Source organism: Salmo salar, chromosome 13, assembly GCF_965601325.2.
Source record: "Salmo salar chromosome 13, fSalSal1, whole genome shotgun sequence".
Classification (NCBI taxonomy): Eukaryota; Metazoa; Chordata; class Actinopteri; order Salmoniformes; family Salmonidae; genus Salmo; species Salmo salar.
The window spans coordinates 27,341,409-27,485,587 of NC_138303.1; the positions used below are offsets into that span (position 1 = coordinate 27,341,409).

The 144,179-nt window shown below is 43.0% G+C and overlaps 3 protein-coding genes, 3 non-coding genes and 4 pseudogenes across 12 annotated transcripts; 3 read left to right on the forward strand and 7 right to left on the reverse strand.

The window, feature by feature from the left end:
• Nucleotides 1-6,693: 6,693 nt before the first annotated feature.
• On the reverse strand, nt 6,694-20,259 carry LOC100286403 (nascent polypeptide-associated complex subunit alpha). Of its 3 annotated transcripts, none has more exons than XM_082959925.1 (9): nt 20,157-20,259; nt 19,069-19,146; nt 11,184-13,130; nt 8,902-8,981; nt 8,440-8,517; nt 8,125-8,271; nt 7,769-7,897; nt 7,076-7,198; nt 6,694-6,811 (listed from the first exon to the last, which is right to left on the reverse strand). In XM_082959925.1, exons 2-9 carry the CDS (start codon nt 19,136-19,138, stop codon nt 6,797-6,799), a joined length of 2,589 nt encoding a protein of 862 aa, XP_082816051.1. In that variant the 5' UTR covers nt 19,139-19,146; nt 20,157-20,259; the 3' UTR covers nt 6,694-6,796. The 3 variants fall into 3 exon arrangements, with proteins under 3 accessions (XP_082816051.1, XP_013990511.3, XP_013990512.1); XM_014135036.3 differs by lacking the exon at nt 11,184-13,130 and adding an exon at nt 14,394-15,260; XM_014135037.3 differs by lacking the exon at nt 11,184-13,130.
• LOC123726264 (small nucleolar RNA SNORD59) lies at nt 6,881-6,954 on the reverse strand. Its single transcript, XR_006758655.1, has one exon. It is a non-coding gene; the product is annotated as a small nucleolar RNA SNORD59 (small nucleolar RNA).
• On the reverse strand, nt 7,639-7,712 carry LOC123726265 (small nucleolar RNA SNORD59). The gene has a single exon (XR_006758656.1). It is a non-coding gene; the product is annotated as a small nucleolar RNA SNORD59 (small nucleolar RNA).
• Nucleotides 8,666-8,739, reverse strand: LOC123726266 (small nucleolar RNA SNORD59). Its single transcript, XR_006758657.1, has one exon. It is a non-coding gene; the product is annotated as a small nucleolar RNA SNORD59 (small nucleolar RNA).
• Nucleotides 20,260-28,187: 7,928 nt separating the features above from the next.
• prim1 (DNA primase subunit 1) lies at nt 28,188-46,511 on the reverse strand. Of its 2 annotated transcripts, none has more exons than XM_082959655.1 (13): nt 46,241-46,511; nt 33,405-33,562; nt 33,127-33,233; nt 32,901-32,974; nt 32,619-32,755; nt 32,220-32,278; nt 31,944-32,055; nt 29,492-29,581; nt 29,231-29,363; nt 28,981-29,050; nt 28,727-28,830; nt 28,523-28,621; nt 28,188-28,434 (listed from the first exon to the last, which is right to left on the reverse strand). In XM_082959655.1, exons 1-13 carry the CDS (start codon nt 46,347-46,349, stop codon nt 28,415-28,417), a joined length of 1,272 nt encoding a protein of 423 aa, XP_082815781.1. In that variant the 5' UTR covers nt 46,350-46,511; the 3' UTR covers nt 28,188-28,414. The 2 variants fall into 2 exon arrangements, with proteins under 2 accessions (XP_082815781.1, NP_001135348.1); NM_001141876.1 differs by having other exon boundaries at nt 28,191-28,434; nt 29,492-29,583; nt 31,946-32,055; nt 46,241-46,359.
• A 12,395-nt stretch (nt 46,512-58,906) lies between these two features.
• On the forward strand, nt 58,907-89,419 carry LOC106566720 (rho-related GTP-binding protein Rho6-like). 2 transcript variants are annotated; one of them, XM_014135033.3, is made up of 6 exons: nt 58,907-59,383; nt 79,604-79,717; nt 80,326-80,413; nt 86,763-86,872; nt 87,027-87,161; nt 87,500-89,419. In XM_014135033.3, exons 2-6 carry the CDS (start codon nt 79,625-79,627, stop codon nt 87,743-87,745), a joined length of 672 nt encoding a protein of 223 aa, XP_013990508.1. In that variant the 5' UTR covers nt 58,907-59,383; nt 79,604-79,624; the 3' UTR covers nt 87,746-89,419. The 2 variants fall into 2 exon arrangements, with proteins under 2 accessions (XP_013990508.1, XP_013990507.1); XM_014135032.3 differs by lacking the exon at nt 58,907-59,383 and having other exon boundaries at nt 78,730-79,717.
• A 21,297-nt stretch (nt 89,420-110,716) lies between these two features.
• Nucleotides 110,717-119,090, forward strand: LOC145860024 (putative ATP-dependent RNA helicase DDX23; annotated as a pseudogene). The gene is made up of 18 exons (XR_014380002.1): nt 110,717-110,794; nt 113,097-113,242; nt 113,419-113,425; nt 113,498-113,589; nt 113,871-113,958; nt 114,044-114,109; nt 114,284-114,423; nt 114,697-114,819; nt 115,151-115,263; nt 115,456-115,593; nt 115,733-115,960; nt 116,575-116,724; nt 116,827-116,999; nt 117,110-117,352; nt 117,539-117,691; nt 117,787-117,895; nt 117,994-118,168; nt 118,321-119,090. The product of XR_014380002.1 is annotated as a putative ATP-dependent RNA helicase DDX23 (transcript).
• A 589-nt stretch (nt 119,091-119,679) lies between these two features.
• Nucleotides 119,680-129,255, reverse strand: LOC145859992 (voltage-dependent L-type calcium channel subunit beta-4-like; annotated as a pseudogene).
• On the forward strand, nt 127,501-135,878 carry LOC106566719 (putative ATP-dependent RNA helicase DDX23; annotated as a pseudogene). Its single transcript, XR_014380003.1, has 18 exons — nt 127,501-127,578; nt 129,881-130,026; nt 130,203-130,209; nt 130,282-130,373; nt 130,655-130,742; nt 130,828-130,893; nt 131,068-131,207; nt 131,481-131,603; nt 131,935-132,047; nt 132,240-132,377; nt 132,517-132,744; nt 133,359-133,508; nt 133,611-133,783; nt 133,894-134,136; nt 134,323-134,475; nt 134,575-134,683; nt 134,782-134,956; nt 135,109-135,878. The product of XR_014380003.1 is annotated as a putative ATP-dependent RNA helicase DDX23 (transcript).
• Nucleotides 135,879-136,467: 589 nt separating this feature from the next.
• LOC106566718 (voltage-dependent L-type calcium channel subunit beta-4-like) overlaps nt 136,468-144,179 on the reverse strand; it is a 25,293-nt pseudogene continuing 17,581 nt past the window's right edge.

The window sequence follows — 144,179 nt, forward strand, 5'->3', positions numbered from 1 at the left end:
AGTTGAAGGCAGACTGGGGTACAGTAGGCTGCCATTAGAAATAATTATTTACATGAAGATTTTTCCATTCACTATAGATGGGTTAGCTGACAACACGAAGATTATGCACGTGCGTAGACGGGGCAGAAGTCCATTGGTAGTTATGATTCTGGATGGTCAGATAGCTAGCAACAATGACATGAAGCTGCCATGTGGGGAATCATAGGTCCATCTTGTTATTGATACCATGTCTTGTTGAGGAGCTCACCGGTGCTAAATAACTGCACTTCACATTTTTAACTTCTCCTGCACCTAAACATAAACAGTACCAGCACCTACAATTATTATCGGCTCCTATTTTGGTCCAAGTCAAGCACTGCTCGTCATGTCTATGCTAAAATTAGCTAGTTAGTTAACCAACAACTAACTATGTATTTGAGAGAAATACTCATTGTGCAAATGTATTTACGTTTTCAATAGGGGTGAAAGTAGATTAAAAATACCGATAGGTAAGGGACAACCAAGCTCACACTTTTTTTTATAGCCTAGGTGTAATACAGTGGAGGCTGGTGGGAGGAGCTATAGGAGGACGGGCTCATTGTAATGGCTGGAATGGAATTGATGGAACGGAGTCAAACATGTGGTTTCCATGTTTGATGTGTTCAATACCGTTCCATCTTTATTGCATTCCAGCTATTACAATGAGTCTGTCCTCCTATAGCTTCTCACACCAGCTTCCTCTGGTGTGATCATAGAATTACATATAGAAACCCTATTAATTTCATATCTCTCTAGGCCTTAGAAAATGTCATATCACTTTTAACATGTATTAGCTTTTAATGTGGCATAAGCACAACCAGTATTTATGTTTTCATTTGATTGTTTAATAAAAAGCATGAGCTGGCGCACACCCAGAGAAGATTATTTAGTGTAGAGGTCCTGACTAACGGTTAATAAACTGTAAGCAATAAAAACAAAGACAAAAGGGAGTCATCTAGCTCATCACCTGTTCATGTGGGAAAGCCTACGTAGGACAAACGAAAAGACAACTAAAACAAAGCATAGCTGAACAGCGCAACTCAATCAGGTGTAAGAACACCAACTATCCAGTAGCAGCTAGCTTTGTTGAAGCTAACCATCCCATCTCCTCCCTCAAATACAAAGGGATTGATCAAATTTCTCTACCAAGGAGAGGAGGTAACATTGAGATCCTACCTGGATATCTACTGGATATCCTATTTAAAAACATTGACCCCTAGTGGTCTGAATTTTTACTTTGGCCCTTCTTATGAATTATATATTCTATAAAAAAAGTATATAAATGAACATATTCTTTCTACAGCTTATCAGCATACACCCAATATGTTCACCCTGTTGATGATGCTTATTATGCATTATGGTTGAACCAAAAGATTACATGTAACAAACATTTTATGAAATTGGAAACAATAAAATATGTGCAAATAAATGAACCTCTACAGGATCGGCGGGTCCCTCACGGGATGGTTGAGCTAACGTAGGCTAATGTGATTAGCATGAGGTTGTACGTAACAAGAACATTTCCCAGGACATAGACATACCTGATATTGGCAGAAGAATAGCATTTTTGTTCATCTAACTGCACTGTCCAACATACAGTACCTATTACAGTGAAAGAATACCATGCTATTGTTTGAGGAGAGTGCACAGTTATGAACTTTAAATGGTTTTAATAAACCAATTAGGCACATTTGAGCAGTGGTGATACAACATTTTAACAAAAATACAATAGCTCATTGGATCAGTCTAAAACTTTGTACATACACTGCTGCCATCTAGTGGCCAAAATGTAAATTGTGCCTGGGATGGAATAATACATTATGGCCTTTCTCTTGCATTTTAAAAAAAAAGTTGTTGTTTGTATGATCTTTGACCAGATCTAATGTGTTATATTTTCCCACAAACTTCAACGTGTTTCCTTTCAAATGGTCCCAAGAAAATGCATATCCTTGCTTCAGGGCCTGAGATACAGGCAGTTAGATTTGGGTATGTGATTTTAGGCAAAAATTGAAAAAGGGGCCGATCCTAAAGAGATTATTAAAACCTACCCTAACCAGAAACCATGGATAGATGGCGGCATTCTCGCAAAACTGAAAGTGCGAACCACAGCAATTAACCATGGAAAGATGACCGGGAATATGGCCGAATACAAACAGCGTAGTTATTCCCTCTGCTAGGCAATCAAACAAGCGAAATGGGACAAAGTGGGGACATAGGGACAAAAGAGTCACAATTCAACGGCTCAGACACGAGGCGTACAGTTGGAAGTTAGGTTTTTCAACCCCTCCACAAATTTCTTGTTAACAAACTAGAGTTTTGGCAAGTCGGTTAAGGCATCTACTTTGTGCATGACAAGTAATTTTTCCAACAATTGTTTACAGATTATTTAATTTATAATTTACTGTATCACAATTCCAGTGGGTCAGAAGTTTACATACACTAAGTTGACTGTCTTTAAACAGCTTGGAAAATTCCAGAAAATTATGTCATGGCTTTAGAAGCTTCTGATAGGCTAATTGACATCATTTGAGTTAATTGGAGGTGTACCTGTGGATGTACAGTGGGGCAAAAAAGTTTAGTCAGCCATCAATTGTGCAAGTTCTCCCACTTAAAAAGATGAGAGGCCTGTAATTTTCATCATAGGTACACTTCAACTATGACAGACAAAATGAGAAGGAAAAAAATCCTGAAAATCACAATGTAGGATTTTCTGAATTTATTTGCAAATTATGGTGGAAGTATTTGGTCAATAACAAAAGTTTCTCAATACTTTGTTATATACCCTTTGTTGGCAATGACACAGGTCAAACGTTTTCTTTAAGTCTTCACAAAGGTTTTCACACACTGTTGCTGGTATTTTGGCCCATTCCTCCATGCAGATCCCCTCTAGAGCAGTGATGTTTTGGGGCTGTCGCTGGGCAACACAGACTTTCAACTCCCTCCAAAGATTTTCTATGGGGTTGAGATCTGGAGACGGGCTAGGCCACTCCAGGACCTTGAAATGCTTCTTACGAAGCCACTCCTTCGTTGCCTGGGCGGTGTGTTTGGGATCATTGTCATGCTGAAAGACCCAGCCACGTTTCATCTTCAATGCCCTTGCTGATGGAAGGAGGTTTTCACTCAAAATCTCATGATAAATGGCCCCATTCATTATTTCCTTTACACGGATCAGTCGTCCTGGTCCCTTTGCAGAAAAACAGCCCCAAAGCATGATGTTCCCACCCCCATGCTTCACAGTAGGTATGTTCTTTGGATGCAACTCAGCATTCTTTGTCCTCCAAACACGACGAGTTGAGTTTTCAGTAAAAAGTTATATTTTGGTTTCATTTGACCATATGACATTTTCCCAATCCTCTTCTGGATCATCCACATGCTCTCTAGCAAACTTCAGATGGGCCCGGACATATACTGGCTTAAGCGGTGGGACACGTCTAGCACTGCAGGATTTGAGTCCCTGGCAGCGTAGTGTGTTACTGATGGTAGGCTTTGTTACTTTGGTCCCAGCTCTCTGCAGGTCATTCACTAGGTCCCCCGTGTGCTTCTGGGATTTTTGCTCACCGTTCTTGTGATCATTTTGACCCCATGGGGTGAGATCTTGCGTGGAGCCCGAGATCAAGGGAGATAATCAGTGGTCTTGTATGTCTTCCATTTCCTAATAATTGCTCCCACAGTTGATTTCTTCAAACCAAGCTGCTTACCTATTGCAGATTCAGTCTTCCCAGCCTGGTGCAGGTCTACAATTTTGTTTCTGGTGTCCTTTGAAAGCTCTTTGGTCTTGGCCATAGTGGAGTTTGGAGTGTGACTGTTTGAGGGTGCCATTAATACAGGTAACGAGTGGAGGACAGAGGAGCCTCTTAAAGAAGAAGTTACAGGTCTGTGAGAGCCAGAAATCTTGCTTGTTTGTAGGTGACCAAATACTTATTTTCCACCATAATTTGCAAATAAATCCATAAAAAAAAATCCTACAATGTGATTTTCTGGATTTTTTGCCCTCATTTTGTCTGTCATAGTTGACATGTACCTATGATGAAAATTACAGGCCTCTCATCTTTTTAAGTGGGAGAACCTGCACAATTGGTGGCTGACTAAATACTTTTTTGCCCCACTGTGTTTCAAGGCCTACCTTCAAACCCAGTGCCTCTTTGCTTGACATCGGAAAATCAACAGAAATCAGCCAAGACCTTTGAAAGAAAATTGTAGACCTCCACAAGTCTGGTTCATCCTTGGGAGCAATTTCCAAACGACTGAAGGTACCACGTTCATCTGTACAAACAATAGTATGCAAGTAAAACACCATGGGACCATGCAGCCGTCAAGAAGGAGATGTGTTCTGTCTCCTAGAGATTAAAGTACTTTGGTGCGAAACGTGCAAATCAATCCCAGAACAGCAAAGGACCTTGTGAAGATGCTGGAGGAAACAGGTACAAAAGAATCCATATCCACAGTAAAATGAGTCATATCGACATAAAGGCCGCTCAGCAAGGAAGAAGCCACTGCTCCAAAACCACCATTAAAAAAGCCAGACTACAGTTTGCAACTGCACATGGGGACAAAGATTGTACTTTTTGGAGAAATGTCCTCTGGTCTGATGAAACAAAAATAGAACTGTTCGGCCATAATGACCATCAATATGTTTGGAGGAAAAAGGGGGATGCTTGCAAGCCGAAGAACACCATCCCAACCGTGAAGAATGGGGGTGGAAGCATCATGTTGTGGGGGTGCTTTGCTGCAGGAGGGACAGGTGCACTTCTTAAACTAGATGGCATCATGAGGAAGTAAAATGATGTGGATATATTGAAGCAACATCTCAAGACAGTCAGGAAGTTAAAGCTTGGTCGCAAATGGGCCTTCCAAATGGACAATGACCCCAAGCATATTGTGGCAAAATGGCTTAAGGACAACAAAGTCAAGGTATTGGAGTGGCCATCACAAAGCCCTGACCTCAATCCTATTGAAAATTTGTGGGCAGAACTAAAAAAAACCTGTGTGAGCAAGGAGGCCTACAAACCTGACCTCAGTTACACCAGCTCTGTCAGGAGGAATGGGCCAAAATTCACCCAACTTATTGCGGGAAGCCTTTGGAAGGCTACCTGCAACGTTTGACCCAAGTTAAACAATTTAAAGGCAATGCTATCAAATACTAATTGAGTGTATGTAAACTTCTGACCCACTGGGCATGTGATGAAATAAATCACAAGTATTCTGACATTTCACATTCTTAAAATAAAGTGGTGATCCTAACTGACCTAAAATAATTTTTACTAGGATTAAATGCCAGGAATTGTGAAAAACTGAAGTTAAATGTATTTGGAGGTGTATCTAAATGAGATTTTATTTTCAATAAAGTTGCAAACATTTCTCAAAACATGTTTTCACTTTGTCATTATGGGGTAGTGTGTAGATGAGTAAGAAAATCAATCAATATAATCCACTTTGAATTCAGGCTGTAACTCAAATGTGGATTTAAGTCCAGGGGTATGAATACATTCTGAAAACACTATAGCCAAGATATCATTAGTTATTGTGTATAGTTTCCTCGTATTATTTCTTTCGTTGCATCATTGGGAAGGGCCCGTACGTATTTCACTGTTCGTCTACAGTCGTGGCCAAAAACTGAGAATGACACAAATATTAATTTTCAAAGTCTGCTGCCTCAGTTTCTATGATGGAAATTTGCATATACTCCAGAATGTTGAGTGATCAGATGAATTGCAATTAATTGCAAAGTCGCTCTTTGCCATGCAAATGAACTGAATCCCCCCAAAAACATTTTCACTGCATTTCAGCCCTGCCACAAAAGGACCAGCCGACAACATGTCAGTGATTCTCTCGTTAACAGAGGTGCGAGTGTTGACGAGGACAAGGCTGGAGAGCACCCTCCAGTAGATGTCGATAGTATTGTTTTTTTATTGACAGGCTAATCACAGGCTGCTGCAGGGTTGCAGCTGGATGCATCTCAAGCCTTCACCAGTTGCTCATGAACTGGTTTGGTCACAGGGATTAAAGTTCAGGAGACTACTTCCCTTTAGTAGAAACCCTAGATAGGAGCATGCTTGACCCAATTCCGTGGTTGACCTGGCCACCAATCTAAGACTACTCCATTCCTTGCCTTTATCATTACGAGAATGGGAAACAGACGTTTGAAGCACTCTGGGTTATGTCTGGTGTATTATCACTGGTATCAGTCAGGTATTTCTAGGATATCAAATGCAGTCATACTAATGCTTGTTCCCCCCATACATTTGGCATTACAACCTGTATTCCCATTACATACCTTTACTGCCAGTAATCTTTCAGAGACCAAGTGCCTTCCAGTTTCCTTGTTTCATCAGTTACTCAGAGGTGCGGTTTACACTGGAAGTCTTTAGATTAGTCATAGTAGCAAAACGGCTCATGATTCCCAAGCCCAGCTCATTAAAATGCAATACTTTTGTCTTAAATCTGTGGTACATTGTTTACAAAAAATATTTAACCACAGCAATGAAAGATACAATACCATTTCAGCAGAGGGACTTCTGAAAGTTCAGTAAAACAGAGCAGAGTTTACACCTATGAGAACTAAACTGTATTCCATACCGCTGTTCAGACAAATCCCTTTGAGTCAAGTGTTCTTCAATCCTAGTCCTGGAGATGTACGATTCATAATTTCACAAAACTAATACAGAAGGAAACCTATTTAATTTACCAAGCCACAACTTTATTTCCATCTCGGGTATAAATTGTACAAACAATAGTAGATTTAACCAGCAAACTTTCAGAACCCCATTCGACCAGCAGCCTACATCGTCAATTCCTGTGAATATAAGAATACAGTGTGATGATACATGTACAAACTAAGCCCTGTCATAGTTAAGTGCCCTTCTCTTCTCAGGACAGAAAGGTTGGCTTCAGTAGACTCAGAAGAACGAAAGTCACTGTATCAATCATCACTGAAGAGAGTAGATCCTACGATAACTGACAGGTCACAACTCAAATCTAAACATTTTTGGATTGAAGGGAGCCTGTGCTGGATAATACTGTCTGGTGACAAGGGAATTGTGTGGTAAAATATACTTACCATAATAGCATTGACAATATCATTGTTGTTGTTTTTAAGGGCGCGTACAGCCTTCGCTCGCGACACGTTGGCTTGTGACATCACGAGTTCAATGTCCTTCACCTCAACCCCTGTCTCGTCAACCTATGCATCGAGACAAAGCATTAGTATATGACAGTTTAACTCACGCTGCAATTCACTGACATCAAGGTGAATGGGGCTTTTGGATTGGACCCACATATAACCCCATTAAACAAGGGAGACTACTACAAACTGAAAGCTAATTCATGGAGGCAAACAGAGTTAAACCATCTAAATGGACAAAAAGTACGGTACCTGGTTTCTGATAATGTATAAACTAAGCCCCATCATAGTTTACAGGGCTCTGGTTTCTGATCATGTATAAAACTAAGCCCTATCATAGTTTACAGGGCTCTGGTTTCTGATCATGTATAAAACTAAGCCCCATCATAGTTTACAGGGCTCTGGTTTCTGATCATGTATAAAACTAAGCCCTATCATAGTTTACAGGGCTCTGGTTTCTGATCATGTATAAAACTAAGCCCCATCATAGTTTCAATTGCTCTTCTCAGGACAGAAAGGTTGGCTTCAGTAGACTCAGAAGAACGAAAGTCACTGTATCAATCATCACTGAAGAGAAATGACGTGCTGATGATTCTGTGTTAACCGTTTCACCCCTCTCAAGGCCCTCACCTCTTCCTCTTCGCTCTCCTCTTGTACAGTGGGAGTCTGTGTGTTTTCCTGGACGTTCGACACGGCTTCTCCCTGTACCTTGAACTTCTCTGCCGCGGCAAGCTGGGCTTGTTGTGAAAGATCCTCGATCTGAGACACAAAGGGAGAGAAACAGACCGTGATATCAGCGCTGTAACCTTTGGAAAGAACCCCAACACCTTGGTTGAATGGACATTACACTGCACATTTAACTGATACCATTAAGAGTATGTGATTCTGGTTCTGAAAGAGCAGTTTAGATGAGCTGGAATAACACCAACACCATGACATATTTAAAAGGGGATCAGAAAACAAAATTCAAACTGTATCCATCTTACCTTAGCCTCACCAAAGACAATGTAAGTGTCTGATGCAGGGCTCTTGTAGACGTCTGGTTTGGTGATAACGAAAAGGATATTTTTAGACTTGCGAATGGTAACCCTGGTGACCCCCGTCACCTGCCTGAGACCCAGCTTAGACATTGCCTGGAGAGAAGCAAAGAACCATGGGTCATGCTCTATTTTGAGTGGAACTGAACACTAGTTCCAACAATGGACAGTTATAGATGGCATAGTAGTTTAAATAATTCAATGTAAACTTTTAAGAGTGGAAAGCCTAATGAAAACAAGTCTAGATCGTTTCAAGTTAGTTACCTTTCGTGCCTTCTTTTCACTCCGGCTCTGTTTGGCTTTGCTAACGGGTTCTTCATCTATTTCTGCAGCAGCTGCAAGCTGTGGGGGAACAAAAATTTAAATCCTACTTTTAATGACATGCAAGATGTAGATTTTTGGAGAATGAGACCAAAAATTCAACCCATATGTAAGAATATGGTGTGCGCGGTAAAAATAAAGCATATTAAATTATCCCTTTGGCCTTTTCTCTTCTCAGAACAGGAAGGATGGCTTCAGTAGAATCAGAAGAACGAAAGTCACTGAATCAATCATCACTGAAGAGTCAAGGATCTATTCTAATCATGTTGGGAGTGAAATAAGGGTTTTCTGTATCACACCCATACACCATAGAAGCAGCTCGCTAAATTAATCCGTTCTGTGGCCTACCAGACCTCTGCCTGAACAGTCTTATCTGGGCACTTGGTCGCTCTCAGGTGGTCTTACCTGCGCTTGCTGTGTCTGTGCAGAGTCGTGTTCCTCCAGATCTGGTACAGACTCATCACTGTCCGATTCAGTGCCAGACCCTGTAAGCCACCCCCAGAGAAACAAGCATTATTCATGTGGTCACTGGCAAAGGCCTGAGCTGCAGAAAACCAGTTCTTCTACAGTAGCCTTTGTAAGAGAATTGTAATTGCATAGGTATTTAAAAGAGCAAAGTCTATGAGGCACAACAGAGACTAATACAAATCGAGATGTTGAATGAGCGCAACATTGGTTGGTGGTAGGTGAATCTAACCTATTCATTTGAGGCAGTGAAGCAGAATAAAAAGTGGTATATGTGGATGAGGTTAACAAAAATGTCAGTGTAGAAAAGAACAGACCTGCTTATAAATGTGAAAGTATCTGTGTAGTAGTAAAATCTTGCACACCCTTTACATACGGATTTGAAAAGTAATCTCCCAACTTGACAAACCTGTATCAAAATGACATGGAACTGCCACCCCCCTTAAGTCATTTAGTAGGCTGACTTAAATAGAGTGCCTTCAAAAAGTATTCACACCCCTTGACTTGCCAACATTTTGTTAAATTTAGATTTGTCGAAGGCTTAATACCCCATGTCAAAACGGAGGTCTGAAACGTCTTAAGTATTCAAGCCTTTTGTTATGGCAAGCCTAAATAAGTTCAGGAGTAAAAACGTGCTTAACAAGCCACATAAGATGCATGGACCGTGTGCAATAGTGTTTAACACAAATTTCAAATGACTACCTCATCTCTGTATCCCATACATACAATTATATGTAAGGTCCCTCAGTCGAGTAGCGAATTCCAAATACAGAGTCAACCCCAAAAAAACAGGGAGGTCATTCCAATGCCTAGCAAAAGGGCACCTAAAAAAATTAGTTAAAAAAAGCACACACTGAAAATCCCATTGGGCAAGGCTAAGTCAATAATTATTATCAACACACCCAGTCACCACAAAGATACAGGCGTTCTTCCTAACACAGTTGCCGGAGAGGAAGGAAACCACTCAGGGATTTCACCATGAGGCCAATGTTGACTTTCAAACAGTTAAGAGTTTAATGGCTTACAGGAGAAAACAGGAGGATGGATCAATATTGTAGTTACTCCACAATTCTAACCTAATTGACAGACTGAAAAGGAAGCCTGTACAGAATAAAAAAATATTCCAAAACAAACATCCTGTTTGCAACAAGGCACTAAAGTAATACCGCAAAGAAAACAATTAATGTTTTGTCCCGAATAGTGTTATGCTTGGGGTAAATCCAATACATTAATGAGTACCACTGTCCATATTTTCAAGCATAGTGGTTGCTGCGTCATGTTATGGGTATGCTTGTAATCTCTAAGGACTGTGGAGTTTCAGGGTAAAAAAAAAGAAAGCTAAGCAGACAAAATCCTAGAGGAAAACCTGGTTCAGTCTGCATCCCACCAGACATTTGGAGATTATTTCAACTTTCAGCAGAAAAATAACCTAAAACACAAGGCCAAATGCTCCCGAGTGGCCAAGTTAGTTTTCCCTTAAATCTACTTGATTTTCTAGCAATGGTCAAGAACCAATTTCACAGAGCTTGAAGACTTCTGAAAAGAATAAATGGGCATATGTTAAACAATCCAGGTGTGGAAAGCTCTTAGACTTACCCAGATAGACCCACAGCTGTAAGGTGTTTACTCATGAATACTTACGTAAATGAGATCTGCATTTAATTTAATAGATTTGCAAAAAAATAACGTTTTCACTTTGTCATTAGTGTGTAGATGGGCGCAAAAGTGTATTTTTTAAATCCATTTTGAAGTTAGGCTGTAACAACAAAATGAGGAATAAGTCCAGGGGTAAGAATACTTTGAAGGCACTGTAATAGGGCTCCTCAATTCACTATAATTGAGAGAACCCCCCAGAAAAAACAGTATATAATAGCAGGGCATTTACATAATTTGAACCTTAACATCATCTTGTTGGGAGGAAAAACATGCAAACTGGAACTTCTTGTTTTGAAAGTACACAGTAAAAATGTACCCCAAATAATAAAAATGGCACTCAAATGGGAGCACTGATTTCACCAATCAATAGCTCCAATAACTACACGTGATCTTTGAAACAGGCCAGTTCAGAGGTTACATTTGAGGAAAAGCTAATACAGACTATTACAATCTCTACTTTCTTTAGCTTAAACGTTAAAAAGGGAAAAGAGACTTGAATGGGCCACAGAAATCAACACTGGTGGGCAAACAGAGGGGACACAGACAGACAAAATAAGGAGAAATACCCTTGTCATTCTTGATCACAGGCTCCGGTTTGGTAGGGGGTTTAGCAGAGATGGGGGCAGGGTTTGAAACAGGTGCTGGTACAACGAATACTTCAACAGGCTTAGGGGGAGCTGGGGAAGCTACAATAGGCTCGATGGGAACAGGCTTAAGGGGAGCTGGTGCAGCTACCACGGCTGCATAGGAAGCAGGCTTAAGGGGAGCTGGTCCAGCTACAACTGGCTCAACGGGAGCTGGAGTAGCTACAACGGGAGCGGCCTTGACGGAAGCTGGTGCAGCTATAATGGGCTCAACAAGAGTTGGCTTAGCGGGTGCTGGTACAATGGGCTCAACAGGAGCAGCTACAACCGGAGAGGCCTCAATAGGAGTTGGTGCAGCTACAACGGGAACGGCCTTGACGGAAGCTGGCACAGCTATAGCTGGCGCAGCTATAAGTGGCTCAACGGGAGCTGGCGAAGCTACAACCGGAGAGGCCTTGACGGAAGCTAGTGCAGCTACAACTGGAGCAGTCTTAGGGGGCGCTGTTGTAGCCACAACGGGCTTAACAGGAACTGGCTTAGGGGGCGCTGTTGTAGCCACAACGGGCTTAACAGGAACTGGCTTAGGGGGCGCTGTTGTAGCCACAACGGGCTTAGCAGGAACTGGCTTAGGGGGCGCTGTTGTAGCCACAACGGGCTTAGCAGGAACTGGCTCAGGGGGCGCTGTTGTAGCCACAACGGGCTTAGCAGGAACTGGCTCAGGGGGCGCTGTTGTAGCCACAACGGGCTTAGCAGGAACTGGCTTAGGGGGCGCTGTTGTAGCCACAACGGGCTTAGCAGGAACTGGCTTAGGGGGCGCTGTTGTAGCCACAACGGGCTTAGCAGGAACTGGCTTAGGGGGCGCTGTTGTAGCCACAACGGGCTTAACTGGAACTGGCTTAGGGGGCGCTGTTGTATCCACAACGTGCTTAACAGGAGCCGGCGCAGCTACAATTGGAGCAGGCTTAGGGGGAGCTGGTACAGCTATAACTGGGGCAGGCTTAGGGGGAGCTGGTGTAGCCACAACGAGCTTAACTGGAACTGGCTTAGAGGGAGTTGATGCAGCTACAACGGGCTCAACTGGAGCAGGCTTAGAGGGAGCTGTTGTAGCAACAACTGGAGGCGGCTTTAGGGGAGCTGGTGTAGCCGCAACAGCCTTAACAGGAGCTGACCCCACTACAACGGGCTCAACAGGAGCTGGCTTAGGGGGAGCTGGAGAAGGAACTGGAGCAGGCTTAGGAGTCCCTACTACTGTAGAGGGTGAGAAGACTGGCATATTTACTGGCTCCTCTGGTGGAATGAGAGGGGGAAGGTCATCATCCTCCAGGGCAGGTGCTGCAATGACCTCTTTCACCTCAGCTTTGGGCAGACGCTCTGGCTTTGCTATGGGCATTTCAGAGGCAGCTCTATGGGGGCTAGAGGCAATAGCGTCAGCAAATGACACAGGGGCTGGTGCAGCAGGCTTTGAGGTCACTTTGAAGGACACAGGGGACGCCACAGGCTTGGGAGAGGCAGGCTCTGGAGCAACAATTACTGGCGTGGCCACTACCGGTGCAGGAGCAGCTTTAGGCTCCATAGGAAGAGGTTTGGCCTCTGTGGGGGCAGGAGCCTCTGCTGGGGATGGCAGGTCAGCAGCAGGCTTAAAATACTCTTTTTTAGCCTTTCTTTGTTTGCCAACCTTCACAACCTTGGGGGTGGCACGACTGCCCTGGCTGGGAGTTCCAGTAGCCCCAGGTGAGGTAGCTTGTGGGGAATGGGGTGTGGAGGAGGTAGGAGAAGCAGAGGAGGCAGACATAGAGGAGCGTTTTCTTCTGCCAGGGACAGCCTTTGGGGCAGAGCCACCCTTGGCCTCTTTGCCTTTGGGCTTTGCAGGGCCAGAAGCAGTCTGAGGTTTCTGGGAGGAAGCCAGACTTGCAGGGGCAGAGGGTACAGCTGAATGAAACAAATTTGTTGAAAAAAAATGTTTTTACATTTGGAAGACAAGGATGTCAAAGCCTGAACCATGCGGGTTAAAAGATCGGCACACAGGAGGCAATGTTACCTCAGAAATCCAGGGTTAGGAAAATAAACACCACACCAAACTTCTTTCCGAAATGGAAGGATTTGTTGCAGGGCAGCACACTCAATTTCAAGTATTCAGACAAAACACACACGTCACATTTTCTACAGCGTTACTCTAATTTCATAACCAGAGATTCAAATTGAGGACCCACTCAGTGCAGAGGAAAGACAATGTGTGGCAAATGCATTCGCAAAGCATGGCACGATTTATAGAAACATTTATTTGTGACAGGTCAAATTCGAAGGTGCTTTAGCGGTTATAAACAATGCTATACAGAACAGATAACACTAAGAACATTTGACCTAAACCCTAGGTAGAATGATGAATTGTGGTTTACAACCGAGTTTCAAAGTTAAGCTATACCAGTGCTCCCAAACTTTTTCACTCATGCCCCCTTTCATCATTGCGCACCCCATAGGTTTGGGAATCGCTATAGTATAGATACAAATAAAATCAGTATTTCATTGAAACAGTTGACCAATTCGCTATTTTTAATACTACCATTACATAAATAAAAAAAGCAATCAACAGCAGATGTGAGGATGATTAAAAGATAGTGAGGATTAAAATGGTGTACCGCAATGAACAAAAACCTTAAACTGGAACTACAACTCCCACAAATGGATACTAGCACCTTCATAGGAAACAAATATCAGTGTTGGAAAAAAACACTGCAGTTAGAGCACATGAACACAGTTGGCTTGGTGCATTCTTCCTGGACAAACACCAATAAACGCTGAGAGAGAAAATAGAGCAACAGAAACAGAACAGTCAACATCTGACGACAAAAGAGGAAAAAGTCAACTCTTTACATGAAGTGCTTAAATGGACTGGCCTGTTTCAAGGTGAAACAATGTGTTTAAAATAGTGACACAAAAGAAAATTGAGAGCACTCGAGATAACAAGCCTTAAAATAAAATCTTGACAAATTCTTAATTCTCTCAACATTAGCCCTTTTCATCAAGCATATTGAAATACAAAAAGATAAATTGGGGAAAACATACCATTTACAAGGCAAATCTAGGCCCAGTGGGTGCAAAAGTTAGCAAGTATATAAGAAACAAAAGATCTGGAAGGGGGAGCTGCTGTAAGAAGGTAAAAGCAGCTTTTACTTTACACACAAAATGACCCACCTGACATGTGCCGGGTGGAGATGGTCGGGTCTGCACGATTTGACGTCACCTTTGGCTGGATGGCCGCAATTGCTTCTTTCTCAACGGGAGTTTTGTTTAGTGTGGCAGTGTCTATGGTCAAATCAGCAGGCAGAGATTCCGGTTCTGTGGCCCCAGGGTTCGAGCTGGCCACTTCAGTGCATGGTAGAGCATCTTCAGGAGCTGGCTTCAAACTCACAGTCTTCACATCTTCAACGATTGTCTCGACTGCAGGCTCAGGGGTGACTTCTGGAGTTCCACGTGCCATCCCATCAATAGTGTCTACGATTGGCGCGTCAACAGCAATTGGCTCTTCAGCAGCAGGCACTGGTTCTTTGACCACTTCAATGGGTTCTTCAGCTTCAGCCATGGGTTCCTCAGCCACGGTCTCTTGACTGGCTGCCACGGTAGCCTCTGTAACTTCAGCTGAATCTTGAATTATTATATTTTCAGTTGCTTGGGTGACCGGTTCTTCGGCAGCAGCTTCTAGGTTTTGAACAGTTGGTTCTTCATTTGAGGCGTCAGGTTCGTAGGAAAGAGCCGTTGGTTCTTGAACAGGCGTTTCTTCTGAGGCAGATGCAGCTGCCTCAACTGGTGAGACAAATTCTTGGATCACTGCTTCTTCTGTGACTCCAGGCACTTCAGTTTGCGCAGTGACTTCAGATGTTGCTTTTACACCATTAAGTTGTCCACTAGCTGCCTCTCCAGAAGCCATGTCTGACACTGAATGGGATTTGATTTCTGGAAGAAAAGTGGAGCCTTCTGGAGGCACAGGACTCTCCAAAGGGGCATTGGTCAAGTCGGGCACAGCCATCCCAAGGGGAGCAGAGGAACTCAACACCCCTGGAGCTGATAGGAAGGAAAGGAGGAGGAGCGGAAGGAGCAGCAGGGGATAGTCACAGCGATAGCGTGAGGAGCGGTTGATAAGCTTACAAGTTTTTTTAAGCATATGATCAAAATGATTGAACACCTTGTTTAAGACAATCTAGCTACACTAATAGTACTCTCCTATATGAGAGACTAACAAACATGAGGAAGGTAGGGTCCAAAATGTTTTGATTATGTGACAAAATATTAAGAAGAAACTGTTGAATAAGAGTACATTTTTTAGCAATGAGTTTGTGATCTACATCTACCAATTCAGTTGAACCAAGGTGTTTGTGAGGTTGTTCAAGGATGCAGACATGAGCTTTCCATTTGTTATAAGTGAACCAAAAATGGGTGAATGTGTATACCCACAAAACCAAACTTGTGCCCATGTCCCAGTTACCATGCAGTGCCCAAATGTACAAGATCGTACTTGGAAACACCTTGAGACCGAAAGTGCGAGGAAACCCTCTGAAGAAAGAGTAGCATTCAATACACCTACAAACTGTAATGACGACAATATTTCAGAGTGAAGTGTCTTGCGACAGAGACAATCATGCACACTGGAATACTAGAAAACTTTTGAATTAGTAAATCGAGATGTAATAAGTTTCTATTCTGTTTGATATGAGGCAATTTAATAACCGTCAAATAACTAGAATTGAAAAGCAAACTTTAAAAAAAACTTTTTTATCCATTTCACGCAACTGAAACCAATTCCCCAATAGGATTTTCAACACTTTTTTGGAACACCGACTTCCATGCTGAACAAAAAAGAAATATCGCTCTTCCAACAGTCTAACATTAAATTCCTAAAGTCTTCACCTGTGGTCTTCAGCTAAAAACAGTTATCAGCTGACACTTGGTGTTAGCACTAGTATGTGGGCTCTCTCCATAAATCCTTCACTGTAGTTTCTCAGCAATTCATTAAACAAGCACCTGTGGTACTGAACAACCATGTCTTCTCCAATCAATATCAGTAGTCTTCACTTGTTTAGCACATTCATCTTCTTCGGCTGCCATCATGACCAATGGACTTCAAAAGCAATTTGTCGTCTTAATCAGCGCCACTCTATAGTCTCTTTGGGGAAACATGGACTTTCATCTGCTTATAACTCTTCTAGTACAGGGCTTGGTAGTGAGGAAATCCATAAAAGTTTCTCCAATTATAATCACTAGCATATTGACATCGTCGCTATACTAATCAGAATTTCGTTTGTTGCAGCACGAAAATGAATGACAAAATGCTTTAAGAAAACCAACCACAATACTAACGCCGTTCTATTCAAAACCAATGTTTCTCAAATGACTTGAAAATAAAGAGCCATAAGCTACTTCACAGAAGCAGCTTACCTTTGACATAAACATTTAGTCAAATCAATGCCATAACAGGCCTGCACTTGTTAGGGCATCAGTACATTACCATAGGAGAGGTCGCCCGATTATTCGGCATGGCTGATTAATTAAGGCCGATTTCAAGTTTTCATAACAAATGGTAAATCGGCCTTTTTGGACACGATAATATTGCAATCCACGAGACTGCGTGGCAGGCAGACCACTTGTTACGCGAATGCAGCAAGGAGCCAAGGTAAGTTGCTAGCTAGCATTAAACTTATCTTAACATAATCACTAGTTAACTACACATGGTTGATATTACTAGTTTAACTAGCATGTCCTGCGTTGCATATAATCAATGCGGTGCCTGTTCATTTATCAACGAATCACAGCCTACTTCAACGTCGCCAAACGGGTGATGATTCAACAAAAGTGCATTTGCGAAAAAAGCACAATCGTTGCACCAATGCACCTAACCATAAACATCAATGCCTTAAAATCAATACACAAGTTTTGTAAACCTCCATATTTAGTTAAGAAATTCATGTTAGCAGGCAATATTAACTAGGGAAATTGTCACTTCTCTGGCATTCAGTGAAAGCAGAGTCGGGGTATATATGCAGCCGTTTTGGCTGTCTGGCTCGTTGCGGACTGTGTGAAGACCATTTCTTCCTCACAATGACAGTAATTCATTTGTCATAATTTTACATAATTATGACATAACATTGAAGGCTGTGCAATGTAACAGCAATATTTAGGGTTGCCACCCGTTCCATAAAATACAGAACAGTTCCATATTCCACTGAATTTTGTTTTCGAGATTTGACCATATTGACCCAAAGCTCGTATTTCTGTGTTTATTATATTATAATTAAGTCTATGATAGAGCAGTCCGTATATGAAATACAAATGGTATAGAGAGAAATAGTCCTATAATTCCAATAATAACTACAACATAAAACTTATTAACTGGGAATATTGAAGACTCATGTTAAAAGGAACCACCAGCTTTCATATGTTCTCATGTTCTGAGCAAGGAACTTAAACGTTAGCTTTTTTTACATGGCACATACTGCACTTTTACTTTCTTCTCCAACACTGTTTTTGCATTATTTAAACTAAATTGAACATTTTTCATTATTTGAGACTACATTGATTTTATTTATGTATTAAGTTAAAATAAACGTGTTCATTCAGTATTGTAATTGTCATCATTACAAATATATATATAATTATAAAATTAAATAGGCCAATTAACCAGTATCGGCTTTTTTGGTCCTCCAAGAATCGGTATCATCGTAGAAAAAGCATTATCAGTCAACCTCTATACCATAGCACTATCATTACCATCAATTCGAAGTAAAAGCTGGAATTTGAGATAAAATAAACAGAAAATAGCTGTAAGCAATGGACACTTAACATGGTCAATGAGAATGTAGTGTGAATAAAAAATAAATAAAAAAGTATATTTTATGTGGACCAGTATTTCCCAGAACCAGAAGTAATTCCTACAGCTGTAACGTTATGATAGTCAGTGGTTGCTATTAAAAGGTTGCTATTAAAGTTTGGCCATGTAATTAGTTCCCGTTTCTTTAAAATGTTCCATGCACAAGGCGACTACATAAATACCCATGCATTGGGAAGTGTTTCACAACCCAGTTGTCAGTGCAGTAACATTCAACAGGCAGTTGTGAGTGAGTTTGAGTAAATAAGGGGTCCTGGATAACCCATTTGGACTGCAGTGAATTTCACGACACAACAACCAAATGGTTAAAACACAGTTATTCCCACATTAATGCAAAGTGAGGCAATGACCGGCCTTGTCAAACATAATTCTAGAGGGCTACTCACTTCTCAGTATAAAAACAAGGTTTCTAGCCTGGAAGTTGTGGATAGAGACCAAGTAGCCCCCCCAAGATTATAAACTACAGGGTATGGTTTATATGATCGCTCAGCTGCTCAGCCCACCCATCCCCTTAAAATAAACTTGACACCACACCTCCCCATTTATGCTGAGAACATGTGTAAAGCAGGACTCAACAGGTGACCCAGAGTTCCAAGTCAATGTCACCAACAGATGTTAGTGTCACTCAACAGTAGCATGGTGTTTGCAACACCAGGGTTGTGGGTTCGATTCCCACAGGGGGCCAGCACAGAAAAAAAAAAGAAAAATGTATGAAATGTATGCATTCACTACTGTTAGTCGCTCTGGATAAGAGCGTCTGCTAAATGATGTAAATGTAAAGTAGTGTCACCTGCTTGATTATCTCAGTGTCAACTGATGTGTTACCTTTCCCAAAAGGAGTTAAACCAATATAGAGCTCTAAAATAAAAGCCACCACTCCACTCCCAATGGGGGAATATGACTTCTACTGCAGTGTGAGTTCCAGGACCCCATTAGCCCTGTAGTTTAGTATCTTAGCATGCATGTGTGATATAATAATGCTATACGAACCAGTCTCAACTTGCGGCTGTTGCATCTCCTGCTCAGTGACTGGGACCGTCTCTGTGGCTTCGCCAGGCATGCTTGTGTCTGAAAGGAGAAATCAAGTAATGATCACCGGGAATAACTTACATTTAAATCAAGTGAGGCTTGAATAAAACACAGCCAACTTACTAATTATTTTTACTTGGCTCACTGACTATGCGAATGCAGAGCGCTGATTGCTTCAGTGCACTGTACTGTAGTAGGACCTGGATTCAACGTGTCTGTGTTCAAATATCAATCATTCCCAGCTAGATCTCATTTATACTAAGTACAAGCTACTGTACTTGTGTAACATAATCACTTTACTACTTATACTGTCAAATGTAACGTTATGCTACTTACTGACTGAGGAGTAACTAGCTAATGGATAGCAGCCAAGTAACTAACGTTAGTTAGCCATTTTAAATTATAACTCAAGTGATATGCGTGTTTCACGTGTTGCTACATAGCTAGCGTTAGCTACACCCCGGCCCCAGTTAGCACACTAACAAGCCACTTTAAAATGATTAGTTAACTAGTTAATGTTAAACTGCAAATTAGGATACAAAATGGCCACTGAACGGAAACGCTGTTTAATGTAACGTATCAGCAATAATAAACACTCGTATCAACATTTAAACTCTCTACAAAGAAAACCAAAAAGTAAGCAAACTAACGTTAAGCTCACTTTCTGGCGAACAAGCTTCACTTGAAGCTAACGTTATCTAGCTGGCTGTGTACGGTCACAAAAAGCCGACAGACAATTTTACGTGTTGATACACTGACAAATTTTACTAAACACTTCATAAACGTAGCACAATTGGTAACATTTCAAATTCCTCCTGTGTTATCAACGAGTTAGCCTGTTCCAGATAGGGAACGTGAGCAGAGTCATGTTCCCCCATTTTGTACCAGAGATCGACTACATAACAGTGAATATTTGTGTACATACAATGATATAGATTAAGATCCACATAAAGGGTATGACAAATGTATCATGTACTGTCAGAACCCTGTTTAAAATATTTTCAAAGACGATAAACGGTTAGATTAAGTTAGATTAGCGAGAGACTCACCGAGTCAGGATTCTATATCCAAGATGGTTGTGAGAGAGAAATTCTGACCTCTGTCTCGCGGTGTTATCACACTTTGCACTACCTTCTTCTTCCGGGTTGTTCCGGTGTTTCCAAGTCGTGTTTACGCAATTTTTTTCATAACATCTACAGTGCATCTGAAAAACTTCTGAAAGGATAAAGTTACAGCTCTACATTTTCAACCCCCATATTTGAAATCTGCTAAGTTTACATTGTATGGTGGGACATTTTAACATTTGATATTCTGAGCAGGCACTGTTGTTTTTGTGTGTGACTTGATAGTGTCTGTTTTAATCTTTCAGCACTGGTCAGCTCCTTTGTCTGGGACTCATTAACACGGTAAATGAACACGGCAGGACAGTAAATCACTAGCAACTTCAGTGACATCAGGATGGCCACGCAGTTATGGGTGAACAGGGAGTAGAGGAGGGGGCTGAGCAAGCGCCGTTGTTGGGCCCCTGTGTTAGAGGATCAGCGTAGTGGAGGTGTTGTTGCCTACTTTTACCACCTGGGGACGGCCCGTCAGGAAGTCCATGACCCAGTCTGACAGGACACCCCCAGGTGTTCTGTCATCAAGTTTGCAGATGACACAACAGTGATAGGCCTGATTACCAAAAAAGACGAGACAAAGCGAGCACGCCCCCATCCACATCGATGGGCCGCAGTGGAGAAGGTGAAAAGCTTAAAATTACTTGGCGTACACAACACTGAAATCTGAAATGGTCAACCCACACAGACAGTGTGGTGAAGAAGGCCCAACAGCGCCTCTTCAACCTCAGGAGGCTGAAGAAATTTGGCTTGGCCCCTAAGTTCCTCACAGACTTTTACAGATGCACCATTGAGAGCATCCGGTCGGGCTGTATCACCACCTGGTACGGCAACTGCACCGTCCACAACCGCTGGGCTATCCAGAGGGTGGTGTGGGCCGCCTAACGCATCACCGGGGGCACACTACCTGCCCTCCAGGACATCTACAGCACCTGGTGTCACAGGAATGCCAATAAGATCACCAAGGACCTCATCTACCCGAGTTACGGCCTGTTCCCCCCGCTTTTATCCAGAAGGCGAGGTCAGTACAGGTGCATCAAAGCTGGGGCAGAGAGACTGAAAAACAGCTTCTTAACTCAAGGCCATCAGACTGTTAAATAGCCATCACTCGCCAGCCTCCAACCTGTATCCTGCCCTGACCTTAGTCACCGTCACTAGCCGGCTACCACTTGGTTACTCAACCCTGCACCTTAGAGGCTGCTGCCCTATGTACATAGACATGGAGCACTGGTCACTTTAATAATGTTTACATTCTGTTTAACCCATTTCACATGTAATTCTTACACATTTTGTTATGTTACAGCCTTATTCTAAAATTAAGTCAATTGTTTTTTGCTCTCATCAATCTACAAACAATACCCCATAACGACAAAGCAAAAACAAAAAACATAAATACATTTACATAACTAGATAGTCCCTTTATTCAGTACTTTGTTGAAGCACCTTTGGCAGCGACTACAGCCTCGAGTCTCCTTAGGTATGACACTACAAGCTTGGCACACCTGTATTTGGGGAGTCTCCCATTCTGCTCTGCAGATCCTCTCAAGCTGTCAGGTTGGATGTGGAGCGTCGCTGCACAGCTATTTTCATCTCTCCAGAGATATTCCTCAGGTTCAAGTCCGGGCTCTGGCTGGGCATCTCAAGAACATTCAGATACTTGTTGCAAAGCCACTCCTACATTATTTTGCCTGAGTACTTAGGGTCGTTGCCCTGTTGGAAGGTGAACCTTTGCCCCAGTCTGAGATCCTGAGCGCTCTGGAGCAGGTTATCATCAAGGATTTTGCTGTACTTTGCTCCGTTCATCTTTCCCTCAATCCTGACTAGTCGCCCAGTCGCTACCGCTAAAAAACATCCCCACAGCATGATGCTGCCACGAATATGCTTCGCCGTAGGGATGGTGCAAGGTTTCATCCAGACGTGACGCTTGGCATTCAGGCCAAAGAGTTCAATCTTGGTTTCGTCAGACCAGAGAATCTTGTTTCTCATGGTCTGAGTCCTTTAGGTGCCATTTGGCAATCTCCAAACGGGCCATCACTTTCTAATCGACCTGGCCCTGGTATCCTGGAAGGATACTGACCTCATTTCGTCAGTACAGGATGCCTGGTTATTCTTTGAAAGTGCTTTCCTCACCATCTTAAATAAGCATGCCCCATTCAAAAAAATGTAGAACCAGGAACAGATATAGCCCTTGGTTCACTCCAGACCTGACTGCCCTTGACCAGCACAAAAACATCCTGTGGCGTACTGCATTAGTATCGAATAGCCCCCGCGATATGCAACTTTTCAGGGAAGTTAGGAACCAATATACACAGGCAGTTAGCAAAGCAAAGGCTAGCTTTTTCAAACAGAAATTTGCATCCTGTAGCACTAATTCCAAAAAGTTCTGCGACACTAAAGTCCATGGAGAATAAGAGCACCTCCTCCCAACTGCAGAGGCTAGGAAACACTGTCACCACCGATAAATCCACTATAATTGAGAATTTCAATAATCATTTTTCTACGGCTGGCCATGCTTTCCACCTGGCTACCCCTACCCCGATCAACAGCCCTGCGAACCCCACAGAAACTTGCCCAAGCCTCCCCATTTCTCCTTCACCCAAATCCAGATAGCTAATGTTCTAAATGAACAGCAAAATCTGGACCCCTACAAATCAGCCAGGTTAGACAATCTGGACCCTCTCTTTCTAAAATGATCCATCTAAATTGTTGCAACCCCTATTACTAGACTGCTCAACCTCTCTTTCGTATCATCTGAGATCCTGAAAAATTGAAAAGCTGCCGCAGTCATCCCCCTCTTCAAACCGGGAGACACTCTAGACCAAAACTACTACAGACTATCTATCCTACCCTGCCTTTCTAAGGTCTTTGAAAGCCAAGTGAACAAACAGATCACCGACCATTTCGAATCCCACCGTACCTTCTCCGCTACGCAATCTGGTTTCCGAGCTGGTCATGGGTGCACCTCAGCCACGCTCAAGGTCCTAAACGATATAATAACCGCCATCGATAAGAGACAATACTGTGCAGCCATCTTCATCGACCTGGCCAAGGCTTTCGACTCTGTCAATCACCACATTCTTATTGGCAGACTAAACAGCCTTGGTTTCTCAAATTACTGCCTCGCCTGGTTCACCAACTACTTCTCAGACAAAGTTCAGTGTGTCAAATCGGAGGCCCTGTTGTCCGGACCTCTGGCAGTCTCTATGGGGTTGCCACAGGGTTCAATCCTCGGGCCGACTCTTTCCTCTGTATACATCAATGATGTCGCTCTTGCTGCTGGTGATTCTCTGATCCACCTCTACGCAGACGATACCATTCTGTATACTTCTGGCCCTTCTTTGGACATTGTGTTAACTAACCTCCAGACGAGCTTCAATGCCATACAACTCTCCTTCCGTTGCCTCCAACTGCTCTTAAATGCAAGTAAAACTAAATGCATGCTCTTCAACCGATCGCTGCACACACCTGCCCACCCGTCCAGCATCACTACTCTGGACGGTTCTGACTTAGAATATGTGGGGAACTACAAATACCTACGTGTCTGGTTAGACTGTAAACTCTCCTTTCAGACTCACATTAAGCATCTCCAATCCAAAATTAAATCTAGAACTGGCTTCCTATTTCGCAACAAAGCATCCTTCACTCATGCTGCCAAACATACCCTCGTTAAACTGACTATCCTACCGATCCTTGACTTCGGCGACGTCATTTACAAAATAGCCTCCAACACTCTACTCAGCATATTGGATGCAGTCTATCACAGTGCCATCAATTATGTCACCAAAGCCCCATATACTACCCACCACTGCAACCTGTATGCTTTCGATGGCTGGCCCTCGCTTCATATTCGTCGCCAAAACCACTGGCTCCATGTCATCTAGTGTTTGCTAGGTAAAGCCCCGCCTTATCTCAGCTCACTGGTCACCATAGCAGCACCCAACCGTAGCACACGCTCCAGCAGGTATATCTCACTGGTCACCCCCAAAGCCAATTCCTCCTTTGGCCGCCTTTCCTTCCAGTCCTCTGCTGCCAATGACTGGAACGAACTGCAAAAATATATATATAATATATATATATATATATATATATATAAAAATAAATCACTTAAGCTGGAGACTCATATCTCCCTCTCTAGCTTTAAGCACCAGCTGTCAGAGCAGCGCACAGATCACTGCACCTGTACATAGCTCATCTGTAAATAGCCTATCCAACTACCTCATCCCCATACTGTTATTTATTTTGCGCCTTTGCACCCCAGTATCTCTAATTGCACGCTCATCTTCTGCACATTATCACTCCAGTGTTTAATTGCTATATTGTAAATTATTTCACCACTATGCCTATTTATTGCCTTAACTCCTTTATCCTACCTCATTTCCACACATTGTATATAGACTTTTTGTATTGTGTTATTGACTGTATGTTTGTTTATTCCATGTGTGCCTGTGTTGTTTGTGTCGCACTGCTATGCTTTACCTTGGCCAGGTCGCAGTTGTTAATGAGAACTTGTTCTCAACTAGCCTAAACAGGTTAAATAAAAGGTGAAATAAAATAAGTATTTTACTGAGTGGCTTCCGTCTGGCCACTCTACTATAAAAGGCCTGATTGCAGCACTCCACCAGAGATGGCTGTCCTTCTGGAAGGTTCTCCCATCTCCACAGAGGAACTCTGGAAATCTGTCAGTGACCATCGGGTTCTTGGTCACCTCCCTGACCAAGGCCCTTCTCCCCCGATTGTTCAGTTTGGCCGGGCGGCCAGCCCTAGGAAGAGTCTTGGTGGTTCCAAACCTCTTCCATTTAAAAATGATGGAGGCCACAGTGTTCTTTGGGTCCATCAATGCTGCAGAAATGTTTTGGTACTCTTCCCCAGATCTGAGCCTCGACACAATCCTGTCTCGGAGCATTACGGACAATTCCTTTGACCTCATGGCTTGGTTTTTACTCTGACATGCACTGTAAACTGTGGGACCTTATGTAGACAGACGTGTGCCTTTCCAAATCATGTCCAATCAATTGGATTTACCACAGGTGGACTCCAATCAAGTTGTAGAAACATCTCAAGGATGATCAATGGAAACAGGATGCACCTGAGCTAAATTTCGAGTCTCATATCAAAGGGTCTGAATTGTTATGCAAATAAGCATTTATTTGGGCTGGTCACTCTAATGAACTCTGGGTCTTCCTTTCCTGTGGCGGTCCTCATGAGAGCCAGTTTCATCATAGTGCTTGGTTTTTGTGACTGCACTTGAAGAAACTTTCAAAGTTCTTAATTTTAGATTGACTGACCTTCATGTCTTAAAAGTAATGATGGACTGTTGTTTATCTTTGCTTATTTGAGCTTCTTGCCATAATATGGACCTAGTCTTTTACCAAATAGGGCAATCTTCTGTATACCACTGCTACCTTGTTACAAAACAACTGATTTGCTCAAACGCATTGAGGAAAGAAATTCCACAAATTAACTATTAACATGGCACACCTGTTAATTGAAATGCATTCTAGCTGGCTACCTCGTGGAGCTGGTTGAGATAATGCTAAGTGTGGGCAAAGCTGTCATTAAGGCAAAGGGTGGCTACTTTGAAGAATCTCATATCTAAAATATATTTTGATTTGTTTAACACTTCTTTGGTTACTACATGATTCCATGTGTTATTTCATAGTTTTGATGTCTTCACTATTATTCTACAATGTAGAAAATAGTAAAAAATAAAGAAAAACCCTTGAGTAGGTGTCCAAACTTTTGACTGGTAGTGTATATATATATACATATATACATATTTACACACATATATATATATATATATACACACATATATATATACATATATATATATATATATACACACACACAATACATAATCCGGACTCTGACATTGCTCATCCTAATATTTCTATATACCTTCATTTCATTATTTTACTTTTAGATTTGTGTGTATTGTTGTGTATTGCTAGGTGTTACTGCACTGTTGGAGCTAGGAACACAAGGATTTCACTATACCTGCAATAACATCTGCTAAATACAGTACATGACCAGAAGTAGAACATCTCATTACAAAATCATGGGCATTAATATGGAGCTGGTCCCCCCTTTGCTGCTATAACAGCCTCCACTTTTCTGGGAAAGCTTTCCACTAGATGTTGGAACATTGTTGCGGGGACTTGCTTCCATTCAACCACAAGAGCGTTAGTGAGGTCGGGCACTGATGCAGGGCGATTAGGCCTGGCTCGCAGTTAGTGTTATAATTCATGCCAAAGGTGTTCGATGGGGTTGAGGTCAGGGCTCAGTACAGTCAAGTTCTTCCACACCGATCTCGACAAACCATTTCTGTATGGGCCTCGCTTTGCGCATGGGGGCATTGTCATGCTGAAACAGGAAAGGACCTTCCCCAAACTGTTGCCACAAAGTTGGAAGCACAGAATTGTCTAGAATGTCATTGTATGCTGTAGCATTAATATTTCCCTTCACTCAAACTAAGGGGCCTAGCCAAAACCATGAAAAAAAAAGTCCCAGACCATTCTGCCTCATCCACCAAACTTTACAGTTGGCACTATGCATTGGGGCAGGTAGCGTTCTCCTGGCATCCGCCAAACCCAGATTCGTCCATTGGACTGCCAGATGGTGATGCGTGATTCATCACTCCAGAGAACGCCTTTCCACTGCACCAGAGTCCAATGGCAGTGAACTTTACACCACACCAGCCAACACTAGGAATAGGCTTGTGTGCGGCTGCTCGGCCATGGAAATCCATTTCATGAAGCTCCCGACAAACAGTTGTGCTGATATTGCTTTTAGAGACAGTTTGGATCTCGGTAGTGTGTTGGAACTGAGGACAGACGATTTTTAATCGCTACACGCTTCAGCACTCGGGGGTCCCGTTCTGTGGCCTACCACTAAACGGTTGAGCCGTTGTTGCTCCCAGACATTTCCACTTCACAATAACAGCACTTACAGTTGACCAGGGCAGCTCTAGCAGGGCAGCAATTTGACAAACTGACTTGTTGGGAAGGTGGCATTCTATGACGGTGCCACGTTGAAAGTCACTGAGCTCTTCAGTAAAGGCCATTCTACTGCCAATGTTTGTCTATGAAGATTGCATGGCTGTGTATTAAATGTTATACACCTTTTAGCAATGGGTGTGGCTGAAACAGCTGACTACTAATTTGAAGGGGTGTCCACATGCTTTTGTGTATATAGTGTGTGTATGCGACCACATTTTTTTTATTTGGAGGGTATTAATGATTTTTGTTATAGTCACTGGTACATAGGCCTATCAAAGTTTCATTCTGACAGTTAAATGAACTGCATAATATAGCTGGAGTATATATGCTAGGGGTGAAATGCTTCTGACCTTGTCCTCGACTTACTTAAAAAAAAAAGTTAATGTCCCATTGTCTGTCACGAATGTTGAATAAAATTATATTTGATCTTACTCTGCCGATTGTCTGTGGGGTTGGTCATCCAGTGGGTTGAAATTTGAGACAAAATATCCACAGGCAAGAAACAGACATCAAAACACAAGTCTGTGTGTGGCAATCAATATTTGTTTGCTTGAGGCCTAAGGAACATGCACAAGATGGTAGTACATGTACACGATGCACGCATACTAACCGAAGTCTTGCAGGTGTTTACATGATTTGGTGCATGTGCCAGGTGATAGAAATATCAACGACAGTAACGGCACTCTAAAAAGTCAGGGAAATAATACTTTCCTGTAGGATACTTTGACTCAGATTTCAACCCACTGAAGGCCCAACCTCACAAACAACTGGTAGAGTAAATTCAAATATCATTGTATTATACATTCTGGCTTGTGTGGAAACTTTCCAAGTTTTTGCAGTGCTTTGTTTCAGACTCAATTGGTATCACAGTCTGATTTATTAGGCAAGGCACGTGCCATGATGGTACTGACTAGATCTAGTTGGTCTCCACCACAGCAATACTGAGACACAAAATAGGTTGACAAACTGTAGGACAAAGTCAATTTAATGAGAAAACAATAAGCCGTATAAAAGTTTGCACAACTGTGATTTTCAATTGTTCATAGAGTAATATACTTGCATGACAATTCTCAAACTGAAAGCATTTGCTTACAGTGCATATGTAATGTGTGTTCATCATTTAAATGTCAGACTAACAACTAATATGACATGCTTGTTTAAGATTAGACAACTATTGTTGGACACCGCACAGGGTTAGAAGTCCTTTTGAAGATCTGAAAAGAAATTGAGAAATAATCTTTTAGATCGGAATTTTCATAATAACAATTGTATTCTTCCACTAAGGACTTAAATTACACTCACCACTGTTTTTAAGAAGCTCCCCTTTCCTTGAGTGAGCCATCCCCTCCAAGAATTGATCAAACAGTTTCACATACTTCGCCAAGCTTGTTCGTTTGTAGTCTGAAACCAATAAGCTTTTGTTAGTCAAATCAACGTGCAATGAACAAACGCATATCAGATCCCTTGGCTCCCTTAGTAATGAATTGCACTGGTCTCTTTGAATACCTCTCATCTTCCGCCGCTCTCCTGCTTCTTTTTTATTCTCATTCTCCATGGTGTCCTCCTGCTCCTCTTCAGTCTTGGGCTGATCCAGCTCCTCACAGATCAGACTACAAGGAGATACAATAACAGGATCGGTGAGAATACCAACAGAGAACCCTACGGAAGCAACACAAACCTTCTGTTTAGCCCTTTGGGAATACCATTTTTGAAAAGCTCTTTACAAAGTGCTTATTATGACAAATTGACTGTGGGCTTACCTGATAGTGGGCACATCAAAGGGGTCAAAGCAATCCAGTTCTCTCAGGTCAATAGGAACAGAGATACGCCCTGTGGGGAAGTAAGGAACGTAGGGAGGAAAGGTGTTGCGTGTTGGGCTGACATCCAAAGATTAACTCCCTTAGTTGGATGAGAAGCATCCTTTGACTATTTCTCTCACAGGCAACATTTGGGTTAAATGTTTGTCATGGTTCAACGTGTTAGTCTTGCACTTCATGAGTTTCTCCTCACCTGTTTTGGGATGAACGCTGAAGGGGCTCTTCAGCAAGTGGTTGACTCCTTTACTGACGTTAACATCGAGCCGAGGGTAACAGTACTGAAGCATGATCTCCATCTCAAAGTAGTGGCCCTTCTTGGCAGTCGTCTGGTTGAATAAAGTAGTTTTCATAAGGGCATGCTTGGCTACCATTGACATCACCACATTATTGTACTGTGTTCAAACAGGGCTTATGTCCCTCTTTATTGCAGTGTTGTGTGAGCATGGCCACCTACACGTTTGTCTTGAGCCATACTTTTGAGTATATCCCAGCGCGTCTCAGGGTTCTTTTCAGTCTGGAAGTACTGCAGCAGCTTCTTTCTGACATGTGAAGTTTCCGCTAAGGATAGGCATGTTCTCCCTCAACATGTAATGATATATCACAAAACCTGCTAAACTGCGACATACAGAACACAGTAGGCCAGTTTATTAGGTATACCCATCTAGTACTGGGTTGGACCCCCCTTTGCCTCCAGAACATATGGAATTCTTTGGGGCATGGAAACATTGCTCAGTTGGTATCAAGGTACCTAACATGTGCCAGGAAAACATTCCCCACAACATTACACCACCAGTCTGTACCGTTGACACTAGGCAGGATGGGGCCATGGACTCAGGCTGCTTACGCCAAACCCTGACTCTGCAATCAGCATGATGCAACAGGAACCGTGATTTGTTGGACCAGGCAATGTTTTTCCACTCCTCAAATGTCCAGTGTTGGTGATCGGGTGCCCACTAGAGCCGCTTCAATTCACCAGCCCATCTGTGAAAAGGATTGACAAGTTGCGCGTTCCGAGATGCCATTCTGCACATCACTGTTGTACTGTGCCATCCTTTGCCTGTTTGTGGCCCGCCTGTTAAGATGCACGATTATTGCCACTCTTTGAACCTAAATCAACGAGCTGCTTTCGCCCACAGGACTGCCACTGACTGGATGTTTTTTGTTTGTCACACCTAGGGCTGTGGCGGTCATGACATTTTGTCAGTAGGTGATTCATTCAAATAACTGCCGGTCTTACAGTAACTTAATTAAAATAAACACGTTTATAATCTCTGGCTTCAACGCATAGCCTCCAATGCACTGATGTGGACCTTTAAAACATCTACATATTTGAAAGTCTAATAAATCTATTTAATATAGCCTACACCATCACAGTAAATACAATTTATTTTAGATGGGTCTAATGATACATATGAAGAAAATGTAGTCCATTTCAGGGGGGGGTTGTTGTAAACACAGGACTAGTAAAAGCCCAGTGCACTACTTTTGTTCCATACGCACAAAAAGCTTATTTCTTTCTAATTTTGTGCACAAACGTATTTACATCCCTGTTACTGAGCATTTCTCCTTTGCCAAGATAATCCATCCACCTGACAGGTGGGCATATCAAGAAGCTAATTAAACAGCATGATCATTACACAGGTGGACCTTGTGCTGGGGAAAATAAAAGGCCACTAAAATGTGCAGTTTTGTCACACAACGTCTCAGATGTCCGAAGTTGAGGGAGCGTGCAATTTGCATGCTGACTGCAGGAATGTCCACCAGAGCTGTTGCCAGAGATGTAATGTTAATTTCTCTACCATAAGCCGTTTTAGAGAATTTGGCAGTACGTCCAACTGGACTCACAACCGCAGACCACGTGTAACCACGCCAGCCCAGGACCTCCACATCCGGCTTCTTCACCTCCGGGATTGTCCCAGGGGGAGTGCTGGGGTGTTTTTATGTCTGTAATAAAGTCCTTTTGTGGGGAAAAACTCATTCTAATTGGCTGGGCCTGGCGCCCCAGTGGGTGGGCCTGGCTCCCAAGTGGGTGGGGCCTATGCCCTCCCAGATCCACCCATGGCTGCGCCCCTGTCCAGTCATGTGAAATCCATAGATTAGGGCCAAATGAAGGCATTTCAATTGACTCATTTCCTTATATGAACTGTAACTCAGCAAAATCTTTGAAATTGTTATATGTTGCGTTTATATATATTTTTTTCAGTATATAAATAGTAAAGTACAGGATACCCCAAAAAACTACTTAAGTAGTACTTCAAGTATATTTACTTCGGTACTTCACGCCACTGCCTATAGGCTACGGTTGGTGTTATTTGCCCACTTCAGTTGTGATATGAACCTTAGCAAAATATATAGGCCTATGGGCTAGGCAACATGATGCATAACACTGATTTGAAAAAGTTGCTGAAAAATGCATGCGCTGTACATCATTCACAAGTGATAATATGCTCACCATTTAGACTATTCTCAAATTAATCTTGTCTTTACATATACTAAATAATATGTGCAAAATTTGTTTTTATTTAGAATGGGCCATTATCATGCACCTGTCGGAACAGGAAAATTAAAAAAATTAAATAAGGACATGATATCCGCACCATTCTCGGCAAAGCCTAGATATTGACATGTGTAAAAAGCCCAGGGGGCCGGCCGTTTCTGAGACTCTGGAACTGGCGCCGACGATCATACCTCGCTAAAAGTCGCTTAGGTCACTCGTTTTGCCCATTCTAATGCCTCGATGCCCGTCTGCCAGCTTTATATAGCAAGCCATGGCCATTGTTTGTAGGAGCGATCTATTTTCGTGAACTGGGTGGGTTACCTAATAAACTGGCCACTGAGTGTATGTAGTGTATGCATGCCAAATTTCATATTGTGTCATAATGAAAAGTGGCACAGAGGAAAAGGATATCTTCAGGCAAAAGGGCCAGCACTTTGTCTACAGCCTCTTTGCTACCCAGTATGTCCTGTCCCAGCAGAGCGTACTGGGAGAAGTAGCGCTCCACCACAGTCAGGGATTCCCTGGAGGGGAGACGAGGGTTAGAGGTCAACTGGTCAGTCAAAATTCAACATGATTCTGCCCTTTAACAGTTAGACAACACCTTAAACTAATGGTCCTTTTCTCAACTATTAGAACCTACAACAGCTAACAAGGATACAAGTATGGCTCTGAAAATTGATCTTACATGACGAATGGATGAATTGGGTCTGACAGCACAACTTTCCTCACCGTCTCTTCTCCACCCTGAAGAACAGAATAATATTCAATAGTCACCCTATCAACATACTCCTAGCTACTGATTTACATATACACTGCAAGTTTGCTTTTTTTGTGTGACAATCTCCAGTGTTGATATCACTTTGATGATGTTGATCTTATGATTGTTAGCATTTCTTTTCTCAGAACTTCTTGACTTAAATGAACAAGTCGAGAAATGTAAGGCTCCCGCATCACCTCTATCAAATATTGCATGTGATTGAGTCTACTAATCCATTAAAATATAGCCAAGAAGAGTATAACCCTTGATTGTTGGAAAACTCTTTTAGCCTAGAGTGGGTTATGATGTCATGAGAAGAGGTCTTACCTTGACCAGACTCAAGTACTCAGCCACAGCGGAGCGTGCCGCCACAGAGAGCTTCCGGGCAGCCTCGTCACACACCCAGCAATGCACCCCTCTCCTGCCAGAGTACACCCACAGGCAGTGCTGGAAACCGAAGTCATCTGGAGCACCCCAGAAAAAAGTCAACAAACACAGGTTACAATGAAAATTAATCAACAGACAATTTTGTAAAATGACCAATAGACAGATAAGATTAAAAATGAGCTCGTCTTGAACCTGTGAAAATTAACCATTTTTCTGACTCACCTCGAAGGGCCCGGTCCAATATACGGATGGCAATGGTCATCAGAGTCCAGCACTTTGGGCAGATGTCTGCACCACTGCAATACAAGACAGCCGATGAACAGTCCCAGATCGCCAAAACTTACCATCCTCAAATTATAATCTGTTGTACATTCAAACATACTCCACAACTTTACAATTGTAAAGATGGTTTAACTACAGACACTTTCTGGCTAATGTGATCAAGTACCTGCAACAGCTTCTGACGTCATCATAGTCTGTCATATCAATATCAAACACCAGCTCCTTCTCCAGAGCCTGGAAGGATCCCGACTTGACTGTGTTGTGCTGATTGGGCTGAGGGTGGCAGAAGAAGTAAAATAGAATGGGCACTTGAGTGACAAAAAAAAAAAAGAGGAGAGAGAGAGAGAGAGAGAAAGAGAAGAGAGACACACACAAAGGGAGAAGAACGCAAGAGTATGTGAGCAAGTGGTGGTCAGATCCAGACAGTGAGTAATGGAACCCCACCCTGTGACTGTAGACTGCTCCAATGTCAATCTTGTACGGGTTCATCTTCTGCATCTCCTTCTCCAGCTCGTTCTGTGTGCTGAACGACTGATATCGTACGTAGATGTCATCCTTCAACGTGAAGGAGAACTCTCGATTCTGGAAGTAGTTCTTTGTCACTGAGGGGTTGCAAAAGAAGTTGTCCTCAATCATTAAAACTTGACTGGTTGTGAACTAGATAGCAAGTGTTGTTGGAGGGGCAAAACTGTTTCAATCAAAAAATGCCAGAGGCATGGGGCACAATGACATTGTCTGTAAAGCTGTTGAAATCTTTACATACCCTATGCTGTTGGAAATTTGAGACAAAATATCCCCAGTAAACTAGTGAGGAGATCATATTAATCTGGCCCGGGTGACCAGGTAGGTGTGTTTTGCACCGGGTGAAAGTTGATTGCATTTGTTTAGGAAGGTGCCCTGTTCAAAGCCAACTGTGAACTCGGCTCAAAACAAAAGTGATGCAATTAAGCATGTGGAGTAATGAGTAGGATTCTGTGTTCACATGCAAAAGGGATTGCTTTTGATAAAAGCACTATCTGCCTTACCAATAAAAAGCAGTTTTAACATTCAAACTAGAGGTCGACCGATTAATCGGAATGGCCAATTTCAAGTTATAACAAATCGGTAATGGGCATTTTTGGACACCGATTGTGGCCGATTACATTGCACTCCACGAGGAGACTGCGTGGCAGGCTGACAGGTGCTAGCTAGCATTAAACTTATAAAAAAACAAATCTTAACATAATCACTAGTTAAACTAGTAATATCAACCAAGTGTAGTTATCTAGCTTGTCCTGCGTGGCATATAATCAATGCAGTGCCTGTTAATTTCTCATCGAATCACAGCCTATTTTGCCAAACCGGTGATGATTTAACAAGCGCATTTGTGAAAAAAAGCACTGTCGTTGCACCAATGTGTACCTAAGCATAAACATCAACGCCTTTCTTAAAATCAATACACAAGTATATATTTTTAAACTTGCATTTTTAGTTAATATTGCCTGCTAACATGAATTTCTTTTAACTAGGTAAATTGTGTCACTTCTCTTGCATTCTGTGCAAGCAGAGTCAGGGTATATGCAGCAGTTTGGGCCGCCTGGCTCGTTGACAACTGTGTGAAGACCATTTCTTCCGAACAAAGACCGTAATTAATTTGCCAGAATTGTACATAATTATGACATAACATTGAAGGTTGTGCAATGTAACAGCAATATTTAGACTTAGGGATGCCACCCGTTAGATAAAATACAGAACGGTTCCGTATTTCACTGAAAGAATAAACATTTGGTTTTCTAAATGATAGTTTCCGGATTTGACCATAGTAATGACCTAAGGCTCGTATTTCTGTGTGTTATTATGTTATAATTAAGTCTATGATTTGATATAGCAGTCTGACTAAGCGGTGGTAGGCAGCAGCAGGCTCGTAAGCATTCATTCAAACAGCACTTTTGTGCATTTGCCAGCAGCTCTTCGCTGTGCTTCAAGCATTGAGCTGTTTATGACTTCAAGCCTATCAACTCCCGAGATTAGGCTGGTGTAACCGATATGAAATGGCTAGCTAGTTAGCAGGGTGCGCTCTAATAGCGTTTCAAATCGGTGACGTCACTCTCTCTGAGACCTTGAAGTAGTTGTTCCCCTTGCTCTGCAAGGGCCGCGGCTTTTGTGGAGCGATGGGTAACGATGCTTCGAGGGTGGCTGTTGTCGATGTGTCCCTGGTTCGAGCCCAGGTAGGGGCGAGGAGAGGGACGGAAGCTATACTGTTACACTGGCAATACTATAGTGCCTAAAAGAACATCCAATAGTCAAAGGTATATGAAATACAAATGGTATAGAGAGAAATAGTACTATAATAACTACAACCTAAAACTTCTTACCTGGGAATATTGAAGACTCATGTTAAAAGGAACCACCAGCTTTCATATGCTCTCATGTTCTGAGCAAGGAACCTAAACGTTAGCTTTTTTACATGGCACATATTGCACTTTTACTTTCTTCTCCAACACTTTTATTGCATTTTTTAAACCAAATTGAACATGTTTCATTATTTATTTGAGGCCAAATTGATTTTATTGATGTATTATATTAAGTTAAAATAAAAAAGTGTTCATTCAGTATTGTTGTAATTGTCATCATTACAAAAAAAAAAAAAAGTAATAATTTTACAAAAAATAAATAAAAATATTTAAAAAATAATAATAATTTAAAAAGGCAAATTAATCGGTATCGGCTTTTTTGGGTCTTCCAATAATCGGTATTGGCGTTGAAAAATCATAAAAATCGACCTCTAATTCAAACACTCATTTTATGAAAAATAGATGTTTCTGGACGATGCACCATGCTGCCTTGTTGACAGCATGACCAAGCGGCGCAGATTACCGTTCCACTTGAGAAGGGTCGTCTTCCCTTGCTGCTTTTTCCCGTTCACATCACGGGCCATAGCCCGGTGCACCACGGCTCAGGATAATTGAATCCGCCCATTGTTTGACCGACTTTTAAAACACTGGTACCACAGAGTTTCTAAACACAGAGGTGCATCATCGCAAGACTTCTGGGAACGCTTGCTAAACAGACCAGTTTGAGAAGTCAATGAGAGAAGTGAAATTCTTCCTTAGCTGTTCATTTTCTCGAAATCTAAAGGCACAACCTAGATTCTAGACAATGTTTTAAGTAGTTGAACATGTTATTACTCCAACCTCATGAAAGGGACACGTTTTTATTTTTGTCAAAAACAACTTGTCTTTATATCGAAGGAGTGCCTTTGATTTGACGGCCTGCACATGCGCAGTTCAGTGTTAGAAACAACATCGGGTCTACGCATGAGCTCATCTAGTCAAAGTCGCCATGACATCGTGAATTTCTATTGGAGAAGGAATTTTAGGAATCGTAGGTAGCTGCAGTGCTGGAGCGACTCATAAATGGGCAAGTTGAGAGAAGTAAGAGGATGGGAAACAATGGGTTTAAGAAATGGGAGGATCAGGAGCCGACTTGTTGCCACTCAAGATCGTTTAGGGGGCTGCTTTGGCCATTGTGTTTCAAACTTTCAGTGCGTGTTTTTTGGCATAGATGGCGGCAGGTTTTTCAGCTCATGTAACATTTTGCTATTCACTTAGAGCTCTGGATTTGGTATAACATTAGTTAGCTACCAGTATCTTACATTCTTCTTCGATGTAGCTCACTACTACGTTTTTAATGATGTGTAACAAGCGTGTTTAAGTGACGTTAACGTTACGTTAACTATATATCAAGACAGCTAACCTAACGTTAGCCTGTTAAAGAAGCTAGCTAGCTAACGTTAGCAGTTAAATGAATTAATGCGTTAGCTAAGACTTTATCATTAACAACGACATCGTTAGAACAAGGACCAACAAGGTTATCCCTATGTTCACCCTAGAGGTCGACCGATTAATCGGAATGGACGATTAATTAGGGCCGATTTCAAGTTTTCATAACAATCGGTAATCAGTATTTTTGGCCACCGATTTGCCATTTATTTTTTTCAATTTTTTTACACACCTTTATTTAACTAGGCAAGTCAGATTAAAAACACATTCTTATTTACAATGACGGCCTAGAAACGGGGGTTAACTGCCTTGTTCATGGGGGATTCGTTTTTGCAACCTTTGGTTACCAGTCCAACGCTCTAACCACCTGCCTTACATTGCACTCCACAAGGATTAACAGGCTGACTACCTGTAACGCGAGGGCAGCAAGAAGCAAAGGTAAGTTGCTAGCTAGCATTAGACTTATAAACTATCAATCTTAACATAAATCACTAGTTGAACTAGTAATATCATCAACCATGTGTAGTTATCTAACGTGTCCTGCGTTGCATATGATCGATGCGGTGCCTGTTCATTTCTCATCAAATCACAGCCTACTTCGACAAACGGGTGTTGATTTAACAAGCGCATTTGCGAAAAAAGTACTGTAGTTGCACCAATGTACCTAACCATAAACATCAATGCCTAACAGGAATATTTAGACTTAGTCACCCGTTAGATAAAATACGGAAAGGTTCCGTATGTCACTGAAAGAAAAAAAAAACTTGTTTGAGATGATAGTTTCCAGATTCGACCATATTAATGACCCAAGGCTCGTATTTCTGTGTGTTTATTATATTATAATTAAGTCTATGATTTGATAGAGCAGTCTGACTGAGCGGTGGTAGGCAGCAGCATGCTCGAAAGCATTCATTCAAACAGCCCTTCACTGTGCTTCAAGCATTGCGCTGTTTATGACTTCAACTTGGGTGGGTATAATTTGTGGAACGTTCCAACAGGAATCGATTCCAAAAACTTCATAAGTAACAAGGTTTCCAAAAAACAACGCATACAAAGTTGTATAGCGGCAGAATAAGATACCGGGTAGGGAGTGGTCTATTTCATTGCGTTCTTCACTCATCACGTTTATTCCGAAAAATGTCTGTCCTCACATCTGTTTGCCTATGGACAAACATTAAGAATAAGCTACGTGGTGAGTTGAAGGCTATTCGGCAGCTAGTTAGCTAGGTTTGTATGCGTTGCTACTTTGTATGCGTTGTTGGTTGGCAACCTTTTACTTTACGTTTTTTTGGAACAGATTCCTGTTGGAACGTTCCACAAATTATACCCACCCCTTCAAGCCTATCAACTCCCAAGATTAGGCTGGTGTAACCGATGTGAAATGGCTAGCTAGTTAGCCGGGTGCACGCTAATAGCGTTTCAAACGTCACTCGGAGACTTGGAGTAGTTTTTTTCCCTTCCTCTGCATGGGTAACGCTGCATGTGTTCCTGGTTTGAGCCCAGGTAGGAGCGAGGAGAGGGACGGAAGCTATACTGTTACACAAGCAATACTAAAGTGCCTATAAGAACATCCAATAGTCAAAGGTATATGAAATACAAATCGTATAGAGATAAATAGTCCTATAATAATATAATAACTACAAGCTAAAACTTCTTACCTGGGAATATTGAAGACACATGTTAAAAGGAACCACTAGCTTTCATATGTTCCCATGTTCTGAGCAAGGCACGTAAACATTAGCTTTCTTACATGTCACATATTGCACTTTTACTTTCTTCAACAATTTGTTTTGAATTATTTAAACCAAATTGAACATGTTTCATTATTTATTTGAGGCTAAATTGATTTTATTGATGTATTATATTAAGTTAAAATTAGTGTTCAGTATTGTTGTAATTGTCATTATAAAAAAAAATATATAAAAAAAAATACTAATTGTAAAAAAATTTGTCCGATTAATCGGCATCGGCTTTTTTGGTCCTTCAATAAATCGGCATCGGCGTCAAAAAAATAAATAATCGGTCGACCTTTAGTTCACCCCTGGTTATCAACTCATCTAGCTAACTAATTTACTCAAATATTCATCGCTTATGTTTGTGTTCGACAGCATACCACTGTGAGAAAAGACGCTGATGGCCTTACAGATTTAACCCAGTGCACCATTTTTTTACATTTTAGTCATTTAGCAGACGCTCTTATCCAGAGCGACACCAAGTGCAAGTTCCATAACTGCTCCTTCTGCCAGCCCTCTAGATACAAACCAAGAGACTATGCGGGTGTGTGGGCACAAGGGTTGCACATTTTGGGGAACATTCAGTGGTGGACACTTTGTGGGAATTAACAGGAATACATGGGAATTAATATTAATACCATTTAAAATGTAGATTTTTTTGCGTTGGATATATACTGCTCAAAAAAATAAAAGGGAACACTAAAATAACACGTCCTAGATCTGAATGAATGAAATAATCTTAAACACTTTTCTTTACATAGTTGAATGTGCTGACAACAAAATCACACAAATAAATCAATGGAAATCCAATTTATCAACCCATGGAGGTCTGGATTTGGAGTCACACTCAAAATTAAAGTGGAAAACCACACTACAGGCTGATCCAACTTTGATGTAATGTCCTTAAAACAAGTCAAAATGAGGCTCAGTAGTGTGTGTGGCCTCCACGTGCCTGTATGACCCCCCTACAACACCTGGGCATGCTCCTGATGAGGTGGCGGATGGTCTCCTGAGGGATCTCCTCCCAGACCTGGACTAAAGCATCCGCCAACTCCTGGACAGTCTGTGGTGCAACGTGGCGTTGGTGGATGGAGCGAGACATGATGTCCCAGATGTGCTCAATTGGATTCAGGTCTGGGGAACGGGCGGGCCAGTCCATAGAATCAATGCCTTCCTCTTGCAGGAACTGCTGACACACTCCAGCCTCATGAGGTCTAGCATTGTCTTGCATTAGGAGGAACCCAGGGCCAACCGCACCAGCATATGGTCTCACAAGGGGTCTCAGGATCTCATCTCGGTACCTAATGGCAGTCAGGCTACCTCTGGCGAGCACATGGAGGGCTGTGCGGCCCCCCAAAGAAATGCCACCCCACACCATGACTGACCCACCGCCAAACCGGTCATGCTGGAGGATGTTGCAGGCAGCAGAACGTTCTCCACGGCGTCTCCAGACTCTGTCACATGTGCTCAGTGTGAACCTGCTTTCATCTGTGAAGAGCACAGGACGCCAGTGGCGAATTTGCCAATCTTGCTGTTCTCTGGCAAATGCCAAACGTCCTGCACGGTGTTGGGCTGTAAGCACAACCCCCACCTGTGGACGTCGGGCCCTCATACCACGCTCATGGAGTCTGTTTCTGACCGTTTGAGCAGACGCATGCAACTTTGTGGCCTGCTGGAGGTCATTTTGCAGGGCTCTGGCAGTGCTCCTCCTGCTCCTCCTTGCACAAAGGCGGAGGTAGCGGTCCTGCTGCTGGGTTGTTACCCTCCTACGGCCTCCTCCACGTCTCCTGATGTACTGGCCTGTCTCCTGCTAGCGCCTCCATGCTCTGGACACTATGCTGACAGACACAGCAAACCTTGCCACAGCTCGCATTGATGTGCCATCCTGGATGAGCTGCACTACCTGAGCCACTTGTGTGGGTTTTAGACTCCGTCTCATGCTACCACTAGAGTGAAAGCACCGCCAGCATTCAAAAGTGACCAAAACATCAGCCAGGAAGCATAAGAACTGAGAAGTGGTCTGTGGTCACCACCTGCCGAACCACTCCTTTATTGGGGGTGTCTGGCTAATTACCTATAATTTCCACCTGTTGTCTATTCCATTTGCACAACAGCATGTGAAATGTATTGTCAGTGTTGCTTCCTAAGTGGACAGTTTGATTTCACAGAAGTGTGATTGACTTGGAGTTACATTGTGTTGTTTAAGTGTTCCCTTTATTTTTTTGAGCAGTGTATTTACAATATGTTATGGAGACAGAAACAAACATTTTACCTTAAGTAGACAAATGCAAATGATTAAATACTTCCAATAGAAATATACAGTGAGGGAAAAAGGTATTTTATCCCCTGCTGATTTTGTACATTTTCCCACTGACAAAGAAATGATCAGTCTAGCATTTTAATGGTAGGTTTATTTGAACAGTGAGAGACAGAATAACAAAAAAATCCCCAAAACACATGTAAAAAATGTTATAAAATGATTTGCATTTTAATGAGGGAAATAAGTATTTGACCCCTCTGCAAAACATGATTTAGTACTTGGTGGCAATCAGAGGTCAGACGTTTCTTGTAGTTGGACACCAGGTTTGCACACATCTCAGGAGGGATTTTGTCCCACTCCTCTTTGCAGATCTACTCCAAGTCATTAAGGTTGAGGCTGACGTTTGGCAACTCAAACCTTCAGCTCCCTCTACAGATTTTCTATGGGATTAAGGTCTGGAGACTGACTAGGCCACTCCAGGACCTTAATGTGCTTCTTCTTGAGCCACTCCTTTGTTGCCTTGGCCGTGTGTTTTGGGTCATTGTCATGCTGGAAAACCCATCCACGTCCCATTTCCAATGCCCTGGCTGAGGGAAGGAGGTTCTCACCCAAGATTTGACGGTACATGGCACCGTCCATCGTCCCTTTGATGCAGTGAAGTTGTCGTGTCCCTTAGCAGAAAAACACCCCCAAAGCATAATGTTTCCACCTCCATGTTTGACGGTGGGGATGGTGTTCTTGGGGTCATAGGCAGCATTCCTCCTCAAAACACAGCGAGTTGAGTTGATTCTAAAAAGCTCCATTTTGGTCTCGTCTGACCACAACACTTTCACCCAGTTGTCCTCTGAATCATTCAGATGTTCATTGGCAAACTTCAGACGGGCATGTATATGTGCTTTCTTGAGCAGGGGGACCTTGCGGGCGCTGCAGGATTTCAGTCCTTCACGGCGTAGTGTGTCCCCGACATCCTTGGAGAGCTCTTTGATCTTGCCATGGTGGAGAGTTTGGAATCTGATTGATTGCTTCTGTGGACAGGTGTCTTTTATACAGGTAACAAGCTGAGATTAGGAGCACTCCCTTTAACCTCTCTGGGCTAGGTGGGACGAAATCGTCCCACCTACGCAACAGCCAGTGTAATCCCGTGGCGCGATATTCAAATACCTTAGAAATGCTATTACTTCAATTTCTCAAACATATGACTATTTTACACCATTTTAAAGACAACTCTCGTTCATCTAACCACACTGTCCAATTTTAAAAAGGCTTAACAACGAAAACAAAACATTAGATTATGTTAGCAGAGTACCCAGCCAGAAATAATCAGACACCCATTTTTCAAGCTAGCATATAATGTCACATAAACCCAAACCACAGCTAAATGCAGCACTAACCTTTGATGATCTTCATCAGATGACAATCCTAGGACATTATGTTATACAATACATGCATGTTTTGTTCAATCAAGTTCATATTTATATCAAAAAACAGCTTTTTACATTAGCATGTTACGTTCAGAACTAGCACACTTCCGGTGAATTTACTAAATTACTCACGATAAACGTTCACAAAAAACAATTATTTTAACCTGTTGGGGATAGGGGGCAGTATTTGCACGGCCGGATAAAAAACGTACCCGATTTAATCTGGTTACTACTCCTGCCCAGTAACTAGAATATGCATATAATTATTGGCTTTGGATAGAAAATACCCTAAAGTTTCTAAAACTGTTTGAATGGTGTCTGTGAGTATAACATAACTCATATGGCAGGCAAAAACCTGAGAAGATTCCTTACAGGAAGTGGCCTGTCTGACAAGTTCTTGTTCTTCTTGGCTCTGTTTATTGAAAACTGAGGATCTTTGCTTTAACGTGACACTTCCTAAGGCTCCCATAGGCTCTCAGAACCCGGGAAAAAGCTGAATGATGTAATTCCAGCCTCTGGCTGAAAAACATTAGTGCGTTTGGATAGTGGCCGGTCAGAGTACCATCAGACTGAGGCTCGTGCACGAGGGGATCCCATGTTTTTATTTTCTCTTTCTTTGAACGTAAACACAGATTCCCGGTCTGAACATTATCGTTTTTTTACGAGAAAAATTGCATAAAAATTGATTTTAAACAGCGGTTGACATGCTTCGAAGTACGGTAATGGAATATTTTGAATTTCTTTGTCACGAAATGTGTCGTGCGCGTCACCCTTCTTTACCATTCGGATAGTGTCTTGAACGCATGAACAAAACAGAGTATATTTGAACATAACTATGGATTATTTTGAACCAAACCAACATTTGTTATTGAAGTAGAAGTCCTGGGAGTGCATTCTGACAAAGAACAGCAAAGGTAATAACATTTTTCTTATAGTAAATCGGACTTTGGTCAGGGCTAAACTTGGTGGGTGTCTAAATAGCTAGCCCTGTGATGCCGGGCTATCTACTCAGAATATTGCAAAATGTGCTTTCAACGAAAAGCTATTTTAAAATCGGACATAGCGAGTGCATAGAGGAGTTCTGTATCTATATTTCTTAAAATAATTATGTTTTTTGTTAACGTTTATCGTGAGTAATTTAGTAAATTCACCGGAAGTTTGCGGGGGTATGCAAGTTCAGAACGTCACATGCTAATGTAAAAAGCTGTTTTTTTATATAAATATGAACTTGATTGAACAAAACATGCATGTATTGTATAACATAATGTCCTAGGGTTGTCATCTGATGAAGATCAAAGGTTAGTGCTGCATTTAGCTGTGGTTTGGGTTTATGTGACATATGCTAGCTTGAAAAATGGGTGTCTGATTATTTCTGGCTGGGTACTCTGACATAATCTAATGTTTTGCTTTCGTTGTAAAGCCTTTTTGAAATCGGACAGTGTGGTTAGATTAACGAGAGTCTTGTCTTTAAAATTGTGTAAAATAGTCATACGTTTGAGAAATTGAAGTAATAGCATTTCTAAGGTATTTGAATATCGCGCCACGGGATTCCACTGGCTGTTGACTAGGTGGGACGATTTCGTCCCACATACCCTAGAGAGGTTAATGTCTCAGTTGTTGAATCTTATGTTCATACAAATATTTACACGTTAAATTTGCCGAAAAATAAACGCAGTTGACAGTAAGATGACATGTCTTTTTATTAAATTGATTGGACATGATTTGGAAAGGCACAGAGCGGTCAATGTTAGGTCCCACAGTTATGCAGCATGTCAGAGCAAAAAACAAGCCATGAGGTCGAAGGAATTGTCAGTAGAGCCCCGAAACAGGACTGTGTCGAGGCACATATCTGGGGAAGAGTACCAAACAATGTCTGCAGCATTGACGATCCCCAAGGACACCGTGGCCTGCATCATTCTTAAATGGAAGAAGTTTGGAACCACCAAGACTCTTCCTCGAGCTGACCACCTGGCCAAACAGAGAAATCAGGGGAGACGGGCCTTGGTCAGGGAGGTGACCAAGAACTCGATGGTCACTCTGACAGAGCTCCAGAGTTCCTCTGTGGAGATGCGAGAATCTTCCAGAAGGACAACCATCTCTGTTGCACTCCGCCAAATCAGGCATTTATGGTAGAGTGGCCAGACAGAAGCCACTCCTCAGTAAAAGCCACGACAGCCCGCTTGGAGTTTGTCAAAAGGCACCTAAAGGAATCTCAGACCATGATCAACAAGATTCTCTGGTCTGATGAAGCCCGAATGCCAAGCGTCACGTCTGGAGGAAACTTGGCACCATCCCTATGGAGAAGCATGGTGGTGGCAGAATGCTGTGGGGATGTTTCCAGTGGCAGGGACTGGGAGACTAGTCAGAATCGAGGGAAAGATTAACGGTGCAAAGTACAGAGAGATCCTTGATGAAAACCTCCTCCAGAGCGCTCAGGACCCCAGACTGGGGTGAAGGTTCACCTTCCAACAGGACAACAACCGTAAGCACAGAGCCAGGACAACTTAGGAGTGGCTTCGGGACAAGTCACTGAATGTCCTTGAGTGGCCCAGCCAGAGGCCGGACTTGAACCCGATCCAACATCTCTGGAGAGACCTGAAAATAGCTGTGCAGCAACGCTCCCCATCCAACCTAACAGAGCTTGAGAGGGTCTGCAGAGAAGAATGGGAGAGACTCCCCAAATACAGGTGTGCCAAGCTTGTAGCCTCATACCCAATTAGACTCGAGCCTGTAATAGCTGCTAAAGGTGCTTAAACAAAGTACTGAGTAAAGGTTCTGAATACTTATGTAAATGTGTTATCACTTTAGTATTTTTTTTATACATTTATATGGATTATGGCAGCCCCCCCACACCTCTGATTCAGAGGGGTTGGGTTAAATGCGATAGACACATGTCAGTTGAATGCATTCAGTTGTACAACTGACTAGGTATCCCCTTTCCCTTTCATAACAGATTATAGTTTTGGGAACAAAATCCATCTACTCCCACTACTGTCCAAACACTTAAGAGAGACACCCTCATCCACTTACCCTCGCCTTATGCCCTGGCGGAATCCCCGTCACCATCTTGGAGGGTGGTCCAAATGATTAGCCAAGACAGGTAAGTTTGCAACATAAGCCCCTCAGCCCTCGTTTTCAGTCGGCTTTGCCGGGTCTGAAACTCCCCATAATTCAATTCACGAAGATTGTACATCCGCTAAGAAAAGTCAGCGAAAACTTAAAAACAACATCAATGGAGAAGTCAACATACAAGTGTAAGTAAAAACGAAAGCAAATAAGTTAAACATTTTGCTACTACGTACAAAGTAAATATTTTTGTTTGGGTAGCCTTTGGAAATTATAGAAATAAAACATTTTCCTTCAGAAGTTCCAGTTAGGCAGGCTAACGTTACTTAGCTAATTAATTTGCTAGCTATCATACTGTAGGCATATATTAATAATTATAGATTTAACATACGTTGACATGCACTCATAATTGACTGCAGCGCATATAAAGCACCCACAAGTTACCGGTGGCTGAAAACACAATCGTCGCGGGATGAACAAGTGATATATTTCAGGCCAAGGGTGGTCCATTTTAAAAATGATTCCTTCCTCCCTTGCCCTGCAAGTGTCTATTCTTCAGACGACATCAGAAGTGCCCATTTAATTTGGGGGCTCAGAGGATAGGGTGTGTCTTTTAAGTGTTTGGACCGCGTTGTTCTACCTGTGGAGAAACCATGTTACGCCTGTATTGTCTCTCGACACGTCCATTAAAATAGTTACTCCAGCGATTCTGCTACCTATACTAGAGTTTTAGCCTATCTTCATACTATACTGTCTTTGCTGGTACTGCCGTTCAATTCTAACACCTGCGCAAAATTATGTAGGTATAATACATGCGTTGATGTATTAACATTGTTTGCGCATGCGTCAGGCGATAGAAGAAAAAAAGAAAAAATTGCTGTTGACGTTTGTCTCAAATTTCCAGCAACATAACGTTAGCTGACAACCAACCGGTAGAGTTTATTGAACATTCTGAATAAAATAACTGTTCGAGTGGGGAGAGAGAGAACTTCCCACTCGGAAGCGTAGAGGCTAGCAGTAGCTAGCTTACTGTACTTACCTCCTCCATAGTTCAGCCACCGGTGGTATTGAGAGAAAGGGAAAAGTCGGCGGTAGTACAGAGGCAACAAGTCCGGTAGAGAGGCCTGGTGGTAATCAGCAGCTGCCATTTCTGAAGTTATGCAAATGTATAAATTTAATCGAAAATGTTGATAGCTGAATGCACCCGCATTTCTTTGTCTGACATTCGAGCGCGCGCGAAACTCTGAAACTAGACCGGAATTTCCTTCTCTCTTCTTCTTCTTCTTCTTCTTCGGTGGGGGTTGGCATCCAACATGATGGTTCATTGCCGTCACCTACTGCACTGGAGGGAGAAACTAAATCCTACCTGCCAGCCCCGTTTCTCTTAAAAAATATATCTAAATACAGACTCAAATATTTTGTTCTCAACCTCTCCCTTTCCCTCTCACGCTGCCCGTACTGAATCAATACATGCTACACTATCTCTGTTTTCTGGCAATAATCACACTTTCCTGTTGGATGCTTTCCTATCACATTTAAAGTCGTATTCAACCGGCTGTGTCTCAACCCTTAATCTTGTAAAAATAGTCTCCTTTCTTCTGTCCCTTCCTACTGTCCTCCCCGACTTTCTTCTGTACTTGAAATAAATGCCTGACATAAGTATCTCTATTCCACAGCTCCTGCCATCTCTGCACACTCACTGTCCATATTAGGCTTTTTGCCTCTGCCTCGCTCATTGAAACTACAACATCAACATCTGCATGACTAAGTGCTTGTTTAGCCAGTACAGTACTTCAACTGCCTCGTTCCCCTCCACCCCCACATGGGCTGGGACCCAAGTAACTCTTATCTGTATACCCATCTGTCTAATCCTGCCATGGGTTTGTAATACATCATAAAGCAGGTTTTGTCTGTTACATGAGCTAAAGGACTGCAGACTCATCAACACTGCACATGAATCAGAGCAAATAACTACTCTGTTGGACAATACTTTCTCCGCCCACTGCAAGGCTAAAAGTGTGGCCATCAGCTCCGCCGTATATACAGCCAAATGATTTGTAATATGTTTCCTGACTGCCACCCCACGATCCTGCACTACAAATGCTGACCCAGTACTTCATGTCCTTGGATCTTCTTAATTATCTGTGTAAATGGCCACACAATCCATATACACAGTATCCAAACGTCTATTTAAAAAATCAGATGGATCAACACCCTCCCTAGTCTCTCCAACACTTCTAGATCAACTACTGGAAGCAAGAGTAGCCATGGTGGGTTTACAGGAATAGCTACTGTTGGACTACACTCCCTTCCATACAGTCCCATCTCCCTCGTCTGAGTATTACCCACCCACCCAAAGCTTGTGTTCTGTCCTCACTCATGTTCCCAGCATGCCTGTAAAATCGCTTTCGCAGGATGAGACACCGCATGTCCCTGTAGGTTGACCCAATATTTAATTGCCAGCGGCTGTCTCCTAATCCGCAATGATATGTCTCCCATCTCCACCTGTAGTGCAGACTTAATGGCGCTGGAGGAGATGGCTGCCATTTTAAGGGCTCTTAACCAATTGTGCTATTGTGTTTTTTCACATTATTTGTAACTTATTTTGTACATAATGTTTCTGCCACTGTCTCTTATGACCGAAAAGAGCTTCTGGATATCAGAACAGCGACTACACACCTCGTATTGGAAAAGTTTTTTTCTTTAACAAGTCGGAAGTGAAGGATTTACTTCAGACACCCGATAAGGCCCACATCCCCGTCATTCGCATGAGAAAGAGAGGGAGATATCGAGGACGTAGGTCGGCGTACCTTGTAAGGATCCAACGGCGAGTGGGAAATCTGCCTCTACCATCAGTCCTGTTAGGCAACGTACAATCATTGGATAACAAAATAGATGAGCTACGATCACAAACAACCTACCAATGGGGAATTAACCTGTTTAGGATAGGGGGCAGTATTTTCACGGCCGGATAAAAAACGTACCCGATTTAATCTGGTTATTACTCCTGCCCAGAAACTAGAATATGCATATAATTATTTGATTTGGATAGAAAACACCCTAAAGTTTCTAAAACTGTTTGAATGGTGTCTGTGAGTATAACAGAACTCATATGGCAGGCTAAAACCTGAGAAGATTCTATATGGGAAGTGCCCTGTCTGACCATTTCTTGGCCTTCCACAGCCTCTTTATCGAAAATAGAGGATCTCTGCTGTAACGTGACATTTTCTAAGGCTCCCATAGGCTCTCAGAAGGCGCCAGAACGTTGAATGATAACTCTGCAGTCCCTGGGCGAAAAACAGTAGGGCTTTTGGAAAGTGGTCATTCTGAGAACAATGACACTGGTGCGCACGTGCATGTGAAGACTCCATTTTCTATTTTCAGTGTTTGAACGAAAACAACATCTCCCGGTTGGAATATTATCGCTATTTTACAAGAAAAATCGCATAAAAATTTATTTTAAACAGCGTTTGACATGCTTCGAAGTACGGTAATGGAATATTTTGACTTTTTTGTCACGATACGCGCCGGCGCGTCACCCTTCGGATAGTGTCTTGAACGCAAGAACAAAACGCAGCTATTTGGATATAACTATGGATTATTTGGGACCAAAACAACATTGGGTGTTGAAGTAGAAGTCCTGGGAGTGCATTCTGACAAAGAACAGCAAAGGTAATCCAATTTTTCTTATAGTAAATCTGAGTTTGGTGAGTGCCAAACTTGGTGGGTGTCAAAATAGCTAGCCATGATGGCCGGGCTATCTACTCAGAATATTGCAAAATGTGCTTTCACCGAAAAGCTATTTTAAAATCGGACACCGCGATTGCATAAAGGAGTTCTGTATCTATAATTCTTAAAATAATTGTTATGTTTTTTGTGAACGTTTATCATGAGTAATTTAGTAAATTCACCGGAAGTTTTCAGTGGGTATGCTAGTTCTAAACGTCACATGCTAATGTAAAAAGCTGGTTTTTGATATAAATATGAACTTGATTGAACAAAACATGCATGTATTGTATAACATAATGTCCTAGGAGTGTCTGATGAAGATCATCAAAGGTTAGTGCTGCATTTAGCTGTGGTTTTGGTTTTTGTGACATTATATGCTAGCTTGAAAAATGGGTGTCTGATTATTTCTGGCTGGGTACTCTCCTGACATAATCTAATGTTTTGCTTTCGTTGTAAAGCCTTTTTGAAATCGGACAATGTGGTTAGATAAAGGAGAGTCTTGTCTTTAAAATGGTGTAAAATAGTCATATGTTTGAAAAATGGAAGTTTTTGCATTTTTGAGGTGTTTGTAATTCGTGCCACGCTCTATCATTGGATATTGGTGAGGCGTTCTGCTAGCGGAACATCTAGATGTAAGTTAAAAACTATAATATCTTATGTTTCACAGAGTTGTGGCTGAACGACGACATGGATAAAATAAAACTGGTCGGGATTTACGCTGCATCGGCAAGATAGAAGAGCTACCTCCGGTAAGACAAGGGGTGGCGGTCTGTGTATATTTGTAAGCAACAGCTGGTGCACGAAATCTAATATTAAGGAAGTCTCAAGGTTTTGCTCGTCTGAGGTAGAGTACCTCATGATAACCTGCAGACCACACTATTTACCAAGAGAGTTTTCATCTATATTTTTCGTAGCTGTCTATTTACCACCACAAACCTATGCTGGCACTAAGTCTGCACTCAATGAGCTGTATAAGTCCTAGTGGCCGTGGACTTTAATGCAGGGAAACTTACATCTGTTTTACATAATTTCTACCAGCATGTTAAATGTGCAACCAGATGAAAAAAACCTCTAGACCACCTTTACTCCACACACAGAGACATATACAACGCTCTCCCTCACCCTCCATTTGGCAAATCTGCCCATAATTATATCCTCCTGATTCCTGCTTACAAGCAAAAACTAAAGCAGGAAGCATCAGTGACTCGGTCAATAAAAGAAGTGGTCAGATGACGCAGATGCTAAGCTACAGGACTGTTTTGCTAGCACAGACTGGAATATGTTCCGGGATTCTTCTGACGGCATTGAGGAGTACACCACATCCGTCACTGGCTTCATCAATAAGTGCATCTATGACGTCCTCCCCATAGTGACCGCACGTACATACCCCAACCAGAAGCCATGGATTACAGAAAACATCGCACTGAGCTAAACGGTAGAGCTGCCGCTTTCAAGGAGCGGGACTCTAACCCAGATGCTTATAAGAAATCCCACTATGGCCTCAGACGAACCATCAAACAGGCAAAGCGTCAATACAGAACTAAGTATCAGGGCTTGCAAACTATTACAGACTACAAAGGGAAGCACAGTCACGTGCTGCCCATTGACACAAACCTACCAGACGAGCTGAATGACTTCTATGCTCGCTTCGGGGCAAGCAACACTGAAGCATGCATGAGAGCACTAGCTGTTCTGGATGACTGTGTGATCACGTCTGTTGCCATGAAGTGCTTTGAAAGGCTGGTCATGGCTCACATCAACACCGTCATCCCAGAAACCCTAGACCCGCTCCAATTTGCATACCGCCCTAACAGATCCACAGATGATGAAATCTCTATTGCACTCCACACTGCCCTTCACCACCTGGACAAAAGGAACACCTATGTGAGAATGCTATTCATTGACTACAGCTCAGCTTTCAACACCATAGTGCTCTCATAACTCATCAATAAGCTAAGCATCCTGGGACTAAACACTTCATTCTGCAACTGGATCCTGGATTCCTGATGGGCCACCCCCAGGTGGTAAGGGTGGGTAAAAACACATCTTCCACGCTGATCCTCAACACGGGGGCCCCTCAGGGGCTCCTGTACTCCTTGTTCACCCATGACTGCATGGCCAGGCACGACTCCAACACCATCATTAAGTTTGCAGATGACACAACAGTGGTCGGTCTGATCACCAACAACAATGAGACAGCCTATAGGGAGGAAGTCAGAGACCTGGCCGTGTGGTTCCAGGATAACTTCTCCCACAACGTGATCAAGACAAAGGAGATGATTGTGGACTACAGGAAAAGGAGGACTGATCACGCCCCCAATCTCATCGATGGGGCTGTAGTGGAGCAGGTTGAGAGCTTCAATTTCCTTGGTTTCCACATCACCAACAAACTATTATGGTCCAAACACACCAAGACAGTCGTGAAGAGGGCACAACAAAACCTATTCCCCCTCAGGAGACTGAAAAGATTTGGCATGGGTCCTCAGATCCTCAAAAGGTTCTACAGCTGTACCATCGAAAGCATCCTGACGGGTTGCATTACTGCCTGGTATGGCAACTGCTTGGCCTCTGACTTCAAGGCACTACATCGGGTAGTGCGTACGGCCAAGTACATCACTGGGGCAAAGCTTCCTGCCATCCAGGACCTATATACCAGGCGGCATCAGAGAGACTCCAGCTACCCAAGTCATAGACTGTTTTCTCTGCTACCGCTTGGCAAGCGGTACCGGAGCACCAAGTCTAGGTCCAAGAGGCTTCTAAACAGCTTCTACCCCCAAGCCATAAGACTCCTGAACATCTAATAAAATGGCTACCCAGACTATTTGAATTGCCCCCCCCCTCTTTTACACCGATGCTACTCTCTGTTGTTATCATCTATGCATTGTCACTTTAATAACTCTACCTATATGTACATATTACCTCAATTACCTCGACTAACCGTTGGCCCCACACATTGACTCTGTACCGGTACCCCCTTGTATATAGTCTCGCTATTGTTATTTTACTGCTGCTCTTTAATTTTATTTCTTATTCTTGTTCATTTAAAAAAAAAAATACTGCACTGTTGGTTAGGGGCTCATATGTAAGCATTTCACTATAAGGTCTACACCTGTTGTATGTGGCGCATGTGACTAATACGATTTGATTTGATATTTGGTATAAGACCAAGTCCATATTATGTAAGAACAGCTCAAATAAGCAAAGAGAAATGACAGTCCGTCATTACTTTAAGACATGAAGGTCAGTCAATCTGGACATTTTTGAACGTTTATTCAAGTGCAGTTGCAAAAAAACATCAAGCGCTATGAAGAAACTGGCTCTCATGAGGACCGCCACAGGAAAGGAAGACCGAGATTTACCTCTTTAGCAGAGGATAAGTTCATTAGAGTTAACTGCACCACCAATTGCAGCCCACATAAATGCTTCACAGAGTTCAAGTAACAGACACATCTCAACATCAACTGTTCAGAGGAGACTGTGTGATCAGGCCTTCATGGTCGCATTGCTGCAAAGAAACCACTACTAAAGGACACCATTAAGAAGAAAAGACTTGCTTCGGCCATGAAACATGAGCAATGGATATTAGACTGGTGGAACTCTGTCCTTTGGTCTGATGAGTCCAAATTTGAGATTTTTGGTTCCAACCGCCGTGTCTTTGTGAGATGCAGAGTATGTGAACGGATGATCTCCGCATGTGTGGTTCCCACCGTGAAGATTGGAGGAGGAGGTGTGATGGTGTGGGGGTGCTTTGCTGGTGACACTGTCTGTGATTTATTTAGAATTCAAGGCACACTTAACCAGCATGGGTACCACAGCATTCTGCAGCGATACGCCATCCCATCTGGTTTACGTTTAGTGGAACTATAATTTGTTTTTCAACAGGATAATGACCCAACACACCTCCAGGAAGTGTGAGTTGGGAAGAGTGGGACTGTAGAGTGAAGGAAAATCAGCCAGCAAGTGCTCAGCATTGGTGGGAACACCTTCAAGACTGTTGGAAAAGCATTCCAGGTGAAGCTGGTTGAGAGAATGCCACGTGTGTGCAAAGCTGTCATCAGGGCAAAGAGTTGCTTTTTGAAGAATCAAAAATATATTTTGATTTGTTTTAACACTTCTATGGTTACTACATGATTCCGTATGTGTTATTTCATAGTTTTGATGTCTTCACTATTATTCTACAATAATAGAATAAAGAAAAACCCTTGAATGAGTAGGTGTGTCCACACTTTTGACTGGTAATGTATATATCACTATTTAATAAAATGAAAATCACCACCCCATCAACTTTTTGCAGTAAAATCTCATACACCCAGGTACAGTGAGGGAAAAAAGTATTTGATCCCCTGCTGATTTGTACGTTTGCCCACTGACAAAGAAATGATCAGTCTATAATTTTAATGGTAGGTTTATTTGAACAGTGAGAGACAGAATAACAACAACAAAAATCCAGAAAAACGCATGTCAAAAATGTTATAAATTGATTTGCATTTTAATGAGGGAAATAAGTATTTGGCCCCCTCTCAATCAGAAAGATTTCTGGCTCCCAGGTGTATTTTATACAGGTAAGGAGCTGAGATTAGGAGCACACTCTTAAAGGGAGTGCTCCTAATCTCAGCTTGTTACCTGTATAAAAAACACCTGTCCACAGAAGCAATCAATCAATCAGATTCCAAACTCTCCACCATGGCCAAGACCAAAGAGCTCTCCAAGGATGTCAGGGACAAGATTGTAGACCTACACAAGGCTGGAATGGGCTACAAGACCATCGCCAAGCAGCTTGGTGAGAAGGTGACAACAGTTGGTGTGATTATTCGCAAATGGAAGAAACACAAAAGAACTGTCAATCATATACTATTTTCCCTCACTGTACTACTCTGCAGCTGCCACCTACACTCATTAAAAACCCACTACCTCATTCCACTACTTTGACTCTATTTGCTCCTGCACCATGCCAACAGCATGGGAGGACAGAACACCACCCCTCAACACACCCTGTAACTCTTCTGGTCAAATCTTGTGTACCCAAATACTTCTCTGCAGCTGCCACCACAACATCTATTCTCTATAATTGACATTCCATTTCTGTTGTACAGTTGATAACCAATGCTATGAACGGTAAGAAGCCAACCTTAATGAATCATATATCACTCGTTGGCCTATCCCTCTGTGCTGGCACAAATCTACTACTCACCGGGATCCTCTCAGGATCCCTCACCTTTGACCCATCCTCCTCCACTTTCTTCACTGCCTCAGCATATGACACCCTCTGCACTATTCTGACTCTAGCCACTTCAACCTGCCTCCCTCGCACCCCTACAGTTCACACACACTAGTTTATCCACCGAAATACACAATCCTCTGTCCCATGCCCTCCTACACACTTCCCACATCTTGTAATCTCCTTCCTTCACACAGCTGCAACATGACCATAAAAGAAACTGCATGGTCAATCTGAAGTCTGCATTGCCCGAAAGAAGTCTGCATTGCCTGTAAATGCAGCATTTATGGTGATATGGCCTCTGCATAAGTCAGTGCATTCATACTTATTGCGCTTCACCGAGCAGTGCAGAACTTTTGTGAAGGAAATTGTCAAGGAATTGAGTTTGTGTTTACACAGGACCTTCCGACCTCACCTACCATCAACCAATCATGTCAAATTTGAGAGGCACATGCACGGCGATGGGGTACGGAGCTCAATTTGGCCTCTGCATGCCTCCCGAGGCCCGCAATTGCATCATCCATAGGCGCCACCGACCACATTTTCAGATCAAGCATAAATTGGCTCTAAATGTTGCACCTGAAACAGCGCAGGGGATTCTGCACAAAAGCTCTAACAGGATAACTGATATACTGTATCCTAACATGACTTTGTCTGGTAGAGACTCTGAATTAAAACTCTAAAGGACTGACAATGACTCCACGCTCCCCTCCGGTTCTACTTCGTACCAAACGGAGGTGGTTGCCCTGCTCCGGAGAGGAAAGCAATTCACAGGCTGGAGCAACGAACCGCCCTTGCTGTCTCTGTCTGGCCGGTTTCCCCTCTTTCCACTGGGATTCTCTGCCTCTACCCCTATTACGGGGGCTGAGTCACTGGCTTACTGGTGTTCTTCCATGCCGTCCCTGGGAGGGGTGCGTCACTTGAGTGGGTTGAGTCACTGACGTGGTCTTCCTGTCTGGGTTGGTGCCCCCCCTTGGGCTGTGTCGTGGCGGAGATCTTTGTGGGCTATACTCGGCCTTGTCCTGGGATGGTATGTTGGTGGTTGGAGATATCCCTCCAGTGGTGTGGGGGCTGTGCTTTGGCAAAGTGGGTGGGGTTATATCCTACCTGTTTGGCCCTGTCCGGGGGTTTCATCGGATGGGGCCACAGTGTCTCCTGACCCCTCCTGTCTCAGCCTCCAGTATTTATGCTGCAGTAGTTTATGTGTCGGGGGGCTAGGGTCAGTCTGTCACATCTGGAGTATTTCTCTTGTCTTTTCCGGTGTCCTGTGTGAATTTAAATATGCTCTCTCTAATTCTCTCTTTCTCTTTCTTTATTCTCTCTCTCGGAGGACCTGAGCCCTAGGACCATGCCTCAGGACTACCTGGCTAGATGACTCCTTGCTGTCCCCAGTTCACCTGGCCGTGCTGCTGCTCCAGTTCCAACTGTTCTGCCTGCAGCTATGGAACCCTGACCTGTTCACCGGACGTGCTACCTGTCCCAGACCTGTTGTCCCAGACCTGCTGGAACCCTGACCTATTCACCGGACGTGCTACCTGTCCCAGACCTGCTGTTTTGAACTCTCTAGAGACAGCAGGAGCGGTAGAGATACTCTCAAAGATCGGCTATGAAAAAGCCAACTGACACTTATTCTTGTGTTACTGACTTGTTGCACCCTCGACAACTACTATGATTATTATTATTTGACAATGCTGGTCATTTATGAACATTTGAACATCTAGGCCATGTGCTGTTATAATCTCCACCCGGCACAGCCAGAAGAGGACTGGCCACCCGTCATAGCCTGGTTCCTCTCTAGGTTTCTTCCTAGGTTTTGGCCTTTCTAGGGAGTTTTTCCTAGCCACCGTGCTTCTACACCTGCATTGCTTGCTGTTTGGGGTTTTAGGCTGGGTTTCTGTACAGCACTTTGAGATATCAGCTGATGTAAGAAGGGCTATATAAATACATTTGATTTGATTTGATTTGACAGTTATTTTCCCAGGTCGTGTAATGCAGAGCGCACACTCCCTCTGTACAGCAGAAATGCAAAAAATCTACACGATTCCACTTCGAGTCACTTTCACCGACCCAACATTCCCCAACCTCTTCTCCACCCAATCTGACACCACATATGGATCAGCCAGAAGACATGGATCCATTCTCTTCAAATATCTTACTCCCACTGGGAAAAAACATATTTATCACCATCGGGAGGAGGCTCAAACTCGGCGGTCTTCACCACACCTGCCACAGCAGTTCATTTCATCCTCACTCTCGTCAAGTTCAATTTCCTTCTGCAGCACACCATATTTACTCATAATATGTTCCACTTTCTTCCTTTTTTTTCCTGCCCGCCTTCTTACCAACCTCTATGGGTTCCCCTGACTCCATCTCCTAATCCGACAAACATTTGGGCGTACCCGCCATCTTGTCCATAGGCTAGGCATCTGTAGTCCGTTCAGTGATTATTCATAGCAGCTACAAAAGGTAAAGGTTCATGTGAAAGATGTTGCGTGTGTTTAATTACCTGCTCATTTGTCACACTAAATAAGATCATTTTCATGAGATGATATCATTCATGATTTTATCTTCCTGACAGACATATGGCATCTTATTTTACTCTGCAAATGATGACTGGATTGACAGATTCACAATTCACTTTAATATTCTCTGGTTTGATGTAAAACTTTCTGTTTATAAAATGGTTCTTATGGTAGTCTACTGCTGTTCATTGACACAGGCCTAAGTGGTGATGGATTGCATTTTTCCTCTATGACCATCAGATGGCGATGCAATGTCAGCTAATCTCTTCCTGAAAGATTGCCCATGTGTGTGATGCCTCTCCATAGATACCCGCTCATTCACGCCCACCACACTGCAGTTTCTCAGCAGAGGAGATAGATTGGGTAGATGTGCCCCCTGTTAATGGAATGATTCATGTGTTTCTCAGGGGCTCCTCAGAACCCAGCCAACAGGTTCTAAATTCTGAACCCAGACAGGTACCTTTTGCTCCCCCATTTATAGCCCACCATGCACTGTTGGTGTGTGTGTGTGTGTGTGTGTGTGTGTGTGTGTGTGTGTGTGTGTGTGTGTGTGTGTGTGTGTGTGTGTGTGTGTGTGTGTGTGTGTGGATCATGTATGTTTGCTATACCTGGAGAATGTTGACCTTCAGGTGTACAAGCCCATTTCAACATGCAGTGACTTCGGAAATGTATTCAGACCCCATGACTTTTTCCACATTTTGTTAAATACATTTTTTTATTAAATAAATAAAAATCCTCAGTAATCTACACACAATACCCAATAATGACAATGCGTAAACATGTTTGTAGAAACTTTTGCAAATAAAACATATATAAATAACAGAAAAAATGTATTTATATGAGTATTCTGAGTGGCAAGAGTGGTAGAGAGGCCAGACGGAAGCCACTCCTCAGTAAAAGACAGCCCGCTTGGAATTTGCAAAAAGGCACCTAAAGACTCTCAGACCACGAGAAACAAGATTCCCTGGTCTGATGAAATCAAGATTCAACTCTTTGACCTGAATGCCAAGTGTCACGTCTGGAAGGAACCTGGCACCATCCCTACGGTTAAGCATGGTGGTGGCAGCATCATGCGGTGGCATGTCTTTTAGCGGCAGGGACTGGGAGACTAGTCAGGATTGAGGCAAAGATGAACGAAGCAAAGTACAGAGAGATCGTTGATGAAAACCTACTCCAGAGCACTCAGGACCTCAGACTGGGGCGAAGGTTCACCTTCCAAAAGGACAACGACCCAAAGCACACAGCTAACACAGCTAAAGCAGGAGCGGCTTCGGGACAAGTCTCTGAATGTCCTTGAGAAGCTCAGACAGAGCCCGGACTTGAACCTGATCGAACATCTCTGGAGACACCTGAAAATAGCTGTGCAGGAACACTCCCCATCCAACCTGACAGACCTTGAGAGGATAATTGCTGCCAAAGAGGCTTCAACAAAGTACTGAGTAAAGGGTCTGAATACTTATGTAAATGTGATATTTCTGTTTTAAATATCTAAAAACCTGTTTTTGCTTAGTCATTATGGGGTATTGTGAGTAGATTGATGAGGGAAAAAAACATTTAAATCAATTTTAGAATAAGGATGTAACTTAAAATAATGTAGAAAAGGGAAGGGGTCTGAATACTTTCTGAAGGCACTGTATGTAGCCTTAGAAACAAGGTTAATGAAATCAATAAATTGCTTACATCAGATAACATTCATTCTCTGAATCTCACTTAGATAATTGCTTTGATAGAGTGGTACCAACATATGGTTATGAAATCTACAGACAAGTCAGGAACGACAATGGGGGAGGTGTTGCTGTATATATTCAGAGTCATATATCTGTAAAATAATATGGCCATAGGTTCACCTGCCTCACCTAAAGCCTATTCTTGTGGGAACTTGCTGTAGACCACCGAGTGCAAAAATTCTGTATTTTGATAATATGTGTGAAATGCTTGAAATGTGATATTAAAACCTGTTGGGGCTCGGGGGCAGTATTGAGACATTTTGAAAAAAATATGTGCCCATTTTTAACTGCCTCCTACACCAACTCAGAAGCTAGGATATGCATATTATTAACACATTCGGATAGAAAACACTCTGAATTTTCTAAAACAGTTTGAATGGTGTCTGTAAGTATAACAAAACTCATATTGCAGGCAAAAACCTGTGAAAAATAGATTTTTAAAAAAAGTTTTGTGACTGTACTATTTAGTGTCATTGTTTTATAGATACCATAGTGAGAAAGGATTCATTTCGCAACACCTACGGCTTCCACTAGATGTCAACGATCTTTATAAAGTTGTTTGAAGCGTCTATGATAAACAGAGAGCAAATTAGAATCCAAGGAAGTTGACATGTCATCACTTCATTTTTTTGCGCCTGCGCATAAATCTGAGAAGCGTGAGTTTGTCATCATTGTTTATCTAGACATAGGATAGGTTGTGTGAAAATATTACTGATGTTTAACGTTAAAAATGGACCAAAAGATTAATGCTAAACAACATTTGACATGTTTGAACGGACGTAAATAGATTATTTACTAGGTTTTTTTAGCTTTTCGGCGTGATTTTACACTCCCACCACCACGTTTTGTGGGAGCATAATGAACGCTAAGTACTTGGTGTTATTTGGACATAAATTATGAACTTTGTCAAAAGAAACCACATTTGTTCCGGACCTGGGATGCCTTCCGGACCTGGGATGCCTGCCTTCTGATGGAGATAATCAAAGGTAAGGGGATATTTACAATGTTATTATCGATTTTAGATGATGCTAACTGTATAGCATAGCCTGTTGTTCTTAGCATAGCACCCCGTTTATTGCAAAATGTGATTTCCCAGTAAAGTTATTTTGAGATCTAGCCATTCGGTAGCAATTACGAGATGATAATATATTATTCTTTGAATGACAATATTATAATTTACCAATGTTTTCGAATAGTAATTTTGTTATGTTCACCGGAAACATTTCAGAGAAGAAAAAAATCTGAATTTCACGCTACTGTAAAATGCTGTTTTTGGATATAAATATGCACTTTATGGAACAAAAAATGCATGTATTGTATAACATAATGTCTGATGGAGATTGACAAAAGTTAGTGCATAATTCTAGCTGGTTTCTGCTTTTGGTGACGCCTGACCTTGAATTGAAAATGGATGTTTGTACTTTTGTGGCTATGTACTGTCCTAACATAATCGAACTTTATGCTTTTGCCGTAAAGCCTCTTTGAAAATCGAACAATGTGGTTAGATTAAGGAGATGTTTATCATTTAAATTGTGTAAAATAGTTGATTGTTTGAGAAATTGAAATTATTAGATTTTTGATGTTTTGAATTTCCAGCCTTGTTAGCAATCCCGACTCGGGGTTCATTGCTAACCTGTAGCCCCAACAGGTTATTAAGACAGAGGTGTATTTTCTGGGTGACCTAAATATTGAATGGTTTTCATCAAGCTGTCAACTCAAGAAAAAGATTCAAACTGTAACCACTGCCTACAATCTGGTTCAGGTAATCAGTCAACCTACCAGGGTATTTACAAACAGCACAGGAAAAAAAGTAATCCACCTGTATTGATCACATCTTTACTAATGCTGCAGAAATCTGCTCTAAAGCTGTATCCACACCCATCAGATGTAGTGATCATAATATAGTAGGCATAATCTAGAAAAAACAAAGATGGGCCTAAAATTGTGTATATGAGATCATACAAGGGGTTCGGTAGTGATTCCTCTGTTGAAGATGTAAATAATATTTGCTGATCTGTTGTTTGTAATGAGGAGCAACCAGATTCCACACTTGACGTATTTATGAAGTTGGATTGATGAGGATTAAAAAAATGGTATGTTACAGACGGACGAGGCAAAATGGCAAATAAGTCTGGCTGCACAGGTTGTTGATATACTGTAAATTCAGATAAAAAATAAATACAAATATTTCACCTTTATTTAACCAGGTAGGCTACTTAAGAACAAGTTCTCATTTACAACTGCGACCTGGCCAAGATAAAGCAAAGCAGTGCGACACAAACAACAACACAGAGTTACACATGGAATAAACAAACATACAGTCAATAATACAATATAAAAAAAGTCTATATACAGTGTGTGCAAATGAGGTACGAGGTAGGAGAATGAGGTAATGTGGTAGGAGAATGAGGTAATGTAGTAGGAGACATTATGTTGCCTAAACTAAACAAAAAGAAGGTGAAACTGTAGTATGATAAAGAAAAATTATATAAAGGATGATAGTAACATAGTTTTAAAGTACCTTAAATTACATTTTGGGCAAAAAGATGAACTCAGTTCCATCCTTCATTGAATCAGATGGCTCATCACAAAACCCTTATGATTTTGCCAACTCATTTCATGACTAAGAGTAGCAAAATTAGGAATGACATGCGGACAACAAACTCTGAACCTTCGAATCCATGCATAACTGACCAAATTATGAAAGACAAGCATTGTTATTTGAATTCTGTAAAGTGAATGTGGAAGAGGTGAAAAAAGTACTGTTGTCTATCAATAATGACAAACCACCTGGTACTGACAACTTGGATGGAAAATTACTGTGGATGGTAGCGACTCCCATTGCCACTCCTATTTGCCGTCTCTTTAATCTAAGCCTACAGGAAAGTGTGTCCTCAGGCCTGGTTCAAACAGGCAAACAAACAGCCTGCTACTGTTAAATGGTGTTTGACCAGATACAATGTTATTTCACAGAAAACAAATGAACAACTGACTTTCAGCCCACTTATAGGGAAGGGCACTCAACATGTAAGGCACTAAAACAAATGACTGATGATTGATTGAAAGAAATTGATAAGAAGATAGTGGGCGCTGTTTTATTAGACTTCAGTGCAGCATTCGACATTACCGATCATAGTCTGCTGCTAAAAAAACACATATTATGGCTTTACATCCTCTGCCATATCACAGATCATGAGTTACTTATAGCTGTCTTGGCCCCTTACTTTTTTACATTTTTACTAATGACCTGCCACTAGCATTGAGTAAAGCCTGTGTGTCTATGTATGCTGATGACTCAACACTATACACTTCATCTGCCACAGCAAGTGAAATCACTGCTACACTTTACAAAGAGCTGCACTCAGTTTTAGAATGGGTGGCAAATTAATAAGCTAGTCCTAAATATATCAAAAACTAAAATCATTGTATTTGCAATAAATAATTCGCTAAACTAATGTGGCAATTGAACAAGTTGAAAAGACTAAACTGCTTGGTGTAACCCAAGATCAGGGTTTCCCAAACTTGGTCCTGGGGCCTCCCAGGGGTACATGCTTTGTTTTTTGCCCTAGCTCTACATAGCTGATTCAAATAATCAACTCATCATCAATACAAAACGTGCACCCCTGGGAGGCCGCAGGACAGAGTTTGGAAAACCCTTCCCGAGATTGTAAACTGACATGGTCAAAACATGTCATGACGCAACAGAAGCTATGATGGGGAGAGGTCTGTGAAGGTTGAGAGCAGCTGAGTGAGAGTTGAGTGGATGCTCACATCACAACACAGAGCTGTTCCACTCTCCATCCCTCTCTGCTCTGCAGCATTGAGAGCTCTCTCCTCTACTGTGAGGGTGCTTTTGTTAAAGCACCGCTACTCTGGAAGTCACCTACTTAGAGTCTCTTAGATGCATCAAAGCTGAGCAGGTCTATATAATTCATGAGAGAAGTGAGAAAGTGAAATTGTGTTGAAGGTTATCTTCAGAACATTCATATAGGAACATCTTTACAACCAGGTAGAATCAGGTAGAATCAGACAGAGAGTGTGGAAAAAAGAGAGACAAGGACATAGAAAGAGAGAGAGAAAGAGTGTGGGAGATAGAGAGCACATGTCACACAGTGTACAGTACACATTGTTCATATGGTATATGTAAAAGCAATAGTTGATGATATTTCTCTGTCCGCTTTTGTACATAATCTAGGTCATGCATTCTATTCTACTAGGTAGAATGTTTTTTTTTCTATATTTTTTTTACCACTTTTTCTCCTCAATTTCATTATATCCAATTGGTAGTTGTCTTGTCCCATCGCTTCAACTCCAGTACAGTCTTGTCCCATCGCTTCAACTCCCGTACGGACTCGGGAGAGGCGAAGGTCGAGACCCATGCGTCCTCTGAAACACGACCCTGCCAAGCTACACTGCTTCTTGACACACTGCTCACTTAACCCGGAAGCAAGCCGCACCAATGTGTCAGAGGAAACACCGTACAACTGGCGACCATGTCGCTAAACCCTCCCCTAACCCGGACGACGTTGGGCCAATTGTGCTCCTCCTCATGGGTCTCCCAGTCGTGGTCAGCTGCGATACAGCCCGGAGTCGAACCCGAGTCTGTAGTGATGCATCACGCACTGCAAGGCTTTGGAGGGGACTGTGCTATTTTGTTTGTTTTTTCGCATTGTTTGTAACTCATTTTTTACATAATGTTGCTGCTACCATCTCTCATGACCAAAAATAACTTCTAGACATCAGAACAGCGGTCACTCACCTCGAACTGGACAAAGATTCTTTCTTTAATGAGTCCGACTCGAGGGATATACTGCTTTGTCAAGACAAGGCCCAAATCCCCGTCATCAGCGTGAAGAAAAGACAGAGAAAAAGGGGGAGGAGGGCAGGGTGCCTTGTAAAAATTTGCAGACGAGTAGGTAAAGCACCACTACCCTCGGTATTATTGGCCAACATGCAATCATTGGAAAACAAACTGGACGATCTACAATTAAGACTATCCTACCAACGGGACATTAAAAACTGTAATATCTTATGTTTCACTGAGACTTGGCTGAACGACGACAAGGAAAATATAGGGCTGGCTGGCTTCTCCGTGTTTCGGCAGGACAGAGCAGCTACGTCTGGTAAGATGAGGGGCAGGTGTGTGTGTCTATGTTTCAATAACTGCTGGTGTGCGATGTCTAATATTAAAGAAGTCTCGAGGTATTGCTCACCTGAGATAGAATAACTCATGATAAGCTGTAGACCCCACCACACTGTAGACCACATCTACCAAGAGAGTTCTCAACTATATTATTCGTAGCTGTCTATTTACCACCACAAACCAATGCTGGCACTAAGACCGCACTCAACGAGCTGTATAAGGCCGTAAGAAAACAAGAAAATGCTAATCCAGAAGCGGCGCTCCTAGTGGCCGTGGACTTTAATGCAGTTAAACTTAAATCCTTTTTACCCAATCTATACCAGCATGTCACATGTGCAACCAGAGGAAAATAAACTCTAAACCACTTTTACTCCACACACAGAGAAGCATACACAGCTCTCCCTCGCCCTGCATTTGGCAAATCTGACCATAATTCTATCCTCCTGATTCCTGCTTACAAGCAAAAACTAAATCAGGAAGTACCAGTGACTCGCTCAATATGGAAGTGGTCAGATGATGCGGATGCTACGCTACAGACTGTTTTACTAGCACAGACTGGAATATGTTCCGGGATTTATCCAATGGTATTGAGGAGTATACCACCTCAGTCACCGGCTTCATCAATAAGTGCATCGACGACATCGACCCCACAGTGACCGTACATGCATTTCCCAACCAGAAGCCATGGATTACAGGCAACAGCTGCACCGAGCTAATGGCTAGAGCTGCCACTTTCAAGGAGCGGGACACTAATTTGGATGCTTATAAGAAATCCCGCTATGCCCTCAGATGAACCATCAAACAAGCAAGCGTCAATAAAGGACTAAGATTGAATCCTACTACACCGGCTCTGATGCTCGTCGGATGTGGCAGGGCTTGAAAACTATTATGGACTACAAAGGAAAACCCAGCCACTAGCTGCCCAGTGACACGAGCCTACCAGACGAGCTAAATGCCTTTTATGCTCGCTTAGAGGCAAGCAACACTGAAACATGCATGAGAGCACCAGCTGTTCCGGAAGACCGTGTGATCCCACTCTCTGTAGCCGATGTGAGCAAGACCTTTAAACAGGTCAACATTCACAAAGCCGCAGGGCCAGACAGATTACCAGGAAATGTGTACTCAAAGCATGTGTGGACCAACTGGCAAGTGTCTTCACTGACATTTTCAACCTCTCCCTGACCGAGTCTGTAATACCTACAGACCACCATAGTCCCTGTGCCCAAGAAAGCGAAGGTAACCTGCCTAAATGATTACCGCCCCATAGCACTCACGTCGGTAGCCATGAAGTGCTTTGAAAGGCTGGCCATGGTTTACATCAACACCATCATGCAAGATACCCTAGACCCACTCCAATTCGCATACCGCCCCAACAGATCCACAGGTGACAATCTCAGTAGCACTCCACACTGCCCATTCCCACCTGGACAAAAGGAACACCTATGTGAGAATGCTGTTCATTGACTACAGCTCAGTGTTCAACACCATAGTGCCCACAAAACTCATCACATTGCTAAAGACCCTGGGACTAAACACCTCCCTCTGCAACTGGATCCTGGACTTCCTGACAGGCCGCCCCCAGGTGGTGAGGGTAGGCAACATCACATCTGTCACGCTGATCCTCAACACTGGGGCCCCTCAGGGGTGTGTGCTTAGTTCCCTCCTGAACTCCCTGTTCACCCACGACTGCGTGGCCAAGTACGACTCCAACACCATCATTAGGTTTGCTGACAACACAACAGTGATAGGCCTGATCACCAACAACGATGAGACAGCCTATAGGGAGGAGGTCAGAGACCTGGCAGTATGGTGCAAGGACAACAACCTCTCTCTCAATGTGAGCAAGACAAAGGAGCTGATCATGGACTATAGGAAAAGGAGGGCCGAACAGGCCCCTATTAACATCAATGGGACTGAAATGGAGTGGGTCGAGAGCTTCAAGTTCCTTGGTGTCCACATCACCAACAAACTATCATGGTCCAAACACACCAAGACAGTTGTGAAGAGGGCACGACAACACCTTTTCCTCCTCAGGAGAATGAAAATATTTGGCATGGGTCCCCAGATCCTCAAAAAGTTCTACAGCTGCACCATCGAGAGCATCCTGACCGGTTGCATCACCACCTGGTATGGCAACTGCTCGGCATCTGATCGTAAGGCGCTACAGAGGGTAGTGCGTACGACCCTGTACATCACTGCGGCCAAGCTTCCTGACATCCAGGATCTATATACTAAGCGGTGTCAGAGGAAGGCTCAAAAAATGGTCAAAGACTACAGTCACCCAAGTCATAGACTGTTCTCTCTGCTACTGCATGGCAAGCGGTACCGGAGCGCCAAGTCTAGGACCAAAAGGCTCCTTAACAGCTTCTACCCCCAAGCCATAAAACTGCTGAACAACTAATCAAATGGCCATCTGGACTATTGAAGTTAGTCCTCCCCTTTGTTTTTACACTGCTGCTACTCACTGTCTATTATCTATGCAGAGTCACTTTACAAATGACCTTGACTAACCTGTACCCCTGCACATTGACTCGGTACTGGTACCCCCTGTATATAGACTCGTTATTGTTATGTACATTTCTTGTGTTACATTTTGATTGATTAGATTTTTCTTTACTATAGTTTATTTAGTAAATATTTGACTAACTCTATTTCTTGAACAGCAATGTTGGTTAAGGGCTTGTAAGTAAGCATTTCACGGTTAGGTCTACATGGTTGGATTCGTCACGTGTGACAAATCAAATTTGATTTGATTTGCAGTGCCTTAGACCACTGCGGCGCTCTGGAGGCTACTAGGTCCAGTTTCATAGATTTTCTGATGTGTTTTCTTGCTTGATCATATGACATATGCGATTATCCTTGAAATAGAAGGCAGGTGTGTGTGATGATGATTTACACTAATGATGGCCTGAGGCCGAAATGTTGGTGTTTGGTTGTCACCTTTCATTTATGAACTTTCTTGATTTTTTGTGCACCATGATGTTTAAATAAACAAGCCTTAGTTTTAGATTTTTTTCATTTTTTTCAACAGTGTGCGGGTCTCCATGTCTTCCAGTACACAATGTTACCATACAATGTTGCACATGATATACAGTTCCATAGCACCCTTTCCATTGCCCCAGTCATTCAGAGAGCTGCTCTCAGCCAGGATACAGAACAGAATAACAGTGACTATGGCTACGCAACAAGGATGAAAGTTGAAACAGTCTTAAGTCTCTATGTACATTCTAATTATAGTTACATTCAATTCAAATTCAAATAACTTTAATTTCCCGGAAGAGAACTTCATGTGTGGTGATGAATGGTACGTACAAGACACATAACAACATAGAACACAAAAACATGTATGCTACAGTATAAAGGAATATAAGCATTCTGTGCAATCCCATGGTATATACACATATATACAAATAAACATTTCAAGAATTAATGAGTTTGATGGATGTTGGCACAAAACTAGAAGCTGCTCTCTTAGATTTGAATGGGATAGCTCTATACCTGTGCCCAGAGGGTTGGGGTTATACTGGTCATTTAGTGTGTGTTTTGACAAATGCTATTTGTTCCTCCTTCTTCCTCACTCGATTTTTACAAATGTCAATGAGGGGTTCCTGGCTTGCTCTGATGACCTTCCCACCGATTATGATTATCCTGTTTAATGGGTTCTGACTTGTGTTCCCTAGAACACCAAATCACCCCACAATATTAAAGACAGATGGATTCTATAAAGCATATATAAAATGCTTGGAGGATTGATTGGTATACATCAAACTTCCTCATTTTGTTAAGAAAGAACAGGCGTTGATGACATTGTTTTGACACAGCTTGTTGTAAATTATGGTTCCTAGGTATTTGTAGTCCTCCACTCACTCAATGATCTGTCCATTAATCTCCAGGCTGGGATGGTAGATTGGTCTCTTCTGAAGTCAATGACCAGGTCTTTGATTTTTGTTGCATTGAGGTCCAGGTAGTTCTGCCTACGCTACAGTGAAAACCGGACAATTTCAGCCTGAGTTGCCTGCTGTGTCCATAATTACTGTGTCATCCGAATACTTAATGCACATCATCTCTGGGTCTGAGCTCCTACAGTCGTCTGTGTACAGGGTGAATAAAACAGGCGAGACGAAAGAGCCTTGTGGTGAGAGATGGTTCTGGACGAGCTGCAATGACCATTGAATCTAACTAGCTGTTCTCTATTTGTCAGGATGGAGAGGACCCAGAGAATCAGATGTGGATTGAAATTCATGTTCTGGAGCTTTTGACCCATTAAGTGAGACTTGACTGTATTAAAGGCAATAAAGAAATCCACAAATGCCACCCTGACTTATTGTATATCTTGGGCTTCTCCGGGTGGGTATTGTATGTTTGCATGTAGTTCATACAGTTAGTTGCACAGGGATTGGACATTGGCCAGCATGATAGAGGGTAAAGGCCGGCATGCGTGCTTACCGGCTAATCTCTTGAGCCTCTGCCTCACTCCTCCTCTCCTCCCTTGCTTCCTCCTAGGCTGTCCTAGCCAAACATGATCACAGGACATACCATATAGACCACAATTTAGAGAGATCCATGACTGGTTGGTGTTGGGGGAGTAGCGGGGCCAATGGGGAAGAGTACGGGGGTCTGATTGGTCCAGTAGAGGTTCATAGTGATACAAGATCCCCAGACATATGTTACATCCTCAAGGCCACACTGTCCCATCTGGTCAATCAATCTCTTTCTCTCTCTCTTCTCTTCTACTCATCCGTCCATCTCTCTCTCTTTCCCTCTTTTTCTCTCTCTGCCCTCTCAGAAGCAGAAGACACATTTTGGTTGTTTGCTGTAACATATGGACAATACAGTTGTATTGAATTCTATTCTATTAGACCATACATTCATACAGCATCCTGTAACATCGCCTTTTCCTTTGTCCACATCCTTCTAAAGATGTCAGCATGCTTCAGCTCGGGTGGTGGCTAAAAGAAGTTGGCTAGGCGAACTGAACGAGTGTGCTTGCTTACTCCCTTAAAAGACCTTCGCTTGAAAAACGAGAAAGAAGTGGCAATAGTACTGTTTATCCATTTTGAGATGCCGTAGCCAGTATACACTTCCTAAAAATAGTCAGAATTAATCTAAGATAACTCAAGAAACGTTTTTGTCAAGGAGATCTTAGTTGCACAATTTTACATCTAACTAAGATGTTTGGTGCAGTATTTCTCAATGAAAACATTTGCATGAAAATGAGTCATCTCTCTGAAAACAAAGACTTTATTAAAGAATCCCTACAGTTGACCAATCATGGATGAAGGGGCGTAAACTTGGCTCCCAAACTTTGGCTCGAAATTGTTTTAGATGGGAAATGTGATGGAAATGTTATGTTGGTGCTTTTCTATTTACCAAGTTCTATGTCCTATGTTTGTGCTTTTCTAATAACCGTTTTCTGTGTTCATGCAAGTGACTGATTGAACAAACCCTCACTATCAGTATCTGCAATTTGGCAGTACGCCCAGACCCATGTTTTGAGAACGATATCTCAGTTTCAAGGTAACAGCTTAGAGAGAAGAAGCCTCGTGAGGTAATGTTCTGTCACTTGCGTGACCCAGTATTGGTCGGTCACATGAATGAAGCCAATGTTAATGATGAATGAATTATGAATATGCTAAATCATGCAAATATGACTTGTGTGCAGTACATAAGAGAACTAACGGGACTGCTGCATTAGAGCTCCTGACAGACATTCACTATGGTGCATCAAGTTTGTTGGAACCTCTCTGGCGTGCTAACAATAAACAATGATTCATTTAAGATTGACATTGAGTGTCCCTGTGTAAGAATTTCCACAACAATTTGATCTCACTGCAGAGTTACAGGTCAGGGAGTTAGATGGATCAAATCAAATCAAAGTTTATTTGTCACATGCGCTGAATACAGCAGGTGTAGACCTTACAGTGAAATGCTTACATACAGGCTCTAACCAATAGTGCAAAAAAGGTATTAGGTGAACAATAGGTAGGTAAAGAAATAAAACAACAGTAAAAAGACAGGCTATATACAGTAGCGAGGCTATAAAAGTAGCGAGGCTACATACATACACCAGTTAGTCAGGCTGATTGAGGTAGTATGTACATGTAGATATGGTTAAAGTGACTATATGATGAACACAGAGTAGCAGTAGCGTAAAAGAGGGGTTGGCGGGCGGTGGGTGGGACACAATGCAGTTAGCCAATGTGTGGTAGCACTGGTTGGTCGGTGTAACGGCCGTCGTTAAAATGAGACCAAGGTGCAGCGGAGGATGTGTTCATCTTTCAAGATATTTAATGGATCGCATGAACACTACAAAATAAACAAAACGACCAGCAACAGTTCTGTCCGGTTACACACTAAACAGAAAACAATCCCCCACAAAACCCAAAGGAAAAACAGGCTCCTTATGTGTGACTCCCAATCAGCAACAACGAACTACAGCTGTGCCTGATTGGGAGCCACACACGGCCCAAAACAAAGAAATACAAAAACATAGAAAAATGAACATAGAACGCCCACCCAGTGTAACACCCTGGCCTAACCAAAATAAAGAACAAAACCCCCTCTCTATGGCCAGGGTGTTACAGTCGGCCCAATTAAGGTAGTATGTACATGAATGTATAGTTAAAGTGACTATGCATATATGATAACCAGAGAGTAGCAGCAGCGTAAAAAGAGGGGTTGGGGGGGGGGGCACAAAATGCAAATAGTCCGGGTAGCCATTTGATTGCCTGTTCAGGTGTCTTATGGCTTGTGGGTAAAAACTGTTGAGAAGCCTTTTTGTCCTAGACTTGGCACTCTCCTTACGGAGAAATTCCGACCATCCGGCAGACCCAATCTGGTGAGATTTGTTATTGAAGTAAGACAAAAACAAAGGAAGAAAAACTAAGATGATAGGGGAGTATAATTAGAAATCTATATGAAGAATCAGGAAGTAATAACAACCTATACACAACATCCAGTCGAAGCTATCAACTGCCTTTTCTTTCATGCCTTTTCTCTGAGTTCGACATGGGTCCACGTGGAGTGAGCATGGAGAGAGATCCCGTCTAAACTTGCTAACGTCATGCTAATCAACTTGTTGTTTTATTAATATCAACATGTTTTAATTGCATTATCCATGAACTATAGCATCTTCAAATGCAATAACTAAAAGCTAAACATTTCCTCTTTATGATTACATTTGTGTATGGAATCTCATTTAATCATTACCTAATTTGCATAATGCAACCCTCTCAACCACGTCTTGGTTTAATTATGCAAATTCCGTGGCTGCAAGGCATGCTGGATGTGATTTATTCTGTTGCTTATTGGTCGTGCCCAGCCTACTGAGTGACTGATGGAATAGCATTTTCTTGCGATGCAGCATGTGGATACACAACCACAACTTTGTTTACCACTGGCATCTTGATGCTCACAGTATACAACCCTTCATGGAAGATATACGTTACTTGTATATTCAATCTCTCTTAATGCACTGCCTGCTTTATTCCATACATATTCGCTCCTTGAGTATACAAGTGTGGCTCACTTACTCTCACACACACACACACACACACACATCAAATCTATTTACAAAAATGTAAATGTACAAATTTGACAACACCATCCTGTAAAGCCCACTGACACAGAGAGAGGTGTGAAGAGATGGAAGAAAGAGGTAAGGTTGACATTACAGTTTTACTGTACATGACATTACAGCTGGGTTTAAAGGAAATAGTCAACATGATGAGAATGTATAAAGCAAAACCGAGACAATTTCAGAAAATTTGTTGTGGTGTGTTATTCTAACACAGTCCAAACTTTCATGATATTACATTTTAAAAAGTGTTTTTTAAAGGTGCTCTGAAGACCCTTCTTGCTGTGCTGTAAAGTGTCATGAGCACAAGAGTAACCTCGTTGCTATAGTGTGCTGATTTACAGTGCATTCGGAAAGTATTCAGACCCCTTCACTTTTTCCACTATTTGTTACATTATAGCCTTTTTCTAAAATGGATTACATAGTTTTTTTGCCTCATCAATCTCCACACAATACCCCATAATGACAAAGCAAAAACAGGTTTTTAGAACATTTTGCAAATTTATTTAAAAAAATAAAAATAAAAATATTACATTTCCATAAGTATTCAGACCCTTTACTCAGTACTTTGTTGAAGCACCTTTGGCAGCGATTACAGCCTTGAGTCTTCTTGGGTATGACGCTACAAGCTTGGCACACCTGTATTTGGGGAGTTTCTTCCATTCTTCTCTGCAGATCCTCTCAAGCTCTGTCAGGTTGGATGGGGAGCGTCACTGCACAGCTATTTTCAGTTCTCTCCAGAGATGTTGGATCAGGTTCAAGTCCGGCCTCTGGCTGGGCCACTCAAGGACATTCAGAGACTTGTCGCAAAGCCACTCCTGCATTGTGTTGACTATGTGCTTAGGGTTGTTGTCCTGTTGGAAGGTGAACCTTCGCCCCAGTCTGAGGTCCTGGGCGCTCTGGAGCAGGTTTTCATCAAGGATCTCTCTGTGTTTTGCTCCGTTCATCTTTCCCTCGATCCTGACTAGTATGCCAGTCCCTGTAGCTGAAAAACATCCCCACAGCATGATGCTGCCACCCCCATGCTTCACCGTAGGGATGGTGCCAGGTTTCCTCCAGATGTGACGCATGGCATTCAGGTCAAAGCGTTCAATCTTGGTTTCATCAGACCAGAGAATCTTGTTTCTCGTGGTCTGAGAGTATTTAGGTGCCTTTTTGCAAACTCCAAGTGGGCTGTCATGTGCCTTTTACTGAGGAGTGGTTTCCGTCTGGCCACTCTACCATAAAGGCATGATTGGTGGAGTGCTGCAGATAGGGTTGTCCTTCTGGTAGGTTCTACCATCTCCATAGACAAACTCTGGAGCTCTGTCAGAGTGACCATCGGGTTCTTGGTCACCTCCTTGACCAAGGCCCTTCTCCCCAGATTGCTCAGTTTGGCCGGCCACCAGCTCTAGGAAGAGTCTTGGTGGTTCCAAACTTCTTTAATTTCAGAATGATGGATGCCACTGTGTTCATGGGGACCTTCAACGCTACTGAGATTTTTTGGTACCCTTCCCCAGATCTGTGCCTCGACACAATCTGGTCTTTGAGTTCTACGGACAATTCCTTCGACCTCACAGCTCAGTTTTTGCTCTGACATACACTGTCAACTATGGGACCTTATATCAGTGGCGGATTTAGGAATGGTGACATTAGCGCGATCGGTTTTCTATCACTCATTTGCACGTCACGTCAATGATATCATAGCACCTTGTGGGACTGTGGGTCAATTAACCTTGTCGGAGTGGGCGCCCTGATTCTCGTTTGTGAGCTAGGCAGGCTACTGCCTGGGAAGGTCTCCCACTCAGAAGTACAAGATGGGGAGGGGGGTCTTGGGTAGGTTGACCTCAGGTCTCCCCATTGGAAGCCCGAGGTAGGGGGAGGGGGGGCCTCTATCAAATACCGCACCTCTAACTTTGTACAGTACTAATGCAATTAGTAAAATCAGTCACACTGCGAAATGCTACCAAATAAATCACAATTCATTCATAATACTGTGAATATATAGTTTCACAGACATATTGTTGTATTTTTTCTGGTCTGTGCAAAATTGTTAAGAATAATATAAAACCAGTCTGCACACCACCAAGGTGAATTGGTTTAATCTTGGTCTTGGTTGACGGTGTTGGAGGATGGGTAATGTAGGGGGGTTCGCCCAGGGAGCCATACAAGCTAGAACCACCACTTCCTTATATGGACAGGCGTGTGCATATCCAAATCATGTACAATCAGTTGAATTTACCACAGGTGGATTCACTTCAAGTTGTACAAACATCAAGAATGATCAATGGAAACAGGATGCACCTGAGCTCAATTTCCGAGTCTCATAGCAAAGGGTCTGAATACTAAATAAATAAGGTATTTCAGTTTTTTTATTTTTTATAAATTTGCTACAATTTATTAAAACCTGTTTTCGCTTTGTCATTATGTGGTATTGTGTGTAGGTTTATGAGGATTTGTTTTTATTTAATCCATTTTAGAATAAGGCTGTAACGTAACAAAATGTGGAAAAAGTCAAGGGGTCGAGAACACTCTTCGAATGCACTAGGACATTTAATGTCGAAACAGTATGTGGTTGTTTGTATGTCCATTCATGTTCTGTAAAACTCAGCACGCTCCACATCCTCCCCAAATGGCAGACATTCTAGAAGATTCTCTGGTGTTTCAGAGTGAGGAAGCCATATGTCTTCTATATGGGCTTGGCAGTCAGTGCTCTGCTTGTCTGTGCCACTGTCACCACACGCTAACTCTTACTTAAACATACGGTCGCTCACGGGCACACTACTGCGTGTTGCCACAAACACACACACACACAAACATGTTTATCAACACACTGGCTGCACCTGTGCATTGCACACTCTGGCTCCAGTGGTTGGTTATGCATTGCATTTTTCTCTGTGCGTGTGCTAGGTTTCCTTCCAAAGGCATATGTAACTTGATGAGAGGACATAAATGATAACTCCTGAGTGTAATTCTTCTTCATTTTTCAATCCTGTTCTAGATTGGGTGAAATATTTAAGTAGAGTTAGGTCCTTTTTACTCATACAAAGAGACAATTTAATCTGGTAATTCGTTTAATGTCTGTGAAGCCATATAGGGAGGCAACAGTTTCAAAAGTTCAAGAAAAATTATCTAAAGAAAGAGAAAGAAAGATTGAGTGAAAGTGAGAGACCAAGAGAGAAAGAGAGTATCAATGAAAGCTCGAACTGAAGCAGGTCAAGTAACATTGTTCTTTTAGTGGGTCTGATCTTTACCTACCCGTACACCCACTGTGCATATTTGAAAAAGCACACCTTATTCTAGACTACAAGCCCTATAGGGCTAAGTATAATGTTTTCACTTTTACAATACCATTTAAATGAATCTAAATTTACTGGGGGGAGAATGTCACAAAATGCACCCTCCTCCCCAACCTGAAAAATATTTTCACTTAATAAATTGAACACCCCCCCCCCCCCACTCATAGAATTATGTTTACGATCAAAAATAATAATAACTGTAGCAACCCTGTGTTTAAAAACGTGGGTATTGTGGGTGTTTTGCCACTTCAGCATGCTTTTGTGGCACAGTCGATGCCATGCAGGGCTATGGGCCAGAAGATTGAGGGTTCGCCGACCACCACAGACGAGCTCACTCTCCCTGGCTGTTTCATTGTACTACGATCACAGCTGGCTGCAGGCAATGATCAGCTAGGGGAAATCAGATTTTCAACATTTTTATGCCATATTTATACTTATATAAAATATATGTAACGAGTTTTCCAGCAAAAGGTTTCCGTGCCAATACACCACACAACCAATAAACAAAGCATACCGACTTTGGGTACTTCAATATCATGGTTTGCGTTTTAGTAGTGGTTTCTTTGCAGCAATTCGACCATGAAGGCCTGATTCACGCAGTCTCTTCTGAACAGTTGATGTTTGATATGTCTGTTACTTGAACTCTATGAACAAAGTGTACGGATTTTGGTGGAAGTCCGAAATACCCGTACACTTTGTTTTCCTGGAGCTAAGGTATTGGATTTCTTGGAAATCATCCCCACCATCAAGAAACAGACTCCTGCTCTGAAAACAGTTGTGGTGCATATGGGGTCTAATGATATTATGCGTGTGAAATCTGTAAAGCTAAGAGACAATTTCTCCCAAATCTTGGAGAATGCTCAGAAATTTGCAGGACATATAATTGTCTCGCCGTTGTGGAACTGAGTGTTTTAGCCATCTTTGGTCTCTTCACCAGTGGTTAATGCGTCTGACCAAGGATTTGGGCATGTCCTTTGTCGACAATTTTGACTCCTAGAATTGGCTACTTTGTGGAAAACGGAATTCACCTGGGTGAAAATGGCTCCTGGCTGTTGTCACCAAACATTGGAAAGGTTATTAAAGCCTTCCCTGTAGCTCAGTTGGTAGAGCATGGTGTTTGCAACGCCAGGGGTTGTGGGTTCGATTCCCACGGGGGGCCAGCACAGGAAAATAATTATATGAAATGTATGCATTCACTACTGTAAGTCGCTCTGGATAAGAGCGTCTGCTAAATGACTAAAATGTAAATGTAAAATGTTATTGGTCAACTAAATTGATGTGAGGACCATTTTAGCATTACATGTAAGACAGTTTTACCATGTCCTCTTTAGTCACTGTGAGAGTTACACATGTTGTATCTGAAAGTGGTGACATGCCAAATGGCGCTAACCGGAGAAATGTAACTGCTATTTCTACTTTGTTTTCTTTTATAATCCAATCTTTGAGTCTCCTGTTGTTCTGAAATCTCAAAGTAATCTGACTTGTATTGAAACTCTGTATGATTTTAAATGCAGAAAAGGTTTGACAATTTTACATCTTAATATTCATAGTTTATTACCTTAAATGGTTCGTGTCAAGATCTGGGCCTCTCAGGCAGACCCTGATATTTTTATTGTATCTGAGACCTGGTTAACTGATAAAACCCTGGATTCTGAGGTTGCTATGGATGGGCTGATAGGAAAGGCAAAGGTGGTGGTGTTGCTATTTACATAAAGAATCTTCTTTCTGTGTCTTTGTTAAAGGCTACCTCCAGTTCTAAACAATTTGAATTGTTGGCTTTAAGTCTTCAGTTAAGTTCAAACTCAAAAAGAACAGTTATAGGAATCTTCAAAGTAGCCACCCTTTGCATTGATGACAGCTTTGCTGCTGGCTTGTTCTGCACATGAAGCATGGGAAGACTGAAAGCAACATGCTGAGGATGGGGTATGTTGTTGTATTTTCTATTGTAGTCGACGAAAAGAGTAGTCTTGTTTTGCTAACAATAGCTAGCCAGCTAGCGCTAGCGACTTGGCTGGCTAGCGGCTAGCTAGCCTAGCACCATACTTGTACAGGGAAAGAAAGCCAACCAACTAAACTAAAGATTATTAAAACTTTTGTTCAAACATAATTTTGTGACACAAAAGAAAATCATAAGCTTCCCACATTGGTAACACCAAAGTCAAAGTTTGGTAGCAAGGTCCAGCTAGTCAAAAGGTTGAAAATGTTTGAGCCGAGTTGAGTAGCTAGGCCAGGCCTACTCAACTCATCTCAAATGTTTGCAACATTATATATTCTATTGTAGTCTCAGTTATTGATATTTGATGTTTTGGATATGTGTATTAAATAGCCTTCTACCTTTTTATGTTCAAGACACAAACACCAGATATATGGAGACTGCACCTGGTTTTGTTCTCTGCGCCCCAGCACTTCCTGTTCACTGGCCCCACGGACTACCTCTGCCCCCAGTACTGACTGGGGATCAGCCCCCAGCCCATTACCCACACTGAGTTGCAGTGCAGAATTAGAAACAATCTCCATGCAGGACCTGGGAAGCTCTATCTTGGGCCCACCTCCAAGACCTACTCCGCTAGCTTGCTTCTTACCGATGCCACAGAGCAGCAGCAGTAGTTACAGGGGTGTGAGAAGAGAGAAAAGAGCTGCAGACTCCTTGACACATCACTTGCGAAGGCATTGCAAATGATTGAAGACATATCTCTGGAGAATATCATGCACCAAGTCACCAGCTTGTCCCAGAGGTAAATAAAAAGGATTTTAGACTTTATACTCTGATCCCCTTTCCTCTCTTCTGTTGTCCTTTTTCCTCCTCTCCTCACCATGCACATTGCTCTCCAGAGACTCCTAATTTCATCCCTCTTCTCATCCTCTCCACAGGGCCCTGGCACCAATAGCTGATTTCAGGATGAACTCTCGCCAAAACTCTGGGAGGAATTCGATCACCAACTCAATGAGTTTGTGCATGACTTCAAGAAGAGGACATGGACCAAATTACTGGGACCACAGTGAAATGAACAACTTATTCTGTAATTGTGCAGACATCTCAGGAGTCAGACACTAGACACTTTCATTTTATTCCATAGACACCTTTGTTATCTACATATCTGTTCACAACAGACACTGTTTTACTATTGTTCCGAAATATTTATATTCAGAAACATTTGTAACTACACTGACACATTTTATTCCATAGACGCTTGTTTACAAGTCTGTTCTCAGCAGTTGCTTTTGTATTGTGGTTTACTTTCAGAATCAAGAATAAAGGTTTATTTGTGTGCTGATAAAGCTCTGTTGGCATTTCTTTGAGGTGTTTCAATGCATTCTATTTGACAATTAAGTGCTGACAACGTACAGAAGAGCTGTGTGATACATATTTGCAGGTTTTCTTCTACTTGTGTTGTAGATCAATCTAATCTAAATTACTGCACACTGAGACGTCCCAGAATCAGGTTTCATTTTATTAACAAGAGTCTGTGCGTCCAAGAATCCTCATCCTCGCAGCCATGATGCCGAATGCATTCTCTGACTCTCTGACAATTTCAGTGGTGGTAGTTCCAGGTAAGCCCAGGTTTATTGACATGGACAGCTGTGAATGAGAGGTAACAAAAATATATGTCACATATCTATTTGGTAAACAAAGAAAACACCATACCATTTTCCAGGAACCATATTCCAAAAGCCTTGATAAAATGGCACTTCTGATATAGAGGTGCACACATGTACAGTATGCAGTAACAAGGGAAATTAGAAACAGACAAAGTCAAATTGATTCCAACATTCTATTATCAACATACCTGCATAAAGGTGCATGAGGTTCTCATGTAGGGGGAAGCTGCATTTCCCATACTTGAGTAAAAGTAAAGATACCTTAAAGAAAATGACTCAAGTAAAACTGAAAGTCACCCAGTAAAATACTACTTGAGAAAAGGTCTAAAAGTATTTGGTTTTAAATATACTTAAGTATCAAAAGTAAAAGTATAAATCATTTTAATTCCTTATATTAAGACACGATTTTCTTGTTTTTTTATTTACGGATAGCCAGGGGCTACATAATTTACAAACGAAGCATTTGTGTTTATTGAGTAACGAGAACTTTTGGCTGTCAAGGAAAATGTAATGAGTAAAAAGTACATTATTTTCTTTAGGAATGTAGTGGAGTAAAAGTAAAAGTTGTCAAAAATATAAATAGTAAAGTGAAGTACAGATACCCCCAAAAATTACTTAATTAGTACTTTCAAGTATTTTTACTTAAGTACTTTACACCACTGTGTACAGAAGGAGACTAATTCGTTTATTTTCTATCAGAATATTTTGTATAAAGTTAAGCATTATATTATTTGATTATAGGAGTAACTCTGGTAGGCCTGAAACAGACTTCTCGCCTCAAGTTCAACTGTCTGAGTCAGTTGGAGGGCCGGAGTGCACTGTCTTCATGTCATAGGCCTGCTGTAGCTCAAGCTTAATAATAGCCTCACCATACCAAACCTTCACAATCATTTCTAAACTTTATTAGGGTAATATCAAAAGTAAGTCAAGCCATTGTTTATAGGGAAACTAAGAGCAGTGAATGTCAACCAGGGAAAAAACGCACTACCCTCCTCTGTGCCCAGTAAAAAAAACACACAACCCTCCCCACTCACTGCTTCTTTGTCCAACAGGCGAAGAGAGAGAGAGACATTTGATTGACCTATTAGGCATTGACTGACATTACTTTAATATTTGAAGGATTAATGCATTAAATGTAGCCATAAATGTAATTCTAATAAATAATTATAAAACTGCTGTTGTGATCATTCATTAGGCCTACTCCATGATGACAAACATTTAACAATATAACATTAAATAATCTGTAGCCATTTTCCCTGCTCTCTCTAATATCACACAAAGCGTATCATCCACTAGACATGGATAGACTATGTAGGTCATTTCGCCCTTTAGAACTGTTGACTACAAAAACCTTGTATATTTCGTCCGACACGCGTGCCGCGCAACCATCACCAGAACGCTCATTGGCTGTCGCGACAATATAAAGTTCCGCAGTGTCATATCTCATCAATAGCGCTGGCAGCAAGCTTTATCGCAGGAGGAGAGCATCACGGCGCAACGCACTGATAACTGACAGATGATTTAGAAAGGAAGGGTTTACAAGGGAATTGTTTTTCTTTCACATATACATTTATTGTATTCATCAACCAAATCTTTTTCCACAATGAAGGAAAGGAGACTTACCCAGCCTATGGTGTCGAGATGTAAACTGGTGTTGGTTGGGGATGTTCAATGCGGAAAAACCGCAATGTTGCAAGTCCTGGCCAAGGATTCCTATCCTGAGGTATGTGATTTCTACCTGGCACATTTGATTGGATTACAGTCAAAACCTAAAGGTATAGGCCTACTGGAATAGTCAACATACATAGGCTATAAAGAGGTGATATTTATATGATAATAACAAAGAGAATGTGTCAAGTTTATATTTTCACTAATAACTGCATTGCTAGATTGTGTTAGATGTATGATAGAGTTTCAAGACATAGATTATTTATTTCTTAATTCTTATATGATACTTTATCCCAAGATAAGTATTAACTTCCTAACTGTGTAATTGATAGGAAACAATTATTTCCTATTTCTTAAAATACTAAAATACCTCTCAAAATTATTTAGATTTTTTTTCTGTTATCATGGAGTTGGCATTTGTTTTGAAATGATCAGATGCCTTATTTGGTCAGACAGACAGTAGGCAGTGGCACAGTAGCCACAAACTGGAATCATCATTATATGTAAAACTAACACAATTTACACTGTATGTAAATGTAGGACTGAGGATTACAAGGGTCACCATTTCACATGTTCACTGTATTCTAATTTCTAAATCCTACATTTACATAGTGTAATTTCCTTTAGTAGTTCTAATGAACCCATTCCTTTCTGCATCCACAGACATATGTTCCAACCGTATTTGAGAACTACACAGCATGTCTGCAGCTGGAGGACCAGCGCGTAGAACTCAGTCTCTGGGACACGTCAGGTGAGCATTACACTCTGCACTCTCCCTGCATACATCCAACATACCCTTACATACCCTTACAGTAGCACTTTACTAAAAGCATGACTTAAGGTATTTAAGCATGTATAAGTCTTTATAATATATTATAACAAGGGTTATAATGTGTCATGTCTCTCTATACAAGGTGCTCTACCTGCAGATATAGTGGAAGGGGTTTATCATGCATGAAATGTTCCTTCAACTTGTTCTCAGGCTGCTACCTTGAAATTCCTTTCTCTTGAACAAGAGAGAGTCCAAAGCATTCCATTTTAATGTGTCTTTACATTCAAGTTCTCAGAGGAATTGTACTGCAAAACCTGACATACATTTCCTTGCGCACCCACTCTGAAAACAATGCAATCTGTAAACAACAGTAGACTCATTGGCCATTGTCTCACTGTCTTATTTAGCATCATAGTGTACACTGTATTGTTGTCATTATTTCCCTTTAAGACAGCGATCTGTTGATCCTCTAATACAGCACCATTGTCCTGCTGCTTATCACAGGTAGTGCTGTGGTAGGCTACTGAGCTTTGAGAAGTTAGAGTGGAGGAAGGGCTTTTTCCCAGACAGCGGTGGCACAACATTTGAAAGCAAATAACCATTTGTGTGCATGTTCTCTGTTTCTGTCTCCTCTCCCTTTGATTTATGTTTACATCGAATAATCAGGACACACACACACACACACACACACACACACACACACACACACACACACACACACACACACACACACAACCTACTGACACGGTGGCACCCTTCGACATCTTGAAATGATGTAAACAGAACCAACAGAATCAATAGATCAATAGAACACAACCAGTTCATTGTGGTTGTGGTGCTATCATTACAGAACATCTAGCCTGGGGCTTTCTGATTGGGCTGGAAGGAGTTCAGTTGTGCCAGTTGACCTCCAGAGGGGTGGTTTCATTGGCCAGGGGGTTGCCTCCACATGAGCGGGTGTGTGTGCGTGTGTGTGTGTGTGTGTGCGTGTGTGTGTGTGTGTGTGGTGTGTGTGTGTGTGTGTGTGTGTGTGTGTGTGTGTGTGTGTGTGTGTGTGTGTGTGTGTGTGTATCAGAGAGCAGAAGGCACATATAAAAAGGAGTGAAATATATCGCCGACATCCCCTCACAGTCTCATAGTGTACTCAGGCCAAAAATCATTATGTAACAGAAAACACAACATTTCTTTTTGTCGCTTTGTCTGTTTACCTTCAACAGAAATTGACCAATCTGGACTCTACACCACATTTACATTTTCACACCTCGTTTTAACCTCTCCCCAGCTCTTTCCACCTTTCTTTTTTCCACTGTTTCTATCATCATGCCATCAAAAGTGCCTCTATAGTCTAAACACTGAGATCTCTATCTGTCTCTCTGACATCCTGTGCTGGCAGTGCTCTCGTCCTTCATGGCCATATCATGGATTTCTCAGATTGTCCTATAACTAAAGTCTCAGCTCCAGGGTTCAGAGCCATCATCATCTCTGTTTCCCCAGCATTGCATCACCCTGGGCACCTCTGACAATATGGTTATTGTCTCCTACCGGAAAAGCAAGTCCAATCGCTGCCATTCAGTTCCCTCATCTCTTGCCTTTACACACTAGACAGTCAATCCTTGTGAACGTCAGACAATTGTCTCCCTCACAGGAGAATGTTTGTCAGGCTTTTAATAATGGTTTGGATCTGAAGAGAGTGTCACACCTACAGTAGAAGGAGGGAATTCTATATCATGCAAATGCATTTAACACTACCCATAAAGGCATGTTAAATAAAGGTTAAATAAAAAAATTAAAAAATAATAAGTAGGTTATACTGTACGATGAAGCTTTTCTTAGTTCATTATTTGCTGGTTTAGTTTGTGTTTAACAAGTTTCTGGAGTAGGTTAAAAATGTAATCTGTTGTTGGTGTGGTGAGAGGACGGACATCCTGTCAGGGTCTGATTTTAGCAAAGAGACCTTCCTGTACAACAGTGGGGACCACACATATCGTTGTGATGTTAAGTAAGCACTAATTTCATGTAAACATGAACATACGTTATGCTTTGGTGTGTAGGCATACATGCACACACATACGCACACCAGTGGAGGCTCCTCAGAGGAGGAAGGGGAATTTCAGAAAAATTTTAAGTGAAACATTAAAAAAGTTAGCCTTTTTAGATAAAACTGTACAAAATATATTCATGTCACCAAATATTTAATTAAAACACATTGTTTTGCAATGAAGGTCTATAGTTGCCTCAACAGCACTCACTGGGGTAGCACCGTGGTGTAGCCAGAGGACAACTAGTTTCTGTCCTCCTCTGGGTACATTGACTAGGAGGATCATTGTTCTCACCCCCTTCCATATACTTTCACAATAATTAAAACAACTTCCGGAGAACATCCCCAACCTATCAGAGCTCTTGCAGCATGAACTGAAATGTTGTCCACCCAATCAAAGGATCAGAGAATTAGTCTAGTACAGAAAGCATAAGCTACAGCGAGCTAGCACTGCAGTGCATAAAATGTGGTGAGTAGTTGACTCAAAGAGAGAGAAAGACAATAGTTTAACAGTTTTGAACAAATTAATTTCCTTAAAAAAATGAAGGAGAAGAAAGAGAGAGAGAGCAAGCTATATTTTTGTATTTTTTTCCCCTTTCACTTACTTTGCTAACGAATGCAGCTAGCTAGTTTAACCTACTCAAACACCCGGCTCAAACAGAGAGGGATGCTATATTAGCTAGCTGGCTATGGCTATTCAACACTGGAACCATTCCAATTCAAGGTAAGCTTTTGGTTTTATTAATTTATTGCCACCGGGGCCCACCGGTGTAACTGCTAAACTGCTTGCTGTACACTGTACTACATGATTGTAGAGGGTTTACTAACGCGTTACTTCTAGTAGCTATGACGTTAGCTAATATGGTGACGATGATGTAGGCTGTGTGTAGCGGTTAGCGGTTATGGGAATATTTGTGTTTTTGTGTTTATTTGTGTTTGTGTTTTGCAATGAATTCCACAAGTGAAGGAAAAAGGTGATAGGAGGACAGCGTATATGCGAGAACAAATTATACAACTAGCAAAGTGAGCATGCTGTTTGTATGTGGCTGCTCTGAAAGTGATCTTTGTTTGCAGGTGATTAGGGGTGTGGTCATTCCGCCGATTTTGTTGAAAAATGTTTCTTAAACGGAAGCAAATGGAACGAAACAGAGATAAACATACCTTAGATGGTCGAATAGAAACTCTCGTTTGCATCTGTTGGACTAATGATTACACCCTAGATCAGCTAGATGCAGGCAAGAGTGTGCAAGGCGCTATTGTATGTGTCACTGTCTGTCACCTTGATTACTAACATTTTTCTCTTGACCTGTGTGCACCTACGTTGTAAACTTTCATTCATAGGCTAGGTGGTAGCAACCTCATGATGGGTATAGGGGAAATGTATGTATCATGTAGTAGCCTAAACCTATCGATCTTACTGTAACGATGTGTGCTGAGAGTCGGGAAGCAAGTTCAGGAAGTGAGTGTTTTAATAAATAAATGCAACATAATACAAAACAAGAAACACGGACAACACACAGACATGAAACTGAAACAGAAACAATGACGCCTGGGGAAGGAACCAAAGGGAGTGACATATAGGGAAGGTAATCAGGGAGGTGATGGAGTCCAGGTGAGTCTGATAACGCGCAGGTGCGCATCACGATGGTGTCACAGGGGTCGTTGAAAGGAGACCAAGACACAGCGTGGATAGTGCTCATTCTTAATCTTTAATGAAGACACTTTAACCAAAAAACAACAAAAACGACCAACAACAGTCCCGTCAGGTACTACGACTAAAACGGAAAACAACTACCCACAAACCCCAAAGGAAAACAGGCTGCCTAAGCATGGCTTCCAATCAGAGACAACGAAAGACACCTGCCTCTGATTGGAAACCATACTTGGCCCAACATGGAAAAACAACACATCGAAATAGAAAACTAGAACACTCCCACATAGAAACAGAAAACCCCAAAAACCCACACAAAACAACCCCCTGCCACGCCCTGACCATATTACTATGGCAAATGACCTCTTTACCTGGTCAGGACGTGACAGATGGTGACAGGTGTGCGCCTTAATGAGCAGCCTGGTGACCAGAGGCCGGAGAGGGAGCACACGTGACAGTTACATTGAACTCGGTGAATGGAATATGAATGACAGTCATCCAATATGCTGTAATAGAAATAAGGCCATGCTCATAAAAAAATGTGCGTCCTCCCTCATCTTAAATGGCAGCGACTGACACTGATGCACACACACATGCACACACAACCAGATTAAGGTTTTCTAAGCAATAGTCTTCCATTTATAACATGAGAAGCATTTACTTTTTAGTTTAGGTGTCATTGTTAATGACATTTTACATACAGTACAGTATGTGTTATGCATCACATAGAACACACCCTAAACACATAAATCAATGATTCTCCCCTGATACAGAGATCTTTGTTACATCTCTCTGATTTAAAGTGGGATTTCTGCACAAACAATAGTTCAATATAAAGTGTTTACGAAACACAGGGGTGTGACTGGGATAGAGTTGTGTACTGTGTCTCTCACTTACTCTTTCTGTATGTCCGTGTTTGTGTATGTTTGTCTGTTTGTGTGTTAATGGGATTTATTGGAGAAATCTTCTTCTAAGTGGGAAGGCACAGTGCTTTAGTGAAGTGATTTACTGTAGATCTGAGTGTGAGGGAGGAAGAACATTTGAGTGTACAGTTTACAGTGTGTGTGTGTGTGTGTGTGGGAGGGGTATAATAGAGTATTGGATTCAAGCATTGTTGACCAAGGCTTTTGCCGTAGTTACCAGGGGGAGTGAATGGTGTCCTGTGCTGCAACAAATCATTCTTAATGGAACTAATTTAGTTTCTTATTCACTTGGTACTACGCTCTCTGTAACCGATGTGAGTAAGACCTTTAAACAGGTTAACATTTATAAGGCCGCAGGGCTAGACGAATTACGAGGACGCCAAGAACGCCAAGGTAACCTGTCTAAATTACTATCGTCCCATAGCACTCACATCTGTAGCCATGAAATTCTTTGAAAGACATGGCTCACATCAACACCGTCATCCCAGACACCCTGGACCCATTCCAATTCGCATACCACCCCAACCAATCCACAGATGATGCAATCTCTATTGCACTCCACACTGGCCTTTCCCACTTGGAAAAAAGGAACACCTATGTGAGAATGGTGTTCATTGACTACAGCTCAGAGTTCAACACCATAGTGCTCTCCAAGCTCATCACTAAGCTAAGGTCCCTGGGACTGAACACCTCCCTCTGCAACTGGATCCTGGACTTCATGACGGGCCACCCCAGGTGGTGAGGGTAGGCAACAACACATCTGCCACGCTGACCCTCAACACTATGGATCTATCATTGTCCAAACACACCAACACAGTCGTGAAGAGGGACAACATTGCCTCTTCCTCTTCAGGAGGCTGAAAAGATTTGTGCCCACAGATCCTCAAAACGTTATACAGCTGCACCATCGAGAGCATCTTGACTGGCTGAATCATCGCTTGGTATGGCAACTGCTTGGAAAACCGACTGCAAGGGGCTACAGAGGGTAGTGCGTACGGCCCAGTGTTTCACTGGGGCAGAGCTCACTGCCATCAAGGACTTGTATTATAGGCGGTGTCAAAGGAAGGCCCAAAAAATTGTCAAAGACTTCAGCCATCCAAGCCAAAGACTGTTCTCTCTGCTACCGCACAACAATGCATCAAGTCTGGAACCAACAGGACCCTGAACAGCTTATATCCCCAAGTCATAAGACTTCTTAACAAGACTCCTAAAAAGCTAATCAAATGGCTACCCGGACTCCTGCATTGACCCTTTTTTGCACTAACTCTATGCACACACACTGGACTCTACCCAGATACTCACACATACTTGACACCCCAACACACACACTTTCACACTCACCACATACGCTGCTGCTGCTGTCTATTATCTATCCTGTTGCCTAGTCACTTTACCCCTACCTATATGTACACTACATAGCTACCCCAATTATTTTGTACCCTTGCACATCGACTCGGTACTGGTACTCCCTGTATATAGCCATGTTATTTTTACTTGTTAAATGTATTTGTTTTTCACTGTGTATTTATTCATTGTGTCACTATTTATATATTTGATTGAATATTTTATCTTATCTTTAACTTTCCATTGTTGGAAAGTTTCACTGTTAGTCTACATCTGTTGTCTACGAAGCATATGACAAATAAAATGTGATTTGATTTACTGTCCTATTGAAAGCCCTGTGACTGACCCCAGCCGATCTGTTTGACCCTATAGGCTCTCCATACTATGATAACGTCCGACCCCTGTGCTACAGCGACTCAGACGCTGTGCTCCTCTGTTACGACATCAGCCGACCAGACTCAATTGATGGTGCACTGAAAAAGGTAAGGCCATTGTGATTGTGATCATCATCATTGCTGTTGTCAATTTCTTCTTTCTCCTCATCTTTGCCATCATCACAATCATCATGCACTTTACATCTGTGGTGATGATACATTATAACAACCTCATGACAGCCATATGTCCTTTTTGTTGCAGTGGAAGACAGAGATCTTGGATTTCTGCCCCAGCACACGCATCCTCCTGATAGGCTGTAAAACAGATCTGCGCACAGATGTGTGTACGCTCATGGAGCTGTCCAATCAGAAGCAGACACCCATCTCACATGAGCAGGTGAGTCTTACATATTACTCTCTCTCTCTCTCTCTCTCTCTCTCTCTCTCTCTCTCTCGCTCTCTCTCTCTCTCTCTCTCTCTCTCTCTCTCTCTCTCTCTCTCTCTCTCTCTCTCTCTCTCTCTCTCTCTCTCTCTCTCTCTCTCTCTCTCTCTCTCTCTCTCTCTCTCTCTCTCTCTCTCTCTCTCTCTCTTTCTCTCTCTCTCTCTCTCTCTCGCTCTGTCTCTCTTTCTCTCTGTCTCTTTCTCTCTCATGTACATTTACAATCTCTCTCTTTCTCTCTCTTTGGTGTCTCGCTTCCTTCGTCTCACTCCTGTTCTTTCCCCTTCTTGTTGCAGGGTTCCTCCATGGCCAAGCAGCTAGGAGCGGAGGCCTACTTGGAGTGTTCGGCCTTCACTTCAGAGAAGAGCATCCACAGTGTGTTCCGTACTTCAGCCCTGGCCTGCATCAGCAAGCTACAGCCCTCCACCAAGACCAGCCCTGCCCGACGTCTCTCTAAGAGACTCCTTTTCCTGCCCAGCAAGTCTGACCTCCTCTCCTCCACCTTCGGCAAGGACAAGGCTAAGGGCTGCTCCATCATGTGAGGGAGGGGGAAGAACCCAGATTGGGGTGGCCAGAGATGCACTCCATTGAACAGTCCAGTGGGCGAAAGGGGGTGCAAGGTGGTAGAGGGGCAAGGGAATCATAAGTAAGGGGGAAGGAAGGGGTTTCTTTTGAACCCCTCTGGCCTCCCCCAATGTCCTCCCCAGTCCCCACCCCCACTGACGCCCCACTTTAAAAAAACAGGGTTTACTCTGTATAGGATATACTGGTCCTCTTCATGATCACCCCCCCAAAAACACACACACACACGCACACAGACCCATACACAACTCGGGGCGGCAGGTAGCCCAGTGGTTAGAGCGTTGGGCCAGTAACCGAAAGGTTGCTAGATTGAATCCCTGAGCTGACAAGGTAAAAATCTGTAGTTCTGAGCAAGGCAGTTAACCCCATGTTCCTCGAGCGCTGAAGACGTGGATGTCGATTATGGCAGCCCCCCACACCTCTCTGATTCAGACACTGAAAAATAAGTCTCCTTCATGTTCCACAATTGGTCACCTGAGATGACTCTCTGGAGTTGTCCTTCTTGTAGTGTGGCTGGCCATTATAGATGAGAGTACAGGGTCAAGGCCTTTACAAAGATGGGTCTCTCATTCATACTTAGTGGAGAGCGTAAGAAATGCAGATGGGGTAAAGGGTCCGGGAGGGTAGTGAGGGTTGGGCATGGGTGGGATGGGTGAATTTAAGCTGAAACAACTAACAGGCTGGTCCTGTCTGAAGTAAGTTATTTTTCAATTTGTTTTGCATTGACATCTTCTAAGTATAAGGTGATTTATATTTTTCAGTTTTCTTCAAATTTGTAATCTGCTTTCTGCCCAGTCCTTTTTGAATTGTAGTTGCTTTTTTTGTCATTGTTGTTGTACTCACTGAAGTCATCTTGTATTAGGAGCTGTCTACGACCCGGCTAATAGAGGACTTCATGATTTGCACAGACAGGGGCTCTGAGTTGTTTGGACTTACAGAACACTGGAATTTAAGGTGTTGCTTAGCAACAGTGTGAGCAGGGGCAGAAGTCAGCAGAATTGTGATGATGGGTGCAGTTTCTGGCTCTGAGAGAAAAGAAAGAGGGCTCTCCAACTGTGCGTCTCACCTTTCATTTGTAGCATGAGACCACTGCTAAGGTGACGGCTGGACATTTCAGTTAGTAGTGCACTGCTGAAAAACATCTGAAAAACATCTGAAAAACGAATTTGAAGCCTCCGAACTCAGTGGCAGCTCAGTGGCTTGTGTCAGAACAAAAAAAGCAATTTGAGTATCTTTTATAACCTGAGTTCCCAGCAGTGAGTGAATAAGCTCCAAATCTGCCTGGAGTGAGTGAAACACTGTTCAGGAAAACTGAATATACAGCCGCCATAATGTTACAGTTTCTGCTCCCACTCCTTTGCTAAGAACAGACCATGTCTGGTTGTACATATCCTGCTTTATATGCCATTTGTAAAGCTCCAAAAATAATGTTGTTGGAGCAAAACACAGTGTTTGTGTTAAGTAAAATGGCTTCAACTTAATTTATTAATGAAATACTGTATTGCTCAATGTTGTCGTTTTATTTTTGACTGTAAATTTTGGAGGGGAATTCTTAATTTGAATGGACACTGAATTTTCTTCTGTCCATACGTCTTCTCTTTGGTTCTGAATAAAGCTTGCCTTTGTTCATCATATTCTCAGATGTCTGAGTTTTTTGTGGAGTACAGGTTTGGTGGGCCATAAGGGGAAAAGCAACATCTATAAGTTGTGAATGTTTATGAGGCATTAACATATGAAGGTGACGGCTTCACCCTCAATAGCACAACCACACTCCCTGTGATGAGGGACACTCTAGGGCCCTAGCAGCACTGCCAACTCATCAAGCTCTTATCTAACTTCTGTAGAGGAGTCTGGGTGAAATATCCTTCTTTAACTAAGCATTATGATGAGTACTGTATATACTTGGTTGGTTGAAGTTATTGAAAATGTTTCAGTAAAACGTGAGCCATATAGAATAACTTGAGCGTTAAGAGCCATTCACAGATATAGATTACCTCTTACCTTTGGGCAGACTGAGATATTGATAATGGGTGATACACACGTACTAGGACAAGACAGATCAGTCTAATGGTACCAGAGCATAATTGATCAAATTGCTGAGGGATGTTGTAATTTAGTCTACATTAAGTGCTCAATTTTAATCATAAGCTCAGAAAGACATCATTTGCCCATTAGAATGTTGACAGGGAGGGTTATTACATTACTGCAGCACATCCACCTGCAGTGAAATCTCTTCACTAAATGCTCTGCTATACTGTGATTGCTGACACATACTGTAGCTGCCCTAAGTATGATTGCAGCTTAGTAACTTGAGGTTTGGTAAATAGAAAAGTATATTGATGCAGTGTATTTCAACTTCACTTTGAGCTATGATGTAGGCTAAATTGCAGTTAATCATTGTGTGTCTTTCAATGATATGAAAGTGGTGTTGGCTCAACAAAGCTTGCTTCAATGTTCTTACTGTGAAAGAACGTAGAATCGATGATATATTGTAGCTCATTGTGAGTTTTGTCTTCGAAGAAGCCTGACATGGTTCTTTTATCCCTGGTTCAAGGGTACAACGTAATAATCTGCTTCTGTATGTTTGGCTTTTGAGTCTGCTATGATTCAACAGCAGAACATTATTTGAAAATTGAAATGGTGGAAACTAAATGTGAACAAAATGTGTATAGCTGATATTTCTGTCAAAAACAGACTGGACACATGCAACTGAAGCGTGAGTATAGCCTTGGGGACACCCCTCCCCCAAAACATACACACACAACCATCCTGGGTGATGCCTCTGGAGGAGGGGGTTGGGTATTTTAGTCATGTACCATTACCCTGTATTAGGTATGAAGGTAAGACCCAGATGCAGACAACTTCGAATTAACAATGGTTTAATAATCCAACAGGGGCAGGCAATAGACAGGTCAAGGCAGGCAGGGGTCAGTAAACCAGAGGTGGGGCAACGGTACCGGACGGCAGGCAGGCTCAGGCTAGGCAGAGGTCAATAATCCAGAGGTGGGGCAAAGGTACAGGTTGGCAGGCAGGCTCAGGATAGGCAGAGGTCAATAAACCAGAGGTGGGGCAAAGGTACAGGTCGGCAGGCAGGCTCAGGCAGGGTGGTCAGGCAGGCAGGCTCATGGTCAGGACAGGCAAGGCAAGGCAAGGGTCAAAACCAGGAGGGCGAGGAAAAAGCTTGACTGGGAAAAGCAAGAGCTGAGAAAAACCCCTGGTTGACTTGACAAACGAGCCGAACTGGCAACAGACAAACAGAGAACACAGGTATAAATACACAGGGGATAATGGGGAAGATGGGCGACACCTGGAGGGGGGTGGTGACAATCACAAAGACAGGTGAAACAGATTAGGGTGTGACACCCTGTGGTAATGCCCACAGAAGAAGTGACCTATTGGGCAAACTAAAAGCACTAAAAACCATCCAAGCATCTCTGAATTGCCCTGACCAGCTCTCTCGCTCGCTCATGCTCTCTCTCTCTCTCTCTCTCTCTCTCTCTCACACACTCTTTTTCTCTCATTCAATTCAATTCAATTCAATTTAAGGGCTTTTTGGCATGGGAAACATATGTTGACATTGACAAAGCAAGTGAATTAGATAATAAACAAAAGTGAAATGACAAATTAACAGTAAACATGACACTCACAGAAGTTCCGAAAGAATACAGACATTTCAAATGTCATATTATGTCTATATATAGTGTTGTAACAATGTGCAAAGAGTTAAAGTACAAAAGGGAAAATAAATAAACATAAATATGGGTTGTATTTACAATGGTGTTTGTTCTTCACTGGTTGGCCTTTTCTTGTGGCAATAGGTCACAAATATTGCTGCTGTGATGACACACTGTGGTATTTCACCCAGTAGATATGGGAGTTGATCAAAATTGAGTTTGTTTTTCAAATTCTTTGTGAATCTGTGTAATCTGAGGCAAATATGTGTCTTTAATATGGTCATACATTTGGCAGGAGGTTAGGAAGTGCAGCTCAGTTTCCACCTGATTTTGTGGGCAGTGTGCACATAGCCTGTCTTCTCTTGAGAGCCAGGTCTGCCTACGGCGGCCTTTCTCAATAGCAAGGCTAAGGTTTACTGAGTCTGTACATAGTCAAAGCTTTCCTTAAGTTTGGGTCAGTCACAGTGGTCAGGTATTCTGCCACTGTGTACTCTCTGTATGGGCCAAATAGCATTGTAGTATGTTATGTTTTGTTAATTCTTTCCAATGTGTCAAGTAATTATCTTTTGTTTTCTCATGATTTGGTTGGGTCTAATTGTGTTGCTGTCCTGGGGCTCTGTGGGGTCTGTTTGTGTTTGTGAACAGAGCCCCAGGACCAGCTTGCTTCGGGGACTCTTCTCCAGATTCATCTCTCTGTAGGTGATGGCTTTGTTATGGAAAGTTTGGGAATCACTTCCTTTTAGGTGGTTGTGGAATTTAACGTCTCCTTTCTGGATTTTGATAATTAGCGGGTATTGGCATAATTCTGCTCTGCATGCATTATTTGGTGTTTTACGTTGTATACAGAGAATATTTTTGCAGAATTCTGCATGCAGAGCCTCAATTTGGTATTTGTCCCATTTTGTGAGTTCTTGGTTGGTGAGCGGACCCCAGACCTCACAACCATGAAGGGCAATGGGTTCTATAACTGATTCAAGTATTTTTTGCCAGATCCTAATTGGTATGTCAAATTTTCTGTTCCTTTTGATGGCATAGAAGGCCCTTCTTGCTTTGTCTCTCAGCTTGTTTACAGCTTTGTGGAAGTTACCTGTGGCGCTGATGTTTAGGCCGAGGTATGTATCGTTTTTTGTGTGCTCTAGGGCAACGGTGTCTAGATGGAATATTTATTTGTGGTCCTGGTGACTGGACCTTTTTTGGAACACCATTATTTTTGTTTTACTGAAATGTACTGTCAGGGCCCAGGTCTGACATAATCTGTGCAGAAGATCTAGATGCTGCTGTAGGCCCTCCTTGGTTGGTGACAGAAGCACCAGATCATCAGCAAACAGTAGACATTTGACTTCAGATTCTAGTAGGGTGAGGCCGGGTGCTGCAGACTGTTCTAGTGCCCTCGCTAATTTGTTGGTATATATATGTTGAAGAGGGTGGGGCTTAAGCTGCATCCCTTTCTCACCCCACAGCCCTGTCTGTGGGAAGAAATGTGTGTGTTTGTGTACATTGATTTTATAATGTCGTATGTTTTTGTTGTAATTTGGTAAAAAGCCAATTTGATATTTGCTCAGTACATTGTTTTCACTGAGGAAATGAACTAGTCTGCTGTTAATGATAATGCAGAGGATTTCCCCAAGGTTGCTGTTGACGCATATCCCAGGATAGTTATTGGGGTCAAATTTGTCTCCACTTTTCTGGATTGGGGTGTAACGGTCGTCGTATGTAGTAGACCAAGGCGCAGCGGGTTGAGTGCTCATATTAAACTTTTATTGAACACTTAAATAACAAAACAAGAAAACGAACGACAGCTTGACAGTCTTGCAGGCTAAACACAGCAGTGCAAAAACAACTTCCCACAAAACCCATTACAAAAAACACCCCTATATAGGACCTTCAATCAGAGGCAATGAAGAACAGCTGCCTCCAATTGAAGGTCAAACCAATAACCCTAAACATAGAACTAGAAAGACTAGACCAGAACATAGAAATATACTAACATAGAACATAACCAAAAACCCCGGAACACTCTAAACAAACACCCCGCTACATAAACACATAGCCCAACAAACCCCGAAACACTCTAAACAAATACCCCCTGCCACGTCCTGACCAAACTACAATAACAAATAACCCCTTATACTGGTCAGGATGTGACATGGGGTGATCAGGCCTTGGTTCCAAATATTGGGGAAGATGCCAGAGCTAAGGATGATGTTAAAGAGTTTAAGTATTGCCAATTGGAATTTGTGGTCTGTATATTTGATCAAATCAAATCAAATCAAATGTATTTATATAGCCCTTCTTACATCAGCTGATATCACAAAGTGATGTACAGAAACCCAGCCTAAAACCCCAAACAGCAAGCAATGCAGGTGTAGAAGCACGGTGGCTAGGAAAAACTCCCTAGAAAGGCCAAAACCTAGGAAGAAACCTAGAGAGGAACCAGGTTATGAGGGGTGGCCAGTCCTCTTCTGGCTGTGCCGGGTGGAGATTATAACAGCACATGGCCTAGATGTTCAAATGTTCATAAATGACCAGCATTGTCAAATAATAATAATCATAGTAGTTGTCGAGGGTGCAACAAGTCAGTAACACAAGAGTAAGTGTCAATTGGCTTTTTCATAGCCGATCTTTGAGAGTATCTCTACCGCTCCTGCTGTCTCTAGAGAGTTCAAAACAGCAGGTCTGGGACAGGTAGCACGTCCGGTGAATAGGTCAGGGTTCCAGCAGGTCTGGGACAACAGGTCTGGGACAGGTAGCACGTCCGGTGAACAGGTCAGGGTTCCATAGCTGCAGGCAGAACAGTTGGAACTCGAGCAGTAGCACGGCCAGGTGAACTGGGGACAGCAAGGAGTCATCAAGCCAGGTAGTCCTGAGGCATGGTCCTAGGGCTCAGGTCCTCCGAGAGAGAGAAAGAAAGAAAGAGAAAGAGAGAATTAGAGAGAGCATATTTAAATTCACACAGGACACCGGAAAAGACAAGAGAAATACTCCAGATGTGACAGACTGACCCTAGCCCCCCGACACATAAACTACTGCAGCATAAATACTGGAGGCTGAGACAGGAGGGGTCAGGAGACACTGTGGCCCCATCCGATGAAACCCCCGGACAGGGCCAAACAGGTAGGATATAACCCCACCCACCTTGCCAAAGCACAGCCTCCACACCACTGGAGGGATATCTCCAACTACCAACATACCATCCCGGGACAAGGCCGAGTATAGCCCACAAAGATCTCCGCCACGGCACAGCCCAAGTGGGGGTGCCAACCCAGACAGGAAGACCACGTCAGTGACTCAACCCACTCAATTGACGCACCCCTCCCAGGGACGGCATGGAAGAACACCAGTAAGCCAGTGACTCAGCCCCCGTATTAGGGGTAGAGGCAGAGAATCCCAGTGGAAAGAGGGGAAACCGGCCAGGCAGAGACAGCAAGGGCGGTTCATTGCTCCAGCCTTTCCGTTCACCTTCACACCCCTGGGCCAGACTACACTTAATCATAGGACCTACTGAAGAGATATGTGTTCAGTAAAGACTTAAAGGTTGAGACTGAGTCTGCGTCTCTCACATGGGTAGACAGACTATTCCATAAAAATGGAGCTCTATAGGAGAAAGCCCTGCCTCCAGCTGTTTGCTTAGAAATTCTAGGAACAATTAGGAGGCCCGCGTCTTGTGACCGTAGCGTACGTGTAGGTATGTACGGCAGGACCAAATCTGAAAGATAGGTAGGAGCAAGCCCATGTAATGCTTTGTAGGTTAGCAGTACAACCTTGAAATCAGCCCTTGCCTTAACATTTACATTTTACATTTAAGTCATTTAGCAGACGCTCTTATCCAGAGCGACTTACAAATTGGTGCATTCCCCTTATAATATCCAGTGGAACAACCACTTTACAATAGTGCATCTAAATCTTTTAAGGGGGGGTTAGAAGGATTACTTTATCCTATCCCAGGTATTCCTTAAAGAGGTGGGGTTTCAGGTGTCTCCGGAAGGTGGTGATTGACTCCGCTGTCCTGGCGTCGTGAGGGAGCTTGTTCCACCATTGGGGTGCCAGAGCAGCGAACAGTTTTGACTGGGCTGAGCGAGAACTGTGCTTCCTCAGAGGTAGGGAGGCAAGCAGGCCAGAGGTGGATGAACGCAGTGCCCTTGTTTGGGTGTAGGGCCTGATCAGAGCCTGAAGGTACGGAGGTGCCGTTCCCCTCACAGCTCCGTAGGCAAGCACCATGGTCTTGTAGCGGATGCGAGCTTCAACTGGAAGCCAGTGGAGAGAGCGGAGGAGCGGGGTGACGTGAGAGAACTTGGGAAGGTTGAACGCCTGGATTAGGACCTGCGCCGCTTCCTGTGTGAGGCAGGGTCGTACTCTGCGAATGTTGTAGAGCATGAACCTACAGGATCGGGTCACCGCCTTGATGTTAGTGGAGAACGACAGGGTGTTGTCCAGGGTCACGCCGAGGCTCTTAGCACTCTGGGAGTAGGACACAAGGGAGTTGTCAACCGTGATGGCGAGATCATGGAACGGGCAGTCCTTCCCCGGGAGGAAGAGCAGCTCCGTCTTGCCGAGGTTCAGCTTGAGGTGGTGATCCGTCATCCACACTGATATGTCTGCCAGACATGCAGAGATGCGATTCGCCACCTGGTTGTCAGAAGGGGGAAAGGAGAAGATTAATTGTGTGTCATCTGCATAGCAATGATATGAGAGACCATGTGAGGATATGACAGAGCCAAGTGACTTGGTGTATAGCGAGAATAGGAGAGGGCCTAGAACAGAGCCCTGGGGGACACCAGTGGTGAGAGCACGTGGTGCGGAGACAGATTCTCGCCACGCCACCTGGTAGCGACCTGTCAGGTAGGACGCAATCCAAGCGTGGGCCGCGCCGGAGATGCCCAGCTCGGAGAGGGTGGAGAGGAGGATCTGATGGTTCACAGTATCAAAGGCAGCAGATAGGTCTAGAAGGATGAGAGCAGAGGAGAGAGAGTTAGCTTTAGCAGTGCGGAGAGCCTCCGTGACACAGAGAAGAGCCGTCTCAGTTGAATGCCCAGTCTTGAAACCTGACTGATTAGGATCAAGAAGGTCATTCTGAGAGAGATAGCAAGAGAGCTGGCCAAGGACGGCACGTTCAAGAGTTTTGGAGAGAAAAGAAAGAAGGGATACTGGTCTGTAGTTGTTGACATCGGAGGGATCGAGTGTAGGTTTTTTCAGAAGGGGTGCAACTCTCGCTCTCTTGAAGACGGAAGGGACGTAGCCAGCGGTCAAGGATGAGTTGATGAGCGAGGTGAGGTAGGGGAGAAGGTCTCCGGAAATGGTCTGGAGAAGAGAGGAGGGGATAGGGTCAAGTGGGCAGGTTGTTGGGCGGCCGGCCGTCACAAGACGCGAGATTTCATCTGGAGAGAGAGGGGAGAAAGAGGTCAAAGCACAGGGTAGGGCAGTGTGAGCAGGACCAGCGGTGTCGTTTGACTTAGCAAACGAGGATCGGATGTCGTCAACCTTCTTTTCAAAATGGTTGACGAAGTCATCCGCAGAGAGGGAGGAGGGGGGCAGAGGGGGAGGAGGATTCAGGAGGGAGGAGAAGGTAGCAAAGAGCTTCCTAGGGTTAGAGGCAGATGCTTGGAGTTTAGAGTGGTAGAAAGTGGCTTTAGCAGCAGAGACAGAAGAGGAAAATGTAGAGAGGAGGGAGTGAAAGGATGCCAGGTCCGCAGGGAGGCAAGTTTTCCTCCATTTCCGCTCGGCTGCCCGGAGCCCTGTTAACAGGAAGCCAGTGTAGGGAGGCTAGCACTGGAGTAATATGATCAAATTTTTGGGTTCTAGTCAGGATTCTAGCAGCCGTATTTAGCACTAACTGAAGTTTATTTAGTGCTTTATCCGGGTAGCCGGAAAGTAGAGCATTGCAGTAGTCCAACCTAGAAGTAACAAAGGCATGGATTAATTTTGCTGCGTCATTTTTGGAAAAGAAAGTTTCTGATTTTTGCAATGTTACGTAGATGGAAAAAAGCTGTCCTTGAAACAGTCTTGATATGTTCTTCAAAAGAGAGATCAGGGTCCAGAGTAACGCCGAGGTCCTTCACAGTTTTATTTGAGACGACTGTACAACCATCCAGATTAATTGTCAGATTCAACAGAAGATCTCTTTGTTTCTTGGGACCTAGAACAAGCATCTCTGTTTTGTCCGAGTTTAAGAGTAGAAAGTTTGCAGCCATCCACTTCTTTATGTCTGAGACACAGGCTTCTAGCGAGGGCAATTTTGGGGCTTCACCATGTTTCATTGAAATGTACAGCTGTGTGTCATCCACATAGCAGTGAAATTTAACATTATGTTTTCGAATGACATCCCCAAGAGGTAAAATATATAGTGAAAACAATAGTGGTCCTAAAACGGAACCTTGAGGAACACCGAAATTTACAGTTGATTTGTCAGAGGACAAACCATTCACAGAGACAAACTGATATCTTTCCGACAGATAAGACCTAAACCAGGCCAGAACTTGTCCATGTAGACCAATTTGGGTTTCCAATCTCTCCAAAAGAATGTGGTGATCGATGGTATCAAAAGCAGCACTAAGATCTAGGAGCACAAGGACAGAGGCAGAACCTCGGTCTGACGTCATTAAAAGGTCATTTACCACCTTCACAAGTGCAGTCTCAGTGCTATGATGGGGTCTAAAACCAGACTGAAGCGTTTCGTGTACATTGTTTGTCTTCAAGAAGGCAGTGAGTTGCTGCGCAACAGCTTTTTCTAACATTTTTGAGAGGAATGGAAGATTCGATATAGGCCGATAGTTTTTTATAATTTCTGGGTCAAGATTTGGCTTTTTCAAGAGAGGCTTTATTACTGCTACTTTTAGTGAGTTTGGTCCTTATCCGGTGGATAGAGAGCCATTTATTATGTTCAACATAGGAGGGCCAAGCACAGAAAGCAGCTCTTTCAGTAGTTTAGTTGGAATAGGGTCCAGTATGCAGCTTGAAGGTTTAGAGGCCATGATTATTTTCATCATTGTGTCAAGAGATATAGTACTAAAACACTTTAGTGTCTCCCTTGATCCTAGGTCCTGGCAGGGTTGTGCAGACTCAGGACAACGGAGCTTTGGAGGAATACGCAGATTTAAAGAAGAGTCCGTAATTTTCTTTCTAATGATCATGATCTTTTCCTCAAAGAAGTTCATGAATTCATCACTGCTGAAGTGAGAGCCATCCTCTCCTGGGGAATGCTGCTTTTTAGTTAACTTTGCGACAGTATCAAAAAGACATTTTGGATTGTTCTTATTTTCCTCAATTAAGTTGGAAAAATAGGATGATCGAGCAGCAGTGAGGGCTCTTCGATACTGCATGGTACTGTCTTTCCAAGCTAGTCGGAAGACTTCCAGTTTGGTGTGGCGCCATTTCCATTCCAATTTTCTGGAAGCTTGCTTCAGAGCTCGTGTATTTTCTGTATACCAGGGAGCTAGTTTCTTATGACAAATGTTTTTAGTTTTTAGGGGTGCAACTGCATCTAGGGTATTGCCAAGGTTAAATCGAGATCCTCGGTTAGGTGGTTAACTGATTTTTGTCCTCTGACGTCCTTGGGTAGGCAGAGGGAGTCTGGAAGGGCATCAAGGAATCTTTGGGTTGTCTGAGAATTTATAGCACGACTTTTAATGCTTCTTGGTTGGGGTCTGAGCAGATTATTTGTTGCGATTGCGAATGTAATAAAATGGTGGTCCGATAGTCCAGGATTATGAGGAAAAACATTAAGATCCACAACATTTATTCCATGAGACAAAACTAGGTCCAGAGTATGACTGTGGCAGTGAGTAGGTCCAGAGACATGTTGGACAAAACCCACTGAGTCGATGATGGCTCCGAAACCTGTTGGAGTGGGTCTGTGGACTTTTCCATGTGAATATTAAAGTCACCAAAAATGTGAATATTATCTGCGATGACTACAAGGTCCGATAGGAATTCAGGGAACTCAGTGAGGAACGCTGCATATGGCCCAGGAGGCCTGTAAACAGTAGCTATAAAAAGTGATTGAGTAGGCTGCATAGATTTCATGACTAGAAGCTCAAAAGACGAAAACGTCATAGTAGTTTTTTTATGGGTAAATTTACATTTGCTATCATAAATGTTAGCAACACCTCCGCCTTTGCGGGATGCGCGGGGGATATGGTCACTAGTGTAACCAGGGGGTGAGGCCTCATTTAACACAGTAAATTCATCAGGCTTAAGCCATGTTTCAGTCAGGCCAATCACATCAAGATTATGATCAGTGATTAGTTCGTTGACTATAACTGCCTTTGAAGTGAGGGATTTAACATTAAGTAGTCCTATTTTGAGATGTGAGGTATCACAATCTCTTTCAATAATGGCAGGAATGGAGGAGGTCTTTATACTAGTGAGATTGCTAAAGCGAACACCGCCATCTTTAATTTTGCCCAACCTAGATCGAGGCACAGACACGGTCTCAATTGGGATAGCTGAGCTGACTACACTGACTGTGCTAGTGGCAGACTCCACTAAGCTGGCAGGCTGGCTAACAGCCTGCTGCCTGGCCTGCACCCTATTTCATTGTGGAGCTAGGGGAGTTAGAGCCCTGTCTATGTTCGTAGATAAGATGAGAGCACCCCTCCAGCTAGGATGGAGTCCGTCACTCCTCAACAGGCCAGGCTTGGTCCTGTTTGTGGGTGAGTCCCAGAAAGAGGGCCAATTATCTACAAATTCTATCTTTTGGGAGGGGCAGAACAGTTTTCAACCAGCAATTGAGTTGTGAGACTCTGCTGTAGAGCTCATCACTCCCCCTAACTGGGAGGGGGCCAGAGACCATTAATCGATGCCGACACATCTTTCTAGCTGATTTACACGCTGAAGCTATGTTGCGCTTGGTGACCTCTGACTGTTTCATCCTGACATCGTTGGTGCCGACGTGGATAACAATATCCCTATACTCTCTACACTCGCCAGTTTTAGCTTTAGCCAGCACCGTCTTTAGATTAGCCTTAACGTCGGTAGCCCTGCCCCCTGGTAAACAGTGTATGATCGCTGGATGATTCGTTTTTAGTCTAATACTGCGGGTAATGGAGTCGCCAATGACTAGGGTTTGATCATTTCATTGAGGATACCATCAACACCACAGCCCTTTTTGGGTCACTCTCTCTCTCTCTCTCTCTCTCTCTCTCTATCTCTCTCTCTCTCTCTCTCTCTCTCTCTCTCTCTCATAGATGTCCTCTCCCTCTTGCACTCTGTCCCCTCTTCTCCACCCCTTCTGTATTTATATCTTTCCTTCTCATGATCTTTGTCCGCCTCTGTATCTCTGTCTGTGTCATGCTGTCCCTCTCTGTGCCATGATGATACAGTATATTCACACAGGAGCAGCTGAGAGTTTTAGATTCCTGAGCTTATCAGAGACAGACCACGTAATCCTAAGTGACACACACACACACACACACACACACACACACACACACACACACACACACACACACACACACACACACACACACACACACACACACACACACACACACACACACACACACACACACACACGTATAAACAGACACACACACACATGTACAAACAAACACACACACACACTCCTGCATCTCCTCCACAGTAATAATGGGGGGCAGAGACACATCTGTCCAGGCTCAGAGAGCATCTGAGCTGGGGTGGTGTCTGTGCCTGTGGGGCTGTCTGAGACACAGGGAAAGTCAGCAGAAAGAGGCCAAGGTGAGAAACACTTTCCAGTTGACAATCTATGACAGATCTCCTCCCCTGCCATATCCTGGCAATGATCCATGGATCAACTGCAAGTTTTGTATTTTTTATAGTACAAATTATCTACAAATGTTAATGGGCAGAGTGGTGAAGATAGGATGTTTGTGGTGATTCACCAAAGATTTGCTGTCTCTGTCTGTCTGTCTGTCTGTCTGCAGTACATAGGCTTACCACAAATGCATGCACGCTTGCACACATGCACACAAGGTTGACAATAAATGCCCAGCATAAGCCAGGAGTCCTGGCAAATTAAGCAAACATCTGGCCAGACACCACAAGTTAATTTAGCCAATGAGCCATGGCAGGTTGCTCCAGGGCGTGCGTGGCTATGGTGAATTGGTAAATGGTGTTTTGGCACAGCCCAAGCCAAGCTCTTTGGCTATAGACTGCAGCCGTTTAAGGAGGCCATTTTGTTTTCACAGTTGTTTTTGCTGTACAAATGTTTGGATCCAAATACAGTATCTTTAATTTGGTGTGGAAGAAGTTCCCAAAAGTATTTATTCAAGATTCATGAGTACAAAACCAAACATCAAAGATTACAAAAAATCCTAACATAAACACATCTGTTTATTTGTAATTTTTTTCTAGCACACTTCGGAAAACCTGTCATTTGAAATACATTGGAGAAAGGCCCAGATGTCATTACCATAAATATGCAATTTATTATATTCCTCTTGTGGATGGAAGAGAAGGGCCTGGGGTGGAGTGGGGCGATGAGAGGGTAGCCGAGGTTGGGGAACTGGAGCCACAGTGTCACGTCCTGACCATAGAAAGCTTTTATTTTCTATGGTAGAGTAGGTCAGGGCGTGACAGGGGGTTTTGTCTAGTTTATTTATGTCTATGTTGGTTCTAGTTTCCTTTTTCTATGTTGGGTTTTTTGTCTAGTTTATGTATTTCTATGTGGGGTTCTAGTTTCTGTATTTCTATGTTTTTTTTGGGGGGGGGATGATCTCCAGTTAGAGGTAGCTGGTCATCGTTGTCACTAATTGGGGATCATATTTCAGTTGTTGTTTTTCCCACTAGGTTTTGGGGAGGTTATTTTGAGGTAGTGTATGTTTCACCTCTTTGTCACGGTTTGTTATTTTGTTTAGTAGTTTAATTGTATGTCTTGAGTAGTTTCACAGTTATAATAAAATGTGGAACGATACACACGTTGCGCCTTGGTCTCCTTCGTACGACAACCGTGACACTCAGAGAGGGTGATTTAGGGGGAGAGTTCATCCCCAGTGGTCTGAAATCCTCTTGGGACCCGATGGGGGTTGAACTATTAGCCCGGGAAAATGGCCAATCTGCAGTGTTGCTCTTTACCAAATAAGTACATCATCTATCAGACATTGCCTCCCACACACCGCCTCTATCAGACATGGCACAGAGACGGCAGGAGAGTGAGAAAGGGGGCAAGGAAGGGGAGTCAGAGCTATGCTGTCTGATTACTGATGAGCTGTCTGCACCCAGTGAGACACACACACACACACACACACACACACACACACACACACACACACACACACACACACACACACACACACACACACACACACACACACACACACACACACACACACACACACACACACACAAAGCCTCCCCCTGAGCGAGCGCTACTGCGGCCGCTTTGACAGTGCCATAACTCCTGTCTCCTAAATGGGTCTCTATGACACAGGCTCAGTAGAGCGAGGAGGGGGAACTGACGTTTGTGTCTGTACCCTCCGAGCATCTGTCTCACCATGTTTCCATCCTAGTGTGTATGCATGTGTGTATGTGCATGCACATAGTATGTTTATGTATGTGTCATTGGGTGTCTGCCTATTTCTCCCTGCTTTATCTATGTGTGTGTGTGTGTGTGTGTGTGTGTGTGTGTGTGTGTGTGTGTGTGTGTGTGTGTGTGTGTGTGTGTGTGTGTGTGTGTGTGTTTGTCTGCATGTGTCTGTTTGCTAATTTCTACATCTTTATGTCTGTTGATTTGTATCTACATGTTTGCATGTGTGCAGGTCTGCTGGTCTACACCAATTTAATATCCCCAGCTAGTAAGATGGAATGACACACAGAAGCGTAACAAGAAATAAAGAGGCGTGCTCACCTTCTAGGATCACATAGGACTTCATCTAAGTGAACCTCAACATGACATCCCATAGATATGTTTGATTTCTCTATCCAGAGCTATTTTGATGTAATGAGATCAGGCAGCCCTGTAGCATCAGTCTGTGCATGGCTGTGTGCTCTGGGCTGCCCAATGAAGCACATATACTTCCCCAGACAGCATACGCCAAGGCTTTTCTGTAGGCCCTGCACCCGCAGGACAGAGCCATATAAATATTAACTATATTCAACGATACTAGCATACTTAATATTATCACAATCAAACCAAATTTGAACAGCATTTATGGTAAAATGTCATCCACTGACAGTACATCACTTCTATTATTACCATGCTCTTATTATTCAATCATTATTCTCTGTCTGGTTTATCTTGTATTGCTCATCTTTAGCTATATTATGGTGATAGTAATTGGAGCAGTGGGATGAGAGTTTGCAATAGTGGTTATTAGAATGTGTGCTATGGCCTGAACTCTGCATCATCGTCTCGAACCCATGTGTTTGTACGTTCAGTCCTACGGGGTTCCTTTTATCTGTTTGCATGTGTGTGTGCATCTCTGTCCTGTGTATACCACTAAGCAGTTTATGCTGTGTACTCCGCATATCTCCCATTCCCATGTGTAGCCGACAGAGGTGAGCAGCAGCGGCCCTGTTGGCTCACACATGCCTGCACTCTGTTCATGTCTGCTGGATTGATGTCCTCCTATGTGACCCCCAGGCAAACCCTCTCTCTCTGCCCTACTACAGAGACCCCATAAGTTTACCCATCCTGCCCCCCATCACCTTGCCATCCTCCCCCTCCCCCAGTTTGGCATGCCCCGCAGGCATGTTCACAGTGAATGCACTTATTTAGCCGTTTAATTAGACAACCAAGCTTGGCATCGGGGTATAAGGGGTGGGGGTTGGAGCACTGGGCGTGTTGGGGGTGAGGGGGTTTGTATGTGGGGCAGGAGGTTGATGTTGATGTTGGAGGTTTGAGGTGTATAGATATATGGAGGTCAGGTCAAGTAACTGTGGCTCATCTTCTGATTGCAGGTTTTGTTTTGTCTAGTTTGCATCATAGTCCTCATTTTCCCTTAAACAATAGCATGGCTTATCTTTCCTGCATTCCCTTGACTCAAGACAAAGGTGTGCGTAGGTTCAAATGGATAGATCAGCAATCCACCATTTGTGTGCGTTTCAAAGTACAAAAAAAAAAATGAAAATATTGAATGATTTTGCAACCAAAATTAACACTAAATCGCCCTATACAACCAATCATTGATGTCCTCTGGTTCAAAAGCCTATAGTATTGACGTGCACCGAACTAATGCACCGAACGATCCTGCAAAATGACCAATGATCCCACAAGGCAGACCATGTACCATAACAGAGGTGAATTAAGCTTTCTGGATAAACATAAGCTAATTAGGTCAGTTAGAATTCCCAATCGCATTCGAATATTCATGGAGAGTCACCTGTGTGCTATCCAGTTCATGACAGTTCTTGTGTTGGCTACTCACTACTCTCACTGCAGCATACAATGCATACTGTAGAGCAGACAACTGCAGCTACCCTGTAGCTATTGGATGCCAACAGTGTACACTGCACAACAAATTGTCCACTCTGCTTTTTGATGATTATATGCCCTTGAAAAAGACTGAGCCCTCTGCCAAGATGTATGAACTCTGGACATTTTTCTGGGAATGAGGCATTCCTTCCTCACACAGGAGAAGCAGGAAGGAACATCCATCCAGTAAGAACACACGGTATCAGGTTGATGATATAGCTTGTGGGAGACTTTATTTCATTTTCACTCTGTACTTATTATGATTTAGTCAGGAGCAAGCAAAGAACATGACATTTTCTCTCAAATCTCTCTTTGTCAGAGAATGTATTTTGTGGCAAGAACTAGGTAGTCATAGCAACAGTAGGATTGCATGTGAACCGTCTGCTGAGGTTTTTCATACACCAAAAAATGCACAATCATGTCGTTGACCTTGATGTGTCCATACATTCTTTTGTGAAGAAATCCTTCACCTTCAGATGTCTTTTGTCACTACCTACAGAGCCTATATTCCATTACACTTAAAATTTCGATACATAGCATTTTGTAGATGTACATAGCTTTGTTTTACAACAGGGACACTGAAGCTGTGTATGAATATGGAGATACAGTATTAACCCCGTCTACACTTGTGCCTAATTTTCACCTTTTATTACTTCTCCTCTTTTGTCCACAGATGAGAAAAGACTAAACAAAATTCAGAGAGAGAAAGATTCTCATTAACCGCCTTACCCCATATTCATAACAGGATTCACCGTTCCTATGCAACCTAGTGAACAACCTTTGTATAATTCACCCTTTGTATTTGTCAGTTTCACCCCTGGTTAGCATCAACTTTGATCTGCCTCCATGCTGATATAGTTTCCCCACCATAGCTGCTCCACACCTCTCTCTCAACCTCCCCTGGAGCCAAAGGCAGGCCCAGAATAAGAATCAGCTCCTCTCTCATCTCAGTGCCTGGCGAGGCTGTCTCCAAACTCCGTGTTTACCCTTGCACAGACTATAGTACATTTTGAGAGGCCTGATATGAAGAGTGTTACAGTACAGTCACATTGATACTCTGACATACCCTGCAAAAGCCATACATTTCCTGTCCCCTATACTAACTTTGTAGTAGCATTCTGTATTATGCCTTGCTGTTCCTGCCTGCTTGTGTGTGTGTCCTATGTGGGAGTGGCTGTGGGATTGTGGCTCCAAATGGCAGATACAACAAATCATCCTTCAATCAGTTCATCCAGATAAAATGACACTCAATCACAGAGAGAGCCATTCTCTTTATAAAATCGGCTGACTACTGTGCAGAGACGGAAGGCAGAGGGTGGGGGTGGGGGTGGGGGGAATGGGGCATGTGGCTTTTAGTGAGATAGGGAGAGGTGGGCCGATGATTCTAGTGGCGGCTGCAAGGGACTGTACAGTGAGGGTAAAGGGGGAACAATAACTCCAAGGACAAATGGGGGAGAGGTGAGGGGCAGCCAAGCATGAATTGGTTCTGAGAGAAACCCCTGCCATTCACTGACTGGAACCAGATTTACAGGCTCTACATTAACAGAGGGCTGATTAAATCTCACTTGGCGAAATAGAGCTGGGCTGTCTCTATTTCCCTCACCCTCCATCTGTCTCTACCACCTACCTGTTTCCTGATATTGCACATGAATGGGGAGCTAGAAGCCCTTTCAATATTAGGCGATACACAGTTAGGTGGAGATTTCCTTTTCTTTCATTGTTACCAAAGGCATAGAGAAATATAGAAGGGGAATGCCACAAATTAATTCCAACCAACGTAGGCCTAATTAATTGATATTCTATTGATAGAATGTTTCCGTTCTATTCTCCGGGGCATTGTAATAAGATTACTCAAAGGGAGTGTTCCTCTCTCAAAGGAAGGGAAGCACAGATTATCAAACCATTGAACACATATCACATCCATTACCTAAAAATAATGCAATCTTCCAGTTAGTTGTCTGAGTGAAGGGCTGTGTTTACATACCAATTTGCTGAAAATTGCTCAAGACTCCATGTACTGTTTGTTCCATTTAGATGGCGGACCAGGGATTAACAAAACAAACTAGGGGCCAAACAGGCTGTATCTCATAATATAAGGATTATTCTCTTGGGGATCTTCAATTAATACATGTGTAAAACTCTTTATATCTGGCCTACTGTATCCATAGGCTATATGAGGTTGTTTACATGGGCCACTACATCATTTACTTGACTGTATATATCAGAGCAACAGACTAGAGCAGTTTCTGATGTCTGGTTGAAAACACATTTAAGCAAGTTTGCCACCTTGTGTTTCAAAAGTGCATAACAGCTCAATGAATTACCACGCAGGCCATGGTCAAATCAAATCAAAGTTTATTTGTCACGTGCGCCAAATACAATAGGTGTAGACCTTACAGTGAAATTCTTACGTATCTTGTACCAGTGTTTCTGGGGAGATGTAATGAAAATGGTTTTAACACAATGCTGAAACCACTGACCTGGCAGTGTAGTGCCGGAGGAAAAACCTCTCCCTCAACGTCAGCAAGACCAAGGAGCTGATCATGGACTACAGGAAACAGGGTGGCGTGCACTATGTTAGCACAGCTGAAAACTGTTGTTCTGATTAAGGAAGCAATCAAACTGGCCTTCTTGAGACTAGTTGAGAATCTGGAGCGTCAGCATTTGTGGGTTCGATTATAGGCTCATAATGGCCAGAAACAAATAACTTTCTTCTGAAACTCGTCAGTCTATTCTTGTTCTGAGAAATGAAGGCTATTCCATGCGAGAAATTGCCAAGAAACTGAAGATCTCGTACAACGCTGTGTACTATTCCCTTCACAGAACAGCGCAAACTGGCTCTAACCAGAATAGAAAGAGGAGTGGGAGGCCCCGGTGCACAACTGAGCAAGAGGACAAGTACATTAGAGTGTCTAGTTTGAGAAACAGATGCCTCCTCAACTGGCAGCTTAATTAAATAGTACCTGCAAAACATCAGTCTCAACGTCAACAGTGAAGAGGCGACTCTGGCCTTCTAGGCAGAGTTGCAAAGAAAAAGCCATATCTCAGACTGGGCAATAAAAATCAAATATTAAGATGGGCAAAAGAACACAGACACTGGACAGAGGAGCTCTGCCTAGAAGGTCAGCATCCCGGAGTTGCCTCTTCACTGTTGAAGTTGAGACTGGTGTTTTGTGGGTACTATTTAATGAAGTTGAGGACTTGTGAGGCATCTGTTTCTCAAACTAGACACTAGTGTACTTGTCCTCTTGCTCAGTTGTGCACCGGGCCTTCCACTCCTCTTTCTATTCTGGTTAGAGACAGTTTGCGCTGTTCTGCGAAGGGAGTAGTACACAGCGTTGTATGAGATCTTCAGTTTCTTGGAAATTTCTCGCATGGAATAGCCTTCATTTCTCAGAACAAGAATAGACTGACGAGTTTTAGAACAAAGTAATCTTTTTCTGGCCATTTTGAGCCTATAATCGAACCCACAAATGCTGATGCTCCAGATACTCAACTAGTCTAAAGAAGGCCAGTTTTTTACTGCTTCTTTAATTAGAACAACAGTTTTCAGCTGTGCTAACATAATTGCAAAAGGATTTTCTAATGATCAATTAGCTTTTTAAAATTATTCATTTTATTTCACCTTTATTTAACCAGGTAGGCTAGTTGAGAACAAGTTCTCATTTGCAACTGCGACCTGGCCAAGATAAAGCATAGCAGTTCGACACATACAACAACACAGAGTTACACATGGAATAAACAAACATACAGTCAATAATACAGAAAAAAAGGAAAACAAAAAGTCTATATACAGTGTGTGCAAATGAGGTAAGATAAGGGAGTTAAGGCAATAAATAGGCCATGGTGGCGAAGTAATTACAATATAGCAATTAAACACTGGAATGATAGATGTGCAGAAGATGAATGTGCAGGTAGAGATACTGGGGTGCAAAGGAGCAAGATAAATAAATAAATACAGTATGGGGATGAGGTAGTTGGATGGGCTGTTTACAGATTGGCTATGTACAGGTGCAGTGATCTGTGAGCTGCTCTGACAGCTGGTGCTTAAAGCTAGTGAGGGAGATATGAGTCTCCAGCTTCAGTGATTTTTGCAGTTCGTTCCAGTCATTGGCAGCAGAGAACTGGAAGGAAAGGCGGCCAAAGGAGGAATTGGCTTTGGGGGTGACCAGTGAGATATACCTGCTAGAGTGGGTGCTACGAGTGGGTGCTCCTATGGTGACCAGTGAGCTGAGATAAGGCGGGGCTTTACCTAGCAGAGACTTATACATGACCTGGAGCCAGTGGGTTTGGCGATGAGAGTGAAGCGAGGGCCAGCCAACGAGAGCGTACAGGTCGCAGTGGTGGGTAGAATATGGGGCTTTGGTGACAAAACGGATGGCACTGTGATAGACTGCATCCAATTTGTTGAGTAGAGTGTTGGAGGCTATTTTATAAATGACATCGCCGAAGATCTCGATTCTTAGCATGGTCAGTTTTACGAGGGTATGTTTGGCAGCATGAGTGAAGGATGCTTTGTTGCGAAATTTAATTTTGTATTTGAGATGCTTAATGTGAGTCTGGAAGGAGAGTTTACAGTCTAACCTGACACCTAGGTATTTGTAGTTGTCCACCTAGGTATTTGTAGTTGTCCATATTCTAAGTCAGAACCGTCCAGAGTAGTGATGCTGGACGGGTGGGCAGGTGCGGGCAGTGATCGGTTGAAGAGCATGCATTTGGTTTTACTTGCATTTAAAAGCAGTTGGAGGCAACGGAAGGAGAGTTGTAGGGCATTGAAGCTCGTCTGGAGGTTAGTTAACACAGTGTCCAACGAAGGGCCAGAAGTATACAGAATGGTGTCGTCTGCGTAGAGGTGGATCAGAGAATCACCAGCAACAAGAGCGACACCATTGATGTATACAGAGAAGCGAGTCGGCCCGAGAATTGAACCCTGTGGCACCCCCATTGAGACTGCCAGAGGTCCGGACAACAGGGCCTCCGATTTGACACACTGAACTCTATCAGAGAAGTAGTTGGTAAACCAGGCGAGGCAATCATTTGAGAAACCAAGGCTGATGAATCTGTCGATAAGAATGTGATGATTGACAGAGTCGAAAGCCTTGGCCAGGTCGATGAATACGGCTGCACAGTAATGTCTCTTATCGATGGCGGTTATGATATCATTTAGGACCTTGAGCGTGGCTGAGGTGCATCCATGACCAGCTCTGAAACCAGATTGCATAGCGGAGAAGATACGGTGAGATTCGAAATGGTCGGTGATCTGTTTGTTAACTTTGCAAAATGATGAACTTGGATTAGCTAAGCCAACGTGTCATTGGAAAACAGGAGTGATGGTTGCTGATAATGGGCCTCTGTACGCCTATGTAGATATTCCATTAAAAATCAGCCGTTTCCAGCTACAATAGTCATTTACAACATTAACAATGTCTACACTGTATTTCTGATCAATTTGATGTTATTTTAATGGACACATTTTTTTTTTTTAAACAAGGACATTTCTAAGTGACTCCAAACTTTGAACGGTATTGTATCTAACTCCATCACTTCAGTATCCTTTCCCATGTAAATATGGTATTAGAACTGACTTTTTAAATATTTCCTGTAAATAGTATGCTTACCTACTTACTTTATTGTGTATTTATTAATCTTATTTCTCATGTTTTTTTTCTAGTAATATTGTTATTGATTATTGCATTGTTGCAAGAAAGGCATTTCACTGTACTTGTACTTGTGCATGCGACATTGAAATTTGAAACTACTGTATGAGGTATGGATTAAACTCCACTGTTCAACGACCCTGGTTATTTTATACCTGTGCGCTAAACTCAGAAACTACAATTCCCAAAATCTGAATCCGCTGTTAATTTCCTGTGGCGTCGTGCAAGAAGGCGGCTTGGTACTGTTAAAGGGAAGATAGTTGGGAGGCATTTAGTTTTCAAGTGGCAAAGGTTCGTAATTAAAGTTTTATACATGTATTTTACCTCTGTGTGCTGTAAAAACCTAAAGGTGCAGTATTTATAAATAATGTTTGGACTTGAATCCACGAAACGTAGTCTGTCAGGTAGTCATTGTAAACAAGCTTGCTTGCTAGGTAGCTAACGTTAGTTAATTAGCGAGTTAATCTTGCAATAATAATCATATCATTCTTGCTAATTACTTGACATTTAGGTAGTTCACTAGCCAACCATGTAAGCCAGGGGACAACAACTAATTCAAGAGAGCTTGCTAACTAGCTACCGTTAGTTATACTGAACAAACATATAAACGCAACATTTAAAGTGTTGGTTTAATGAGCTGTAATAAAATGTAAACAAATGTTCCATCTGCACAATAAACGTATTTCTCTCATTTTGTGCACAAATTAGTTTAAATCCCTGTTTGTGAGCATTTCTCCTTTGTCAAGATAATCCATCCACTTTACAAGTTTGGCATATCAAGAAGCTGATTAAACATGATCATTACACAGGTGCACCTTGTGCGGGGACAATAAAAGGCCACTCTAAAATGTGCCATTTTGTTAGACAAAATGCCACAGATGTCTTAAGTTTTGAGGGAGCATGCAATTGGCATGCAGAGTGCAGGAAAGTCCACCAGCTGTTGCCAGAATTTTGTTAATTTCTCTACCATAAGCCGCCTCCCACGTCATTTTAGAGAATTTGCCAGTACGTCCAACCGCCCTCACAACCGCGGACCATGTGAATAGCATTTTGTAGGCGAGTGGTTTTCTGATGTCGACGTTGTGAACAGAGCACCCCATGGTGGGGTTATGGTATGGGCAGGCATAAGTTACGGACAACAAACACAATTCTATTTTATTGTTGGCAATTTAAATGGACAGGGATACCATGACGAGATCCTGAGGCCCATTGTCGTGCCATTCATCCGCCGCCATCACTTCATATTTCAGCATGATAATGCATGGCCCATGTTGCAAGGCTCTGTACACAATTCCTGGAAGCTGAAAATGTCCCAGTTCTTCCATGACCTGCATACTCACCAGACATGTCACCCATTGAGCATATTTGGGATGCTCTGGATCGATGTGTACGACAGCATGTTCCAGTTCCCGCCAATATCCAGCAACTTTGCACTGCCATTGAAAAGAAGTGGGACAACATTCCACAGGCCACAATTAACAGCCTTATCAACTCTATGTGAAGGAGATGTGTCGCGATGCATGAGGCAAATGGGGGGTCACACCAGATACTGACGGTATTCTGATCCACACCCCTACCTTTTTCTTAAGGTATCTGTGATCAACCGATGCATATCTGTATTCCCAGTCATGAGAAATCCATAGATTAATTAATTAATTTCAATTGATTGATTTCCTTATATAAACTGTAACTCAGTAAAAATGTTGATTGTTGCATGTTGCTTTTACATTTTTGTTCAGTATAGTTATGGAGAGCCCAATATTGGACAAAAGGAGCCTCGCTAAAATGACTTTAGTCTAAGGACCTTAGCCTTCTGTTTGAAGGGTGAATTAGCTCTGGAAACCAAAAAATGCCATCTAAACGTGAACCGATTCTCAATTGTGCTACGGTTCTAGAAACATAAATCCATCTACTTTCATATCACAAAAACATTTTCACAAATGCAAAATACACACTTACTGTGTCCATTGTTTTAAAACCGTTGCAGCCGACTATTTTTCAGTCACAACGTGTTTGTGGCGTCTCTTCCGTTTACACACAGGTGTTCGGAGACGCATATAGCTAATTAACACAGGTAGTCCACATGGTCAGTTTTCCCTAAACAAGCGCTGCAATATGTAAATATGGCCGTGTGTGAACCCTAACCCTATAAAGCTGTGTATCAATTTAACCTTTTGTTTTTTTGGAAATAATTTCTAGCCGATATGAAAGATAAGGTCCCTTATGCTTCCAAACCCATATCACAAGCGATGCATGCTATTGTTCAGACCAAGCATCACGGCTTTAACATAACTCCCTACAGAAGACTCCTTTGTCCAATGACTCGTATGTGTACCGTAATGGAACTGAGAGTCATGATCAAGTGCTAGTTGTGGAGTGTGATTTATTCCATCACTAAACACTTAACTAGAATTATCATTGTATTTGATGATTAGCTAGTTGATAGGATGATGGTAACACCATTAGGTGTTGAACATGAAATCGATTAAAGGAAGACAATAAGAAGTTTATGGGGGTTGGTGACCTAATACACTGAGACAATGGCAACATGGACTTGAGGACCTACAACTCAGAACTCCTTCTGTTCTCACAGATGGCTGGTGAATCAACCGACAAGAACCATGCAGCAGAGACCTCAGGAGTCAAGGATAAGGAGCGGAAATGCAAAGGCTCCCCATCCAAGGACCGGAAACCACGCCAACGCTCTCGTGAACGCAACCGATCCAAATCGGCAGAAAGGTTTGAATGATGCATTGCTGGTAGTGGGTGCATGCGAACAAGTAGCCAGAATCATTTCGACCTTTTGGTTGAAGTGAGTAGATATTCACTACGATATGGCTTGGAAAAACTGTCAACTATTCTGTCTAGCGAACAAGATCTGGTATCTGACTCTATCTTCCCACTGTATGTGAAAGGTGTCCAGTGGGTTTCTAAAAATGTGTATCACAAGTTGGTAATATTTCTATGTATCTGACCTTTCCTTCCCCTCCAGAGGACAAGGAGCGCGACCGGGACAAGGACAGAGAGGGGGGTCGCAAGGACAAGAACATTCACCGCAGAGACAAAGACCACAGTAAGAAATCCAGGTGTGTAGGCTTGAGTCAGACTGCTGTTTTAGTCACAGGGTGACTATTGGGTGCAGGCCTGAGCAGATTACAAGATCATTGTGTCCTATTGATATGGTTCCACCCAGAGACGTTAACTTCTGTAGGCATTATAAAGATCTGATATTCTCAGCAGAATGTGTGTGGAACATCTGGAACGCGCCCGCTTTGTGTCTTTAAAACATCCCTCACGTAATATGCAGAGCCATTATCAGAGATTTTTTCTTTACCTTTTCAACTTGAGTGGTTGCTTCTCCTTACAGAAGCGTCTCCCCCAAGTCCAAGGACAGGATAAAGAGGGAGAAGGATTTGAAAAAAGAGGAAGATGATGAGAAAAAGAAGAAAGGAAAGGTTAGACAAGGGAATAGTCTCTCCAAAGCCCAGCTAGCTACCACTTAGTTATGTATCTTGAGTTGTGATGGTGACTCTCTCTTAGGTACAGCCACTCTCTCTAGAAGAGCTTCTAGCCAAGAAGAAAGCGGAGGAGGAGGCCGAGGCGAAGGTGAGACCATAAGAGTACCCATTTAGTAGTCTCTGTGTTTGGTGTTGCAGTGAGGAGCAAGATGGGAGTGTAACAATCAAGAATCTTAAGGTATGTTTCTCCACACAAAATGGGTTTGTAGTTTAAAATCTCTTTCCCTTTATTTCTCTCCCCCTCTTTCTTTTTTTCTCTCAGCCCAAGTTCCTGTCCAAGGCAGAGCGTGAGGCGGAGGCTCTGAAAAGGAGGCAGCAGCAGACTGAGGAGAGGAAGAACACTATCGATGAGGACAGGAAAAAAGAGGAGGATGTTCCAGGACATCGGGAGGAAGATGATGGGTGAGTAGGAGGAGCTTGGGGTTAGTCAGGAGGAAGGTGAGTGGGAGTTGGTAAGTCAGGTTGCAACATTCTGAAAGTTGCTGACAGAAATGTCTTCTAAAGAGCTTAAATGATTCCCTATTCTACATGACAGAGAAGCATGTCTATTCTACATCATGTATTTCTATCTGAACGTTCAGTAATGTTGCACTCCACTGAACACAGCATAGGTCTCTGGTATCACTCTGTTAGACACTTATTGTGAGCCCAGAGGTTTGTCTGTCCGTTTCCCAGAGAACCCCCAGGAAAGGGACAGACGAGAGCGGATGGAGTGAGAACAACGGGGACCAAGCGGACAACGGAAGACAGAAGATCAGAGAGGAGAAGAATAAGGGCAAGGAGCTCCAGGCCATCAAGGTTAGTCTGGAGATTGAGGTTCTACCTTGGGCCGGCTTCAGGAACACAGGCTAAGCCCATTTCTTGGTTGTATTCATTTGTGCACACTAGAAAAACATTTTGCAACAAAATTTTAAAACAAAGTTTCTTATTGAACAACGTAATTTAGTCCCACCCTGTTTGTCTTTTTTCATGTGTTGGGTGCCTAGTGAATACGACCCTGGACTAAAAAGCATGCTCAGTGGGGATTCTCTGATTTAGTTAAATCACAAGCTTTGATATGATTGGTTGAACTAAGTGTATGAGCAGGTGTACTGTGCCTTCTCACATCTGTCTGTCTCTGTCCAACCAGGAGCGTTACCTGGGCGGGACTAAGAAGCGCCGGCGGACACGTGACCTGAACGACAGAAAGTTTGTCTTTGAGTGGGACGCCTCTGAAGACACTTCTACCGACTACAACCCCATGTGATTCTGCATATAAACGCTGGGACGATAAAGTCACAGTTTCACAAACATGGTGTTGTAGATATCATTTTTTGGTTACGTCCATGGTGGGGTAACACCTGGTTACAACCTTCAATCACTTTGCTCCTTAAATAGACATTTTGCTTTCAACTACTCTCTTCTCTCTCCCCAACTTCTCTGCCTCTGTCTCAGTTATAAGGAGAAGCACCAGGTCCAGCTGTATGGGCGCGGCTTCATAGCTGGTATAGACCTGAAGCAGCAGAAGAGAGATCAGTCACATTTCTACGTGGACATGATGGAGACGAGACGCACACTGAAGGAGCAGGAGGAGTGAGTCACACACACAATAACACACCTGACAAACTACCATGCTCTCTAACACTTCAAATCTATGTCTTTAATTTACAGAAACAGCTAAAAACGGTTCATTGTCGCCCTCTAATCTCTGCCCTCCCCTCCTGCTTCTCAGGGTGCTGCTGAAGAAGGTGCGTAAGAAGGAGGCCAAGCAGCGGTGGGATGACAGACACTGGTCCCAGAAGAAGCTGGAGGAGATGGCGGACAGGGACTGGTGTATCTTCAGGGAGGATTACAGTATCACCACAAAGGGTGGCAAGATCCCCCCCACCCCATCAGGAACTGGAAGGAGTACAACCTGCCCCCACACATTGTGGAGGTCATTGACAACTGTGGCTACAAGGTCAGCTGTGAAGACTTCAGATACAGACACACACGTGCCCAGTACCCAGCCCTGAACTAGTTAGTGCCGCTAGCCGGCTACCACCCGGTTACTCAACCCTGCACCTTAGACTGCTGCCCTATGTACGTAGACATGGAACACTGGTCACTTTAATAATGTTTACATAGTGTTTTACCCATTTCATACATATATACTGTTTTCTAGTCAAGTCCATCCTATTCAACTATTGCTGTAGATATATATATACTATTCGATCCACTTATTCTACAGCTATAGTACATATTCTATCCATGTACTGCAATGTCTCTACATCCCATCATATACATATATATTTATATTCCGGACTCTGACATTGCTCGTCCTAATATTTCTATATTAATTCCATTATTTTACTTTTTAGATTTGTGTGTATTGTTGTGTATTGTTAGATATTACTGCACTGTTGGAGCTAGGAACACAAGCATTTTGCTACACCCGCAATAACATCTGCTAAATATGTGTATGTGACCAATAAAACTTGATTTGATGTGTGCACACATGCCACCTTTGGGTCTTCCCCTGATCAGCACTGAAGCCATTACTTGCTGTATTAAAATGTTTCCCTTGTTACCCAGGATCCAACGCCTATCCAGAGGCAAGCTATACCCATTGGTTACAGAACCGTGACATCATCGGCATGGCTGTGACTGGTAGCGGTAAAACAGCTGCTTTCCTCATCCCCCTATTGGTCTGGATCACTACCCTGCCCAAGGATGAAAGGTGAGGCCACCTCCCCAGCCAGAGGGTTATCCCTCACTACTCTGTCAAGAGTTGCATGTCCTTCTATCGAACCACATCTTCTCAACTCATCTTTCCCCTGTTAATGTAGGACTCGGACCAGGGTCCGTATGCAGTGATCCTGGCCCCCACCCGTGAGCTGGCCCAGCAGATCGAGGAGGAGACCCTTAAGTTTGGTAAACCTCTGGGGATCCGCACCGTGGCCGTCATTGGAGGTATCTCCTGGGAGGACCAGGGCTTCCGCCTCCGGATGGGCTGCGAGGTCAGACACTAGAAAACGCGCGCGCACACACACACACGCAATAATAATGCCAATATGAAGACGCATGCATGTGAAGTCTGAGTAAACGTATTTTTGTGTGTGTGTTTCAGATAGTGATAGCCACCCCGGGTCGTCTGATAGACGTGTTGGAGAACAGATACCTGGTCCTGGGCCGCTGTACCTACGTGGTACTGGACGAGGCTGACCGCATGATAGACATGGGCTTCGAGCCTGACGTCCAGAAGATCCTGGAGTACATCCCTGTGACCAATCAGAAACCAGACACGGACGAGGCAGAGGACCCAGAGAAAATGAAGATGAACTTGGAGATGGGAAAACACAAGTACAGACAGGTAACAGATTGTTACACACATTCAGCTACAGTAGGTGATGTATGTATGACAGAAGCCTAAACAGAAACTCACACACTGTAGAAAATGTCAGCTTAAGAAGATAATTCTCGTTCCCCTGCCCTTCCTCCTATCCCTCTCTCTTGCTCGCTCTCCCTTCCTTCCTCCATCCGTCTCTCTCTTTTTCAGACAGTCATGTTCACAGCTACCATGCCTGCAGCGGTAGAGCGATTACCTGCGTAATTACCTGCGTCGTCCAGCTGTGGTGTACATTGGCTCAGCTGGAAAACCCCACGAGAGAGTGGAACAAAAGGTCCTGCTCATGGGAGAGGGAGAGAAGAGGTAACACACACACACACACACACACACACACACACACACTGCTATCCCTGAAGCTGTAGCTAATGCTGAGTCTCCCTTGTTTTCTCGTCTTCCAGGAAGAGGCTCCTGGAAGTGTTGGCGCGCGGATTCGAGCCGCACATCATCATCTTCGTCAACCAGAAGAAGGGTGTTGACGTGCTTGCCAAGTCTCTGGAGAAGATGGGGGTGAGACCTCCGGCGTTATTATTCTGGGATATGTTTACCAGTCTGACCTGGGTCAAATACGTCTCTCTACTTTCTCTCTCTCACCTGGTCTCTCTCAGTACAATGCTTGCACGTTGCACAGTGGCAAGGGCCAGGAGCAGAGAGAGTTTGCCCTGTCCAACCTGAAGGCTGGAGCCAAGGACATCCTGGTGGCCACCGACGAGGCTGGGAGAGGTATCGACATCCACGATGTCTCCATGGTGCTCAACTACGACATGGCCAAGAACATCGAGGGTAAGACCACCTCCAGAACCTTTGCTCCTGGGGTCACTCACCTGTCAGGTTTTTGTTACATCATAGCAACTTTGCACAGGCTGCCATTGCACGTCCCTCCATATTTGTAGACATTCTTTTTACATATTGTGACATTGCCCCCTCCCCTCCAGACTACATCCATCGTATTGGTCGTACGGGTCGTGCTGGGAAGAGCGGTGTGGCCCTGACCTTCCTCACTAAGGAGGACTCATCGGTGTTCTACGACCTGAAGCAGGCCTTCCTGGAGAGCCCAGTGTCCACCTGTTCCCCTGAGCTGTCCAACCACCCCGACGCCCAGCACAAGCCTGGGACCATCCTCACCAAGAAGAGACCATCTTTGCCTAAAGTGCCAGATCAAGTTATATGTATACACCTCGCTTGGAACTGCCACCCTGTACACACACTGGGTTTTCAGTCTTTTTGTCTCTCTTTTGCCGGCTCAACATGTACTGTATTCCCCTCCTTCCCTCGGTTTCTTCTATACTGTTCTCATCCTCTTTCTTTTGCTTTTCTGCATCCCTCTTGCCACCATCTCCAGTCCTCGACCCTTCTCATAACTCCATAGTTCTGCTTTCTCTTCTGTAGTCCGGCTGCTGTATGAAATGTTAGGCTGACGTTAGGGCATGGGGATCATATAGCTGTCTGCTTTAACTACAGGAGAATAGAGGGGTTCTGATGTCTGTCTGGGGAGGGAAGGTATGGATCATCATGTGAGCTCCAAGTCTACACATATTTCAAAGAGCCACTATAACCAAACAAAAACTGGCCCTAAACACCAACAGAGAAAAGTGGTAGTGTGATGTCGTTGTGTATAGAATTATTTTTTAATTCATTTGAGTTAACCATGTTAAGCCAGTAAAGAATAATGGGTAAAGAGATACATTAAATACCTGGTAGATGTGATGTGTTCTTTCTTCAGCTGGGTATGATGAGTATATTGGAATGTGATGTTTGCTACATTGACATATATATGAAGTGAATAAAACCAACTTCGACACCCTAAAAACAAACATAGTTCATAACCCAACAAAGGTTCTGAAATCAACCTCATGGACAAGATTGGTGTCCTAACAACGATAACGTTCCAGAAAGCACAACAGCAGTATGTAAAAGTACATAAAATGTCATGTTTATTTCACTTAGTCGTATCTTACTAAGCATTTTTAAAAGGAATTCTTAAATGGAACGCATTCTACAGAGCATCAGGCAGGAAATGTCTTTTACATTTTTTGTTTTGTTCTCAGAAATTGAGGAAAGGAGCGTTTTGGTTCACGCTAGCACACTGTGATAGATAATACATGGTTATATTTAGTGCAGTTATTGCATTACAAAGCAACCATCAACAAATACATTTGTGCAATTTTTTCGACTTACACACAGTGGAAGTCCAAATAGGCTAAGGCGTTTTAAGTCTTTCAATCTTAGGCTTTGTATTGCATACAGAATGTAAGACAGAGGAAACTGTAACCCTTTTAAAAATTGTTCTTCATTCATTCAATTAATTCCTGTGTTACAGAAAACTGCAAAAACGTTAATGAGGGATGAGTGAGAAGACGGATGGACAGACAGACAGACAGACAGACAGACAGACAGACATGAGAGAGGGAGGGGAGAGGGTGAATCTGGCATAGTACTGTAAGAGCTGCAACACAACAACCACATAAAGACCTCCCCTACCCTAATAAAGAAACCCCTCCCATAATCTGTCCTCTTTCCATTCTCCCTTCTCCAACTATCTCTGTTCCTCTCCACCTTCCCTCCTCCTTCCATATGAAAGCATCTCACCTGTAGGCTAGAGACGGCTGAGGGCGGGATCATGATGTTCTGCTCCAATAGCCTGTTGATAGGGGTGGTGCGGGGAAGATGAGTGGCACGCCAGTAGACTTCTAAGTATTCAGCTAAGTGCTCACATGCATCCTCCAATTGGTTCTCATCCAGAATAACATCAAAAATCTCCTATTAGGGAACAGTGGGAGGGTAATCAAAGCCAGACAGTTGGTTGGGTTGCAATTGTGAATAGTACTGTATGGTGGGTAAGCAGGTAGCCTAGTGGTTAAAAGTGTTGGGCCAGTAACCAAAAATTAAAAACCTGTCGATGTGCCCCTTGAGCAAGGCACTTAACCCTAATTGCTTCTGTAACTTGCTCTAGATATGAGCGTCTGATAAATGACTGAAATGTAAAATGTGTCCGCGTACAGGGGGGCATTGAGACAGCTTGTCCCCAGGCATCATCTGCACGTTCAGATGTTTGCTCTGAGACTTCCCCCGGGACTTGATCAGCCTCTGGAGCACCTGGGAGAGAGTGGGGAGGAGAGACAGGGAGAGAGGGAGATAGAGGAGAAGGTAGCTTTATAAAGAAGGATTTATAAAGGCTTAATAAACAAGAGAAATTCAAAAGATGAAAAGATATCGTCATATATCCTCAATGAGGCCCACTTACACTACATCTGTGTGTGTGTGTGTGTGTGTGTGTGTGTGTGTGCGTGCGTGCGTGCGTGCGTGCGTGTGTGTGAGTACTCACCCAGGCTGGAGCGAGTATTGGATCTCTCCATGATGGGCCTCTTGTTGAGGACAGATCTCTTGGCTAGAGAAAGGTCTGCCGTGATGCGTGTAATGGAGATTCTGCAGGTGTCAAAAACAAAACATGATAAACACAAATAACACAAATACGCTGCTAATACACACTACAGATAGAAGACCACAGTTGTGATGGTGATTCAGAAAGGGACCAAACAGAGAGAAAGCAAACAAAATAACAATTGTGTCATAGATGTGCATATGTAGCAGTGTCAGGTGTGTGCGTACTGGTAGCGAAGTCAGGTACAGGAGAGCAGAGAGTTATGAACAGGCGCACTCTTTATTGAGACAGGAGAAACCAGCAGACAGACGCAACTGCGCCAAAAACCTCCAGCCCATAGGCAAAAGTGCACAGTAATTTATGTTTAACAATAAACATCTTCCTGAACAACACGGTATAAGTAAACCAGTCTGGCGCGTCAACAATTAACATGTAACAAACAATTTCACACAAAGACATGAGGGGGAACAGAGGAATAAATACATGCAGTGTGATTGGGGAATGAAAACCAGGTGTGCAGGGAACAAGACAAAACAAATGGATCAATGAAAAATGGAGCGGTGATGGCTAGAACGGTGACGTTGACCGCCGAACGCCGCCCGAACAAGGAGAGGAGCCGACTTCGGTAGAAGTCGTGACAATCAGTGGGATGTTGTTCCCCTAGATTATGCACCAAGTTGCACACAAGGACCAATTCAAATAGTCCAGGTCAAGAGGGGATGTTAATAATTTGATAATGATAATAATAATTCAGTGTGTTTTTTAAATTTAATTACAGCTGCATAACTAATGTTAGTTTTTGGTGTACAAACAGTTTTTCATATCAATATTGTACATACACGTTATTGTAAAAGTTTTGTATATTTTGGTTTGGCCAATCGCGGGTTATCTGTATTTCCGTACCTCCTTATTGTTCTCTCTTGCCTGACCTTTGGCTAGCAAGGTATGTTGTCCTTGGCTCCGAAATTGTTCGATATAAAACCGTGGTAATGTTACACAATGTGCTGTTATGCAACTATACGTTTGTTACAATGTGGACAATATAAAGATTTATGTTAACAAGTTTCACCGAGCTCGCTAACTAGGGTACCTATGTTAACTTGTGAGTACTTGGGACAGTGGTTGAGTGAGTGTCCATGTGCTTGTGCAGGTGCCTGAGAGCTGTGACTGCGCCAAGGGCTAAAATATTGTGTGTTGTCTCTTCGTGTGCAGGGCAAATAAAAAGAATCCAACCAGCAGACCTCCAGTTGTGGCAGTGTCCTAATTAAAAGTACACAACGCAGAACGAACCACGCTACACATACAATAGAGAAGTAAACAATTAACTACATGAATCTGCAGCTGTAGGTTAATTATGATGCCTGTCTATACTAACCTTCCATCAAACCTGTGTTTCAGGAAGTCAAACAGAGATTTCTGCATCATATATGTCACCTGAGAGAGGGTAGAGAAAGACAAAGGGAGAGAAAGATCTTGGATACACACATATCATTTTCAAAGAAACTAGCTAAGCATCAGGATAAAAAACATACAACTTTACCCCAGTATCTCTAAGTCTAAGCATCCAGCTTCACCATGCACCTTTGGCAAAATGTGTACAGTACGTGAGAAATCCTCTTCCCTAAAGAAGCATACTTTGAAATTCATTGAATTTGAACCCCAGATCAAATAAACATCAGACAGCATTAACAGTTGAAGTAGGAAGTTTACATACACTTAGGTTGGAGTCATTAAAACTAGTTTTTCAACCACTCCACAAATGTATTGTTAACAAACTATAGTTTTGGCAAGTTGGTTAGAACATCTACTTTGTGCATGACACAAGTAATTTTTCTAACAATTGTTTACAGACAGATTATTTCACTTATAATTCACTGTATCACAATTCCAGTGGGTCAGAAGTTTACATACACTAAGTTGACTGTGCCTTTAAACAGCTTGGAAAATTCCAGAAGATTATGTCATGGCTTTAGAAGCTTCTGATAGGCTAATTGACATCATTTGAGTCAATTGGAGGTGTACCTGTGGATGTATTTCAAGGCCTACCTTCAAACTCAGTGCCTCTTTGCTTGACATCATGGGAAAAGCAAAAGAAATCAGCCAAGACCTCAGAAAGAAAATTGTAGACCTCCACAAGTCTGGTTCATCCTTGGCAGCAATTTCCAAACGCCTGAAGGTACCACGTTCATCTGTACAAACAATAGTACGCAAGTATAAACACCATGGGACCACGCAGCCGTCATACTGCTCAGGAATGAGACGCGTTCTTTCTCCTAGAGATGAACGTACTTTGGTGCGAAAAGTGCAAATAAATCACAGAACAACAGCAAAGGATCTTGTGAAGATGCTGGAGGAAACACGTACAAAAGTATCTATATCCACAGTAAAACTAGTCCTATATTGACATAACCTGAAAGGCCGCTCAGCAAGGAAGAAGCCACTGCTCCAAAACCACCATAAAAAAGCCAGACTACGGTTTGCAACTGCACATGGGGACAAAAATCATACTTTTTGGAGAAATGTCCTCTGGTCTGATGAAACAAAAACAGATCTGTTTGGCCATAATGACCATGGTTATGTTTGGAGGAAAAAGGTGGAGGCTTGGAAGTCGAAGAACACCATCCCAACCGTGAAGCACGGGGGTGGAAGCATCATGTTGTGGTGGTGCTTTGCTGCAGGAGGGACTGGTGCACGTCACAAAATAGATGGCATCATGAGGAAGTAAAGTTATGTGGATATATTGAAGCAACAGCTCAAGACATCAGTCAGGAAGTCAAAGCTTGGTTGCAAATGGGTCTTCCAAATGGACAATGACTCCAAGCATACTTCCAAAGTTGTGGCAAAATGGCTTAAGGACAACAAAGTCAAGGTATTGGAGTGGCCATCACAAAGCCCTGACCTCAATCCTATTTGTGGGCAGAACTGAAAAAATGTGTGCGAGCAAGGTGGCCTACAAACCTGAGTCAGTTACACCAGCTCTGTCAGGAGGAATGGGCCAAAGTTCACTCAACTTATTGTGGGAAGCTTGTGGAAGGCTACCCAAAACGTTTGACCCAGGTTAAACAATTTAAAGGCAATGCTACCAAATACTAATTGAGTGTATGAAAACTTCTGACCCACTGGGAATGTGATGAAAGAAATAAAAGCTGAAATAAATCATTCTCTCTACTATTATTCTGACATTTCACATTATTAAAATAAAGTGGTGATCTTAACTGACCTAAAACAGGGACATTTTATTTGGATTAAATGTCAGGAATTGTGAAGAACTGAGTTTAAATGTATTTGGCTAAGGTGTATGTAAACTTCTGACTTCAACTGTAGATCAATGAATTAGCCAAACTTGGTGTTATTAATTCCACTGTCTGAATTAGATATTATTCAGCTGTGGCGCAGAGAGAGAAATGAGAATGTTAATCCGTATCACTAGTTGGAGCAGACTAGAGGTTGCGCTTAACTGGTTCTAGGAAAGTGTTTTTCAACCAACCGTTACCTCAGATGGTTAGCTTAACTGGCACCCATTTAGTCAAATCTCCGGTGTAATTCGGTCCCCCAAGGAAGAAGATGCATAGCTTGCCTGCTCCTGGTAGAGAAACTGTTTTAAGCCTTACTGGAAGGGAGACAGAGAGAGAGACGTTTACCTCATAGCCCTTCAGGGACGGTCCTACTAAGACCAATGGCCTCATAGATGGGACGACGTCATATGGAGGAATGTGTTCCTGTATGAAAGAAGAGCGAGATACCAAGGGAAAGAGTGTTAATCAAAGCTAGAAGTTCCTATAATTGGTGAAAAATTACACCCTGTAAAACAGGTTCATGCTTGTATCAGAGAAAACTACATTATAAAAACCTATCTGCTTTTGCTTCTGTTTGTCTTTTGAAAACAAATTAAGTACAAGGTCTGATGTTGTAATTCGTATATTTACCACCAGATGGCGACATGGTCCTCCAGCTCCCAGACACCATGTCACCCAGGCTAGAGGGAGAGTTCCCCACTCTTTTCCTGCACAACAGCAGAGAGGAAGAGGTGAAGCAAGAGGTGTTATTTACTCTGCCCAAAATCTGTCCACGAATATAAGCCCACGAAGTAAGGCATTTTTGTATGGAGATCAATGAGAGAGTGTTGAAAAATGGTCAACAAAAAATGTAATTGCTAATTTGCCTCCTGAGGCTTATTTGATTTAATAGAAGTTTTGTAATGTTTACATTGTAACGAATGCACTGATTTAAGTAGACACTCGTGTCAAAATTGTCAAAGACTCCAGCTTCTCTCATAGACTGTTCTCTCTGCTACCGCACAGCAAGTGGTAACGATGCACCAAGTCTGAAACCAACAGGACCCTGAACAGCTTCTACCCCCAAGCCATAAGACTGCTAAATAGTTAACCAAATTGACCCACCTTTTGCAGTCTTTTGCCTCATCACATACGCTGCTGCTGCTTATTATCTATCCTGTTGCCTAGTCACTTTACCCTACCTATATGTACATATCTACCACAATTACCTCATACACATGCACATTTTTATTTTTTGTATTTTTTATTTCACCTTTATTTAACCAGGTAGGCTAGTGGAGAACAAGTTCTCATTTACAACTGCAACCTGGCCAAGAATAAAGCAAAGCTGTTCGACACATACAACAACACAGAGTTACATATGGAATAAACAAACATACAGTCAATAATACAGTAGAAAAAATCTATATACAGTGGCGAAGTAATTCCAATATACCAATTAAACACTGGAGTGATTGATGTGCAGAAGATGAATGTGCAAGTAGAGATACTGGGGTGCAAAGGAGCAAGATAAATAAATAAATACAGTATGGGGATGAGTTAGTAGGATGGGCTATATTACAGATGGGCTATGTACAGGTGCAGTGATCTGTGAGCTGCTCTGACAGCTGGTGCTTAAAGCTAGTGAGGGAGATATGAGTCTCCAGCTTCAGTGATTTTTGCAGTTCGTTCCAGTCATTGGCAGCAGAGAACTGGAAGGAAAGGCGGCCAAAGGAGGAATTGGCTTTGGGGGTGACCAGTGAGATATACCTGCTAGAGTGGGTGCTACGAGTGGGTGCTCCTATGGTGACCAGTGAGCTGAGATAAGGCGGGGCTTTACCTAGCAGAGACTTATACATGACCTGGAGCCAGTGGGTTTGGCGATGAGAGTGAAGCGAGGGCCAGCCAACGAGAGCGTACAGGTCGCAGTGGTGGGTAGAATATGGGGCTTTGGTGACAAAACGGATGGCACTGTGATAGACTGCATCCAATTTGTTGAGTAGAGTGTTGGAGGCTATTTTATAAATGACATCGCCGAAGATCTCGATTCTTAGCATGGTCAGTTTTACGAGGGTATGTTTGGCAGCATGAGTGAAGGATGCTTTGTTGCGAAATTTAATTTTGTATTTGAGATGCTTAATGTGAGTCTGGAAGGAGAGTTTACAGTCTAACCTGACACCTAGGTATTTGTAGTTGTCCACCTAGGTATTTGTAGTTGTCCATATTCTAAGTCAGAACCGTCCAGAGTAGTGATGCTGGACGGGTGGGCAGGTGCGGGCAGTGATCGGTTGAAGAGCATGCATTTGGTTTTACTTGCATTTAAAAGCAGTTGGAGGCAACGGAAGGAGAGTTGTATGGCATTGAAGCTCGTCTGGAGGTTAGTTAACACAGTGTCCAACGAAGGGCCAGAAGTATACAGAATGGTGTCGTCTGCGTAGAGGTGGATCAGAGAATCACCAGCAACAAGAGCGACACCATTGATGTATACAGAGAAGCGAGTCGGCCCGAGAATTGAACCCTGTGGCACCCCCATTGAGACTGCCAGAGGTCCGGACAACAGGGCCTCCGATTTGACACACTGAACTCTATCAGAGAAGTAGTTGGTAAACCAGGCGAGGCAATCATTTGAGAAACCAAGGCTGATGAATCTGTCGATAAGAATGTGATGATTGACAGAGTCGAAAGCCTTGGCCAGGTCGATGAATACGGCTGCACAGTAATGTCTCTTATCGATGGCGGTTATGATATCATTTAGGACCTTGAGCGTGGCTGAGGTGCATCCATGACCAGCTCTGAAACCAGATTGCATAGCGGAGAAGATACGGTGAGATTCGAAATGGTCGGTGATCTGTTTGTTAACTTTGCAAAATGATGAACTTGGATTAGCTAAGCCAACGTGTCATTGGAAAACAGGAGTGATGGTTGCTGATAATGGGCCTCTGTACGCCTATGTAGATATTCCATTAAAAATCAGCCGTTTCCAGCTACAATAGTCATTTACAACATTAACAATGTCTACACTGTATTTCTGATCAATTTGATGTTATTTTAATGGACACATTTTTTTTTTTTAAACAAGGACATTTCTAAGTGACTCCAAACTTTGAACGGTATTGTATCTAACTCCATCACTTCAGTATCCTTTCCCATGTAAATATGGTATTAGAACTGACTTTTTAAATATTTCCTGTAAATAGTATGCTTACCTACTTACTTTATTGTGTATTTATTAATCTTATTTCTCATGTTTTTTTTCTAGTAATATTGTTATTGATTATTGCATTGTTGCAAGAAAGGCATTTCACTGTACTTGTACTTGTGCATGCGACATTGAAATTTGAAACTACTGTATGAGGTATGGATTAAACTCCACTGTTCAACGACCCTGGTTATTTTATACCTGTGCGCTAAACTCAGAAACTACAATTCCCAAAATCTGAATCCGCTGTTAATTTCCTGTGGCGTCGTGCAAGAAGGCGGCTTGGTACTGTTAAAGGGAAGATAGTTGGGAGGCATTTAGTTTTCAAGTGGCAAAGGTTCGTAATTAAAGTTTTATACATGTATTTTACCTCTGTGTGCTGTAAAAACCTAAAGGTGCAGTATTTATAAATAATGTTTGGACTTGAATCCACGAAACGTAGTCTGTCAGGTAGTCATTGTAAACAAGCTTGCTTGCTAGGTAGCTAACGTTAGTTAATTAGCGAGTTAATCTTGCAATAATAATCATATCATTCTTGCTAATTACTTGACATTTAGGTAGTTCACTAGCCAACCATGTAAGCCAGGGGACAACAACTAATTCAAGAGAGCTTGCTAACTAGCTACCGTTAGTTATACTGAACAAACATATAAACGCAACATTTAAAGTGTTGGTTTAATGAGCTGTAATAAAATGTAAACAAATGTTCCATCTGCACAATAAACGTATTTCTCTCATTTTGTGCACAAATTAGTTTAAATCCCTGTTTGTGAGCATTTCTCCTTTGTCAAGATAATCCATCCACTTTACAAGTTTGGCATATCAAGAAGCTGATTAAACATGATCATTACACAGGTGCACCTTGTGCGGGGACAATAAAAGGCCACTCTAAAATGTGCCATTTTGTTAGACAAAATGCCACAGATGTCTTAAGTTTTGAGGGAGCATGCAATTGGCATGCAGAGTGCAGGAAAGTCCACCAGCTGTTGCCAGAATTTTGTTAATTTCTCTACCATAAGCCGCCTCCCACGTCATTTTAGAGAATTTGCCAGTACGTCCAACCGCCCTCACAACCGCGGACCATGTGAATAGCATTTTGTAGGCGAGTGGTTTTCTGATGTCGACGTTGTGAACAGAGCACCCCATGGTGGGGTTATGGTATGGGCAGGCATAAGTTACGGACAACAAACACAATTCTATTTTATTGTTGGCAATTTAAATGGACAGGGATACCATGACGAGATCCTGAGGCCCATTGTCGTGCCATTCATCCGCCGCCATCACTTCATATTTCAGCATGATAATGCATGGCCCATGTTGCAAGGCTCTGTACACAATTCCTGGAAGCTGAAAATGTCCCAGTTCTTCCATGACCTGCATACTCACCAGACATGTCACCCATTGAGCATATTTGGGATGCTCTGGATCGATGTGTACGACAGCATGTTCCAGTTCCCGCCAATATCCAGCAACTTTGCACTGCCATTGAAAAGAAGTGGGACAACATTCCACAGGCCACAATTAACAGCCTTATCAACTCTATGTGAAGGAGATGTGTCGCGATGCATGAGGCAAATGGGGGGTCACACCAGATACTGACGGTATTCTGATCCACACCCCTACCTTTTTCTTAAGGTATCTGTGATCAACCGATGCATATCTGTATTCCCAGTCATGAGAAATCCATAGATTAATTAATTAATTTCAATTGATTGATTTCCTTATATAAACTGTAACTCAGTAAAAATGTTGATTGTTGCATGTTGCTTTTACATTTTTGTTCAGTATAGTTATGGAGAGCCCAATATTGGACAAAAGGAGCCTCGCTAAAATGACTTTAGTCTAAGGACCTTAGCCTTCTGTTTGAAGGGTGAATTAGCTCTGGAAACCAAAAAATGCCATCTAAACGTGAACCGATTCTCAATTGTGCTACGGTTCTAGAAACATAAATCCATCTACTTTCATATCACAAAAACATTTTCACAAATGCAAAATACACACTTACTGTGTCCATTGTTTTAAAACCGTTGCAGCCGACTATTTTTCAGTCACAACGTGTTTGTGGCGTCTCTTCCGTTTACACACAGGTGTTCGGAGACGCATATAGCTAATTAACACAGGTAGTCCACATGGTCAGTTTTCCCTAAACAAGCGCTGCAATATGTAAATATGGCCGTGTGTGAACCCTAACCCTATAAAGCTGTGTATCAATTTAACCTTTTGTTTTTTTGGAAATAATTTCTAGCCGATATGAAAGATAAGGTCCCTTATGCTTCCAAACCCATATCACAAGCGATGCATGCTATTGTTCAGACCAAGCATCACGGCTTTAACATAACTCCCTACAGAAGACTCCTTTGTCCAATGACTCGTATGTGTACCGTAATGGAACTGAGAGTCATGATCAAGTGCTAGTTGTGGAGTGTGATTTATTCCATCACTAAACACTTAACTAGAATTATCATTGTATTTGATGATTAGCTAGTTGATAGGATGATGGTAACACCATTAGGTGTTGAACATGAAATCGATTAAAGGAAGACAATAAGAAGTTTATGGGGGTTGGTGACCTAATACACTGAGACAATGGCAACATGGACTTGAGGACCTACAACTCAGAACTCCTTCTGTTCTCACAGATGGCTGGTGAATCAACCGACAAGAACCATGCAGCAGAGACCTCAGGAGTCAAGGATAAGGAGCGGAAATGCAAAGGCTCCCCATCCAAGGACCGGAAACCACGCCAACGCTCTCGTGAACGCAACCGATCCAAATCGGCAGAAAGGTTTGAATGATGCATTGCTGGTAGTGGGTGCATGCGAACAAGTAGCCAGAATCATTTCGACCTTTTGGTTGAAGTGAGTAGATATTCACTACGATATGGCTTGGAAAAACTGTCAACTATTCTGTCTAGCGAACAAGATCTGGTATCTGACTCTATCTTCCCACTGTATGTGAAAGGTGTCCAGTGGGTTTCTAAAAATGTGTATCACAAGTTGGTAATATTTCTATGTATCTGACCTTTCCTTCCCCTCCAGAGGACAAGGAGCGCGACCGGGACAAGGACAGAGAGGGGGGTCGCAAGGACAAGAACATTCACCGCAGAGACAAAGACCACAGTAAGAAATCCAGGTGTGTAGGCTTGAGTCAGACTGCTGTTTTAGTCACAGGGTGACTATTGGGTGCAGGCCTGAGCAGATTACAAGATCATTGTGTCCTATTGATATGGTTCCACCCAGAGACGTTAACTTCTGTAGGCATTATAAAGATCTGATATTCTCAGCAGAATGTGTGTGGAACATCTGGAACGCGCCCGCTTTGTGTCTTTAAAACATCCCTCACGTAATATGCAGAGCCATTATCAGAGATTTTTTCTTTACCTTTTCAACTTGAGTGGTTGCTTCTCCTTACAGAAGCGTCTCCCCCAAGTCCAAGGACAGGATAAAGAGGGAGAAGGATTTGAAAAAAGAGGAAGATGATGAGAAAAAGAAGAAAGGAAAGGTTAGACAAGGGAATAGTCTCTCCAAAGCCCAGCTAGCTACCACTTAGTTATGTATCTTGAGTTGTGATGGTGACTCTCTCTTAGGTACAGCCACTCTCTCTAGAAGAGCTTCTAGCCAAGAAGAAAGCGGAGGAGGAGGCCGAGGCGAAGGTGAGACCATAAGAGTACCCATTTAGTAGTCTCTGTGTTTGGTGTTGCAGTGAGGAGCAAGATGGGAGTGTAACAATCAAGAATCTTAAGGTATGTTTCTCCACACAAAATGGGTTTGTAGTTTAAAATCTCTTTCCCTTTATTTCTCTCCCCCTCTTTCTTTTTTTCTCTCAGCCCAAGTTCCTGTCCAAGGCAGAGCGTGAGGCGGAGGCTCTGAAAAGGAGGCAGCAGCAGACTGAGGAGAGGAAGAACACTATCGATGAGGACAGGAAAAAAGAGGAGGATGTTCCAGGACATCGGGAGGAAGATGATGGGTGAGTAGGAGGAGCTTGGGGTTAGTCAGGAGGAAGGTGAGTGGGAGTTGGTAAGTCAGGTTGCAACATTCTGAAAGTTGCTGACAGAAATGTCTTCTAAAGAGCTTAAATGATTCCCTATTCTACATGACAGAGAAGCATGTCTATTCTACATCATGTATTTCTATCTGAACGTTCAGTAATGTTGCACTCCACTGAACACAGCATAGGTCTCTGGTATCACTCTGTTAGACACTTATTGTGAGCCCAGAGGTTTGTCTGTCCGTTTCCCAGAGAACCCCCAGGAAAGGGACAGACGAGAGCGGATGGAGTGAGAACAACGGGGACCAAGCGGACAACGGAAGACAGAAGATCAGAGAGGAGAAGAATAAGGGCAAGGAGCTCCAGGCCATCAAGGTTAGTCTGGAGATTGAGGTTCTACCTTGGGCCGGCTTCAGGAACACAGGCTAAGCCCATTTCTTGGTTGTATTCATTTGTGCACACTAGAAAAACATTTTGCAACAAAATTTTAAAACAAAGTTTCTTATTGAACAACGTAATTTAGTCCCACCCTGTTTGTCTTTTTTCATGTGTTGGGTGCCTAGTGAATACGACCCTGGACTAAAAAGCATGCTCAGTGGGGATTCTCTGATTTAGTTAAATCACAAGCTTTGATATGATTGGTTGAACTAAGTGTATGAGCAGGTGTACTGTGCCTTCTCACATCTGTCTGTCTCTGTCCAACCAGGAGCGTTACCTGGGCGGGACTAAGAAGCGCCGGCGGACACGTGACCTGAACGACAGAAAGTTTGTCTTTGAGTGGGACGCCTCTGAAGACACTTCTACCGACTACAACCCCATGTGATTCTGCATATAAACGCTGGGACGATAAAGTCACAGTTTCACAAACATGGTGTTGTAGATATCATTTTTTGGTTACGTCCATGGTGGGGTAACACCTGGTTACAACCTTCAATCACTTTGCTCCTTAAATAGACATTTTGCTTTCAACTACTCTCTTCTCTCTCCCCAACTTCTCTGCCTCTGTCTCAGTTATAAGGAGAAGCACCAGGTCCAGCTGTATGGGCGCGGCTTCATAGCTGGTATAGACCTGAAGCAGCAGAAGAGAGATCAGTCACATTTCTACGTGGACATGATGGAGACGAGACGCACACTGAAGGAGCAGGAGGAGTGAGTCACACACACAATAACACACCTGACAAACTACCATGCTCTCTAACACTTCAAATCTATGTCTTTAATTTACAGAAACAGCTAAAAACGGTTCATTGTCGCCCTCTAATCTCTGCCCTCCCCTCCTGCTTCTCAGGGTGCTGCTGAAGAAGGTGCGTAAGAAGGAGGCCAAGCAGCGGTGGGATGACAGACACTGGTCCCAGAAGAAGCTGGAGGAGATGGCGGACAGGGACTGGCGTATCTTCAGGGAGGATTACAGTATCACCACAAAGGGTGGCAAGATCCCCCCCACCCCATCAGGAACTGGAAGGAGTACAACCTGCCCCCACACATCGTGGAGGTCATTGACAACTGTGGCTACAAGGTCAGCTGTGAAGACTTCAGATACAGACACACACGTGCCCAGTACCCAGCCCTGAACTAGTTAGTGCCGCTAGCCGGCTACCACCCGGTTACTCAACCCTGCACCTTAGACTGCTGCCCTATGTACGTAGACATGGAACACTGGTCACTTTAATAATGTTTACATAGTGTTTTACCCATTTCATACATATATACTGTTTTCTAGTCAAGTCCATCCTATTCAACTATTGCTGTAGATATATATATACTATTCGATCCACTTATTCTACAGCTATAGTACATATTCTATCCATGTACTGCAATGTCTCTACATCCCATCATATACATATATATTTATATTCCGGACTCTGACATTGCTCGTCCTAATATTTCTATATTAATTCCATTATTTTACTTTTTAGATTTGTGTGTATTGTTGTGTATTGTTAGATATTACTGCACTGTTGGAGCTAGGAACACAAGCATTTTGCTACACCCGCAATAACATCTGCTAAATATGTGTATGTGACCAATAAAACTTGATTTGATGTGTGCACACATGCCACCTTTGGGTCTTCCCCTGATCAGCACTGAAGCCATTACTTGCTGTATTAAAATGTTTCCCTTGTTACCCAGGATCCAACGCCTATCCAGAGGCAAGCTATACCCATTGGTTACAGAACCGTGACATCATCGGCATGGCTGTGACTGGTAGCGGTAAAACAGCTGCTTTCCTCATCCCCCTATTGGTCTGGATCACTACCCTGCCCAAGGATGAAAGGTGAGGCCACCTCCCCAGCCAGAGGGTTATCCCTCACTACTCTGTCAAGAGTTGCATGTCCTTCTATCGAACCACATCTTCTCAACTCATCTTTCCCCTGTTAATGTAGGACTCGGACCAGGGTCCGTATGCAGTGATCCTGGCCCCCACCCGTGAGCTGGCCCAGCAGATCGAGGAGGAGACCCTTAAGTTTGGTAAACCTCTGGGGATCCGCACCGTGGCCGTCATTGGAGGTATCTCCTGGGAGGACCAGGGCTTCCGCCTCCGGATGGGCTGCGAGGTCAGACACTAGAAAACGCGCGCGCACACACACACACGCAATAATAATGCCAATATGAAGACGCATGCATGTGAAGTCTGAGTAAACGTATTTTTGTGTGTGTGTTTCAGATAGTGATAGCCACCCCGGGTCGTCTGATAGACGTGTTGGAGAACAGATACCTGGTCCTGGGCCGCTGTACCTACGTGGTACTGGACGAGGCTGACCGCATGATAGACATGGGCTTCGAGCCTGACGTCCAGAAGATCCTGGAGTACATCCCTGTGACCAATCAGAAACCAGACACGGACGAGGCAGAGGACCCAGAGAAAATGAAGATGAACTTGGAGATGGGAAAACACAAGTACAGACAGGTAACAGATTGTTACACACATTCAGCTACAGTAGGTGATGTATGTATGACAGAAGCCTAAACAGAAACTCACACACTGTAGAAAATGTCAGCTTAAGAAGATAATTCTCGTTCCCCTGCCCTTCCTCCTATCCCTCTCTCTTGCTCGCTCTCCCTTCCTTCCTCCATCCGTCTCTCTCTTTTTCAGACAGTCATGTTCACAGCTACCATGCCTGCAGCGGTAGAGCGATTACCTGCGTAATTACCTGCGTCGTCCAGCTGTGGTGTACATTGGCTCAGCTGGAAAACCCCACGAGAGAGTGGAACAAAAGGTCCTGCTCATGGGAGAGGGAGAGAAGAGGTAACACACACACACACACACACACACACACACACACACACACTGCTATCCCTGAAGCTGTAGCTAATGCTGAGTCTCCCTTGTTTTCTCGTCTTCCAGGAAGAGGCTCCTGGAAGTGTTGGCGCGCGGATTCGAGCCGCACATCATCATCTTCGTCAACCAGAAGAAGGGTGTTGACGTGCTTGCCAAGTCTCTGGAGAAGATGGGGGTGAGACCTCCGGCGTTATTATTCTGGGATATGTTTACCAGTCTGACCTGGGTCAAATACGTCTCTCTACTTTCTCTCTCTCACCTGGTCTCTCTCAGTACAATGCTTGCACGTTGCACAGTGGCAAGGGCCAGGAGCAGAGAGAGTTTGCCCTGTCCAACCTGAAGGCTGGAGCCAAGGACATCCTGGTGGCCACCGACGAGGCTGGGAGAGGTATCGACATCCACGATGTCTCCATGGTGCTCAACTACGACATGGCCAAGAACATCGAGGGTAAGACCACCTCCAGAACCTTTGCTCCTGGGGTCACTCACCTGTCAGGTTTTTGTTACATCATAGCAACTTTGCACAGGCTGCCATTGCACGTCCCTCCATATTTGTAGACATTCTTTTTACATATTGTGACATTGCCCCCTCCCCTCCAGACTACATCCATCGTATTGGTCGTACGGGTCGTGCTGGGAAGAGCGGTGTGGCCCTGACCTTCCTCACTAAGGAGGACTCATCGGTGTTCTACGACCTGAAGCAGGCCTTCCTGGAGAGCCCAGTGTCCACCTGTTCCCCTGAGCTGTCCAACCACCCCGACGCCCAGCACAAGCCTGGGACCATCCTCACCAAGAAGAGACCATCTTTGCCTAAAGTGCCAGATCAAGTTATATGTATACACCTCGCTTGGAACTGCCACCCTGTACACACACTGGGTTTTCAGTCTTTTTGTCTCTCTTTTGCCGGCTCAACATGTACTGTATTCCCCTCCTTCCCTCGGTTTCTTCTATACTGTTCTCATCCTCTTTCTTTTGCTTTTCTGCATCCCTCTTGCCACCATCTCCAGTCCTCGACCCTTCTCATAACTCCATAGTTCTGCTTTCTCTTCTGTAGTCCGGCTGCTGTATGAAATGTTAGGCTGACGTTAGGGCATGGGGATCATATAGCTGTCTGCTTTAACTACAGGAGAATAGAGGGGTTCTGATGTCTGTCTGGGGAGGGAAGGTATGGATCATCATGTGAGCTCCAAGTCTACACATATTTCAAAGAGCCACTATAACCAAACAAAAACTGGCCCTAAACACCAACAGAGAAAAGTGGTAGTGTGATGTCGTTGTGTATAGAATTATTTTTTAATTCATTTGAGTTAACCATGTTAAGCCAGTAAAGAATAATGGGTAAAGAGATACATTAAATACCTGGTAGATGTGATGTGTTCTTTCTTCAGCTGGGTATGATGAGTATATTGGAATGTGATGTTTGCTACATTGACATATATATGAAGTGAATAAAACCAACTTCGACACCCTAAAAACAAACATAGTTCATAACCCAACAAAGGTTCTGAAATCAACCTCATGGACAAGATTGGTGTCCTAACAACGATAACGTTCCAGAAAGCACAACAGCAGTATGTAAAAGTACATAAAATGTCATGTTTATTTCACTTAGTCGTATCTTACTAAGCATTTTTAAAAGGAATTCTTAAATGGAACGCATTCTACAGAGCATCAGGCAGGAAATGTCTTTTACATTTTTTGTTTTGTTCTCAGAAATTGAGGAAAGGAGCGTTTTGGTTCACGCTAGCACACTGTGATAGATAATACATGGTTATATTTAGTGCAGTTATTGCATTACAAAGCAACCATCAACAAATACATTTGTGCAATTTTTTCGACTTACACACAGTGGAAGTCCAAATAGGCTAAGGCGTTTTAAGTCTTTCAATCTTAGGCTTTGTATTGCATACAGAATGTAAGACAGAGGAAACTGTAACCCTTTTAAAAATTGTTCTTCATTCATTCAATTAATTCCTGTGTTACAGAAAACTGCAAAAACGTTAATGAGGGATGAGTGAGAAGACGGATGGACAGACAGACAGACAGACAGACAGACAGACATGAGAGAGGGAGGGGAGAGGGTGAATCTGGCATAGTACTGTAAGAGCTGCAACACAACAACCACATAAAGACCTCCCCTACCCTAATAAAGAAACCCCTCCCATAATCTGTCCTCTTTCCATTCTCCCTTCTCCAACTATCTCTGTTCCTCTCCACCTTCCCTCCTCCTTCCATATGAAAGCATCTCACCTGTAGGCTAGAGACGGCTGAGGGCGGGATCATGATGTTCTGCTCCAATCGCCTGTTGATAGGGGTGGTGCGGGGAAGATGAGTGGCACGCCAGTAGACTTCTAAGTATTCAGCTAAGTGCTCACATGCATCCTCCAATTGGTTCTCATCCAGAATAACATCAAAAATCTCCTATTAGGGAACAGTGGGAGGGTAATCAAAGCCAGACAGTTGGTTGGGTTGCAATTGTGAATAGTACTGTATGGTGGGTAAGCAGGTAGCCTAGTGGTTAAAAGTGTTGGGCCAGTAACCAAAAATTAAAAACCTGTCGATGTGCCCCTTGAGCAAGGCACTTAACCCTAATTGCTTCTGTAACTTGCTCTAGATATGAGCGTCTGATAAATGACTGAAATGTAAAATGTGTCCGCGTACAGGGGGGCATTGAGACAGCTTGTCCCCAGGCATCATCTGCACGTTCAGATGTTTGCTCTGAGACTTCCCCCGGGACTTGATCAGCCTCTGGAGCACCTGGGAGAGAGTGGGGAGGAGAGACAGGGAGAGAGGGAGATAGAGGAGAAGGTAGCTTTATAAAGAAGGATTTATAAAGGCTTAATAAACAAGAGAAATTCAAAAGATGAAAAGATATCGTCATATATCCTCAATGAGGCCCACTTACACTACATCTGTGTGTGTGTGTGTGTGTGTGTGTGTGTGTGTGTGTGTGTGTGCGTGCGTGCGTGCGTGCGTGTGTGTGAGTACTCACCCAGGCTGGAGCGAGTATTGGATCTCTCCATGATGGGCCTCTTGTTGAGGACAGATCTCTTGGCTAGAGAAAGGTCTGCCGTGATGCGTGTAATGGAGATTCTGCAGGTGTCAAAAACAAAACATGATAAACACAAATAACACAAATACGCTGCTAATACACACTACAGATAGAAGACCACAGTTGTGATGGTGATTCAGAAAGGGACCAAACAGAGAGAAAGCAAACAAAATAACAATTGTGTCATAGATGTGCATATGTAGCAGTGTCAGGTGTGTGCGTACTGGTAGCGAAGTCAGGTACAGGAGAGCAGAGAGTTATGAACAGGCGCACTCTTTATTGAGACAGGAGAAACCAGCAGACAGACGCAACTGCGCCAAAAACCTCCAGCCCATAGGCAAAAGTGCACAGTAATTTATGTTTAACAATAAACATCTTCCTGAACAACACGGTATAAGTAAACCAGTCTGGCGCGTCAACAATTAACATGTAACAAACAATTTCACACAAAGACATGAGGGGGAACAGAGGAATAAATACATGCAGTGTGATTGGGGAATGAAAACCAGGTGTGCAGGGAACAAGACAAAACAAATGGATCAATGAAAAATGGAGCGGTGATGGCTAGAACGGTGACGTTGACCGCCGAACGCCGCCCGAACAAGGAGAGGAGCCGACTTCGGTAGAAGTCGTGACAATCAGTGGGATGTTGTTCCCCTAGATTATGCACCAAGTTGCACACAAGGACCAATTCAAATAGTCCAGGTCAAGAGGGGATGTTAATAATTTGATAATGATAATAATAATTCAGTGTGTTTTTTAAATTTAATTACAGCTGCATAACTAATGTTAGTTTTTGGTGTACAAACAGTTTTTCATATCAATATTGTACATACACGTTATTGTAAAAGTTTTGTATATTTTGGTTTGGCCAATCGCGGGTTATCTGTATTTCCGTACCTCCTTATTGTTCTCTCTTGCCTGACCTTTGGCTAGCAAGGTATGTTGTCCTTGGCTCCGAAATTGTTCGATATAAAACCGTGGTAATGTTACACAATGTGCTGTTATGCAACTATACGTTTGTTACAATGTGGACAATATAAAGATTTATGTTAACAAGTTTCACCGAGCTCGCTAACTAGGGTACCTATGTTAACTTGTGAGTACTTGGGACAGTGGTTGAGTGAGTGTCCATGTGCTTGTGCAGGTGCCTGAGAGCTGTGACTGCGCCAAGGGCTAAAATATTGTGTGTTGTCTCTTCGTGTGCAGGGCAAATAAAAAGAATCCAACCAGCAGACCTCCAGTTGTGGCAGTGTCCTAATTAAAAGTACACAACGCAGAACGAACCACGCTACACATACAATAGAGAAGTAAACAATTAACTACATGAATCTGCAGCTGTAGGTTAATTATGATGCCTGTCTATACTAACCTTCCATCAAACCTGTGTTTCAGGAAGTCAAACAGAGATTTCTGCATCATATATGTCACCTGAGAGAGGGTAGAGAAAGACAAAGGGAGAGAAAGATCTTGGATACACACATATCATTTTCAAAGAAACTAGCTAAGCATCAGGATAAAAAACATACAACTTTACCCCAGTATCTCTAAGTCTAAGCATCCAGCTTCACCATGCACCTTTGGCAAAATGTGTACAGTACGTGAGAAATCCTCTTCCCTAAAGAAGCATACTTTGAAATTCATTGAATTTGAACCCCAGATCAAATAAACATCACACAGCATTAACAGTTGAAGTAGGAAGTTTACATACACTTAGGTTGGAGTCATTAAAACTAGTTTTTCAACCACTCCACAAATGTATTGTTAACAAACTATAGTTTTGGCAAGTTGGTTAGAACATCTACTTTGTGCATGACACAAGTAATTTTTCTAACAATTGTTTACAGACAGATTATTTCACTTATAATTCACTGTATCACAATTCCAGTGGGTCAGAAGTTTACATACACTAAGTTGACTGTGCCTTTAAACAGCTTGGAAAATTCCAGAAGATTATGTCATGGCTTTAGAAGCTTCTGATAGGCTAATTGACATCATTTGAGTCAATTGGAGGTGTACCTGTGGATGTATTTCAAGGCCTACCTTCAAACTCAGTGCCTCTTTGCTTGACATCATGGGAAAAGCAAAAGAAATCAGCCAAGACCTCAGAAAGAAAATTGTAGACCTCCACAAGTCTGGTTCATCCTTGGCAGCAATTTCCAAACGCCTGAAGGTACCACGTTCATCTGTACAAACAATAGTACGCAAGTATAAACACCATGGGACCACGCAGCCGTCATACTGCTCAGGAATGAGACGCGTTCTTTCTCCTAGAGATGAACGTACTTTGGTGCGAAAAGTGCAAATAAATCACAGAACAACAGCAAAGGATCTTGTGAAGATGCTGGAGGAAACACGTACAAAAGTATCTATATCCACAGTAAAACTAGTCCTATATTGACATAACCTGAAAGGCCGCTCAGCAAGGAAGAAGCCACTGCTCCAAAACCACCATAAAAAAGCCAGACTACGGTTTGCAACTGCACATGGGGACAAAAATCATACTTTTTGGAGAAATGTCCTCTGGTCTGATGAAACAAAAACAGATCTGTTTGGCCATAATGACCATGGTTATGTTTGGAGGAAAAAGGTGGAGGCTTGGAAGTCGAAGAACACCATCCCAACCGTGAAGCACGGGGGTGGAAGCATCATGTTGTGGTGGTGCTTTGCTGCAGGAGGGACTGGTGCACGTCACAAAATAGATGGCATCATGAGGAAGTAAAGTTATGTGGATATATTGAAGCAACAGCTCAAGACATCAGTCAGGAAGTCAAAGCTTGGTTGCAAATGGGTCTTCCAAATGGACAATGACTCCAAGCATACTTCCAAAGTTGTGGCAAAATGGCTTAAGGACAACAAAGTCAAGGTATTGGAGTGGCCATCACAAAGCCCTGACCTCAATCCTATTTGTGGGCAGAACTGAAAAAATGTGTGCGAGCAAGGTGGCCTACAAACCTGAGTCAGTTACACCAGCTCTGTCAGGAGGAATGGGCCAAAGTTCACTCAACTTATTGTGGGAAGCTTGTGGAAGGCTACCCAAAACGTTTGACCCAGGTTAAACAATTTAAAGGCAATGCTACCAAATACTAATTGAGTGTATGAAAACTTCTGACCCACTGGGAATGTGATGAAAGAAATAAAAGCTGAAATAAATCATTCTCTCTACTATTATTCTGACATTTCACATTATTAAAATAAAGTGGTGATCTTAACTGACCTAAAACAGGGACATTTTATTTGGATTAAATGTCAGGAATTGTGAAGAACTGAGTTTAAATGTATTTGGCTAAGGTGTATGTAAACTTCTGACTTCAACTGTAGATCAATGAATTAGCCAAACTTGGTGTTATTAATTCCACTGTCTGAATTAGATATTATTCAGCTGTGGCGCAGAGAGAGAAATGAGAATGTTAATCCGTATCACTAGTTGGAGCAGACTAGAGGTTGCGCTTAACTGGTTCTAGGAAAGTGTTTTTCAACCAACCGTTACCTCAGATGGTTAGCTTAACTGGCACCCATTTAGTCAAATCTCCGGTGTAATTCGGTCCCCCAAGGAAGAAGATGCATAGCTTGCCTGCTCCTGGTAGAGAAACTGTTTTAAGCCTTACTGGAAGGGAGACAGAGAGAGAGACGTTTACCTCATAGCCCTTCAGGGACGGTCCTACTAAGACCAATGGCCTCATAGATGGGACGACGTCATATGGAGGAATGTGTTCCTGTATGAAAGAAGAGCGAGATACCAAGGGAAAGAGTGTTAATCAAAGCTAGAAGTTCCTATAATTGGTGAAAAATTACACCCTGTAAAACAGGTTCATGCTTGTATCAGAGAAAACTACATTATAAAAACCTATCTGCTTTTGCTTCTGTTTGTCTTTTGAAAACAAATTAAGTACAAGGTCTGATGTTGTAATTCGTATATTTACCACCAGATGGCGACATGGTCCTCCAGCTCCCAGACACCATGTCACCCAGGCTAGAGGGAGAGTTCCCCACTCTTTTCCTGCACAACAGCAGAGAGGAAGAGGTGAAGCAAGAGGTGTTATTTACTCTGCCCAAAATCTGTCCACGAATATAAGCCCACGAAGTAAGGCATTTTTGTATGGAGATCAATGAGAGAGTGTTGAAAAATGGTCAACAAAAAATGTAATTGCTAATTTGCCTCCTGAGGCTTATTTGATTTAATAGAAGTTTTGTAATGTTTACATTGTAACGAATGCACTGATTTAAGTAGACACTCGTGTCAAAATTGTCAAAGACTCCAGCTTCTCTCATAGACTGTTCTCTCTGCTACCGCACAGCAAGTGGTAACGATGCACCAAGTCTGAAACCAACAGGACCCTGAACAGCTTCTACCCCCAAGCCATAAGACTGCTAAATAGTTAACCAAATTGACCCACCTTTTGCAGTCTTTTGCCTCATCACATACGCTGCTGCTGCTTATTATCTATCCTGTTGCCTAGTCACTTTACCCTACCTATATGTACATATCTACCACAATTACCTCATACACATGCACATTTTTATTTTTTGTATTTTTTATTTCACCTTTATTTAACCAGGTAGGCTAGTGGAGAACAAGTTCTCATTTACAACTGCAACCTGGCCAAGAATAAAGCAAAGCTGTTCGACACATACAACAACACAGAGTTACATATGGAATAAACAAACATACAGTCAATAATACAGTAGAAAAAATCTATATACAGTGGCGAAGTAATTCCAATATACCAATTAAACACTGGAGTGATTGATGTGCAGAAGATGAATGTGCAAGTAGAGATACTGGGGTGCAAAGGAGCAAGATAAATAAATAAATACAGTATGGGGATGAGTTAGTAGGATGGGCTATATTACAGATGGGCTATGTACAGGTGCAGTGATCTGTGAGCTGCTCTGACAGCTGGTGCTTAAAGCTAGTGAGGGAGATATGAGTCTCCAGCTTCAGTGATTTTTGCAGTTCATTCCAGTCATTGGCAGCAGAGAACTGGAAGGAAAGGCGGCCAAAGGAGGAATTGGCTTTGGAGGTGACTAGTGAGATATACCTGCTGGAGTGCGTGCTACTGGTGGGTGCTGCTATGGTGACCAGTGAGCTGAGATAAGGCGGGGCTTTACCTAGCAGAGACTTGTAGATGACCTGGAGCCAGTGGGTTTGGCGACGAGTATGAAGCGAGGGCCAGCCAAGGAGAGCGTACAGGTCGCAATGGTGGGTAGTATATGGGGCTTTGGTGACAAAACGGATGGCACTGTGATAGACTGCATCCAATTTGTTGAGTAAAGTGTTGGAGGCTATTTTGTATTTTGCCGAATGTTCAGTGGTCAGGATGGTCAGTTTTACGAGGGTATGTTTGGCAGCATGAGTGAAGGATGCTTTGTTGCGAAATATGAAGCCAATTCTAGATTTAATTTTGGATTGGAGATGCTTAATGTGAGTCTGGAAGGAGAGTTTACAGTCTAACCAGACACCTAGGTATTTGTAGTTGTCCACATATTCTAAGTCAGAACCGTCCAGAGTAGTGATGCTGGACGGGTGGGCATTTGAAGGGCAGCGATCGGTTGAAGAGCATGCATTTAGTTTTACTTGCATTTAAAAGCAGTTGGAGGCAACGGAAGGAGAGTTGTATGGCATTGAAGCTCGTCTGGAGGTTAGTTAACACAGTGTCCAAAGAAGGGCCAGAAGTATACAGAATGGTGTCGTCTGCGTAGAGGTGGATCAGAGAATCACCAGCAGCAAGAGTGACATCATTGATGTATACAGAGAAGAGAGTTGGACCGAGAATTGAACCCTGTGGCACCCCCATAGAGACTGCCAGAGGTCCGGACAACAGGGCCTCCGATTTGACACACTGAACTCTATCAGAGAAGTAGTGAACCAGGCGAGGCAGTCATTTGAGAAACCAAGGCTTTTTAGTCTGCCGATAAGAATGTGGTGATTGACAGAGTCGAAAGCCTTGACCAGGTTGATGAATACGGCTGCACAGTAATGTCTCTTATCGATGGCGGTTATGATATCGTTTAGGAACTTGAGCGTGGCTGAGGTGCACCCATGACCAGCTCTGAAACCAGATTGCATAGCGGAGAAGGTACGGTGGGATTCGAAATGGTTGGTAATCTGTTTGTTAACTTGGCTTTCAAAGACCTTAGAAAGGCAGGGTAGGATAGATATAGGTCTGTAGCAGTTTGGGTCTAGAGTGTCTCCCCCTTAGAAGAGGGGGGTGATCTGGGCAGCTTTCCAATCTTTGGGAATCTCAGACGATACGAAAGAGAGGTTGAATGGGCTAGTAATAGGGGTTGCAACAATTTCGGCAGATAATTTTAGAAAGAGAGGGTCCAGATTGTCTAGCCCGGCTGATTTGTAGGGGTCCAGATTTTGCAGCTCTTTCAGAACATCAGCTATCTGAATTTGGGTGAAGGAGAAATGGGGGAGGCTTGGGCGAGCTGCTGTGGGGGGTGCCGGGCAGTTGACCGGGGTAGGGGTAGCTGGGTGGAAAGCATGGCCAGCCATAGAAAAATGCTTATTGAAATTCTCAATTATAGTGGATTTATCGTTGGTGAAATTGTTTCCTAGCCTCAGTGCAGTGGGCAGCTGGGAGGAGGTGCTCTTATTCTCCATGGACTTTAC

Coding starts and splice junctions, on each gene's coding strand:
- prim1 (XM_082959655.1), bottom strand. CDS start 46,349: ATGGCAGCTGCTGATTACCACCAGGCCTCTCTACCGGACTTGTTGCCT. Junction 32,756..32,900: donor ATTGGACCGGGCCCTTCGAG/GTGAGTCAGAAA, acceptor GGGGTGCTCCAG/ATGACTTCGGTTTCCAGCAC. Junction 28,622..28,726: donor AGAGCGGCGGAAGATGAGAG/GTATTCAAAGAG, acceptor TATTGGTTTCAG/ACTACAAACGAACAAGCTTG.
- LOC106566720 (XM_014135032.3), top strand. CDS start 79,598: ATGAAGGAAAGGAGACTTACCCAGCCTATGGTGTCGAGATGTAAACTG. Junction 80,414..86,762: donor CAGTCTCTGGGACACGTCAG/GTGAGCATTACA, acceptor TTGACCCTATAG/GCTCTCCATACTATGATAAC. Junction 86,873..87,026: donor TTGATGGTGCACTGAAAAAG/GTAAGGCCATTG, acceptor TTTTTGTTGCAG/TGGAAGACAGAGATCTTGGA.
- LOC100286403 (XM_082959925.1), bottom strand. CDS start 19,138: ATGCCTGGCGAAGCCACAGAGACGGTCCCAGTCACTGAGCAGGAGATG. Junction 13,131..19,068: donor ACAGCCGCAAGTTGAGACTG/GTTCGTATAGCA, acceptor TGTTTCATTCAG/CTGTACCCTCTGCCCCTGCA. Junction 8,272..8,439: donor GTGAAAAGAAGGCACGAAAG/GTAACTAACTTG, acceptor GCTTCTCTCCAG/GCAATGTCTAAGCTGGGTCT.